This window comes from Vipera berus (genome assembly GCF_964194415.1).
Source record: "Vipera berus genome assembly, chromosome: 2".
In the NCBI taxonomy this organism is placed as follows: domain Eukaryota; kingdom Metazoa; phylum Chordata; class Lepidosauria; order Squamata; family Viperidae; genus Vipera; species Vipera berus.
In genome coordinates this window covers 16,683,580-16,827,758 of record NC_138203.1, presented here as the reverse complement: position 1 = coordinate 16,827,758, position 144,179 = coordinate 16,683,580, and the positions used below count along the sequence as shown (strand labels likewise).

The 144,179-nt window shown below is 42.0% G+C and overlaps 3 protein-coding genes across 6 annotated transcripts in view; all 3 read right to left on the bottom strand.

Moving 5' to 3' along the window:
• Nucleotides 1-12,457, bottom strand: part of SEC11C (SEC11 homolog C, signal peptidase complex subunit) — a 17,858-nt gene extending 5,401 nt beyond the window's left edge. The window contains exons 1-4 of the mRNA XM_081318702.1: nt 12,232-12,457; nt 7,860-7,909; nt 2,954-3,063; nt 1,037-1,186 (exon numbers count right to left, since the gene is read on the bottom strand). Of these exons, the coding sequence (XP_081174828.1) occupies nt 1,037-1,186; nt 2,954-3,063; nt 7,860-7,901 (302 nt within the window). The 5' untranslated portion in view covers nt 7,902-7,909; nt 12,232-12,457. The remainder of the gene's footprint in view (nt 1-1,036; nt 1,187-2,953; nt 3,064-7,859; nt 7,910-12,231) is intronic.
• Nucleotides 12,458-29,411: 16,954 nt separating this feature from the next.
• LOC308664451 (O-acyltransferase like protein-like) lies at nt 29,412-55,620 on the bottom strand (the record flags this gene model as incomplete). Its single annotated transcript, XM_081321689.1, has 15 exons — nt 29,412-29,543; nt 32,181-32,323; nt 34,457-34,643; nt 37,532-37,661; nt 39,050-39,163; nt 39,913-39,992; nt 40,796-40,961; nt 41,902-42,003; nt 43,052-43,154; nt 45,116-45,286; nt 46,025-46,239; nt 46,344-46,482; nt 50,148-50,226; nt 53,481-53,620; nt 55,458-55,620. The coding sequence occupies 15 exons, from the start codon at nt 55,618-55,620 to the stop codon at nt 29,412-29,414; spliced, it is 2,064 nt and encodes a 687-aa protein (XP_081177815.1).
• A 10,443-nt stretch (nt 55,621-66,063) lies between these two features.
• On the bottom strand, nt 66,064-116,337 carry ZNF532 (zinc finger protein 532; the record flags this gene model as incomplete). Of its 4 annotated transcripts, XM_081316424.1 has the most annotated exons (8): nt 66,064-66,933; nt 68,339-68,486; nt 68,823-68,935; nt 75,825-76,103; nt 77,084-77,246; nt 84,687-84,863; nt 87,631-87,812; nt 113,998-116,337. In XM_081316424.1, 8 exons carry the CDS (start codon nt 116,335-116,337, stop codon nt 66,439-66,441), a joined length of 3,897 nt encoding a protein of 1,298 aa, XP_081172550.1. In that variant the 3' UTR covers nt 66,064-66,438. The 4 variants fall into 4 exon arrangements, with proteins under 4 accessions (XP_081172550.1, XP_081172551.1, XP_081172552.1 ...); XM_081316425.1 differs by lacking the exon at nt 84,687-84,863; XM_081316426.1 differs by lacking the exons at nt 77,084-77,246; nt 84,687-84,863; nt 87,631-87,812.
• Between the last annotated feature and the right edge of the window lie 27,842 nt (nt 116,338-144,179).

Genomic DNA, 144,179 nt, shown 5'->3' with positions numbered 1-144,179 from the left:
AATGGATCAGCACCTCAGTGATAACCATTGTTGCAACTGCTTACCAAGCAGGTGATAAGATAGCAACACGTACATATTGCCCTTTCTGTATTTTAATAAATGTCCAGGTGTTTTAGGACTCCTGCTAACAGAGCTAAAGAAGTATTTGGCTCTCCCCAGTGCATTATCTACCAGAGGTAGTCCTTGTTTAATGACTGGTTGCTTAGTGACTGTTTAAAGTTACAATGGACCTCCCCAGAGCTGTTCACAATCTGTTTTCAAAGTTCCAACAATCCTCCAATGTTCACTCGATCACATTTTGGGCTCTTGGCAACCAATTCAATTTACACTTGCAGCACCCCATCTCATGTGGCCATGAGTTCTGGTATTATTATTATTTTGCTGATTTCCAGTATTTAACTTCTGGTTTTCACCCATTGAGGAAAATTGATTCATTTAACAACTGCCAGGTTCACTTAACAACTGCCACAAACAAGATACTGTAGTAAAATCAAGTGTGGTCATGTGATGACCTGCTTAATGACTACAATCTGCAACAATAATTCCGGGGCATAATTACAGTTGTTAAGTCAAGGACTATCTGTTTAGACACAGATTCCTCATATATACTTGCTTTAGAACTTGGGTGTCAAACCCAATTGCATTGCGGGCCGTATCGTGATTTGTTTTGCTGGGGTGGGCGTGGCCATGTGTTTGACATGCCTGGTCCAGAAAGAAAACAAGGACTCACTATATACAAAAAAAGGTTAAGTTGCTAAATAAGTTACTCCCTCCCTTCCCATCTTTTAGCTATTGTATTTTTTTATATATTTTTGTAGTATTTTATTTATAGTTTTATTTTTTAATATTGTAATTTGGCCAGATTTACCCTGTGGTAAGATGGGCGGCCAATAAATTTGACAAATAAATACATCATTTTTGTCCCGATTCTGCTCATTTCCTCATCTTAACACTACCCACTACTTGGAAGCCAGCTCTGAAAAGCCTTAACCACCCAACATAGGCCTGCTCTGAATTATTTTGTGGCCACCATTACTTTTCGTGAACTTTAATCACTCTGTGCACAATTGGAATATCTCTTCCTTCGACTTTGAAAACGACTATTTCTCCGGCCCTGATGGGGTCATCTCGGAAATTTGTCAAGAACAAGAGGTCTCCTCTATGGAAGGCTGGTTCCATACTACCACTAGAAAAGCAGAAAAGAATATTTAAAATTAACACAGTGATTACCAAAGAATAAATAAGCATAGGATATTTGACACGGGTTTGATCACATTTTGGGCTCTTGGCAACCAATTCAATTTACATTTGCAGCACCCCATCTCATGTGGCCATGATTTCTGGTATTATTATTATTTTGCTGATTTCCAGTCTTTAACTTCTGGTTTCCACCCAAGACCAAAAATGTTTCAAGTGTTTACCCACAATAGATTTAAATTAATCAAATTATCTCAATGATGCAAGAAACTCTGTAAATCTTTATCTATAGAAGCCCAATGTCATTGTACATTATTGGAAAAGTTCAATAAATGCTTATTTCGGTAGTAGGGAATATATGTAGAACAGGCTTAAAATGTTGAGTTCTTGAGTATTCTCTTAGTTTGAACATTTTCAACCAACATCAACGATGTTACCTAAGCTTGTAATGAAATCTCTGCAGGAAAGCAACCAAGTTCAGAAATCACCAAGAGCCCAACAGTACTTATTTTTAACAGGTGTATATTTGGGTGTAGGGACCTATAATCAAGAATTACCCATGGTTTCTCAGTCTGCCATCATCGTGTATGAAAGAACAGACTAGTGTTGTTGACTAATAAGGCTACTTATACAACACTAAATGCTTTTTAATAATAACAACAAAACAACAACAACAACAACAACAACAACAATAATAATAATAATAATAATAATAATAATAATAATAATAATAATAATAATAATAAAAGTTGGAAGGGACCTTGGAGGTCATCTAGTCCAACCCCCTGCTCAGGCAGGAAACCTTATACCATTTCAGGCAAATGGCTGTCCAGTCTCTTCTCAAAAACTTCCAGTGTTGGAGCATTTACCACCTCTGGAGGCAGGTTGTTCCACTGGTTAATTGTTCTAACTGTCAGGAAGTTTCTCCTTAGTTCTAGGTTGCTTCTCTCCTTGACTAGTTTCCATCCGTTGCTTCTTGTCCTGCTTTCAGGTGCTGGTTAATTGTTCTAACTGTCAGGAAGTTTCTCCTTAGTTCTAGGTTGCTTCTCTCCTTGACTAGTTTCCATCCGTTGCTTCTTGTCCTGCTTTCAGGTGCTTTGGAGAATAGCTTGACTCCCTCTTCTTTGTGGCAGCCCCTGAGATATTGGAACACTGCTATCATGTCACCCCTCACCCTTCTCTTCGTTAAACTACACATACCCAATTCCAGCAACCATTCCCTATATGTTTTAGCCTCCAGACCCCTAATCATCTTTGTTGTTCTTCTCTGTACCCTTTCTAGAGTCTCAACATCTTTTTTACATCGTGGTGACCAAAACTGGATGCAGGATTCCAGGAGTGGCCTTACCAAAGCATTGTAAAGTGGTATTAGTACTTCACGTGATCTTCATTTTATCCCTCTGTTAATGCAGCCTAGCACTGTGTTGGCTTTTTTTGCTGGCTCATATTGAAGTGATTGTCTACTAGGACTCCGAGATCCCTCTCACAGTTACTACTATTGAGCAAGGTACCACCTATACTATACCTGTGCATTTGATTTTTGTAGGAAGAAGATCAAAAAGGAACAGCTAGCTTACTATGATCTAGTCAAATTTCCTAACACAGCTTAGGGAACATATTGAAGAAATAATGGTTATAAAAATCATAACCTCCCACTCACAAGCACTTTTCCTATTCCCAATTTGGTACAGGAATGAGACAAAAATTATGGGCTGCAGACTACCCCAACAAACAAATTCTTCACAAGAAGACATACCTGAGCACTACTACAATTGGACTCTCACTCCCGGTGATAACAATAAGGCCTTTCCATATCATTAGGGCTGAAGACACAATCATGGCAAAATTTAAAACTTGGTAATAGAGCTATAACAAAAGGAAGAGCAAAATGAAAAGAACACATTTCCTGTATGGTCTTTGATCATATAATCACCATTGTTGTGGTTATTATTTCAAGAGGCACTGTACTCATTTTTTGATTTTACAGGATGCACCGCCGAGTATCTCCAAATTTAAATCCTAAACACAAATTTGATTTTCACACGTACAACACCAACGAAGAACCTTAATAATTTCAAATAAAGGTACTTCAACTAAAATATTAAAGAACATTAACTTGGATATGAAAAGTAGATCCGACAGATGGAAATGTGGTTTGAGAATAGGAAACTGTCTTATTTGGTGTATTGCCCTTTCAGGTTTTTAGTGGCTCTATAAGTCAAAAGACCATGTATCTGCATCTACCATAATTAGACGGATCAGAAAAAAAATGGCATTGTCCATAGATAAGGGTAATGGTTTTCCCTGTCTGACTCTAGGAAGTGATGCTCATCTGTTTTTTAGCCAACGGAGCCTGGATTGTCTGAAGACACTTTCATGCGGCCAGCATCACTATATGCCAAGGTGCACAGTGGTAATCTCACCAAAATGGTACCTATTTACCTATTCACATTTGGATGCTTTCAAACTGTTAGGTGAGCAGGAGCTGGGGCAAGTAACGGGAGCTCACCCCATCACATGATGCTCGGGTCTTGAACCTGGGCGGTCAGCTTTCCAGCTGGTAAGCTCAGCATCTTTAACATGTTTTAAGCAGTCACACCTGGCTGCCTCAACAGAACAAAGAGCAAGGGTTTGAGTGACAAAGTGTTTTAGGCAGAACAGGGACATAAATAAGATAAGATAAATGTTTTATAATCTTTATATTCAATAGGCACTGGTTTCTTTCCTTAGAATAGTCAATCTTCCCAGGGTGCTGCATTTTTATAATGAAGGCAGCAGTATGGCAGATATGTGTGTGAAGTAGGGCAATCAAAAACTGATCAACAAGAAGAACAGCACAGCAGCTGAAGAGTCATAAAGTAGATCAGCACATGGGGAAAAAAACAACATTAAGCCTTTCTTGTCTGCAGGGGGTAATGGTGCAAAGTTCCATGCCAAGAGGTGGCCCAGTTTTCCATTTATTTTAAAAACAAATAAACTGCTAACAAGAGAAACAGATTTATTTGCCTCCCGGTACTAGCTCAGTAGAAGCCTAAAAACAGAACCACTGATTCACAACTTGTTAAAAAGCTACTTAGCACCAGCTCATGCCACATATTTGTAATGACCTACAAAGCCCTACATGGCATGGGTCCGGAATACCTTGGGGAGCACCTGCGGCCGGCGTCAACTTCCCTCCGCCCAGTACGCTCCCACAGAGAGGGCCTCCTCAGGGTGCCACCGGTCAAAGAATGCCGACTGGTGGTCCCCAGGGGGAGGGCGTTCTCTGTGGGCGCGCCGGATTTATGGAACCATCTTCCGGTTGAGCTCCGGATGGCGCCCGACCTCCGCTCCTTCCGGCGCGATCTAAAGTCTTACCTCTTCGAACAAGCTGGCCTGGCCTGATGGGATGGGGTTGGGTTGGGTTTTATTAATGTGTTTTAACCTATTTTTAATGTGTTTTAACTTATTGTAAGAGTTGTGGGCATTTTGTTTAATCTTTTTAATTTTTGTATTTTGTCTTTCAACATGTACTGCCCTGTTCACCGCCCTGAGTCCTTCGGGAGAAGGGCGGTATACAAATAAAGTAAATAAATAAATAAATATTTGCACCCGCTCATAAACAGGTTCATGATCCTCACCAAAACTGGCTCTGAAAGTTAAAAAAAACAAAAAACCCTCACAGTTCCTGGAGTGACAGACACCTTTGCAGGGTTATAGAAGTACTATAGCAAACTGCTTTATTCACACGACTTATTACCAATAGAAATAATGCATGTAGCTCAGGGTTGGAGTCCTTGGTGCTCTTTGAACGTGGTGGTTTGCTTGCAGATATACAGTACTACCACAACCATCACCATAGCACACAAACCAGTTAAAGCCCCCCAAAACATCTTAAGTAAACCAAGAGAATTGGTAGGCCAAGAAGAAAAAGAACAGGACTCAACAGCCACTATGTAGGACAAACAGAAGACTAGCAGAGCTCATCCATGAACATCCATTAGCAGTCAGAAGACACAATGAAAATTTCACAACACATGGACAGATTTAACCATAGTTTCAACTGGGGAACTGTGAACATCCTAGACCAGGGGTCTTCAAACTTGGCCCTTGTATGACTTGTGGACTTCAACTCCCAGAATTCCTCAGCCAGCTTTGCTGGCTGAGGAATTCTGGGAGTTGAAGTCCACAAGTCATACAAGGGCCAAGTTTGAAGACCCCTGTCCTAGACCAAGCTAAACCCAAAAAAACTAGGGAACTCATGGAAGCTTGTCACTCGGACAAATCAGCCATCAATAGACAGATAGAGTTAAACCATATTTACACATCATTCAAAAGAGACGACAAAAAAGTTAAGAAGGAAACGAAAAGAACAGAACACATCCTCTCCACCAGCCAACATCCAGATAAGCAGAGATTAATGCTAGACAAAAAGAGAGAAAACAGTTGCCCTAATCAAAAAGCTTTCAAACAAACAAACAATCAAGCAGAAAATGGTGTCTAATTAAGGAGAAAATCACATCCCCACCAACACTGGTAGGACAAGCTACTGCATATAAACAAAGAGCAAACCCTACACTCACTAGCTTCCCACAATGTTACAAGCAAACAACCAAACTCAGAGAGAACCAAGGACTCCACCCTTTGCACATTGCTACTGCACTTCCAATCCAATCCATCTATTATTAACTTTAAGTGGAAACCTGTGTTGCCCAAATCAATGCTGATTTCAAGATGTTCAGGCAGCTGAATGAATGTGCCCAGGGAAAGCATGAGGTCTGCAGCCTGCCTGCTTTAATCTAGCATAAGGTCAATCAATCTTTTAGTGATGGTCAGAGGGAAGGATAATGAGGAAAGTGGATGGGGCTAGCATGTATTTTCCCTCAGCTGGTCTGCAAGCTGTCCAATGTTCTGCTGGCCATCATCCCCAACTGACCTTCACCTTCTTCCTCCCATTGACCTCTCGTCTGGACTACTGCAACGCTCTCTACATGGGGCTGCCCTTGAGGACCACTCGGAGGCTCCAACTGGTACAGAATGCAGCCACGAGAGTTGTGTTGGGAGTCTCCCGATACTCCCATGTTACACCTCTGCTCCGTGAGCTGCATTGGTTACCAGTTGTCTTCCGGGTGAGATTCAAGGTACTGGTAATGGTGTTTAAGGCCCTACATGGCATGGGTCCGGAGTACCTTAGGGAGCACCTGCTGCCGGCATCAACTTCCCTCTGCCCTGTGCGCTCCCACAGAGAGGGCCTCCTCAGGGTGCCACCGATCAGAGAGTGTCGATTGGTGGCCCCCAGGGGGAGGTCCTTCTCTGTGGGCGCCCCGGAGCTATTGAATCGGTTGCCGGTTGAGCTCCGGATGGCGCCCGACCTTCACTCCTTCCGTCGCGATCTGAAGACACTCTTATTTGAACAAGCCGGCCTGGCCTGATGGGGGATGGGTTGGGTTTTTATTGTCATTTTTAATATATGTTTTTACTGTTTTTAGTTGGGCATATGTTTAATTTTCTTTTAACTTTTGTATTTTTGTATTTTTTATATATCTACCCTGTTCACCACCCTGAGTCCTTCGGGAGAAGGGCGGTATATAAATAAAATTATTATTATTATTATTATTATTATTGCTGGTGAGAACACCCAGCCTGGCACTTCATGAAGCTGCTGTTGCCCCAATCCAGTCCAGCACTGCAGCACAAAGCTGCAGCTGCCTCAGCCCAGCTTAGCACCATAAAGCCCGGTGTTGCAGCACGAAGCCCCAGCTGCAGCTGCCATCCCCATCCGATCTTCACCCTTTTCTTGCTCTTGCTGCTGCTGACCCCTGCCCAACTGGGCTCTTTGGGAGTTAGCTGCTGGCCACACAAGGCTTTCTCTCCCCTGCTTCTGCTTCCTGAAGGGCCTGGCTGATGTGTCACATCAAAAGAGCCTTGGTGGAGCAGTGGGCTAATGCCTCCTTAAGTAACACCAGCTGCCTGCAATTAGTGCAGGTTCGAGTCCCACCAGGCTCAAGGTTGACTCAGCCTTCCATCCTTCCGAGGTAGGTAAAATGAGGACCCAGATTGTTGGGGGCAATAAGCTGACTTTGTAATAATGCCGCTTGGGGGGGGGAAAGCCCTAATAAGCAGGCATATACATAGAATGAAGGCTATTGCTAAGCACATTTGATTTGTGCTTAGATTGTAAGCCGCCCTGAGTCTTCGGAGAAGGGCGGGATATAAATGGGATTAAAAAAAAAAAGTGGAAGCAAGATGGCAGGAAGCAAGAAGCCGGCAAAGGTCATCCAGGTATCAAGAGCACAAGCACTGAAGTCCACAACTCATAAAAGGGCCATAGTTTCCCCACCCCTGGTTTAAAGCAAAGAGAGGAGCGGAGATACGTGGGTGAGGGCTGTTAAAGGGTACCCTGTGATCGTAAACGTAGATGGGCTACCAAGTGCCTGAATTCTGATCATGTGACCAACAGCTGTAACTTTGAGGACTGGGTATAAATGCCATTTGTTCAGCACTTATCGTGACTCCAAAGAGTTGCTGAGTGAATGGTCATTAAGCAGGGGGGAACTGCCTTGTATAAGGCATCACTTTCATTAAATCAATTCAGACGGTGCATACAAGCAATTTTGATACAAACAAGCTGAAGTCATTGCTCACAAGCAGACCCAGCGAAACAAACTGTACTCCTCTTTTACCTGGCGCTTGTTCATTCGCCGCAGGTCTCCAAAAATATCCATTTTGAGAGCTATAAGGAAAGAAAACAAAGATCTTATTCTTAAAACTGGATTGAGCGTGAAAAGGGTGCCAAAACCAAGCCCAATTGTAATAAACAGGGTACGAGAGTTGACACCTCTGAAAGTGATCAAGTGGGTTGGTAGATTTCAGTTGTATCAGCTCAGTCTCAATCCCTCCACCCATTTTATTATTTTTAAAAAATTAAAACTGGAAACAGCCTTATTTGTTACAGGACTCTCTTCCAAGCTGCTGCCCTATAGATATATTTCCTATATCTTCAAAGTTCCAGTTAACACTTGTCTGCTCTTAATGAATCCAGAGTGTCTTCCAGTGGCCCTATTTAGGCTTATCCAGTCTTCTCAGGAAGGGAAAGGCCCATCTACAGGGCTGTCAGAGGAATTTTCTGTGCATTCGGAGGATCCAATTGCTTGGATTCATTTCCAGTTGGATACCAAGCATAGTGAAAGTCCTGTGGAGATGCCCAGAGAGCAGACTGTAGTCGGTGACGGTTTGCTTCCGGGTCCAATGAAAGGTGTTGGTTGTGACTTATAAAATACTACAGGGCATGGGCCAGGTTACCTGTGGAACCATCTTTGCCCATAATAATGATAATAATAATGATAATAATAATGATAATAATAATAATAATAATAATAATAATTATTATTATTATTATTATTATTATTATTATTATTATTATTATTATTATTATTATTATTATTATTGCACCTTGGGTGCAATCCAAAAACAACTCGAATACCACTTGAACACCATTGGCATTGACAAATTTACCATTTGTCAATTGCAAAAGGCAGCCTTACTAGGAAGTGCTTCCATCCTGCGACGATATCTGTAATACCATCAAACATCCACAACTGCCTATCCCAGGTCTTTGGTAAGGATTTGATAAGTAGACAAAAATGCCAAATCCAGTCTGAACATCTGGATGATGATGATGATGATAATAATAATAATCATCATCATCATCATCATCATCCCTACATGGCTTAGGCCCGGGATACCTACAGGACCGTCTGCTGCCAGGAACGACTTCCCATCGCCCTGTGTGCTCACACAGAGAGGGCCTCCTCAGGGTGCCGTCGGCCAGACAATGTTGGCTGGCGATCCCCAGGGGGAGGGCCTTCTCTGTGGGGGCACCTGCCCTGTGGAATCAGCTTCCCCTGGAGCTCCGGATGACCCTAGACCTCCGGTCCTTTCGTCGAGACCTTAAGACATTTCTTTTCCAACAGGCTGACCTGGACTGATGATAAGGGGTTTTTAATATGGTTTTAAGGTTTTATTGTTGTAGTTGGGGCTATAGATATAGTTTAATTTTTAATATTTGTATTTTATTTGTATTTTACTGTTGTTAGCCGCCCTGAGTCCTTCGGGAGATAGGGCGGCATATAAGTCCCAATAAATAAATAAACAAACAAACAAATAAATAATAATAATAATAATAAAGTTGAGAGGGACATTGGAGGTCATGTAACCCAACCCCCTGCTCAGGCAGGAAACCCTATACCAGGGGTAGGCAACCTTGGCTCTTTTATGACTCATGGACTTCAACTCCCAGAATTCTTGAGCCAGTCATGGAATTTTGGGAGTTGAAGTCCACGAGTCATAAAAGAGCCAAGGTTGCCTACCCCTGCCCTATACCATTTCAGACAAATGGCAGTCCAGTCTCTTCTTAAAAACTTCCACTGTTGGAGCATTCACCACTTCGGGAGGCAGGTTGTTCCACTGGTTAATTGTTCTAACTGTCAGGAAATTTAGAACAAATAATCAGTGGAACAACCTGCCTCCAGAAGCTGTGAATGCTCCAACACTAGAAATTTTTATCTATTATCCCACCCGGTCAGGCAGGGAAAGTATGTTGAAGGCCCTGTCAGTTAAAGAACTCTGACTGGTGGAGTCTAGGAAGAGAACCTTTTCTGCTGTTGCCCTTGCCCTGTGGCATATTATTCCCCCAGAGGGGAGGCAGGTCCCCACTCTCCTGACCTTTCCAAAAAGGAATTAAAACATGGCTCTAAGGCCGCATGTGGGAAGCCCAGAGGAGCACCCAACCACGGGGCTCGTTGCCTTTTCACTAGTTTAATAGTTTTTTATCACTCTGTGTGTGTGTGTGTGTGTGTGTGTGTGTATTGGTCATTACCACATAACACTCTGAATAAAAAAGTAATACTACATGCTCATATAACAAGCTTTACTAGTACTCTGGCTAAAAAGGAATATATTAACTCTTTGCAAGAGGAAGGAGAACAGGGGCAAATTGTAATGCTCTTCTGAAGGGAAGTACATTCCATGGTGTGGAAGTAACTAGGTGCCAATATAAAGAATCTAAAATCAGACATTCAGCTTTGACACAGAATTTTCTAAAAGGATATATGAAGTCACTTTATACCTTGAGAGGCCATAGTGGCATATTATTTTAATTGCCACCAGCTCTTGTTTCCCAAATTTGTTGCATGGGAACACTTTATTAAAAGATACACATGGCAGAAGGAGCTCAACCAGAAGGCAACTGCCTTTGCAACATATGCTAAAACAAAGTTATGAATACACACACAGTCAGAAATTAGCAACTTTTTCTAACATAAAGCAAGCAGACTGAAAAACCTGCAGAAATATTCTGTTCAGAAATCAAATCATGATTTCCAAGACCTCAGCAGTGGACTGAATTTAATCCCAATGGTTGTAAAACTAATGCAACTGTATATCAAAAATGCCCAGTTAATGCATGCCCAATCTTTTTAATGAATTTGCATCTCACAATCAACCAGGTTTCCTACAGATTACATATTATACACAATGTAACAGATACAAATACTAATGGTGTGGATGTATAGACAGCGAGAAAGTTCACACCTTGAGATTTGTTTAATCTGTTACTGAACAGATGCTAACTGGCTGAGTTCACAACTTGCCATAGCAAACCACAGTAAAATTTAGTCCACTTTTGTGTACCCAGTCAAATCTTGCAGGTTTGTCAACACTGAATAATACGGCTGGATTTAGACAATGCATTTAATTTGGTGGTTAGACCAACAATTTCTTTAACCTCCTTAGCTTGAAGGTTAATCTTATTGAGGTTTTCTGTGGTATAGCATGTTGCAGAAAACCAGTGTGAAAGTTTGCAAGGGAAACTGAGAAAAAATTGGGAAAAATAATCAACAAAAAAGAATAGTTTATTAGTAGCTAATCTCATATTACCTCTCCATTTGGTGGGCAAAAATTTAATAGCTAAATGGCAGCTTAATCTAGGTTACAAGAAGCTCAAGAAAAGATTCAAAACTTAATGAGCACACTAACAAGAAAAGACTGGAGATTCCTGAAGTTTTGGAAAGGAGAATCCTTATCCTAATTTCTGTGGATGTCTATGGGATTCTTGCTTTCTTCACCGTGCCCTGTGGGGGATGGGGACAGGTGCCCCCCCCCCGTTTGAGAAAAGTTTGATTCAGTCCCTTGTACAAAGCCAAATACAGTTCGGTCAATTCGGTCACCTGCTTCAGTGAGCTGCAATGGGTTCCTAGAACGGGTCTGTCAGGACTCACTAGTTTCAACAGAAGAGAATATCTATAGTTCAGGGTTGGACTGTGGAGATCTTGGTGGCATCTGAATTGGACTGTTGGCTTACAGGCATTTCATTACCCAACCAGGTCATTTCATCAAACCAAATCTAAAAATGCCAGGGAATTTCATGGAAGCTTGGCATTCAAACAGACCAGTCATCCGTAAGGAGACGAAACATTTACACACCCTTCGAAAGCACAGTGATCACGCTTCCTTTATTATAAACGACAGCCGCTTGGGTTTCATTTTGGTCTTCGAAGTTTTACTTGGCACCACTAGAGTGCGAAGTCGGAATGAAGCACACCCTAGTTGGCAACGCAACGTCTGCAAGCACACCACCCAGCTCAGGGAGCACCAAGGGCTTCACACCCACTAGCCTCCCATCATCCCCAGCCAACCTGTCCAGAAGATCCCATGGACCGCTGCCCATCCCGTCCCAAAGACTCCCACCTACGGCAGGCTGAGCTTGGCAGTAAAAGGAGGGAGAGTCCAGGCCAGGGGTCTTCAAACTTGGCCCTTTTATAACTTGTGGACTTCAACTCCCAGAATTCCTCAGCCAGCATGCCTGGCTGAGGGGTTCTGGGAGTTGAAGTCCACAAGTCATAAAAGGGCCAAGTTTGAAGACCCCTGGTCCAGGCAGAACTCAGCCCAGGCTTCCCCACGAGGAGGCAGATCCCCCACTCCGGCTCAAAGCAAACCCCCCCACCCCCGATCCTTCATCTCCAGCCCAGCCAGCCAGCTGCTCCCTTCGCCGCTCACCTTTCTCCCCCTTCCTCTTCTTCTCCCTGCAACAAGGGAAGGCGAACTACGCCAGAACTTCTACTCGTCCCCTAGCAGCCCAAGACGGCGCCAGCCCCGCTTCCCGCCTCCTGATCCAGCCAGCCGCGGTCAAGAGGGCGGCAGAGCCCCGGAGGTTGCGCTTGCCGCCTTCCGCCTCTCAAAGCCCATGCCCATTTCCCCGGGGCTGCTCGCCAGATCCTATAGACTCTATAGTATAGAGCCAGAGATTGGCCCGAGGCATCTGGGAGTTGTAGTCTCCTCCTCTGCGCACTCGCGCCACTCGAAAGCGAGGTCTGCAGTTTCGGGAAACTACCCATCCCAGAATGCAATGAAAAAAGCAAAGGACGAACTTCCAATTGGCCATTTGGGCGTCCCGCTTATTTGCCTGAACGATTATCCTTTTGGTAAGGAGGGAAAATCTAACTGTACGGTGAAGGGCGACTTTTTAAAAAAAAAGTCACAGAAGTCCGATAGAAAAGGAACGAGAGTGAGAAACTTTTCTGAACTGATTGCGGGGAGATTAATTCGAATGCTTCTATCGGGCGTAGGGATGGCAGCTAACTATTTGTAAGGTTCTCCTATCCGTGTACATTGTTGATTGGAGAAAAGAAGAAGAGGAGGGGCTTAGTCGAGATGAGTGAAGGGAGAGTAGGCGTGGCAAAGATGTGGAAGGCTGGTGTTGGGGGGAGCTAAGAAGTGTTTGGAGAGAAAATACTGTGTAGACTGAGTAGTTAGTTGAATTTGCAAACCTAGGATGATTTGTTATGAAAAAGCTGGCCTTTGTCTTAATAGGTTCTGTGAACATGTATTTTACATTATTTCATCGTTTGATTTTATTTGATTTAGCATTTTATCGCTTAGCATTTATTGAGAACTCGAAGTGCCTTTAAGCGTAACTCAGAAATTTTTGATTTAGAATTCCTTTTAATTCCTCCACTCACTCCATGATTGTGTTTCCTTGTATACCTCACTTGGGCAGTGAGCTTAATCATTTTCTGCTATTGCATAAGAATCATAATTGGATGGATTTTGAAGATCATTACAAGTGATGCACCCACCAAAAAGTTGTAGCCATGTCTAACGGTGATTGTCGGTGACTTTGAGCCAGTAGCACTTTCTCAGTCAACCCACCTCACAGGGTGGTTGTGGGAAAATAGGAGTATTGGTATGTTCTCTGCTTTGAGATATATACTGTATATATACATAAAGGTGGGATAAAAATATAATTACCATAAAGTGAGAATATAACGAGGTTTGATTCACATGAATTATTTTGCGTCATTTGCTTTAAATGTTTTGGGTTTTTGTAGATGGATATCTTATCGTACTCTGTTGCCTGATTACTTTCCAAAAGTGAGAGGTTTCCAAAGGAAGGACACACTGTATTTAAAAACACAGAGATATAATGCCAAGGGAATGTTCTGTATGCCTTAAGGCAACCCGTTTAAATTTTCAGGAAGGGCAACTATTAAATCAGCTGCAGCCAAACTCATAAATAGTGACAAGGCACTAACTATTGCGGACTTTGATGCAAAGGCTATTGGAATGCTAACATTTAAGAGGTGAAATTCTAAAGGATTTTCATCTTCATTGCATAATACAGCATAAATAACTGCATACAGGAGTCGGACACCTGTGTCCCAGAACACCTACTACTCCCTAACCATTTTTAAACCTCTGGAGATTTTTACATATGTATTTCTCTGTGTTGTAGAGATATGAGAATCCAAAATTGGCAGACAGAAGAATTTCTTCTCATTTTGAGGTAGAAAGTAAACAAAAAGTATAATTAATAAAAAGATCCCCCCCCCAAAAAGATCTAGAACATTACTGTTCTTCCAAAGAACAGTCAGAATTGATCTCCTTTAGGAGACTGATTTGATTTCCTCGCAGTCCAGGAAACACTCAACAGTCTCCTCCAGCATCACAATTCGAAAGCATCCAGCCTTCGGCACTCAGCCTTCCGTATGGTCCAACTCTCACAGCCACACATTACTATTGGTAACTGTTGATGGTTGATCCTAAAAAGGCAAAAGCTATCTACCACTTCATTATCAGTTTTAGGGCTGGTTGTTGTACCGGCTGTGATATTAGTTTAGTCTCATTCGTATTGAATATTAGATACATTTTGCCACTATATTTCTTGAATTTTATTACTAGAACTTGCAGATTCTTTGTTTTTTCGGCTATCAAGTTAGCGTTGTTGATGCCTGTTCAATTTTAGAACCATCTTCAGGTCATCTTTTTCCAATCCATCCTTCCTCCAAAACAGAGCATTCAGATTCAGTCACAGTTTTGCTCCCTATAGCATTAATCTTGTGAACTCTCAAGTTTCCCCTTTCCGCTTTGTATTCAAAATGGTCAGTGATTAATAGTTATATGTATATATATATGTATGTATGGGTGTAGTAAAAATGACAAAAAAGGTTATCTTAGCTCAGTATGCATTGAGCACATAAGTTGAAAATGGGGAGAGCATATACAGCCTTATCTCACTGCTTTGCCAACCTAGAACCAATCGCTTTCACCATGTTCTGCCTTACACATTTTGCTTGCAGGTTCTGTCACTTTCAAATTAAACCTGATCATAAAACTCCTCCTCCTCCAAGTGGCAGATCAGCAAACAGGAGCAATGTGATTGCAGAGTAAAAAGCAGTGGCAGCAGAGCAGGGAGCCGAGCCAGCAGCAGGGGGCAGTAGAGTGAACTGGAGCCTGAGAGCAGCAGGAAGGGTATTGTGGCATGTGATGGTGGAGCAACTGTTGTCGTTGGCAGTGGAACATTGCGGCACAGCGAACCAGTGACTGAACAGCAATGGAACAGCATGGCAGACCAACAATGGGGGGTGGGCAACGCTGTGAAATGAGGAAGAGCTGAGTAGTGGCAGGCAAAAAGTCCAATCTCCTGCTCAGGCAGGAAACCCTATACCAGGGGTAGGCAACCTCGGCTCTCTTATGACTCGTGGACTTCAACTCCCAGAATTCCTGAGCCAGCCAAGCTGGCTCAGGAATTCTGGAAATTGAAGTCCACAAGTCATAAAAGAGCCGAGGTTGCCTACCCCTGCCCTATACCATTTCAGACAAATAGTTGTCTGATCTCTTCTTACAAACATCCAGTGTTGGAACACCACAGCTTCTGAAGGCAAGCCATTCCAATGATTGATTGTTCTAACTGTCAGAAAATTTCTCATTATTTCTAGGTTGCTTTTCTCCTTGATTAGTTTCCATCCGTTGCTTCTTGTCCTGCCTTCAGGTGCTTTGGAGAATAGCTTGACTCCCTCTTCTTTGTGACAACCCCTGAGATATTGGAACACTGCTATCATGTCACCCCTCATCCTTCTCTTCATTAAACTGACGTACCCAAGTCCTGTAACTGTTCTTCATATATTTTAGCCTACATTTTAGGAGTGGTGGGATTCAAATATGTGAACAACCGGTTCTTTGTGCGGATGCCGCTTCCGGAAGTCCATTCTGGGCCTGGGCAACAAAAAGTAGCTACTGGTTCTGCCGAACTGATGCGAACTGGCTGAATCCCACCACTGCATTTTAGCCAACCATTCTTCCTATGTTTTGATCTACACAAGCCACTGGAGGGTAGAGGAGAATGGTGGATAAATGTAAACATGCAGCAACTGAAGTTCTAACTCCACTGTGGCCTTCATATATCTGGACAGTTATTGCTGCCCATCTATCAGTAAGTAATGTTTATCTCCAGGCTATTTGCCTTCCCAAACACTGCTTGGTTTTTAAAAGCCAGCAACTGCTTAGCTGAAAAAAAGAAAGAAAAAGATTAACAGACGAGCTATACAAACACTACTTATTACATTTTGTAGCTGAGGTGAAGAGAGAAAGAGAAGAAAAAAGGGTCCATGATTACAGAGAGAACATTGTAGAGAGCATTTTCACTTCTATCCCATTGTGCTGCCTTGGTAACTGCTGATAGAGGTATATAAATCAAAAGCTAAAGGGACCGTGCAAACTCTTCTTAGCCTTGGTAAATTAAGATGGCCACAATATTCCAGTTTCAGACAGTTCTTATGGCCTTCAAGAAGGATAAAAATGTGTGTATCTGTTTGTGTTTTATTCATAATTTATTAAACTTAGAACACAATAGGGTTGGAAGGGACCTTGGAGATCTAGTCCAACCTGCTACTTATGGCAGGAGATCCTATACTTTGCAGACAAATGGCAGTTCAGTCTCTTCTTACACCCTTCCTTTCTCAATCCAACACTTAAGATGATTCAATGCAGTTGATCCATATTATAATACATTACATGCAGCTTTTATTATTATTTTATTTAATTTTATTTAATTCCTAGAACACAGGGACAGTAAAGCTGAGCTAAAAATGAGCATGCAGCACAAGCCATCAGGTCAGGAAAACAAGAGGTAGAATCTGGTCCCCATCAGCTTTTCTCCCAGGTTAAATGTCTATGGAAATTCTCAATCATTCAGGTGCTTTTCCAAAAGGCAACTGGACTTTCTTGGGGTTTTTTTCCCTTGAAAACATTTCATTTCTCATCTGATGGGCTGTCTGTCAAAACAAAGCAAGATTATGGGATACACTTGAAAGGAGACCAGGAATCCTGTAATTGGGGAGTTTGTCTGTCAAGAACAAAGAATGCTTATTCACAGGGAATATGCATGTGTAAAGCTTGTAACAATTCTGTATGGTCAAAAAGCTGATAAAAGTAACAAAAGACTTAGGCATCTTGCAAGCTCAGCTAGAAGCTAGGAATAGAGATGGCCTGGAGCAAATAGTATGTGTATTAGATAACTCCGGAAGCATTCATTAGCCAGGGCTTAGGAATAGGGAATGCTAGAGACCAATAGAATAATGGTTAGATTATTATTGAAATGTTTATTGGATGATATTTCTTTTATATCCCACCTTACCCGGCCTTCTACTTCAGAGAAAACGTACAAAACTTCATTAATTCTGTGGTTTGAGATTTCTTGGCATTTTGGCCAGGATCCCTTTTCTTGGAGAGCTTCAATAAAAGACAACAAAACCTGCAGCTCGTGTTTGGTCTTCTTCATTGGCTTCAGCACCAGGCATTGGGGACAACTCATTCAAGAAGCTTCTTCGTTCTAGACTGAATGTTGGGAAATGGAAGGATTTGCATTCTTTGCAGTCATCTGGTTGATAGCACTCAGAGTCATTGAGGCCACTTGGGGGGTTATCTGTATCCTCAGGGTCACCTGAATCAATGCAAACAGGTGTGGAAGCTTTGGGGACCGCTTTCTCCCTGGTTAGCTACTTGAAGAAATTGCTTCATTTTACCTCAATGGTATGGCTCAAACTCAGTTCCTGCCAAATGAGACACAGTGAACATAAATGAAAGGTTGACAGTGATAATCTCTGCAGCAAGTCAGGAATGATGCTATGGGTGTTTGGGGGCAGGGCATGGGAACAAGAGGGAAACAACACTGTAATGTCATGGGGGAAGACTTGCCCCCTTTATAATAATGATTTTGCATGCATTATATAAGCGATGGAGCATGCATCACAATGTTGCAATGCTCATTTTGTCATTTTGATCAAAGTCTACAATTCTGCAGATACCACCAGGTGGAAATTTTTATTAATCCAGAGGAAAATCGCTCCTTCAAACATACTGTTTCCCTTGGGAAGAAATCTTGTTGATACCAGTTGGAGCTTATTTATTATTTAAAATGGGTGTATGAAATAGGTAGGAAGTCTGTTTTAAGGTCAAAGACTGATTGCTTCAGAAAGTAGAATTTTAATTTATACATCTATTTAATTCTTTCAGGTAGCTAATACTTTCTAATATTTTCTAGTACTTTCCTTTCCACATTTTGGGGAACACACATCATGTTAATTGTACAATATTGTCCGCAAACGAATGCTGCCATGTACAGTTTCGAAACAAGTACCCTTGATCTTAGCCAGAAGGTGGAGAAATGAATTTTCAGAGCTTCTTACTATCCCTAGGAGAAAAAAAATCATTTACATTTTTGTTCCTTTCACTCCAGAGATAAATGAAGCTCCTGTTCCAATGTGTTTACCCCACGTTTATGAGTGCTTGTTTTTCCCACTGATGAGTCTGTCTGTCACTACTTGCCCTCAGGTCTTATCTAACATAATTCCTTTAGCCCACTTAGGAGTCCTGAAATATCATTTCGTTGGCATGTTGCTGTCACAGGATTGGTCACGACAGAACGTTTCAGGATTTGCTTGGCTCATGCACTTTGCAGGGCTTACTGAAAAGTTCCTTCTACTATTTTTTTTTCTATTACTACTGATCCGGCATCATGGTGAACAGAAGGGTTTGGACTTCCCCAGGCATTTGACAATAATTTCAGGAGAGATAGGCAGCTTTACAAATTTGATATATAGGCCCGCAGAGGAACATGCAGCCATAGGGCTGCTGAGCACCCTAAGGCCCGTCCCATGTCTTTTTAATTTTAATTTTAATCATTCTATTCTTTTTTAAACTGCCTTCTATTATCATATTTATATATAGCTTTTATGTTTTATGTCTAAAAAGGTAAAGGTAAAGGTTCCCCCGCACATGCGTGCTAGTCATTTCCAACTCTAGGGGCCAGTGCTCATCTCCGTTTCAAAGCCGAAGAGCCAGTGCTTGTCCGAGGACGTCTCCGTGGTCATGTGGCCGGCATGACTAGACGCGCACGGAGCACTGTTACCTTCCCACCGTAGTGGTCCCTATTTTTCTACTTGCATTTTCACGTGCTTTCGAACTGCTAGGTTGGCAGAAGCTGGGACGAGTAACAGGCGCTCACTCTGTTACACGGCACTCGGGATTCGACCTGCCAAACTGCCGACCTTCTGATCGACAAGCTCAGCGTCCTAACCCACTGAGCCATTGCATCCCATATGTTTTATGTCTACTTGTACACAACCCAGAATTGCTCTGTGTGGGAGATGGGCAGTTCCTAAATATGATATATAACCATACAAAGAAACGCACATACATTTTTTTAAAAAAAAGTCTGCCTTCTGTCGCAACCATCCCATAGCAAATTACTGATAGGCCAGCTTGCAAACAGCATGGGGGCTGGGGAATTCTGGGATCTGGAGTCCACATACTTTACAGTTCCAAGGTTGAGAAACACCACTGTAGAGAATTTGGCATTTGGAAATTATGTCTCATTAAATGGCCACCATGGATAGGTAGACTTGGTTATTTAGAAAATGGCAGCCTGTCTCACTGTAGATTATGTTCTAGAAAAAGGTGTCAGAAAGTGATCATATGGGACACTGCAACTGTCATAAATATATGCCAGTTGCCAAGCATCCAAATTCTGCTCCTGTGACAATGGGGATACTGCATTAGTTGTAAGTGTGAAAAAGGATCATAAGTCATTTTTTCCAGTGCCATTGTAGCTTCGTTGTAAGTCAGTGACTACCTGTAGCTCAGTTTCTAATTCCACAATTCTCCCCATCCGTATTAGGGATGTGGGATATATATTGGTACTTTGCAGCTTTCACCAAGTTTGCAAAAATATCTCAAAACAAGTCTGGGAAAAAAAGACTATTCTAAGATGGAAAATGCCCTCTGGAAATTGTTGGGTAAGATAGCCTTATTTGCACACAAACAAGGATAGCAGTAATTTCTCAAAAGACCAGAGGGATATATGCAGAGGGCCAACAACGCATGAAGGGAAACTCTGTCTTCCCATTATGGAAGTATTGCCTTTTCAAGTTGCTCCTCTGCATTTTAATTTGGAGGAAACCAAAAGAAAAGTTATATTTTTTTTTCTTTGACCTCAAATACTAATATGGCCTGCCTGGATTACAAGTAATTTAGCAGAATTTTGAGCACAAACCTGCAGCTACTATGTTAAGAGCATCTTTATCAGCTGAACAATACCAGAGTCAGTAAATACAAAATAAGCAGGCTGGGTGATATAATCTTGGTAAACTTGGTGAAAGCTTCTGTGAAATTACATAAAGGAAACACATTTATGGATACAAAATGCAAGTTTAATCACCTGTGTGATAACTCAGAACCTTTTGTATAAGGAAAATAGCATCAAAAGAACACTAAGAAATCAGGTGATTCACAACTATTTTACTGACAGGTCCTTTATAAACCCCTCTTAGATGGCAAACACATTTCTCTGGGAATTGACTGCCCTAGACTAAAGTAGGATTTATGTCTCAACAAAGTAGCAAATTGTTAAGTTGGCCTGGGTGTGGAGTTGTCCTGGGTGTGGAGTTGTCCTGTCGAATGCTGTGAAAACCGCAATCTTAGGGTATTGTTAATGCTAATAAATTGGTGTTTTCACAGATTATTTCATGAGTTGCATGGAGTGTCATTCAGAGAAAGAATACTATTTATACCCACTGCTGTTGGGCAGGAAACAGGGAAAAAGGAGAACTGAAATTAGAATTACATATTGATAGTCATTATGGCAAATGGCGATGCTGCTGCTGCTGGTTGGGTTTACACACATGAATGATTCAGTCTCTAGCTCATTCATGACTTTTCCCTTTTTGATCTGGCAGCATGCCATCAGGCTGACCAGGTCAAGGTTTATCATTTTGGGGAATACAGATTTCCCCTTTACAGGTAGTCCTTAACTTACAACCACAAGATCCTAGGAGTGTAACCATCATAAATGTCATGTCAATTGCCAAATGTCCGAATTTTGTTCACATGAACTTGGGGATGCTGCACTGGTCGTAAGTGTGAAAAATGGTCACAAGTCACTTTTTTCAAGGCTGTTGTAACTTCAAATGGTCACTTAACAAATGGTTGTAAGTTGAGGACTACCCGTAATTGGTTAAACACATTGTGTGAATTTAGCCAGTGTTAGCAAAACAATAATTAAATATGACATGAACATTCTTGCACTAGTGAATCAATTCTCACACATGTAGCCCCAGGGTCAAATAAAAGCTGGGTTTCTACAGCACAGCAAGCCAACCCCAGACAGATTGCAGTATGGCTGTCAATCATATCATATGATGTGTGACTCCTATATTGTGACCAAAAATTTTGGTTTCTGGTTGAGAAAGAGGTTACCCATTAAGGGAAGACTGTTTAACAGTTGTGTGCTCACACAACCTGCCTCTGGTGATATGATTGAAAAATAAAAGTACGGAGTTTGATTGGCATATAAAGTTTGCTAGAACAGATTCTTGTTCTTTTATATCTTTTGGTGCTTTTCTTCCTCTTTTCTTAAGGGAGCTAAGACAGATAACCTTTTAATAGTAATCTGAAATTCAAATAGAGTTAAATCCACTCCTCGCACATCCCAATATTTGTGAAAGATATATATTTTTTAACAAACCAGCTTTTAAAATGCCCCATTATTGGTCTGGAATCTAAGTGTGCGTATTTGAGTGCTCAGAGGGAAATAATATTAACAGAATGAAAAGGTCAGAAAATTATAAGAAATACCTTTTTCAAAACTAAATATGCCTGGCAAATCAGATTCCCAGCTGACATCATGCCAGTAGTTTTAAAACTGGCAACAAGGGGCCTCTGGAGAAGTTGAACTCTATGTGAGTAAATGTCCTTCAAAAAAAACTAATGGTATACATATCTCTATGGATCAGGATATAGATTATCATTTTGCCTCTCTGAGTAGGCTCAAAACAGATAAGAAAAGCAGATTCTGTACCTTTCACAACACAAAAAAGTTGGCCATAAAGTAACAAGGTTACCAGATTCAGAGCATCATCATCAACATTCTAGCCATTGTCTATCCACTGCAGGATGAAGGCCTCTTCCACATGTTTCCCACCAATATCATCTTGACCTTTCTTTTTGCTAAACAAGATGGAGCGACGACAATCAGGAAGTATTGTGGGCCCAATTGGCAAAAGATTCAGACAATATGCTTAACTAAGTCAGTGAAAGACCTAGCATGCTAAAACTTGTTTACAATGAATATAGGTTAGTAATATGCCTGGGCGGGTAGTTTGATATTCTTCATAAATACAGTCCAACTAGTTTATGGTCCACTGTATTATGCAAACTCACTGTCATGGTTCCGATAGATGAAACCAACTAAAATAACTTCAAGGCTAAGATTTCTTCCTTAAATAACATAGGAAACAAGATATCGGCACATACAAAGGTGAACCCAAGACTAAAATCCCCTCCCTCAGGCTACAAAGTAACAAGTTGCAATTCCCACCCCTAATTGCTGTCATAAATCACATTCACCAATTATTTCAAAACACGGGCTCTCCTCCCAGCTTTTCAGCCCGCCAAAACTCTTATCAGGACTGACCTTGATTCTCACACAGAAGTATTGTTATGGCTTAACTGAGAAACTTCACATCCCCCCTCCCCCTCCTTCAACTAAAATCTCTAAACGAAAATGTGGCAATGAAGACAAAATGAAAAATGGCTTCAGTTCAGTTTGTCACAGGGTTGACACTCACAGTGTTGATTAATTCATCACCAGATTAATTATATTTTGTGAACACCTTCAATATGTCACAAAGGAAAATTGGATTATTATTATTTTTAAACAACAACAACAACCTGAAAGTCTTTACAGGACCTTGTGGGAATGTCTTTTGATTTCTGCCTTTCAATAGTCTTCATTTTCTTTCTCATCTAGCTCTGTTTGTTTTGATCTAAATCTCCAATGAATCAAATCACAGAAACTCCAGCAGAGACATTTGCTAAGAATGTAAAAGGAATCCTTCTGGATGATACCAATCTAACCAATAGGTGGTCAACAGGTCATCACATTCAGAAGGCAATCCTTGGCATCTGAACTGAGAACATAAGTCCCATTGTCCTCAGATTCTATACATAGAATAACAGAATTGGAAGGAACGTTGGAGTTCTTCTAGTCCAACTCCCTGCTCCAACAGGAGACCCTATACCATTTCAGACAAATGATTGTCCAGTCTCTTTTTGAAAGCCCCCAGTGATGAAGCAGCCTCAACTTCTGAAGGCAACCTATTTCATTGGTTTTGCTGTCACTGTTAGGAAATTTCTCCTCAGTTCTATCTTGCTTCTCTCCTTGGTTAGTTTCCAGCCATTTTTTCGTGTCTTGCCTCTTGGTGCTTTGGAAAATAGTTTGACCGTCTTTGTAGGAGCCCCTCAGATATTGGAACACTGCTATCATGTCATCCCTGGCCCTTCTTTTCACTAGATTAGACATACCCAATTCCTGTAACCATTCTTTGTATGCTTTAGCCTCCAGGCCCCTAATCATTTTTGTTGCTCTTCTCTGCCGTCTTTCCAGAATCTCAACATCATTTTTAATATTGTGGTGATAAAATCCTCTGCTGCATAGCAACATAAGTCCATACAGAATCAGCAATGGGTCCTTTAAGACTCTGAGACACTTCTTCTGGGATATGGAGTGGAAAACAGAACCCCATGAATATAAGATAAAATGTATTAAAGTAGCAGATGAATTACTGGAGCTCCTTTGTATAACTCAATTAGGAGCTGTCCATGGTCCTGATCATTTGCCAGGTGCATCATGACTAGCCAGTGTAAACTGATCTACCTTAATTAGTATGGTCATACTTTGGTTTTCTTCAGTTTGATTGGCTTTTCCAATCTATTTCATATAACTGCTTAACTGGAACTTTACCTGTCCTGATGTATTTTGATGTTTTTTTCAACAAATTTGGTCCCATTCAGTATATCTATTGCTTGAGGCTACCAGGCTTCAAAGACATAGGGCAGCTAGTATATTGTTTACAATCATGGCTAGCCAAATGCCATGATAGGGAAGTCAGAAATTATTGTTATCTCATTGTTTCTGGCAACTGAAGATAAACTCACTTGTCCTATTAACATCAACATTTGTTGAGCTTTAAATATGGATTTGAACTAAATTTATCTCTTCCCAGTTCAAAATTAGTTCAGTACTACAAAAAGTATAATTAAAGCCATGAAATAAAGGAACAGAAAGGAAAATACTGTAGTTAATGCTGTTGCTTAGTGACCATCACAAAAAATTGTCATAAATTCAGGTCGGTCCCATGATGACCTGCTTTATGATCATCATGATTTACAACTTGTTGGGCAAGCTTCATTATGTTCATAAGTTGAGGACAACCTATATGTATGAAAGGCATACTTCTATTTACTTACAAAACAGAGAACTTTTCCCTATTTTGTGGAATTATTTTATTTATATACTAGACTTATGAGGCAATCCAACTCAACATGACTTTAATACTCAGCTAGTAATTATGTGCTGCAAAATGCACTATTTCTAAAACACATTCAAGATCATCTTAAATATATTCAGGGCCAGGAGATATATTGCAGTGGGAATGAATCCGTAGGTCAATATTGTAGATTTTCTAAAAGCAGAGTGAGCAGAACTTTTCCTTTGTTTCTTTCCTTAGTTACTGATGATGTCATCAAACCAGGTTCTTCCATTTCGGTAAATAACATTTTAAAATTAGTTTTGAATCAGCATGATTTATTTTATTTATTTATTTTATTTAGTTATATTTATATACCGCCCTATTCCCTGAGGACTCAGGGCGGTTTACAGGGAATTAAAAATCCAAAATACAAAAATTAAGAACCAAATTAAAAAATATTAAATTAACCCTGTAGTCAGTTAAAAAGAACCCCAAATTAAAAATTCCTCCTCAGTCTGGGCCCGAGAGCTCGAAGAGCCAGGTCTTCAGGCCCCGGCGGAATGATCGAAGGTCGGGGGCAGTTCTCAGCTCCACCGGCAGCTGGTTCCAGAGGGCAGGCGCTCCCACCGAGAAGGCCCTATCCCTGGGTGTCACCCGCCGGCAGTCTCTTACCGGCGGGACCCTGAGCAGACCCTCCCTGTGGGAGCGCACTGGGCGAAGGGTATTTGATGCCGGCAGCAGGTGTTCCCTCAGATATCCCGGACCCAGGCCATGTAGGGCTTTATAGGTGATAACCAGCACCTTGAATTTCACCCGGAGGGCAACCGGAAGCCAATGCAGCTCACGGAGTAGAGGTGTTACATGGGAGTATCGGGAAACCCCCATTACAACTCGCGCGGCCGCATTCTGCACCAGTTGAAGCCTCCGAGTGGTCTTCAAGGGCAGCCCCATGTAGAGAGCGTTACAGTAGTCCAAACGGGAGGTCACAAGCGCATGAGTAACTGTGCGTAGGGCGTCTCGGTCCAGATAGGGACGCAACTGGCGCACCAGGCGAACCTGGGCAAAAGCCCCCCTGGTCACGGCTCCTATATGGTCTTCGAAATTGAGCCGTGAATCCAGGAGGACGCCCAAGTTGCGAGCCCTATCGACGGGGGGTAACACCTCACCCCCCATCATTAAGGATGGAATAACTTGGTTAACCCGAGATGCCGATATGCACAGCCACTCAGTCTTGGCGGGATTGAGACGAAGCCTGTTTCTCCCCATCCAGACCTGAACCGCCTCCAGGCACCGGGACATCACGGAGAGGGCATCACTGGGTTGGTTCGGGGTGGAAAGAAAAAGTTGGGTATCATCAGCGTACTGATGATACCCCACCCCAAAACCACGAATGATCTCGCCCAGCGGCTTCATATAGATGTTGAACAGGAGAGGCGAGAGAACCGACCCCTGAGGGACTCCACAAATGAGAGACCTCGGGGCGGATCTCTGCCCTCCTGTCAACACCGACTGCGAGCGGCCCTGGAGGTAGGAGGAGAACCACCGTAAAACGGTGCCTCCCACTCCCAGCCCCCTGAGACGCCGCAGTAAGATACCATGGTCGATGGTATCGAACGCCGCTGAGAGATCTAATAGGACCAGGACAGAGGAGCAACCCCTGTCCCTAGCCCTCCAGAGATCATTCACCAGCGCGACCAATGCCGTCTCCGTGCTGTGTCCGGGCCTGAAGCCCGATTGCTACGGGTCCAGATAATCAGTTTCCTCCAGGAACAGAGGGAGCTGATGCGCCACCACACTCTCAACAACCTTCGCCAGAAAGCGAAGGTTGGAGACTGGACGGTAGTTGTTTAAAACAGCCGGGTCCAAAGCAGGCTTCTTGAGAAGGGGTCTCACCACCGCCTCCTTCAAGGCGGCAGGAAAGACACCCTCCTTCAAGGAAGCAGTTATTACTGCATGGAACCAGCCTCGTGTTCCTTCCCGAGCCGCATAAGCTAGCCAGGAGGGGCACGGATCCAACAAACAGGTGGTGGTGCTCAGTCTCCCCATGATCCTGTCCACATCATCAGGGGAAACAGGGTCGAACTCATTCCAGATAACGTGCTCAAGACCGCCTGATTCCTCCACATTAGACTCTGCCCAGTCAGAGTCCAAGCCGGTCCGGATCCGAGCGATTTTGTCCGCCAGATGATGACTAAACTCCTCAGCTCGTCCCTGCAAGGGATCCTCTCTCACCTCCTGATTAAGGAGGGAGCGAGTCACCCTAAACAGGGCGGCCGGGCGATTATCTGCGGACGCGACAAGGGCGGCAAAGTAGTTAGACTTCGCCGTCCTTATCGCCGCAAGATAAGACCTTATAAAGGTTCTTAACTGCAATCGGTCGGATTCGGATCGGCTGGATCTCCAACCGCTCTCTAGACCTCGTCTCCGCCGCTTCATCTCCCGGAGCTCCACAGAGAACCATGGGGCCCAACGGGATCTGCGTCGGGTCAGAGGTCGCATGGGTACAACGCAGTCGAGTGCCCTGGTGGCAGCCGTTTCCCAGGCCTCCACCAGGGCATCGACTGGGCTGTGGGTAAGGGTGATAGGTATAGGCCCAAGCGCCCTCTGGAACCGATCTGGGTCCATTAGGCGCCTGGGGCGGATTCCATCTATGCTTATTATGCATAAAACATTATTCATCTGTAAGTAGATGTTCATGTACAAAGGCCTTCTACATAAGCATGCAGAGTGGCCAAAGGAAATTCAGACTTCATTGGGCATTGATTTGATAGCTTTGTAGAAAAATAGGTCAATGTAATTATTGAATAATAGAATCATAGGACTGGAAGAGACCTCAGAGGTCTTCTAGTCCAACCCTCTGCCTAAGACAGGGGTCTTATACCATCCTGGTCAAAGGTTCTCGGGTCTATTTTATTTTAGTCTTTTATTATATATTGCTTAGCAAGCAAACTACATAGACCATATAGACAACAAAGAACAAAGGAATTAGAAATAAAATGTCCCCTGAAGGTCTTCCTTAATGTCTATATTTCATCTTTTCTAACATAGTAAAGGTAAAGGTTCCCCTGCACATGCGTGCTAGTTGTTTCCAACTCTAGGGGCCGGTGCTCATCTCCGTTTCAAAGCCGAAGAGCCAGCGCTTGTCTGAGGACGTCTCCGTGGTCATGTGGCCGGCATGACTAGATGCCAAAGGTGCACGGAACGCTGTTACCTTCCCACCATAGTGGTCCCTATTTTTCTACTTGCATTTTTTTACATGCTTTCGAACTGCTAGGTTGGCAGAAGCTGGGACGAGTAACAGGCGCTCACTCTGTTACGCAGCACCCGGGATTCGACCCGCCAAACTGCCGACCTTCTGATCGACAAGCTCAGCGTCCTAACCCACTGAGCCACCGCGTCCCTCTTTTTTCTAACATATATGCCCAATATATATACCAACATATCTCAAGAATGATTCAAGAATCTCAGGATATGGGTTTCACCATTTTTTTTAAGTAGGGATGATGTCAATTACAAAAACTTTTTAACACAGATTCTGGAAGAACTTTTTCCTGCTGAATCTTCTTTCCTCTCATCTAAACCTTGTTATATGGAAAATGGTAGGCAGAAATAAGTTTAAGAAAGGCATCAGAAGGGGGATGGTTACTGTCTCCCTATCATCTTTCATGGTTTATTACTTTCTCTATCCAACTTACAGTCAATTTCTGTACACAATTGCCACCATACATATTGTGTATCATGGATGTTACATGCTATGTTCAGTATATTATCCATTGTAAGCAACTGTCCTGTTTTATTGTAGTGCATAGAAGTAACCACAGAAATATTCATCAGACAATGAGATGAAAGTAACAGATTGCACGTCTGAATTGCAAATGAGAATTCTCTGAAAGTATCATTTTCTGGCCCACAAGGGCATTCTTGGCTACACAGTTATTATCTGCCATGCTACATGGAGAAGTGATCGGAACTTTATCCATGGGACTTAATTAAAGTTGGAGGCAAACCTCCTCAGATATCATTAAAATCTGGAGTTTTCAAGGACAGTGTTATGTGCCAAAAAATATTAAAGGGTGCTACAGGTTTTCTGGATGGAGAGAAGGAGCCCATCTGAGAGAAATGTGGGGTGCTAGGTTAAGCCTACTTTTGAACTACTATGCAAATGAAAATATATGGGGCTTGGTGATCATGGGATATAGACACGTGCACAATGCACACACATACACAAGTGCAGTGCTAATTGTGTACTGAACTGCAACAACATGCATTCAGTACAAAGAAGAAAGAAGTTCAGAAATGTTGAATATTGTGCATCAGGACTTAGAGTCCATTATGGTCATAACTCAAGAACGACCTGTAACGTGTGAATATTCTTCAAGACATTGTTCTAATAATGTATTTGTATTAGACATTCCCTTGCTTGTTCTCGGTTTTTTGGTTGAGTGGTTTTTTTTAATGCTGTGTAAGCCACCCAGAGTCATGCGGTTTGAATTGGGTGACCTTAAAAATTTTGTTAGTCATCATCATCGTCTTCTTGTGTATTCTTATCCTAACTTTGAACCATTTAGTTGCTCCATATTCCATTCTAATTATTGCTTCCTCATCATCATATAAAAGACTCAATAGGCAGATGAGATTGCCTAGTAACCCTATTTTTAAGGGCTTTCCACAATTTCCAAGTATTACTTTTTAGATCCTTGACAGTTCATACCTACAGTCACCATACTTATCCATATTGCCAAGTAAACAGGAGAAGACCACTTCTAGTTAAACTAATACATGTGAATATAGAAACATCAAAGTGTAATCTAATCATATCTGACATATGGTACAAGGGAATATATAATCTTTTACTATATATGGATCACATATTGTAATAATGTTATGCAACTGTCTTAATTTTATTTATTCCAAAATAATGCATGCTTACATATGAGTATTACAATTTCTAGCCTTTATCCATGTGGATAGTGGAATCCAGGGTGTCGAAACACATTATTTGGAGGCACAACCCCCGCATCCCAAACAATTTAGGTTAGTTTCAGAAATTCCAGAGGAGGTCTGCAAGATACCACATCTTTCCATCTTGCTTTTCTAAAGCCTTGATCCATGTTGGTGCATGGAACCCAAAGACTTCTTTAATTTTTGAAGAGGAATCTCAAGCATCACTGTTAATGCCAATCCTACCATGAATGTGATCAGGCAGTGTCCAAGGAACAAGTAGAACTAAAAGGACAAGCACAAACAAAATAAAAGTAAGGTATACAAGTTCTGAACGTTCAGCCATTGGAAGGAAAGCTTTAATTAAATAGTTGCCTTGAAATAAGATGGGCAGACTATAAATTTTATAAATAAATACATAGTTATGGTCAGCACAGGGAACTGAACTGAATCTATGAAAGCTATCCCTTGGAAGGTCAACATGTACAGAGTTCCTGCAGAGGAATCATACACCCGTATAGGCTTCAATCATTCCATCCAGTATTTCTCAACCTTGGCAACTTTAAGATGGATGGAATTCAAATGCTAGCTATGGGAATTCTGGAAGTTGAAGTTCATCCACCTTTAAGTTACCAAACACTGAACTAATCATACCTGTCATTTTGACATAGGCAGCAGCCCCTGGAGATGTTTCTGGCCCTGATGACCTCCTCCCTGATATTCTTGTATTCACAGTTATGACGTTTGCAGCATCCCCTTGAAAATGTGCTCAAAATTGAGATGCTTGGCAACTGGTTCATATTTATGACCGTCGCTGTGTCCCAAGGTCATGTGATCATCTTTTAGTGACCTTCTGACAAGCAAAGTCAATGAGGAAGCCAGGTTCCCACTTAATGACCGGGTCACTAACTTATCAACTGCAGTGATTCACTTAACAACTGTGGCAATTTAAAGGTTGTAAAATGGGGCAAAACTCCCTTAACAAAGGTCTCACTTAACAACAGAAATTTTGGGCTCAGTTGTGGTCCTATGTCAAGGACTACCCCTATTCCTCTTTCAGGAAGCTTTTAATATGTAAATCCTTCCCCTTCTCCCTAATATTTCGTGAAATATTAGGTGCTAGGAAACATTATGTACTATGGTATTCCTATTTGTTAGTTGGGACCCCAAGTTATGAGTAGGGAAAGCTTTAGGCCAGAGGCACGTTTGAAATTTCAAAGGCAGGAGAAAGACAGTACAAGCAGCATTCAGTTTAGGACTACAGTTGGGGCTGAAATTTCATTCTTAAGTAACTGTGGTTGTAAAGCAAGATGTCAGGTTCGCCTGGTGCGCCAGTTGCGACCCTATTTGGACCGAGATGCCCTACGCACAGTCACCCATGCGCTCGTGACCTCCCGGTTAGACTACTGCAACGTTCTCTACATGGGGCTGCCCTTGAGGACCACTCGGAGGCTTCAGCTGGTGCAGAATGCAGCCGCGCAAGTAGTAATGGGAGTTTCCCGATACTCTCATGTAACACCTCTTCTCCGCGAGCTGCATTGGCTTCCAGTTCCCCTCCGGGTGAGATTCAAGGTGCTGGTGATGACCTATAAAGCCCTAAATGGCATGGGTACAGATTATCTCAGGGAGCACCTGCTGCCAGCATCAGCCTCCCATCGTCCTGTGCGCTCCCACAGGGAGGGCCTCCTTAGGGTTCCGCCAGTTAGGGAATGCCGGCAGGTGATTCCAAGGGGAGGGCATTCTCTGTGGGCGCACCTGCCCTATGGAATGAACTGCCGGTGGAACTTCGAACTGCCCCAGACCTTCGCTTGTTTCGCCGGGACCTGAAAACTTGGTTATTTGATCTTTCTGGCCTGGACTGAGGGGGTTTTAATTTAACTTTAAATTTTAATTTGTTTTAATCGTGGGCTAGTCTTAATTTAATTCTATTTTAATTGTATTTATTTGTATTGTTTAATTCGCCCTGTAAACCGCCCTGAGTCCTTCGTGAATAGGGCGGTATATAAAATCAATCAATAAATAAATAAATAAATAATGTGACGGCAGTGACTGATGATAGCAATCCCAGCACTCCCTGTTGCAGTTGTTAACTGAGAATCTCTTGTTAACTGAGAATCCAAGCCATTCCAGACTTGGTCCCTTCCAGCCCTGGGTCCAAAAAGGGGATGGTAAAGGCAGATAAAAGAGTCCAAGAAGGAGGCAGCAAAGGCAGCAAGGCACTTCTGCTTTGGCTGCACCAACCGGATGCAAACGATGAAAGGTTTTGAGTGGGTAACTGGGAGAGAAGACAGGTTAGGGAATGAATGCTCGCTGGTGCTGGCTGGGGCAGTTTTGGGGTGGCTGCAGTCAGAGGGGCATAGATGGGGGGAAATAGCCAGATGGAGGAAATTGAAGCTCTGTGGTCATAAGTGTGCACAGGCTGCCAAGTGCTTGAATGTTGATCACTTGACCCCAGGAGTGCTGCGATGGCTGTAATTTCAGGCACGGATCATAAATCCATTTTTTCAGTCCTGTCGTAATTTCAAACTGTTGCTTAACGAATGGTCTTAAGGACTACCTGTAGCAAAATGGCTACAGTGGGAAATATATTTGTTCACAAAATGGCTGCCATCATGGGCATGGCCAATCCCAAAACATCGATTTATCCAGTGCTTTTTTTGTAAAAGAAAAAGGTGCCGGAACTCACACATGTCATACAACCTGCCTTGCCTACCCTATAAGGTTCCATCCAAAAAAGGTGCCGGAACTCGGTTCTGAGCGTTCTATGAGAAAAAAAGCCCTGGATTTATCAGAAGGCAAACAATCTCAAAAGAATGCTCTTTACTCTCCAACTAGATGTCTGTGGAGCATAAAAGCTTTTGGGCAAATAAATATGATGCTGGAAGCTGGTGCTTTCCTTCACATGAGTTCTTGCACACTCACCATATTGATGTCTGAATAATGTATCAAAGTTTCTTGAAGTCCATTATATAATAGTATGATCACTGGATGCACCAAGTAGCAAGCATAACTAATTCTTGCAACCACAGTCCAAACCCTCCACGAAAGGATTGTGTTGATGAATCCTGCCAGAGAAAAACCAATGCAAATCTCTAAGCAATAAGCTTTCCTCAAAAAGTAAAATAATTACTTTGTGGCTAGCTGGGGAATTCTGGGAATTGATGTCCACACATTTTAAAGTTGTCAAATTTGAGAAACACCGATATAATGTTAAACAGGTATGGGAAGAGAATTGTGCTCCCCTAGTATTGATGGCTACCCTCAGGTCTAGGCGGGATATCTTAAAGAATTGTTGCAGGTAGCAATAGTGTGTGGGGGAAGGGTTCTTGCCCCCCCATTTCTGGTTTGTGAGCTTCCTAAATGTATCCATTTGGCCATTGGATGACAGGGAATATTGAATGAAACCCATCTGTGGCTTGATCCAGAATGGCTATTTTTGTATTTCTTAAGCTCTTAAAGAATAGATAATAATAATAATAATAATAATAATAATAATAATAATAATAATAATAATAATAATAATAATAATAATAATATAAAGTTGGAAGGGACCTTGGAGGTCATCTAGTCCAACCCGCTGCTCAGGCAGGAAACCCTATACCAGGGGTGTCAAACTCAATTTCATTGAGGGCCGCATCAGCATTGCGGTTACCCTCAGGGGGCCGGGTGGGTGTGGCCTGGGTGGGCGTGGCCTACTGGGATGTCCGTGGCTAGAGTGTGTATGGCCTACTGGGTGGGCGTGGCCAGCTCTACATCGTTCGCATCAAGGGTGCCTATGGGGGCCTGGGCAGGAGTGGGACAGATCTGAGGGTCTCTGGCAGAAGGAGGGTTTCTGGGCCAGGGCCAAGGCAGTGGGGGACGTTCCCTCACTGTTTCCAGGATGGCTTCGCGGGCCACATGAAACCACTTTGCGGGCCGGATCCGGCCCCCAGGCCTTGTGTTTGACACGTCTGTCCTATACCATTTCAGGCAAATGGCTGTCCAGTCTCTTCTTAAAAACCTCCAGTGTTGGAGCATTCACCACCTCTGGAGGCAGGTTGTTCCACTTGTTAAATAGATTCTTTCATTTGGGACCTTGAGAGATCCTAGTACAAGGCAATTTGAACAGCTGATGGCCGAGTCCAAATGTTTTTCCTCTTACCCCTAGGGCTTTGTAATATTTACAATGCAAGCCTGTAGCAGGGGATTTTTTTTTGAGGGCATGAAAGTCATTAAAGGAGCCTTGGTGGAGCAGTGGGCTAATGCCCCCTTAAGTAACACCAGCTGCCTGCAATTAGTGCAGGTTCGCATCCCACCAGGCTCAAGGTTGACTCAGCCTTCCATCCTTCCGAGGTAGGTAAAATGAAGACCCAGATTGTTGGGGGCAATTAAGCTGACTTTGTAATAATGCCGCTTGGGGTGTGTGAGAAAAGCCCTAATAAGCAGGCATATATACATAGAATGAAGGCTACTGCTAAGTTTGTAAGCCGCCCTGAGTCTTCGGAGAAGGGCGGGATATAAATGGAATAAAAATAAAAATAAAAATTCTAAGAACCTTTTTAACTTGAAGAGGAGACTGAAAATGAAAGAGAAAGAAAAGAAACTCTTGGAAAGTATTTCTGAAGAATATATAGGATAAGGATCCCATTGTTTTCATTGCTCCTTATTTTCCCAGTTCTGAAAACCAGATTCTAAGGTTCAACCTCAAGAAACCCATGCTAGGCTCAAATGCTCATAGAGGTGGAAGAACATAAGTGCACCTGCTCTCATTCTCTCAGCAGCAAGCATGATAAATCTTGCCTATGCTCATGTTTCAGTGGGGCAGGGGAGAAAAAGAGCATAAATTAATCTTAAACAACTGCTAGGGAACAAGTAAAGGTTTACCCTGCTCAGCCATGCCTGACTCTAAGGGACAGTGTTTCCTAAGCAAAGGAACCAGCATTGTCCGAAGACACTTTTGTGGTCATGTCGCCAACATGACTATACGCCAAGGTAATGGAACGCTGTTACCTTCCCATTGAAGTTGTGCTTATTTATCTACTTGCATTTGCATGCTTTCAAACTGCTAGGTGGGCAGGGGCAAGAACGGGAACTCATCCCTTCATGTGTACTTGGGCCTCGAACTGCCAACCTTCTGGTTGACAGCCCAGCATCTTAACCATTACGCCACAGCTAACCCCCTATTTTAGAAAAGGCCCCTTTCTCCTTGGATATCATACCTCCATAGCCTTCCTCACATGCGAAAATGATCCATCCTACAGCAATTGCCCAAAATGTCCGATGAACAGCTTGATAAATGGCAACTAGTGGCGCATAGAAACCGATGGAGTCTTCTAAAATGTAAGCCAAAGCAATCACCATCAACATGAAGATCGTGGCACAAAGCCACCCAACAGAAGCCTGAACCTGCAGGAAGATGAAGATGTAAACTTGTACTCGCTGTGGTTCATCCCTAAAACTGTGCAATGCCTTTGTTTCAAATGAAGGTTGAGCCAGTCTCTTCTTATAACTAGTCTCTTATTCCTCCTCTCTGGACACTTTCTTCTGCCCTCCATTTTGTCAACTTCTTTGCATCCCACCCTCTATAGATTGCTTAACCTTTACTGTATATAGAGTCTTCCTTTCTGATGTCCTTCCCTATAAAAGTTCCAAAATTAGCCACTGAATTTAAAATTTTAATGTGAGAAGAGGGAGACATTCTTAGGCAGGTGGGGAGTAATCATGCAAGTACAATATTGATTTATTTTTAATTTAAATTAGATATAATAAATTTTTCTATCCATGGGGTTGTGATAAGAAGAGGGTTGACACTTTTGAACTTTGGCATTGGAAAAGGTTCCTGAGACCACCACGGACAGCCCAGAAAACAAAGAAATGTATCATAGAACAAAGCCAGAATTCTTACAGAAGAGCCATAAAGGTCTCAGAAAAATTATATGTTGTGATGTTTCTGTATCCACAAAGCATAGAATGGTATGAGCCATGGTATTTGGGGGGGGGGGAGAAACAGATCATTGTACAAATCAATTTAGTGTTCTCACTCAAGGCACAAATGACTAGGCTCAAATTATGTTAATTTGGACACATTATGTGATAACTAGTTCTCTGGAGAAAGCTCTAATGCTGGAAAAGGTGGAAGGAAAGAGAATAGTGTAATAAAAACTACAGATCCCCCGGTTCAAAAGCTGCTTAGATCTTAATTTTTATTACCCTCTTTTCTCCTGACAACTCCACTCCCCATATTGATCTACTTTTCTTTTCAAATTCCTCCTAATTCATAACAGGTCTTTCTTCAACACATCTTTATGAGATCAAGAATACTTTGCCCAAGGTAAAGATTCACATATCATTTTAAATGACTCCAATATCAAGAATCAAAGGTACTCTCTTACTAGTCAAAATAGAGTCCTCCAGGCATCTTTAATTAGTAGTTCATGCCAGTAAACTTCTATACATCTGACTCATCCTTCCTTTGTTTTGCACAGAAGTGAGATAGACCCAAGAGAATTGCACAGCTTGTAGAAATATAAGGAGCATTCCAGGGAAAGAAAATAACTGAAAATGATTCCGTGAAAACAATCAATGCTTAGAGGGCAAGGAATACTGTTTGATGATTGCATGGTGGAATAATGGAAGGATGAGAAAAGATAATGGAAACGAATAGCCTAGGAAAGTATTCCATATACACTGCTCAAAAAAATAAAGCAAACACTTAAACAACACAATGTACTGTATTTAATAGTAGGATGTCTTATCTTGTGTTCCCTTTATTTTATTTTTTTGAGCAGTATATTTAATGCAGATCGCACTTGTTGTTCTTAGTTTTCCCATATTGGAAGGAGGGTGCCATATGAAAGTTGGAGATATTTTCTTTGCCCCAGACTGCATGGTGAACTGGAAGGAAGCCATGATCTACAATATTTGTTCATGGCATTGGCAACACTATGGAGATGTGGGAACAAGAAGAAGGAAGACCATTTCATTTCCACATTCTGGATAGAGAACCATTGGTTTGAAAGAGGGGTAAAAGAGACCATTTATGTTAACATTGAGTAGCCCTCTCTCAACAAAGGGAGAGGAATAAGACACCTCCTATCTTCTGTCTACACTGCAGTCATTTCGGCAATTCCAAGAAGATTTCACCCTCATTTGCACTATTCAGGTGATCCTGAGGGCACAGATAAACGCCCAAGTGGCCTCAAGAGCTTTCAGGGAGAGTGCTAATGACCAAGTGACTGCAAAGAAACATGATCCTTCCAATCCTCCTTCCCCATCCTGTCAAAACTGATCCTTCCATCATCCCTGCCAGAAACAATTAAGCTTCTTAGATGACAAGTGAAACTTTGGATCACAACATTGATACACGATAATGAATCCCAGTGAATTTAATGGATCCTCCTCCTCCTCCTCCTCCTCCTTCTTCCTCATTTTGCTACTGTAAGCTGGAACATCCTACCCTTAAGGCACAACTCTGTAAGCCAGAGTATCAATTATTTGTGACTATAGAAAAGCAAATAGAGAATGAATCAAAATTTATTCAGAGGTGTGAGACTTATCCCACACTTTAAATTTCTGAGATGGAGAACTTATGATAGGCTCTCATTCAGAGCATTCCTTCCTCAATAAACATTCTGAAGACTGAAGTTTTAATTTACAGTTTGCAATTCATTCTTGCCCTCAGTATGCCAACAGTAAGACAAAAGTTCTTTGGAGTCCAATTTCATTCAGGCCACTTTATTTACTGTATTCAATTCCCAATCCAGTTCCAAAGTGTCCTGATAATTCTTTCCGAATCTGTTCCACTCCAGATTTGCATTTGATTTCAGGAATAGAGCCATGACAGTGAAATCAGTACAGGCACTCCTCAACTTATGGTCACAACTGAGCCCAAAATTTATGTTGCTAACTGAGAAATTTGCTAAGTGAGTTTTGCCCCATTTTATGATTTTTCTTGCCACATTTGTTATGTGAATCACTGCAGTTGTTAAATTAGTAACACAGTTGTTAAATGAACCTGGCTTCCCCCTTGACTTTGCTTGTCAGAAGGTTTTGATCGCATGACCCCAGGACACTGCAACCATCATAAATGTGAGTCAGTTGTTAAGGATCTGAATTTAAATCACATGACCATAGGGATGCTGCAACAATCATAAGTGTGAAAAATGGCCATAAGTCCCTTTTTTCAGTGCAGTTGTAACTTTGAATGGCCACTAAGTGAACTCTTGTGAGTTGAGGACCACCTGTGTCAATCCAACGCATTTTTACTTGTTTTGTTAAGCAGATCTCTTATTTACCTTGGTTCTTAGGATTGATGCTTGGTGGTGATACATGAACAGTCCGAGAAAGACACCAACTAGAAATGGACCACATCGGCAGTAAGGTTTTGAGTAATACTCTAGAAAATACATCACAGTGGAAATTTGCCTGAAAGCAGAGCAAAAATTATTTTGGTGAAGCTTAAATGGACAAAAAAGAATAAATATTACAAACTAAAGCTTCAAATTGTTTGAAATGAAATAACAATAAACAAATCTAATATTACTAATGTTAACTCACACGACAAATACAATAACACTAACAGATAACACGAACAGATAATACAATAACACGAACAGAGAGACTTGACGGGTATACTTTTAGAGATTTGCACTGAAATAAAATACAATAAAAACCTCCTTTTTATCTGCTGTACAATATTCACATTTTTTGCCCTTTAAAAAGATAATTAAAAGAAAAGAATCTCAGTCAACCATGAATTAAATGGAAGAAATCTTCATGCTTGCTGCCTCTCTTCTAGAGATGCCAATTTTTGTTTTTTAAAAATAAGAATTAATTCAGAGTGAACAGCTAACTTCCCTAGAAAATTTTCTTTCTTAGCCAGGATCAAGAACTGTGAGGCTGTCCTGAATAGTTTTTCCTTTCTCTTTCTTAGCATTTCTTGGTTCTTGTTTTCTCAAATCTTAACTTTAGTCATTATTTTAGAGACAGCAAATGTTTGGTTGCTGCCCTTTCTAAGATTAAATAAACCCTTTGGAAGAGGGCGGATAGTTTAGACTAATTGCCTCATCTGTGAGACAATTTCATCCACTCATAAAGTTCTAGTATTCTTGCAAATAACATCCAATTGTGTTAAAAAAGATAATGATGTTGCAAACAGTTCCATATTCTTCACCTGGAGATGTAGAACTTTTGGGTCTCCAAATCTCAATTTAGATTTGAATGCAAGTCAGATTGAGGCAGCTTAGTTGGAACCAGTTAAAGTCAATTGTCTTCCATATTCCTAATTGGGGTCTGCATTTAATCTTAGAAGTCATGAATACTTTAGTACAGGGGTGTCAAACTGCCGGCCCAAGGGCCGGACGTGTCACGCCAAAACCTCACACACTCCATTGCTGGCAATGGAAAAAAAGTCACGATACATTGTGACACGTCACATGATGTTGCGAGTTTGACACCCTGTTTAGTATATGAGTGAGAGGGAGAGAGAGAGGGGATACAAGAGAGGATATGCCTTGATCTATTTTGAATTAGTATTTCAATTTTTGGTCTAATGATATTCCAATCCTAACCAAACTTCTGAATTTTTATAATGTTAACTTTTTTTCAGGTTCAAGAATGTCTTTTAAGCCCAGCCTGTGGCAGTTCCGTCTTTATTCTCAAGGTCTCTATTTCTTCCTACCAACTTTCTCTTTTTCTCTCTTTCAAAAATATTCCAGGAAAGATTCAACTCAAGCTCAGGAACAATTTTTGGATTCTTCTCAGCCTGTCAGTAAGTGGGAAAGTATGAAGGAAACCATTTTAAAGCTTCTTACCTCATATCATGTGGGTTTGCTACAGGAAGTCGGTAGAAGAATGAAAGCAAAGCTGTAGCTGTAAACGTTGCCAGGAACAGAAAGATTGCCAAGATGACAAGCCAGCATTTCCTTCTGCCAAAATAAACAGAAGCAACAGATGGAAATATTACATCTATGGACCTAGAGGGCTACTTTCATGCTTTTTGAATAAATGGCTCTTCATTAGGAGAATCAGGATTATTCATTTTTCTATTGTGAATAGAATAAAGGTGTACACTTGTTTTGCAATGCAGAAAATATGGACCCAAATAGGGCCTGATTACTAAAATGTTCATTTCCCCAAAGGTGCTTTCCAAAAGGCAAATGGACTTTCTTGGTCTCTACTAAGAAAGTCCAGTTGCCTTTTGGAAAAGCACCTTTGGGACAACCATGACCTGGATAATTGAGAATCTCCATAGACAAAATGCATAGAAAATCATATAGGACCCTCATTCAGAACCATTTGCAGTAAATAGGGTGGGGATTTCCTGGCCACCGACAGAGTTACATTGAAGGGTTTTTGGTGCTCTCTGAGCTTGGTTTTCTCCTGTTTTCTTGCAGATGTTTCATTACCAAACTAGGTAACACCATCAGCGTTAGTAAGGAATAGGGTTTGCTCTCAGTTTATATACTAATGGCTTACCCTGTTGGTGGGACTGGTTTAGAAGGTTGTTTGGTTGGGTTGTTAGCTTGTTTGACAGTTTCTTGACTGGGGTATTGTTACTTTGTGGGGCTGCCGTTTCCCCCCAGCTATTTCTAAAGAACAAGACAACCAGATATTTATATATTTACATTTACATTTCAGTATTATGGACTGTGACAGGTTCTGACAAGATACTCACCTGTTGGAAAGAAAGACTAGCAGGGGTGTTATGAAATAAAACTGGAAATCATTTGCAAGATACCATGTCCATCCATTACACTGAAAAACACATGGGAAATGGATAAAGACAGACTATGTGCACACAGGACATTTTTGTTTCTAAGTTTTAAGCTGCTGTATGGTACAGTTCTTGATTTTCCAGCATTATGGCGAGAATCGAGGGCTTTTCTTATAGCTATTCAATTTTTAATTTCTAGAAGAAAGGTTGCTTAGTCCCAAGTCTCCCTAGAAAGGATAATCTGTTATTTGGCAGCCCTTTCCCTTAACATAGGGATGTCCAACCTTGGCAACTGTAAGATTTGTGGACTTCAATTCCCAGAATTCTCCAGCCAGCATGGAGAATTCTGGGAGCTGAACTCCATAGGTCTTAAAGATGCCAATGTTGGACACCCCTGCCTTAACAGATGATTTTATTCTTTGTTTAGCTTTAAACTTTTCTTGCAAAGAGTAAGCAATATTTCTTAATAATGTGGTTTAAAATGTAGATTGGTCTTCAGCTTGATACACAAAAGACTTTTCTCTGTCCACATAATCAAAATTTAATAGATTTATTAAAAATATCCCCACTGTTAATTTCTAAAGGACATTTCACTATGCATCTTGAGGCAATAATGGACACATTCAGGACTACTTCTGACGTAGATTTTACATTATATAAAAAATGTAGTCATCTGTTCAGTTGCTGACCTTCCTACACGTATGAGTATTGTGCACATGGCTGATAAGTTACTTACAAATCTCTTCTCTTCTGTGCCTACAACTACAATCAAGAGGAGTGGAGAAGAAATTCATGGAAACCAGGCCTTTACTCAAACAGTGGACATTCCATTGTCAAAACTTACTGACTTGGGCCCAGCAACGAAGTTGTTTATCAGCAATAAGTTGGTCCACCACATTCTTCTACAATTCTCCACCTCAAGTTTCAAGAACTCCCAGAGTGCTCCCCATGGAGTAACAGAATACAACCCAACCAAAAAACACACGGAATACATATGGAGTGGCTGAAGTCTAGAAATGCAATGACAGCAGAAAGAGTCAGTTTACAAAGCATTCTGAGCTCTCAACTTTAGAGAGCTGCCTGTGGGGTGTGGTTGAAAAAAGTCAAAAAGCCTGGTGTGTATGTTTTTTGTGCACTCTGAAGTGCATACTGTAAAAACAGGTGAGCTTCAAATTGCACCATTGTGGCTACTGTTTTGACTTTTTTCAGACATTATTTCAACTTTTTCAACACTCCTGACCCTTTCACCTATCTCCATATACCAAAGTGCATTTAGTAATTTAATTTTTTAGAATGTATGAGTTGGGAGTATGATGGCCTACACTTTTAAATTATTATCTGTTCACAAGAATGTGAATTCACAGCTGCCAGTTCTTTAGCTGGTGTTGGCTTTACATAGAGTTCTTCCCAAGAACCTAGTATGTCATGATGTATCAGTGCAACATATGTGTAGATTCAAGTAGTGTGGATGGAAATTTGGTCAATTTTTTAAGTACTATCCAAATTTTTTTTTGCTGTGGAATCCAGTGCACCAATAACTACTGGAACCAGATTTTGGTATTTTGTGATCTTCAATTATTTATCTTCTATTCTACATCCCCTAGTATTGCTACAACAGTTAATTACACTTCTTACAACCACAGTTATATCTGTTATGAGTCAAGACTTTATCAGTCTGCATTCGGAAATCCCACACTATTTTAACCTTCTAATTTTCAACTGCTTTTTCAATGATTTTTTTCCAAATGAAAATTGTTTTCCCCAGAATTTTCCAAATGAACATGCTTATACACTTGTGCTTCCTTTTATAACATTCTCAAATCATGTGTGCCATGTGTCTGTAACAAGATGCACATCTACAATATTCACATGGAAAAAATGACTTGATGTCCACTTTGCTAGGCAAAAAACTCTTTATCAAACGCAAAAGAAAATTTTTGTAGCTTCTACCGTAGAAATCGATTCCATAAGTACTTCAAGGCAATGGAAAAGTTAATGTCTTTTTCTGAGCAATTTACCATCTTCAGAAATGACCGGGAGCTTAATAAGCCACTAGAAGGAAAGGAAATCATATTAAATTTACTACTTTATTTTTCAAAGCTTGTTTCTTACTCATGCTTTCATATATAACCATATAGGTCAGGGCTGTCAAACTCGCAACATCACGTGACGTGTCGCAACATATCGTGGCTTTTTTTCCATTGCCGGCAATAGGGTGGGCGTAGTTTCACCATGACGCATCTGGCCCATGGTTTGGTATAGTTCGGTATAGTTGATTAAACCAACCCAAAATTAGTCACGTGCTATCAGAAAGACCCTCTTGCTTGAAAAGCAAATATTCTAACTTCGTAATTCAGTTTCCCTTTTCCTTCATTGAAAGGTGAAGTTCTCTTTCCTATAACAAGAATGTTTAAGGGTAAAGGTAAAGATTCCCCCACACATGCGTGCTAGTCGTTTCTGACTCTAGGGGCCGGTGCTCATCTCTGTTTCAAAGCCGAAGAGCCAGCGCTTGTCCGAGGACGTCTCCGTGGTCATGTGGCCGGCATGACTAGACGCCAAAGGCGCACGGAACGCTGTTACCTTCCCACTGTAGTGGTCCCTATTTTTGTACTTGCATTTTTATGTGCTTTCGAACTGCTAGGTTGGCAGAAGCTGGGACGAGTAACAGGCGCTCACTCTGTTATGCGGCACTCGGGATTCGACCCGCCAAACTGCTGACCATCTGATCGACAAGCTCAGCGTCCTAACCCACTGAGCCAATTGGAAAATTATATTATGCTACCATGGCTCGTACCGAAGGTGCTTTTTCCAAAAGGCGACTGGACTTTCTTGGTTTTTTTTCTTTGAAAACATTTCGCTTCTCATCCAAGAAGCTTCAGCAGAAAAAGCACCTTTGGGACAACCGTGACTTGGATGATTGAGAATCTCCATAGACATTATGGCTTGTATTGCTTAAACATCTCCCCAGTCCCACCTCCAATTCATACACTTTCAAAGTGAACACACGCAGGAGATGTTTAAGCAATACAAGGAAACTTGTCATAAATAGGTAGGCATAAGTTTCTGGAATGGTGGAAATTGCTACTAATGTTTGACTTACCTAATGATGAAAAATGTGTCAACACCTAAATAAAATGGACCACTTCCAGAATATATGTAGATAGGGTTTTTTGATACTTTAGCCTCCCATTCCAGAACATTATCTGCAGCAACACACATAAAAGGAAAGTACAGGTAGGGATTTTGGGACAGAGATTTATCAAAACCTTTTATTTTTAAACATACAGGGACCTAGAGATCTAATCATAATAATCTTAGGTGTAACCATTTTTAAAAATAAAAAATACTATTTATTTTAAGCATTTTTTTTAAAATCTCAGATGTTATCTACCTTTAAGCAGCTATGTCTGCTTGGAAAAGAAGCCAAAGCTGGATAGATTCTCTCTCTGGAGTTTAATGACCCCTTTGAGAAACAGGAACGTAGAACATAGAATAACAAGAGTTGGAAAGGACCTTTCAGGACTTCTAGTCCAACCCACTACTCAACCAGGAGACCCTACTATCATTTCAGGTAAGTGGCTGTCCAATCTCTTCTCAAAAACCTCAAGTGATGGAGAGTCCACAACTTTTGGAAGCAAACCATTCTACTTTTTCATAGGTATGTCTTTTCACGAAAGATTCACATTTAGTTATCAATCCAATCAATAGCTTAAAAACAGAAATTCTGGAACTGCCTGTTCATTGCTGCTCATAAAATCCCAAGCACAAACTCATCCGATGTCATCTGAGCTGAAATTGTCTCATATAACAGCACTTTTAGAGCATTTTGTTCTTCCTCTTGTCCCTTTTTTGCCCAGAGCAGGTTTTAAGAGCACATGGAAATGGTGGCTGCATTGGAACAGGCATAATCACTTTGTTGTTCTTAGTTGCGAAGTCGTGTCCGACCCATCGCAACCCCATGGGCAATGTTTCTCCAGGCCTTCTTGTCCTCTACCATCTTCTGGAGTCCATTTAAGCTCATGCCTGCTGCTTCAGTGACTCCATCCAGCCACCTCATTCTCTGTCGTCCCCTTCTTCTCTTGCCCTCAATCTTTCCCAGCATTAGGCTCTTCTCCAGTGAGTCCTTCCTTCTCATTAGGTGGCCAAAGTATTTGAGTTTTAGCTTCAAGATCTGGCCTTCTAAAGAGCAGTCAGGGTTGATCTCCTCTAGGACTGACCGGTTTGATCGCCTTGCAGTCCAAGGGACTCGCAGGAGTCTTCTCCAGCAGCATAGCTCAAAGGCCTCAATTCTTTGGTGCTCAGCCTTTCTTATGGTCCAATAATCACTTCTACATAGCCAAATAAATCATTGGACCCCACCCTGTATTTTTTTAAAAAAGGTAGAGGTGTGGTTCAGCTGTATTATTTTGAAATTCTGATATAAATCTTTTTAAGAATATTTTTCAAAAAAATATGTTTTCATCATGTGAAATACAATTTAGCCCATGCTCAAACAATATGGAAGGAACTGTAATACAGGTGGCCCTCAACTTACAACAGTTCATTTAGTGACCAAAATTATATCATTGAAAAAAGTGATTTATGACCAGTTTTCACATTTACAAGCATCACAGCATCCCTATGGTCATGTGATCAAAATTCAGATGCTGGGCAACTGACTCATACTTATGACCGTTGCAGTGTCCGGGGGTCATGTGATCATCTTTTGTGACCTTCTGACAAGCAAAGTCAATGGGAAAAACCAGATTCACTTGAACATGTTATTAACAACTGCAGAGATTCACTTAACAACTGTGGCAAAAATGGTCATAAAATGGGGCAAAACTCACATTAACAAGTAATGTCTCACTTAGCAACAGAAATGTTGGGCTCATTTGAAGTCATACATCGAGGACTACCTATACTACCTATACTTAAATTCCTGAAAATAGTTGCTAAGAATAAAATCCCATCCAACAGTCCTATATTTCCATTTTAAAGGATGGCTTTCACCCAGAGGTGTAGTAGATGAAAAAGGGATAAAACATAGCCCTCAGCATCTCCCTTGAATGTTTACAAATGGCCTTGGTTACTAAAATTTGCTTACTACCAAAGGGAGATTCAATTTCAGTTTCAATTCAGTTTAAACGAGAACTAGATTTGCTTTCGCATCTCCAGATCATACCTAAATTCTGCCATGCTGTCATTTGGCTTGTATGTCCAGAAATTATCCACAAAAGACTTAACGATCTAAGTCCATTTAGAGCCAAAGAGACATCCTGAGAAGATTGGGCCGTCCAAATAAGTGGAAGATTTTTTCGCAGGGAAAAACACTCCATAATGCAATCCAAGTTACCTAAAATATCAAAACACAAAATATTAATTGTAGCATAGGTTGTATTCATTCCTCAGCAATGTACAAAAGCATGAATAAACTTAGACATGCATGCTGCTATAAATATAATAAAGTATCAACATTCAGAAAAAAAATACTTTGGGAGAATGTCCTCAGGTGCTTCAAGTAGATCAATGTTTGAAATAGATCGATGTTTTTCAACATTTACAAATAAATATATCTTAAATTGACTCTAGAAACAAATAAGCAACCAGCATCATTCTATTCAAATTGGAGCAAGAAAGACGACTTTGCTATTCCAGAAAAATTCTGACAGCTGAATCCTGGATCAACTAAAACTATGGAATTGCCTCTAAAGCAATATCATGTGGAACATGCTGCAGTAATCCAGCTAGGAAATTATCAACATATGGAGTACGTGGCCAGACTACCACTACTGCTGCTACTACTACTACTATCATATTTTAGCTTGCAGTAAGGCTTTAAGTTCAATGATCTTGAGTAGGGCAAGTAAGAAACAAGATAGGGAATCAACCCAGAGGGCACAGTCCATAAAGTTAGAAATTTTATGGTCCCTAAATCATACTTTACCATTTTGTCATTTATATTTCACAGTATGAAAAAGCGAGCTACTCATAACATGGAGACAATGAGCTAAACTATGGCTATCTTTTTGGATCGTTACCCATAACATCTTATGGGCATAGTTCCTGAATATACATAATTTTAAACACCTACTTTGCTTTGAACCATCTACCACTGGCAATATCCCTGATATGGCTTCGTGGGTCTGTGTCTTCTCTGTTTTTGATGTACTAGTGTGATTTTGCATTGAAGATGTGCTCCCATAATTTGCATCTGAAGGCTGTTGGTTGTTCTTAGCTTTCCTCCAGTGATCAGCACTGTAAATAGTTCCAGCAACTGGTAGAATGATGAATAAAACACTGATAAACCTAGGGAAAACAGAGGTTCATTGCTGCAGAAGTCTTGATGCTTTGAGGCAATTGTCGGAATATCCGTTTTGGCACACATTCACATCTGGACACCCAGTACTTACAAGCAGACACCTGTGAATGCATCAATGATAGAAAGGTCTTTGGCACATCTGGCCACTGTGCTAAACGAAATGGTTGCATTGAGAGCAAAGAGCGATGGGAAAGGCAACAGGAAGGAGGTGGACCTGAATTTAAAAACATCTGTGAAGAAAGAACAACAGTAATAACGTCAGATCAGGAGAAAAGAGCATGTTGTACTTAAAATTTTTCATGGCTTCTGAAAGGACACTCAGGGAAACATTTGCTTTGTCAGGGATACAAAGAGTGCTTGTATCTCATACAAAGAGTTTTTATTGCATTTCTCTTTGAAAAGTTGAAAACTCACGAGTTGTTTTGAGTCTCTCCCTTTTTTCTCCTGTTTTTAATCACTTGTTTCAGGGAGAGGAAAAAGAGGGATAGCCTGGTTATCCACTGAGTGTGCATGTGTTAAAAAAAAAATCAAGATGGCAATTAAAACTGCAACCTGGCCCACCCCTTCTTCTTTTTGTGTCTGGATAGTGAGATGGGTGGCATATTTAAAGGTTTAAAAGGTTTCCCTTATCCATTTGTGACCGATTCAAGGAGGTAATGCTCATCTCCAACTCACTTGTTCTCAGCCTGGGTTGTGTGAGAGACACTCTGTCATCATGTGGCCAGCATGAAAACACAGAATGCAGCGAGCTTTCCCGCCAAAGGGGTACCTATTTATCTATTCACATTTGTATGCTTTCAAACTGCTAGGTGGGCAGGAGCTGGGGTTAGTAATGGGAGCTCACCCCCTCACGGGTCTTAGACCCAGGCTGACAGCTTTCCAATTGACAAGTTCAAATGTCATAACCACTGAACCATCGTGCATATAAATTTAATAAATAAAAATAAAATAATAAATATTATATATGAGATAAACGAAAATAGGGATGGCAACCCCCTTCTTTTATTTTATTGTCCTTCCCCCGGACTCCTGCCTACTCCCTTTGGCATAAGAACATTTTTCAATTTAGTTCCGGGAACTAAATTCAATTACAAATTTCAGCAAGAATAGTGTACTGACTATACAAGACTTAAACATGAAGAAGTGAAGAAAAGGCAAGATTGGATAATGTGCAGTACAACAGTGTAAAGCATAAGGTAAAATGAAAATGGAATAAAATAAAAAGTACAGTCAAATAAAAGACATAAAATGTCTTCAAGATTCTGCATTGTTACCAAAATCACTACAAGTAGAAACTTAGTGAATCTTATTGTTGATGGTAGAATGAATAGGAAACCAACTGCCTGTTCTTTGTAACAGAGGCTCAGTGGGTTAGGACGCTGAGCTTGTCGATCAGAAGGTCGGCAGTTTGGCGGGTCAAATCCCGAGTGCCACGTAGCAGAGTGAGCGCCTGTTACTCATCCCAGCTTCTGCCAACCTAGCAGTTCGAAAGCACATAAAAATGCAAGTAGAAAAATAGGGACCACTACGGTGGGAAGGTAACAGTGTTCCGTGCGCCTTTGGTGTCTAGTCATGCCGACCGCATGACCACGGAGACGTCCTCGGACAAGCGCTGGCTCTTCAGCTTTGAAACGGAGATGAGCACTGGCCCCTAGAGTCGGAAACGACTAGCACGCATGTGTGGGGGAACCTTTACCTTTACCTTTTAATGTACAGTATATCCGCACATAAATAGGCATAGAAAGGGCAGCAGAAAAATGCTTGCAATTTGGTCTCATGATTACTCTGAACACTAGATAGCATCTCTCATTTGTGCCTCCCATATAGTAATGCTGAGGATAAGCAGTGAAACAAGCCAACAAAAAAAGCTGCACAGCATAGAATGCCAGGCAGGCAAACTTGGTTGAATACATAGTTTGCAATTATGAACATTGGCCGCAGCTCTCCAAATCCTTCTGCCATGCAATGTCAAATACACTTTGCCGAATTTCAGCTTTAGCTTTCTCTAAGCTTAAAATCAGGAGATGATGGATAGATCACAGAAACACCACTCAACTATGATGTATTCCTGTCCATCTTGATGGAACACCCTGAAGGAAATTTGATAACGTGGTTGAGTCTTTGAAAAACAGGAGTTTAAGCTAGTAAGAGAGTCAGTAAACCCAGATTCTCAGCTCTAATAGAATCATACAGGTTTCCATGTGGATTAAAACATTTGAAACGTGATATGGGTTTTGGAAGAAACCTTGATAGAACCTAGACTGAACAATGTCTAAAGACTTTGAATTATTGTAGGTGTACACCCGTGCATCTGTAGTCAAAACTATGGTTTTCCCAGTAGTGATGTATGGCTGTGAGAAGCTGGATCATAAGGAAGGCTGAGCTCCAAAGAATTAATGCTTTCGAATTGTGGTACTGGAGAAGACTCTTGAGAGTCCCTTGGACTGCAAGGAGATCAAATTAGTCAATCCTAAATGAAATCAACCTTGACTGTTATTTGAAAGGACAGATATTGAAGCCAAAGCTCAAATACTTTAGCCACCCAATGAGAAGAGAGGACTCATTGGAAAAGACCCTTATGCTGGGAAAGACTGAAGGAAAAAGGAAAAGGGTCAGCAGAGGATGAGCTGATTGGACAGTCAACACAATGAACACGAATTTGGACAAACTCCCAAGAGACAGGGGAGGACAAGGGAGACTGGTGTGCTATGGTCCATGAGGTCGCAGGGAGTTGGACACAACTTAGCAGTGCTTTTTTTGTAAAAGAAAACGGTGCCGGAACTCACGCATGTCATACAGCTCGCCTTGCCTACCCTACAAGGTTCCATCCAAAAAAGGTGCCGGAACTCCGTTCTGAGCATTCTATCACAAAAAAAGCCCTGCAACTTAGTGGCTGAACAACAACAACCTGTATAACACTTAAAAAGCTTCACGGCAGCAGGTATGCATCTGTCCCTTTAATCTGTCTCTTTTAAAATGAAAAATACTCCGGATCGCTTTGGCTAATTCTTGTTAGCTTTGGCAGAAGAGGATCTAATTTATTTCTCCCAAGCTCCAGAGGATTGGGAAAAAAAATCACACTAAACTCTTTAGAAGAACTACGTTTGCCTTTTGTAATGGCAAACATCCCCAACGATCCTGGCAAGGCCCAGAGAAACAAATTAGAAACAAGTAAGCCACAAGCAACATTGAATTTGCATTTACATTTAATTAATGAATTAAATATGGTTAACATGATACCCCACAGTAATGAACATTATGTGTTTAATAAATTATTAGGTGATTTAAGATGAACTATAATCAGTTGATGAAATGGTAGGGGCTTAGATAAAAGAGAGAATGTTGTGTTGGGAGGATGAAACGATCCAAATGAAAAGCTGTTGATGTAATACTTGATTTTTATTTTGCAACAAGTTAACACGTTTTCCTGGGACATATAATTGGTTTAATCTGCAATGTTTAACTACTGTGTTTGTATAGGGCACAGCCTTTATTGCACAATTCCAAGCCCCTGGTGAAATATCTCGTGATTGTAAATGAGCTATCAGTAATAAATGGACAAGGTATATTTTCAGAATGAAATCTGCATTATGAGCAAATAAAGATTTTCGTATTTTTCCCAATGACTTACTATTGTTTTTACTGTTCTTTTTTAGTCATGAGAAATATGATTCAAAAATTAGGGAAGGAGGAGAGAGTTATAGGTTGAGTAAAGTATTTTTTTTATTTAGTAAGTACACCCAGAACTGAAGCTTTTGCAAGTTTGCAAGAACAGTTAGTAGTAGTAGGTTACCATGCATGTATATGTAGAAAATGAGCACAGAATAGTCCTTGTTATTTTCTCATCTGAAAGATTTATAAATACTAAGGACCAAAATAAATATAATCCATTTACCTAATGTGGCTAATGCTGTAATTTCTTCTTCCTGGCAGGAATCAGGAACACAGATTCCATTATAGTAGTCAATTCTGTCCTAGAAGCATAATGGTTTTAATCCCCTTTTACTGAAGTAAAGCAAAAGCAAGCAAACTAAGTGGATACTCAAAATGTATTGACTTCAACAGGGCCCAATGAGAAATCCTATGTTTATAAATCTATCAAAGAAGTCATCAGATTAATGCAAGGAAAGAGCCCAAGGGGGTGAGATTGTGGAGACAAAAACTGGCTTTAGTTACATCAATAGACAAGAGACCATATACTACAGGTAGCCCTCAACGTATGACCATAATAGCAACTGGAAAATTTGTTGTTAAAGAGGTGAAGCCATTAAATGAAGCACCACACGCACACACCCAATCTTACAATTTTTTTCCATAGTTGTTACAACAAGACTTTACATGACCATGACTTGCATCCTTCCCTGCCAGCTTCCCCACTGACTTTGCTTGCCAGAACCCATCTGGGAAGGTCACAAATGATGACCACATGACTGTAGGGCAGGGGTCTTCAAACTTAGCAACTTTTAAGGCTTGTGGACACAAGCCTTAAAGTTGCCAAGTTTGAAGACCCTTGCTGTAGGACATAGCAACCATTGCAAATGCATAATGGCTGCTAAGCATCTAAATCAGACATGTAAAACACAAGGCCCGGGGGCCAGATCCGGCCCGTAAAGTGGTTTCATGTGGCCTGTGAAGCCATCCTGGAAACAGTGAGGGAACGGCCCCCACTGCCTTGGCCCTGGCCCAGAGACCCTCCTTCTGCCAGAGACCCTCAGATCTGTCCCACTCCTGCCCAGGCCCCCATAGGCACCCTTGATGCGAATGATGTAGAGCTGGCCACGCCCACCCAGTAGGCCACGTCCACCCTGGCCATACCCACCCAGCTCCTTGAGGGCAATCGCAATGCTGATGTGGCCCTCAATGAAATTGAGTTTGACACCCCTGATCTATCCGACCGGTTACAACTAAGGTCGTTTACGAGAACTTATCTCGCAGCGTTGAGGGTGGCTAGGTCTAACCACTTCGCCACCCTCATCGCGTCCGCAGATAATCGCCCGGCCGCCCTGTTTAGGGTAACTCGCTCTCTTCTTAATCAGGAGGTGAGGGAGGAACCCTTGCAGGGTCAAGCCGAGGAATTTAGCCGATTTCTGTCGGACAAAATCGCTCGGATCCGGACCGGTTTGGACTCTGACTGGGCAGAGTCTGACGAAGAGGATACGGGCGGCCTTGTCGATTTAATCTGGGAAGAGTTCGATCCTGTGACTCCTGAAGAAGTGGACAAGATCATGGGGAAGCTGAGCTCCACCACGTGTTTGTTGGACCCGTGCCCATCCTGGCTGACTTATGCAGCCCGGGATGGGACACGAGGCTGGCTCCAGGCAGTGATTACTGCCTCTTTGAGTCAGGGTAGTTTTCCCTCCGCCTTGAAGGAGGCGGTGGTGAGACCCCTCCTCAAGAAGCCTGCCTTGGACCCAGCAATTTTAAACAACTATCGTCCGGTCTCCAACCTTCGCTTTTTGGCGAAGGTTGTTGAGAGCGTGGTGGCGCAGCAGCTCCCTTTGTTCTTGGATGAAGCTGACTACCTAGACCCGTACCAATCGGGTTTCAGGCCCGGGTACAGCACGGAGACGGCATTGGTCGCGCTGGCGAATGATCTCTGGCGGGCTCGGGACAGAGGTTGCTCCTCTGTCCTAGTCCTTTTAGACCTCTCAGCGGCTTTTGATACCATCGACCATGGTATCCTGCTGCGGCGTCTCAGAGGGTTAGGAGTGGGAGGCACAGTTCTCCAGTGGTTCTCCTCTTACCTTCTGGGACGTTCGCAGTCGGTGTTGGCAGGGGGGCAGAGATCGACCTTGAGACCTCTCATTTGTGGAGTTCCTCAGGGATCGGTTCTCTCGCCTCTCCTGTTCAACATCTATATGAAGCCGCTGGGTGAGATCATTCGTGGTTTTGGAGTTGGGTATCACCAATATGCTGATGATACCCAACTTTTTATTTCTACCCCAAACCACCCCAGCGATGCCCTCGACGTGATCTCCCGTTGCCTGGAGGCGGTCCGGGTCTGGATGGGGAGGAACAGGCTTCGACTCAACCCTGACAAGACTGAGTGGCTGTTCGTGCCGGCATCCCGGGAAATTCCAATTATCCCATCATTGGCCATGGGGGGTGAGCTATTACCCCCCGTAGATAGGGCCCGCAACTTGGGGGTCCTTCTAGATTCACAGCTCTCTTTGGAAGAGCATATTGGAGCTGTGACTAGGGGGGCCTTTGCCCAGGTTCGCCTGGTGCGCCAGTTGCGGCCCTATCTAGACCGGGATGCCTTGCGCACAGTCACTCATGTGCTTGTGACCTCTCGTCTAGACTACTGTAATGCTCTCTACATGGGGCTGCCCTTGAGGTCCACCCGGAGACTCCAGCTGGTGCAGAATGCAGCCGCGCGAGTTGTCTTGGGAGTTTCCCGATACTCCCATGTTACACCTTTGCTCCGCGAGCTGCATTGGCTACCGGTTGCTCTCCGGGTGAGGTTCAAGGTGTTAGTGATGACTTACAAAGCCCTTCATGACATGGGTCCGGATTACCTACGGCAACACCTGCGGCCGGCGTCAACTTCCCTCCGTCCAGTGCGCTCCCACAGAGAGGGCCTCCTCAGGGTGCCGCCGATCAAAGAATGCCGATTGGTGACCCCCAGGGGGAGAGCGTTCTCTGTGAGCGCGCCAGACCTTTGGAACAGCTTACCGGTTGAGCTCCGGACGGCCCCCGACCTTCGCTCCTTCCGGCGCGATCTCAAAACTTTCTTTTTCGAACAAGCTGGCCTGGTCTGACGGGATGGGGTTGGGTTTTTATAAATAGTTTTAATTGTAATATGTATTAATTTTAAGGGCATAATGTTTAATGGCTTTTTAATTTTTGTATAATATTTTTATTGTGTATTGCCCTGTTCACCGCCCTGAGTCCTTCAGGAGAAGGGCGGTATAGAAATCAAATTATTAAATTAAATTATTAAATTAAATTAACCACAGGGATGCTGCAACAGTCATAAGTGTTAGGACTGTTTGTAAGTTACTTTTTCGGTGCTGTTATAACTTTGAATGTTTGTAAATTGAGGACTATCTGTATTGCCTGCTTCCTAGAGCTGAGAGAGAATGATGGTCCAAGGTCACCTAACTGACTTTGTGCCTAAGGCAGGATTAAAGCTCACAGTCTCCATGTTTCTAGTGTGGAGAGTTTCCACTAGCATATCAATATGGCATACTTTTTATTATATGCTCAGGCCAAGCAGCGTACTCACTTGTTGCAACTGAAGTTTGCAATATTGTCCGTGGAATTTTCCAGAAGGCGCCTCTGCAGAAATGCATTCGGTGTAAGATCCCAACCTGTCCACATTCCCATTTAGGATGTCGCTGCTGTATTTCCCAACTGAATCATACACTGTGATATCAAAGCAAAGAGGCTGAATTATAGAACACCTCCACCCACCAACTGACTCGAGCAGAAAAGATTAACTTTTATATTCTAAGAGGTTGCTTGTTCCTCCCAATAATCTGAGACAGCAGGCCATTACCAAGCATCAATACAGGAATAGTTGTGCTCTCTTGTCTATGGGGATTCTCAGTCATCCAGATCATGGTTGTCTCAAAGGCGCTTTTTCAAAAAGCACCTGGACCTTGTTTTTCCTTGAAGTTGTTTCAGTTCTCATCCAAGAAGCTTCTTCAGTTCTGAACTTTGACAAAGCAACGAGAGTTGGTTTTTCCTTTCACTTCTCATCCATCTCATCAGTTCAGAACTGAAGAAACGTCTTGGATGAGAAGCAAAACGTCTTCAAGGAAAAACAAAGTCCAGCTGTCTTTTGAGAAAGCATCTTTTGGTTGAGCCCTCTCATAAACATCCAGCAAATACATACCAATTTACAATCAAATGACTACATTTTTGTTTGTACTATCTTTCCAACTTTGAACGGTAAACGTGGTTTGAACCTTGGTTCTTCATAAGTGCATAACTCTTAATTTAGGGATATGTTTCCACTTTTTGGAATAAAAAATTCAAAAGTACATCCACATTGTTAAGTCATATTGATCTTTCTAACACCATAAAGGTAAAGGTTCCCCCGCACATGCGTGCTAGTCGTTTCGGACTCTAGGGGCCGGTGCTCATCTCCGTTTCAAAGCCGAAGAGCCAGCGTTTGTCCGAGGACGTCTCCGTGGTCATGTGGCCGGCATGACTAGACGCCAAAGGTGCACGGAACGCTGTTACCTTCCCACTGTAGTGGTCCCTATTTTTCTACTTGGATTTTTACGTGCTTTTGAACTGCTAGGTTGGCAGAAGCTGGGACGAGTAACAGGCGCTCGCTCTGTTACGCGGCACTTGGGATTCGACACGCCAAACTGCCAACCTTCTGATTGAGAAGCTCAGCGTCCTAACCCACTGAGCCACCGCGTCCCTTTCTAACACCATACTAACAAGCATATAGACTTTGAACTAAAATAGGGCAATAGTAGGACAAGCTCACCATCATACGTGTCTCTTTACAATGTAATAACACTCACAACTAACCTTTCAAAATCCTTCTCTGTGGTGTCCAGTAAACATGAAAAAGAATCTTTATTTTGTCTCATCTCAGGATGTTTAATAATGTACTGAATATACATTAACACCCTTACTCACTGATTTGCTAATATATGATAATTTAGTCCAGCTCTAGTTTGTTATTGCAAATAAATAATACTTTGTATATTAAAAATACTATAACATTAGAACAATACAAAATGCATTACAAAACTGATAATAATTTAGCAGTAATAATGGTGAACCCACCTTCACAGTGTAAGGAAGACCTAAGGAAAATGGCTTCCACACCATGGTAATTCAAAATTAATTTGGGTTGTGGGAATTATTTTCAAACCTCAAACCTCAATTATTTGAAGCAACCTTTTTTGTTTTTTTTCCCAATCTTTTATCTGTAGACAATAATGCTAACATCTGGAGATTTCCTGGTAGGGATGTTTCTCCAAAGATTTGCCAGATATTCCATTGCAGAGAACCTGGAAAAGCTGAGAAGAATATTTGTGCCACGTGCAACACTTAGATCCACCTGCAGAAAGGAAGTTTGTAATATCTTATTGGTTGCCTGGTGAGAGATTTTAAACTCTAACTTTAAAATTAATTGCAAGACACTGGAAGAGCTTTGTTCAGTAGGTAGTGGATAAATATTTCAAGCCAAGGAATTGTCTAAATCAAATAATGTAAACTTATTATTACTTCTACTTACTTTTGATTGCATACGGTTTGGGTTTTTCTGCATTCAAATCAGAGAGGAATTCAGTGGTGTCTTCCCAACATTCACGAGTTATATTTATTGCAGGAGAAGTTGAAATCAGGAAAGAAAACAGGAAGAGCTTGAAGATGTAGGTCATCATTTGTCCACTCTTCATGTTTATCTCTAGGCTTCTGCCTTTTGGACCAGTGGCAAACAGTACTTAAGGACTGTATTGTAGCTACGCACTTTGGGGGTAGAAAGACAACCTAATCTCCACAAGATAATTAGAAATGCTCAGTGCTCTTTGAAAACAGAAGCAGCACAATGGAAATTGTACAGTGTGAAAAGCCTATTTCTGCATCAGGATTGTCTTGCTTTGCATGTTTGGCCCATTTTCTCTTAACCACCTGCTGCCATTCGTTCCAGAGATCAAGCCACTTGTTGTTTGCCCTTTTGATGGTGTTTCCATCACAGCTTTGTATACATGTGTTCTCTTTTGAGAGTTGGATTATGGAAAATGTTGTTCTATCAGAATATTCTAGGATGGCTGTGTGCAATGGTGAGATTCAGCCAGTTCGCACCAGTTCGGTAGAACTGGTAGCTAATTTTTTTTGTTGCCCCAGGCCCAGAATGGACTTCCGGAAGTGGCATCCACACAGAGAACCGGTTGCTCACATATTTGAATCCCACCACTGGCTGTGTGCAACCGAGTTGTTTTGTGCTTAAATTTTCTAATGGCCAAATTATGAATGAGACTAAGCGTGGTCAATGCAAGCAGAAGAGATAGTCTGGGACTGATGGAAGAACATTTTTGCTAGAGTTTCAGCAGAAAGAATTAAAGGCTTTCAGACCATTGTTTTAAATTACTTCATATTGTAGACTGTCCATACATTCCTAAGTACTTTAGAAAAACAGATGAACTCAGGATTTGTATAGCTGTACTTTTACTTTTCTTTCAGTTCTTTATATTATTTAGATGTTTTGTTCTTTAGGAAATTTCTTTTTTCAAGGCTAATGGCAAAATGAACATGGCAGGATTTCCATTTCTGTTAAGCAGAAGAATGCCAACGTTATGAAATAGTCTCAAAGCCAGCTAAGAAAAGGAAAAAAGATAGTTCTTCAGAAACTATGAAGCTTCAAGAAAGCTTCTTAGCTCTTTTAGTCTTCTTGCCTTGCAAATGACCATCTTAAGAACCTTTGTTTTCTGCATCCTTGGGGAAAAATGAAGAAAACATGTTTAAAGCATTTTCCCCCAGCTAAATATCTTTCAGATCTCTTGGAACACAACTCTCATAACTATGTTGTCTTATCATTTTGGGATTTGAAGTGCTGAAGGCTACAGGAGAAGAAACCAGTTCAAGGGTGCTGGTATTAAGAGCCAAGAAAAGACATATAGGGAAGTGGTTCCAGTACTAAATAGAAATTGCAATGGAGGTGTGAGAGAACCAGAAGGAAACAAAATAGAAGAAGCATCAGTTAAAGTGAGAGCATGTCTCACATTTCTTTCAGGGTTAAAAGCAAAGGCACAACTGTCTGCAAGGCAGGATCAACTGGAAGTTCCCCTTCAAGCTATTATTAATTTTAAGGTAGTTTTACTCCACTTTTTGTTATAAAACTCCACTTCCGCCCCAGGTAGCTTCCGTTAACTCTACAAGCAGGAGTGAGGTCCCTCATGAGATTAGGACACTGGGCTAAATGATCTGCAGGCTCGCATTAGAGACCCAATTGCTGCTGCAGGATGGGGTGAGCTCCCGTCACACGCTCCAGGTCCTGCCAACCCAGTTTAAAAGCAGGTGACCACAAGTAGATAAATGGTTACCACTTCGGAGGGCAACTTAACAGGGATGTGAAAGCAGCACCCAAGTAGGGGTGCCCCGGGCGACGGTGGTATCACCGTTTAATTCTTTCAACCTGGTGCTTTGGTGCTCCTGACATTACAAGCTAAAATAGTAAGAACTGTAGTGTCCTTGGTATTAAAGACAATTCACTTTCCATATTTTTCTCAGAAATATGAAGGACTGTGCATTAAATGGTATAATTTGTATGGTAAAAGTTAAAATGACTGACATAAAGAACAAAAGTGAGCTTTTGACAAATAAACCTAAAGGACAGCTTTTTGGAATAAAGGTCATATACCAGATATTTAGACTGGATTTGGCATTTTAACCCACCTATTGGGTTCTTATTATTGACTGATAGCCTAAGATTACAAAGATGCTGATGGAACCTAACAATATAGTATTTAAAAAAGACCAAGAGCAAATAATCAAATACAGTTACTAATAACTATAACATCATAATTTCAGATGGCTACAAAAACAATGCAAACAAGGAGTAAGAAATTCTCAGTTCTAGATCTTTTCTTCATATCTGTGAATTGACATGATACAACTTTACTAATGTATGAAAAAAGCCATTAGGAGCCCACAGTAGTATTAAACTGCACTTCCAGCCCCAGCTAAGGACCATTTTGAGACAATTACGGTACATTGCAAGACTTGTTTCCTAAAATTGCCTATGTGCTGACACCAAATGCTTTGGCATTGGACCTTGCAAGCACAACAAGGCCATGCAATTACACAGAAAATGACAACTGATCAAAAAAATCCTGTAATAAAAAGGTAACTTTATTATTCATTCACACTGTACAAAAAAACCCATCATTACCGTATAGTGACAACCCATTTGTTATGTTGAAAAGTGCACATCAACAAAGATGAGGCTTTGAGAGGTAAAACAGGGTTTTTTTTCCTTAAAAAAGGCAGTGATAAGCTTTTATACATCACTGACAGAAGAGTAACAGGAGTCTGCATACTTTGCTGAAGATTTGAGAATCATGAAACTCTTCAGATCCGCTCAACCCTAGGTCAATACAAACGGAGGGAAGTTACAATGCGCATTTAATGGTTGTCAAAGAAATCAAGAGCGATTAAAGTCAAAAGCTGGAAGTTCTCTCTAACAAATATCCAGAATTGCCAACCTCAATCCCCAACCAACATGGAGACTCATAGGCTGGCGAAAATTCATCTCAGAGGAAGTCCTCTGCTCCTGCATGTTTAAAGTTGTCAAACAGTTCATCAATAAATAACAGTTTTTTTCATAATTCTTTAGGGGCAAAGCAAAAAGAGCCCCACATTTATTTACATATGAAATGTGTTTTTAATACAATAACTATGGACAAAATGGGTACTGTTCAAGAATGTCAACACCTTTCCTTCTCTTGATTTTTAAAAAGAGAACATTTACTATGCCAAACTCATGCAAGTAGCTTTCTCTCTTATCTATACATATTTACATACATTATATAAATTACATAGAATGTTTTTGCATTTTAAAAAAGTACAAAATTGGTACAGTGAGGGGGGAAAAAATATTTGATCGCCTGCTGATTTTATACATTTGCCCACTGACAAAGAAATGATCGGTCTATAATTTTAATGGTAGGTTTATTTTAACTGTAAGAGGCAGGATAACAACAACAAAAAATCCAGAAAAACACATTTCAAAAAAGTTAAAAATTGATTTGCATTTTAATGAGTGAAGTAGGTATCTGACCCCTTCGCAAAAAATGAGTTTAGTACTTGGTGGCAAAACCCTTGTTGGCAATCACAGAGGTCAGACGTTTCTTGTAGTCAGCCACCAGGTTTGCACACATCTCAGCAGGGATTTTGTCCCACTCCACTTTGCAGATCCTCTCCAAGTCATTAAGATTTTGAGACTGATGTTTGGCAATTGAACCTTCAGCTCCCTCCACAGATTTTCTATGGGATTAAGGTCTGGAGAGGACCTTAATGTGCTTCTTCTTGAGCCACTCCTTTGTTGCCTTGGCCATGTGTTTTGGGTCATTGCTATGCTGGAACACCCATCCACAACCCATTTCCAATGCCCTGGCTGAGGGAAGGAGGTTCTCACCCAAGATATTGATGGTACCTGGCCCCGTCCATCGTCCCTTTGATGCGGTGAAGTTGTCCTGTCCCCTTAGCAGAAAACACCCCCAAAGCATAATGTTTCCATCTCCATGTTTGATGGTGGGGATGGTGTTCTTGGGGTCATAGGCAGCATTCCTCCTCCTCCAAATACAGCAAGTTGAGTTGATGCCAAAGAGCATAATTTTGGCCTCATCTGACCACAACACTTTTACCCAGTTCGCCTCTGAATCATTCAGGTGTTTATCGGCAAACTTCAGACGGGCCTGTACATGTGCTTTCTTGAGCAAGGGGACCTTGAGGTGCTGCAGAATTTCAGTCCTTCAAGGTGTAGTGCGTTACCAATGGTGATTATGATCCCAGCTGCCTTAAGATCATTGACAAGATGCTCCTGTGTAGTTCTGGGCTGATTCCTCACCATTCTTATGATCATTGAAACTCCATGAGGTGAAATCTTGCATGGAGCCCCAGACCAAGGGAGATTGACAGTTATTTTGTGTTTCTTCCATTTACGAATAATTGCACCAACTGTTGTCACCTTCTCACCAAGCTGCTGGGCAATAGTCTTGTAGCCCATTCCAGCCTTTTATAGGTCTACAATCTTGTCCCTGACATCCTTGGACAGCTCTTTGGTTTTGGCCATGGTAGAGTTTGGAATTTAACTGATTGCTTCTGTGGACAGGTGTCTTTTATACAGGTAACAAGCTGAGATTAGGAGCAGTCCCTTTAAGAGAGTGCTCCTAATCTCAGCTCATTACCTGTATAAAAGACACCTGGGAGCCAGAAATCTTACTGATTGATAGGAGATAAAATACTTATTTCACTCATTAAAATGCAAATCAATTTATAACTTTTTTATAATGTGTTTTTCTGGATTTTTTGTTGTTCTGTCTATCACTGTTAAAATAAACCTATCATTAAAATTATAGACTGATCATTTCTTTGTCGGTGGGCAAATGTACAAAATCAACAGGGGATCAAATACTTTTTCCCCATTGTAAAGGGAATACAGATGTGGGAAAAGCAAAAAACCAAAACAAAACAAAACAAAATGAAGACCTTTTGTGGGTGGGTAAGGGACAACAAACAGTACCTTTTCTGTCCTTTCCGAAATTCTTCTCCAGCAATAATGGGTGCAACCTAAAATGTTGTTTCCTCCCCCCTCCCCTCCCCCCACAAAAATAAAGCACCAGAAGAGCGGGGAGATGGTTTGGAAGAATTTAAGAATCAAATGGTTCTAAATTAATACATTCCTGCCAGAAAAATATAGGTAAACAAGTACACAGTGTAGAAGTGATAATCTGCACCCTCAAAACCTTCACAATCTTTTTTAAAGTCTTCACAGTCTTTCAACAGCTTTGGTGTAAACAGTAATACTGACATGTACACACCCACAAGTGCCTTAAATACATTTTCCTTCATAGTTCAGAGACAACTTCCATGTGCTGAATGGGATTTCTCAAAGACTCTCCAGTACTGAAGTGATGATGGACAGCACCATCTCTCAGCAAAATCCTTTCTGGATATCTCATCTCTGAAAACATCCTGGCCAGACTCACAACCTGTTCTTATGTTTTGCATTTATCTGCATCCAGTTTTGGTCACTACGATATCAAAAAGATGTTGAGATTCTGTGAAGACTGCAGAGAAGAGCGACAAAGATGACTGGTGGGGCTGAAGGCTAAAACGTATGAAGAACAGTTACAGGAAGTGGGTATGTCTAGTGCAGGGGTAGGCAACCTTGGCTCTTTTATGACTTGTGGACTTCAATACCCAGATTTCCTGAACCAGCGATGCTGACTCAGGAATTCTGGCAGTTGAAGTCCACAAGTCATTAAAGGGCCAAGGTTGCCTACCCCTGGTCTAGTGAAAAGGAGAACTAGGGGTGACATGATAGCAATAGTCCAATATTTGCGGGGCTGTCACAAAGAAGAGGGGGGTCAACTATTTTCCAAAGCACCAGAAGGCAAGACAAGAAGCAATGGATGGAAACTGAACAAAGAGAAAAGCAAGCTAGAACTAAGGAGAAATTTCCCAAAAATAAGAACAAACTGCCTTCAGAAGTTGTGGGTGCTCCAACACTGGAGGCTTTTAAGAAGGAACTGGGCAACCATTTGTCTAAAATGGTACTATAGGATCTCCTGCTTGAGCAGGGGGTTGGACTAGAAGACCTCCATGATCTCTTCCAACTCTTGTTATTCTGTAATCTCTGGCTCAGTGGATCTGATTCAGAAGTGATTTCTTGTCCAATTTCTGATTTAGCCTAATTTCTAAAAAGCCTTACTGTGAAAAATGGAACTTCAGATCATTGCTTCAGCTACCTTCATCTTATACCTGTAGATTATTTGTAGACTCATAACCAACAGAATCACAAACATGCATCCAGAAGAGTGACTGAGAGCTAGTTTGATCTAGTGGTTAAGGCACCAGGCTCAGGAGATCTTGAGTTCTAGTCTCGCATTAGACATAAAAGCTGGGTGGGTGATTTTGGACCAGCCATTCTATCTTAGCTATGATGTGAGGTTTGAGTGACAAGCTGGTCAGTCAATTTCTGTCGCAACCAATGGATGAACTCTTGTTTGAAAACAAAAGCAGACTCTGCCCTTGCGGGAAAACATTAGGAAGAAAAAGAATCTATAAGAGTGACCTCAATTGGTCTAAACACTGTAGTCCACCACATACTGTACCATATTTAGGATCTGAATTCCTACATGGGAACTGTCTAAAATGCAGATTACACTTTTATGGAAGCTTTGGGGGAAGCTTTGCATCCCATGAGATCCGGAGCACAAATTGGTAAAGGAGCGGATATGCTGTAATGATGGAAGAACTGAGAAATCCCAGATTCAAATGTAACCTTGACTCTGAATTCCTGTGTCCTTAGACAAGATGCTGGCTCTGACTCAATGCTTCCCACCTCAGTGGGATAATAGAAATAATGACAATTATCTCTAACAGGAATGCAAGAAATGTCCAGATAATATACACGAAGCATTTGGAATAATCTAAAGCACTTTATAATTCCTAATATTACCTAGAATATTAATCTATATGATGTATATATAGTCTGTACATTGGAATGTCTTTTTTTAAAAGAATTTATATAATCTTTCCAAATTCAGAGGCCACTAGATGGCTAGAACTATTTATTTATCATTATTTGTATAACAGCTTTTACATTTCAAGTGCTTTATGGTTTTTATTTCTCTTTCTATGATGCAACATGAACCCTGCATCACACAATCCTATAACTAACATTTCTTTAATGTATATCCTGAAAAATTCATTATTCTAAAATAGCAATCATTTCATCCATCAGCTTGGCAATCACACGACTTTCAGGCTTTAGCAATTTCTTAAATTTGCTCATATATCATGGGACACTCAATTGAGAGACCCAAAGATCTTGGATCCCCTTCTTTGTAATTAGTGCCATGCTGAAAATTTCTTCTGCATTTTTCCCCACTGTTCTCATTAAGTTTGATGAAAAACAAACAAGAATTCTTGTAGTGATCCCGGTCAAAGCAGTTGGGTGAGCTTCAATCCATTTGCAATTATTTGTATAAGTGTTTCAAGCGGGTCTACGACAACTCACCACAGCCAACTCAACATGGCCAACTTGCCACAAGAAGAGTTACACTAATATAGAAAAAACAGTGGAATAGGCTCATGCCAAAGGAGGAACAAAATGAAATGTGAATGACAAAAATTAAAATATTTTTAAAATTAGTTTAAATGATTACATTGAATAGTTGAATTGTCCCGCGGCGAGTTGTCCATGGTGAGTTGACCCATTCCATCTCAGTCTGCCTTACTTCCCACATTTGCCATAATAAAAGCCAAGGGAAGACAGCTGGAGGACATTCCTCCAATGGGAGGTCAGAGACTAGAGAAGAAACTTCTGCTGCTTTAATGCAAGCTCAAAAACACCACCAAATGACATGATAAATCAGCCTAAGAACAAAGCAGAAATACTGCTGTGGGGGATAACACTTTCAGGAAACTGGAAGACATTTTCAGCCAGGGTTAGCTTTACCCAGAAAGTTAACCTCGATGGAAACAACTACACAGAATTACTCCAAATTCAAAGCATGGTGGCAATAACCCAAATGCCTCCAAGGGATCAGAAGCAAGGCAGGAGGTTCAAATACTCTGAATAGCCTGGAATTATCTATACACATTCGTAAGGCAGCAAAAGGCCCAATTCAAATCAAAACCAATAAGACACACACACAACCCCCCCCCCTCAAAGTACACCAAAGGTTCACAGAATTGCAGGGTTCAGAAACACTAGGAAATAGTCTAGCCCAGGGGTCCCCAACTCCAGGTCCGTGGACCGTCACTAGTCCACAGCATGCCAGAAACCGGTCCGCACAAATAAGTGAAGCCCCATCCGTGGGATGCAGGTGGCATACAAAAGCACACCCCCTCTAGTCTGCAGAAAAATCTCTATCCACCAGAACCGTTTCCTGGTGCCCAAAAGGTTGGGGGCTGCTGGTCTAGCCAACTATTTTTTAAGACATCATTGCTGATTGCCCCCCACACACACAAACACCTAACCCCCAAGACAATACTTTAAAGCAGGGCTTTCCTAATCTTTGAGGTGTACCTCCTTTGGGGAGATGCAGAGTCCAGGGCAGATGTGAAGAACCTTTTAGTTGTACCTTACTGCAGTAAATCCAATTTCCCCCAAATTTCATTGTATTGTTTTGTTTGTTTAATTTTGAGAGATGTGCACGCTCAGACATATACTAGAGGAGGTGCGATGGCAAAAGGTTTAGGAGCCCCTGCTTTAAAGAGATCCCTTCGCCTCTGACCGCATTAAAACAAAGCACTCGAACAGGGGTCCTCAAACTGGGCCACTTTAAGACTTGTGGACTTCAACTCGCAGAATTCCCCAGCCAGCATGGCTGGCTGGGAAATTCTGAGAGTTGAAATCCATAAGTCTTGAAGTGGCCCAGCTTGAGGAGCCCTGCACTAGAAGCACAAACATGAGTTCATGGCTGATCTTACAAGTCCCTTACAGCAGTAGTCCCAAACCTTTCCGGCTTTGTGGATGGGCAGCAGTGATGGGCGGGGGGAAGAGGGGATGATTCCACATAAGCGGCAGGCGAGTGTGCTCGTGTGCGAACCTCCATTTGCACAAACAGCAGGCGCACACATACCTGCCGCTTGTGCAGCCTGGTTCCGAATGGGCTGTGGTCTGGGGACCCCCTGCTTTACAGGATAAATTTGCCAAGAAGAACAGCTGAAGGCCACTGAAGGCCAATGTCAGCTAGCACCCTCTTGCAGGAGAGATTTTCCATCGTTACGGTGCCCAGTTATGAGTGCATCCTTGAATATGCAATTAAATCAAATCTTTATGAGATAGCCCATAAATCAGTGGTATTGCATACAGATGGTCCCCAATTCAAATCTCTACACAAGATCCAATATGGATCGATCACCGCCCCAGAGGTTTTAGTTTTCCAAGCTTTCAGACCAGTGCTGGAGCAGTACCTCAGAGAACTTCTCTCTACCAGAATTTATGCTTTGGGCTATTCCATGCATCATATTTATGTGGTGAATTCCTATTGGTTGATTGGGGTGTTGATGGCCAGCGATTGGCTGTTGTTTCCTTGTGTTCAAATCTCTACGATTTAATTCGTGTCTATAAATAAAAAAAAATGCTTGACATCCTCTAAAAACTGCTGTTCAAGAAGACTGACTTGACACGTGACTTTCTTTTACCCCTTAACTGTAACTTGATTGACTGTAGGTACCACACATTTAAAATGATTAAGCTTATTCTGCATCTTATATACTGTAACAGACAAAGACAAGCTTAAAATACTGAAAAAGCATCTTCAAGTGGCCTTTAAAAGGTCCTGCAACATTCAATGAGGCCCCTGAAAACGCAACAGAGGACTATGAAGACAGACAGTGATTAAAAGAACACATAGCAAAGTCCTCCAAGGCTTTTCTTCTCTGCCAGCACCACTGGGGAACCAACCCCAGGCCCTGCACTGCTTTGATTCAACTCCTTTTCATTCCAACGGAGCTCTTGCAAAGAAGATTAATGCTCAAGGACTGAATACTGTACTCAGAATTTTCTCTATAGAGAAATCCTTAAATTGAGTAGGTTTTCCACAAACACCTGAAATGTTTAAGCAAGAGGTCATATTAAATGATTCTTAGTTCTCCTAGTTATAAGAATTGGGCTATTCATTTGTGGGTCCAACTACAACTGCTCCTTGACTTGCAACAACAACAAAAAATCTATTTGCTTTTTAAAAACCCTTCTCTTCCAATATTGCTCAGACACACAATTCTTCTGACTTTTCATTCGGAAATGCGTGAGCTGATTTTCAGCACAACGTTGGCAATATCAAAACATTTCTGGTTGAATGGAATCCAAGGATATCTACCCCATGGCTGTCTTTTCCTGGCTTAGCATGACCTAGTTTTCTGGAGGGGGTAATGCTGGTGGGGAAGGAAGTATTTCATTGGGTTTTTTTCTTCCCAGGGAGTACGAGAACGGAACACGTGGGAATTTTTCCAAAGCTGCTCAGACAATCTCAGAAAAGGATCACTTCTGAAGCAGCTTAATAAATCTAAAGTATTGCTCCAACTTTTAAGAATTCTGCTTTGAAACAATCCGTTTGTTAGAAAAGACATAAGCAAGAAAGACAAACAAAACAGGGGGGGGGGAATCCCACTAAATACAAATACAAACATGTAACAAAGACTATGAAATTTCTTTGTTTAAATATATACAAATTCTTTGAGACTCAAATACTGCTTTTTTTTTAAACGCTGTCTTTCAAGGGAGTGAATGACGAATGACTACTTATAAATCTCTATAGCGATTATGAGGTGAGGAAGATAAATTGAAATATAGAATAGAGTAGAATCTATTGCAACAGCCTGGGAGAGAATTGTTAAAATTTACGGTATGGTAAATCTTTTATATCCCCCAAAGAAAAAGTCAACTCCATTCTGAAGTAGAAAGGTTGATTTCTTTTTTTTTCCCCTCTTTTTTTTTTTTGCTTTTGGAAGATGCTTATGGGATGAAAGAAAGTTGCAGGTCATTTTTCAGCTGAACTCATTCGTTTGGATTTAATAAAAGCCATCCCATGGGTCCTCATGTGGGTGTTTAAGGCAGCTTCTGTTTCAAAGGTCTTTGCGCACACTTTGCATTTCCTGTCAGAGGTGGATCGATCCACGGATTCCTCCTCGTGGCTCGGCTTGTTCTCCTGCTGACTGTCTTCTCCAGAGCCATTCTGTTTCGAAACAGGCTGAGGTTCCTTCAGCTTATGGACAATGAAGAGATGCCTAGACAAAGAGACATGGGACGTATAACAAAGACCGCATTCCCTGCACTGATAGGAGGAGCCATCAGATTTGTGCTGGGGAATATGTTCGTGGAACTGAAGCAGGTTCTCGGTTGTGAAGCCACAGACAGCGCATTTGTGAACTTTAAAAACATTGATTTTCAACTTCTTCAGCGGCTGGGTGATGGCCCCTCGAGGGGGCCTAAATTCCAACACGGGCTCCTCTAATTTACGCTTTGGACTGGGAACCTGAAGAAGTTGAGAACAACATTAAACAAGTCCATTAAAGAGACAAACTACAACACGGCTAGTCACTTTCATACAGAGTTCTTGTCAGTGAAATGAAGTTTGAGACAGAAGTCCAATTTGCGGTATAATGTATAGAATGAACTTTCATATATTATGAAGATGGTGACCACCCTAGGGCAGGGGTAGGCAACCTTGGCTCTTTTATGACTCGTGGACTTCAACTCCCAGAATTCCTGAGCCAGCCATGCTGAGGGGAAAGGGAGAGGTTTCCATGCTGAGCTATGTTGGCTCAGGAATTCTGGGAGTTGAAGTCCACGAGTCATAAAAGAGCCAAGGTTGCCTACCCCTGCCCCAGGGTGACTTTAAGAAGGAAGTCATAGTGGATTAAGAGGACAGGTATTTCATCAATTATTAGACACAATAATGTCTTTTTCTATCTTTACAAGGGTAATAAACAAATGGTACCAGACGAGCAGCAGGATGTGCCCCAATTACACATTTCTAAAATGGGGATGCACAACATTTTTCCCAGTCCATGAGTCTGCTATATCAGGACAAAAACAAATGGAAGGGGCCAGGGATAAAACAATATTTGATTTCATTTTAATTAGATACAGCTCATATGATGACTCCCCATGGACTTAAATCTTTTTGCTGGTTTCGAAGATGAAAATTCAGTGGCAACGCTTTGAAAGAATTCTTTGGCCTGTACCAAAAGCTTTGAGATCAGGGCATAGGTTTCAGGTTGTAGAGAGATGGAAACTACATGGACTTTGATGGATCCACACAACAACCTTTTTAAGATGCCTCAGATGCCTATACACCTGGAGAGTAGACCTGAGAGACATCTGTTTCCAGCAAAGCTAGTTCTCAAAGCACAGCTTGCCTCTGGCCTGTTTTCAGAAAAATGGAAACAGGCACAAAAGATGGCAAATGTTCCATTATGCAGATATTTACCAGCTATATCTAATATATACTGAACAGGAAACCCTTCCCACCTGCAGACTATATGATTTCAACATGCTCTGAATAATCTGAAAAAGCCATAAAGTCCCAAGGGCCAGTTCGGTGCTTGGTATATTGTGCTTGGAGGAGAACCATGGACCTTTTTAATCCATTGGCTCAGTTCCAAGGTCAGATCATAGATAATGAAGCAACAAATGAGACCAGAGTTAGGAATTGAGAGGGTTGCTTTTCTAGAGCTTTTGGTTATTCTTTACCTTCTATAAAAGTTTCCTCCCTTAGAGTTTATCTTTATGATCCATATACAAAAGGGATACACTGCTATGACCAATGTTTTGATTTTTGACTTCCTGTGAATGTTGCTCTAAAGGAGAAAAAAAGATATATGCTTCTACAGAACTATAACCCACAACGATGCACCATGAGAAACAGGATAGCTCACCTTCGTGTCTTCCTTGATTTCACTTTCTCCCATGTTAGTGGATTCTGCCATTTCTTTCACATCAGGTTCTTTAATGCCATGCATCAGCTGAATATGTTTTTCTAGCATTAATCGCTTGGTAAAAGTTCTTCTGGAATCCGGGCAGTGCCTGAAGAAAACGTAGAGCAGGCTATGAACAGATAGCATCAAATGTGTGTTGTGCCATCCAAATTATACCCAAAGATGAAATCAATACCTAACCAAGATGCATGAAAAGTGAACGTTCGCCTTCTCCATGACTTTGAGGTAAGCCTACAAGATAAAAGATCTGATGGACCCACTGGGGGTAGCATCATACGAATGACACCCACAATGATTATTCAAAGATTTTGCAAATCTGAAGATCTATGGGAAAACTTTTGACAGTTGCCTGGCCTGTTACTATGTGGTATTGCTGAATGTTTGTCAGCTTACATAAACAAAAACTTTCAAAAGCAGAACTTACGAGCAGGTGTAAACTTTCCTGATGCCTTTGTGCTTGATACGATTGTGACGGCAAAGACTGTGCGATGAACTGAACGATTTGTCACACTGACGACAAGGATGTTTCTTCATTTGCTTTAATGAAGGAAAATAAAACATTGAAGAAAGAGCAGATAGCTTTAAACGTCAACAGAGGGATTCAGATTGCAGCTTTAAGGAGAGCATTCTGAACAACAGGGACTCTTGGAAACAATTTAGCAATCCTAGGAGGACACAACTGCAAAGCAATCAATTGTGTGAAGATTTAAGTTCTTAACACAACACTTAACATAACACTTCTGAAATAGGATTGAAGTTAGTCCTGTCAGTGTCCAATTCCACCAGGTCCACTAGAGGGAGATGCACACAGATAATTTTTGAAAATGACGAGAATAACTTCTCCCTTATCTGTAATAACCTACGGATAGTCCTCGATTTATGCTAAGTGACCAGTTGAAATTACAACGGATCTCCCCAGGGCTACTTATTTATTTATTATTTATTTATTAATTGAATTTCTATACCGCCCTTCTCCCGAAGGACTCAGGGCGGTGTACAGGGCAGTAAAAGCTTTACATACTTAAGAACCAAAGTCAAACTTCTGATAGCCATTTGGACACTCAACAACTGACTCACTTTTAAAGCTGTTTGTAGTGCCCTGCAAGTCACATGCCACAATTTAGGACGATTTTGATAAAAACCAGTATTTACTTCTGGTTTCTGGCCAAAACTGTCCTTTGCAGACAATGGATTCACTTAACAACTGCAGCATTTGTTTAATGACAGGGGTGACCCACTGCCCAATTCCAACTGCTTTCCCAGGCCCACAGAAGTCAGGGAGAAGTGACATTAATATAGACCAGATGTCAAAAAGCAGAGGCATGAACACATAAACACAAACCCCAGTTGTTAAATGTAAGTCAACACAGGGATCCACCCAGCCATCTTTTTTTTCCATTTTTTGTAGTCAGATCTTCTGCCAGAGTGTTTTGCCCCAGATTCCTATAATCAATTCTCTTAGGTTTATAGGCAGAGAGCTTTAAATTCAACACACGTGATGCTTATGCAACACTTTCTCTGTAACTCCCTGACACAGATGCATCCTTTTCCAGGTTGCACCTCTGAAACTCTAGAGGTGAGAAAGGAAACTTGAGAACCAGAAAACGTGCAGACTTCTGCTATATGGCCTATTTCAATACTTCTTTATTCTACAGTCTTCCTGTAGAGTCAGTTTCCGGATCTGTGTGGCCAAAACAGTTATGTGAGACCTCTGTCAAGTTCTAGCATACAGCAGGTGATCAATTAAGTTATGGAAAGTCTGGAAGTAAGTGATTTAGTGTTGAGCCTTGATTGGGGACCCAGACAGTCGTGCAATCCTGTGAAAACGTGTATAATTTAAGTGGGTGCTGAAAGATACTATCTGGGTATGCATGGAGAGTTTGAAGTGTCTTTCTACAATCAAATCTGAAAATCTACACAACCTTCCTTCCCCAGGGTAAATATAAATGAGCCCAAGGCAAATAACGGTTGAGGGTTTACCTAATTAACTAAGAGGACTGGAGACTGACCTGTTGAAGAACATCTATGGTTTGCCCAGCTTCAAGAGTTTCCAGGGGCATCTAAAGGACTGCTGTTACAACCGCACGGTACCACCTTCACTAACCTGGTACTACCAGAAATAGAGGATATTTAATTTTTCCCCCCAATCCAGATATCTGGAGTGTGCCTTGACGAGTTCCCCTCCTGAACTGGGATGAGAACTCTGAGGTCATTTGATCTACCTTTGAGTCCACCCAGCCCACCCACCATCTCTCTCCCCAGCTCAGGGTCGAGATAGGATTCTAATTCATGAAAATACCTCTATTTTTTTTATAAAAAACATGTGATTGGTAAGAGAAAGCTTTTCCCATGAGTATAGAGCAGGGGTAGGCAACCTCGGCTCTTTAGGACTCATGGATTTCAACTCCCAGAATTCCTGAGTCAGCATAGCTGACTCAGGAATTCTGGGAGTTGAAGTCCATGAGTCATAAAAGAGCTGAGGTTGCCTACCCCTGGTATAGAGGGTTACTTCCCTCCCTCTCTGCAGAAAAAGGACTGCATTTGTCTAAGAAGAAAGAGGCGGAGAAGAAAGACATCTGAAGAAAAGCAAGACTGGATGTTGGGTTCAGTTCAGGAGGAGGGGCCTTCACTCCTTAAAATTTTGCTCACTGAGATACCCTGGCCGTACAGGGACAGCTCAACCCATGGGCAGATTTACATTCTGAGCCCTGTTTCAGATCACACCACTACCCCCGTCTGTCCTAGGGATTCATCCTCCTTTGATGGAGGCCATTCCTTTGATTCACATCAGGCATCTTCCAGGCCTTGAAGCAACCTGAAAGCAGCAACACCCATCTCTTTCAACAAAGCACTCGCAAGCAGAGCACCCACCATGCAACTGAAGGTTGGAAACCACCATCCTGACACACCATATCTTCTACAGCCAGAGTGGTGCAGTAGTTAAGGTGCTGGAGTATAATGTGGGGACAGAGATCCGGATTCCAACTACCCTCAATCACAGAAATTCAGCTGGAGGACTTAGAAGCGGTTGCCTTTGCCTGCTCAACCTACCTCTAGGACTGTTTTTGTGAGAAATATGTTGCCTGAGCTTCTGGAAGAAGAGAGTTTCGCTTGCTAGCAAAATCAACAAAAGCATGCATCTTCAGCCATCTGCCCGCAGATGTGCAACCCTTTTCGCTAATAGCTTTGGAAAGAAACCTAATCTACATTTTATTATGCCAGCTTACTTCAACCAATTATTCTGGGGAGTAGCTGGAGAGCAATTCTGGTAAGACCCTGCCCTGATCAGCAAAGGTGCCCTGGCTGAGGATGATGAGAGCAGCAGTCCAACATACCTGGAGTTTGAGGAAGGTTGCATTGCAGCATCTCCCACCCAGCCAGTCAGATCTGTAGGAAGCTGCTTCTGTTACTACTAACATCTTGGAGCCAATTTCATTTTCACAAGATTTCCCACGGGTCGTTTTCTGCTTTCTTCCTCCCATACCTCCTCAACCCTCTCAGACAGCAAAACTGGCATTATTTTTATTAGGTTTACTCCTGCCTAGGGGTTATGCACTGAGTATCATCACAAAAATTTATGAATCAGCTCCCTTACACCCCGCTTGCTCAGGAAAGGCGAACATAATTTGCTGCTCCTATTCAGCATTTGAATATACATCTTCCAAATGTATATGCTGTATACCTGGCTTTTCTACCATTTCCCAGGACTCAGCAAATGTTCCTTAATTCTTGCACATGATTAGCTTCGACAACGGAGTTGTGCAATTGGATTTCCACAGATGTAAAGGAACGTGCCTTTTAATTCTTTCTATTGTCAGCTGGAAAGTGCAGTCTGGGTTCAAAACCAGAACACCATGCAACAGAGTGATCTCCCGTTCCTTGCCCCAACTCCTGCCTATCTAGCCTTTGGCGTATAGCCATGCTAGCCTCATGACCACGGAAAATGTCTTCAGACAATGCTGGCTCCCTCAGCCAAAAACCAGAGATGAGCACTGCATCCTAGAGTCGAACACAACTGGACAGGGAAACCTTTAACTTTTATTGTATCCTAGAGGCTCCCACTTCCAACAGTCTAATGGACAGACAACTGAGAAAATGTTATGCATGCAAAAGGATGTATTTTTAATCTTACAGATGTGTGACACCTCTTTGTTTACCAAGCATGAAGATCCATAGGGGCCAGTACAGTTAGTCCTTACTTAGTGACCACTTGCTCAGCAACCATTCGAAGTTACAACAATGCTGAACATGAAGATTTATGACAGTCTTCGAAATTGTGGCCATTGTAATGACTCCATGTTAATATGATTGTTATTCAGGTGCTTGGCAACTGGCGCATAGTTCTGATGGTTGCAGGATCCTACAACCATGATTTGTGGCCGTCATTCCTAGCTCCCAACAAGCAAAATCAATGGGGAAGCCAGAAGGAAATCACAAGTTGTGGTCATGTGACATCAACCACCAGGCGTGACTCACTTAATGATTGCAACTGGAACTGTCGTCACAAGTCAAGGCGGTCACATGATTTTTCATGTTACGACTGCGCTGTTTAGCAGCAGAGTTCCAGTCCCAATTATGGTCATTAACTGAAAACTATCTGTATTGTGATGTAAACCTTGGCCTTTCATACGTGCATTGTGCTGTAGCATGCAGATACACAAGAACTTGGGTTGTGATGCTTATAAAACCCTAAACTTGGATCATGCCTCAGGGGCAGACTATTATGTTAGAATTGATCCACGGAATGAAGCTGTTATATGAGGCTGTTTTACTGAGCAAAGGGAACAGACCTGCATTCTCAGTGACTAATATGTGATGTCAACAAAGACAGCAGGTTTAATTCATTAATAGAAGAGTAGCTAGTTTTAATCACTGAGTGCCCTATGGCTGTTGTTTTAACCACAACCCTTCTCTTTCTTTGTCATTTTTAATATTTTAAATAATTTATAAAGTACTTACAGTCATGTAGCACGTACATTTTAATAACGCAAAAAATACAAGCCTATTCTCACAGATCCAGATGGCCCTAACTTTTCTGTAAGGCTGTGAAGACCCTGTTTTCCTTCAGGTGTTTGGGCCAGGATATTACTGAAGCCAATATGTGCATTTGGTTTTGTGAATTCTTGAGATGCCATGATTATTGCATTAATGATAATTACCAATTGTATCATGTTTTGTTTATGTTGGATCCATTCATCCATATGTGTGCGTGTTTGTGTGTGTGTGCGTGTGCATGTATGTATGTTTTTGTGCTGTTTGCCAGCCGCCCAAAGTTATTTCTTTGAGGTGGGAATAAAAAAAATTTATATAATGATTTTTTTTCTAATGTTTTTCCCATAAATGCAGGGTCCCAAAGTCATGCAGCCAGCTTTCATGCCTAAGGCAAGACTAGAGCAGCTTCCTGGTTTCTAGCCTGGTGTCTTAGCCACTAGACCAGTGACGACAAACCTTTTAGAGACCGAGTGCCCAAACTGCAACCCAAAACCCACTTATGTACCGTTGGGTGCCGGGTGGGCGTGGCCCATTTGGGTGGGTGTGGCCCACTGGGTGGGCGTGGCTGCGGTGGTAACGGCAGACTGGGTGGGACTAAAAAATTCAATCAATCAATTCCAACTTTGCGAGATTTTTTTCCCCGCAAGAAGTTAAAATTGACTGATTGAACCTTTTTTTTTTTTGCACATGGTGGCGGAGGGCTAAAGCGAAAAGATTTTATAAAACCCATCTGAAGGCCTAGGACTGGGGCGACAGTGTGCGTGCCCACAGAGAGGGCTCTGAGTGCCACCTGTGGCACCCGTGCCATAGGTCTGCCACCATGGCGCTAGACCAAAAGGGCTTTCTACAACAAATATTCATTCATTCATTCATTCATTTTGTATTTCTTAACCTCCCATCTGCCTCATATAATATAAATAAATAAATGCATCCCTACAAAACCCCACTTATCATGTTGGAGAGATATTCTGTAATTTAATACAATTTAATATAATTCAACGTAATAGAACTTGTAATCCTAGATTCTTAAACATGGCGAAAGGGTAGTTAACTGCAGACTTATTTCTGAAGCTAATTTATTACTTGTGTGTGTACACTAATAAGGAATGCAGGAGAAAAATGCACAGGCAAACTTTTTTTTTTAACAAACATAATTAATTTCATTTACTGAATGGTAGATTTTCACAGTTTCTTCAATACTGCCAAAAGAGTCATCTTCTGAGGCTTTGGCAACACACAGGTATAATCGACACATCTCACAGATGATTCAATTCAGCAACAGACAGCTACTAAGAATGAAATATAATTCACTAACACTAATTCAGCACCAACTTAAAAAGCAGCTCGACTCTAATGTTTAAACTGGTTGTGCTCATGGTACATGAACATCCCCTAGCCACCCACTCACCAGTCAACAAATTCACTGTCTTGTGTGATGCATCAAACAACACAAGATGTCTTGACCTATCGTGCAGCAGCCTTTTTTTTAGTTCTTTAATTCTTACAATGGCTTCAAAGGAAGTTGTACTTGTCTTTTCACTTCCTGTCTTTTCATGTTTTTCACCCCCAAACAGAAGAAATTTTAAAAGCCAGTGATAGGATTGTGGTCAGCACTGCCCAGACAGATTCAGGAGGGTTGTTTCCCCCCCCTGCTCCTATCTGGCTAAAGGGAGAGAAACTATTTGGGAGTTGCCCAAATAATTCATTTTTGCTGGTCTCTTGTAAACTCAGGAATAAAGAGCCAAATAATATTCAGATAAGTCGCTTCCTTCATATGGAGAGATTTAGTTGATTGGAAGGAATTTGTTTAGTCCAAACGAGGTCAGAGATAAACAGTTCATCTGTGCAGACAGGAGATTTTTCGTGACACATGTATCCTGCCTCAAGGATCTCAAGACTCCGTTAAGCATGTCATGAAATACAGGTAGTCCTCAATTTACATTAACGATCGAGCCTAAGATGTCTGTTGCTAAGGGAGACTAAGTGAGTTTGTCCCATTTTACAACCTTTTTTTTGCCACAGTGGTTAAGTAAATCATTGTAATTAAGTTGGTAATGCGGTTGTTAAGTGAATCTGGCTTCCCCTTTGACTTGGCTTGTCAGAACGTCACAAAAAGGTGATCACATAACCCCGGCACTCTGCAGCCATCATAAACACATGACAGTTGCCAAGTTGATCACTTAACCATGGGGATGCTGCAACGGGTCGTAAGTGTGAAAAATTGTCATAAGCCATTTTTTTTCAGTGCTGTTGTAACTTTGACCTGTCACTAAATGATCTGTTGTAAATGGAGGACTACCTATAGAGCCCACATATAGAAGGATGCTAGAGCAACAACTTACTAGCACTGCTGATGTTACCTAGTTTGGGTAATGAAACGTCTGCAAGAAAACAAGCAAGATTGGAGAGCACCAAGGATCCCTCAACAACTTACTTTTCCATGCTCTTTTCTCATGTGGGATATGTAAACATCTCTCTGAGTAAACAGCCGATCACATTCCCAGCATGTCCAGCCAGGATTAGACACTTTTTTGGGTTCTGCCTTCTTCACAGAAGTGGGGGAATTCTTCTCTGCTTTTTCTGTCCCATTGATGGATTTTGAGTCCTCTTTATTGTGACTGACTGAATTCTGGATGGTAGGCTTTGTACTCAATGGCAAATTGATACCGAGATTCGGTGGTCCTTCAACACTTTTCAGTGTCCCATGCATAGACTGTGGAAGGAGGAAAGGAAGGCAATTAGATTATATCTCCTATTTAAAAGGAATGGAATATTCAAGATTCAAGTGAGTTTCTTTTTTTATTCTGGGCTCGTGTGCAAATAGTTCGGCATTTTATCAATCTCATGTGACAATCAATCAGAGATAATTTAAGGTCATGATTTTGATGACCTATACCATGATATTAGAAGACCTTATGCAATGACAATCAATCACATGAGACTTTGTGTGAATAAGCTGAAATCTTACACAAGGTTTGGTCCCATTGCATAAGGTCTTCTAATATCATAGTATAGGACAGGGGTAGGCAACCTTGGCTCTTTTATGACTCGTGGACTTCAACTCCCAGAATTCCTGACTGGCTGGCTCAGGAATTCTGGGAGTTGAAGTCCACGAATCATAAAAGAGCCAAGGTTGCCTACCCCTGGTATAGGATCATCAAAATCGTGACACTAAATTATCTCTGAGATGTCACACCATTTGAAATTTTGAAGTTGAAGGCATTTCAGAGCTTGAAAAAAAACCTACAAATTTCAGTCCTGTTCTGGAACAGTGAATTAGTAGTTGATATGGTAAAATGCAAGTAGAAAAATAGGGACCACTACGGTGGGAAGGTAACAGCGTTCCGTGCGCCTTTGGTGTCTAGTCATGCCGGCCACATGACCACGGAGATGTCCTCAGACAAGTGCTGGCTCTTCGGTTTTGAAACGGAGATAACCACCAGCCCCTAGAGTTGGAAATGACTAGCACGCATGTGCGGGGGAACCTTTACCTTTACCTTTATGGTAATGGAGAGGGACGCTCATCTTTTTTATCTGAATGCACTGATAAATTCAGGAGTTTGCTCACCTTATAAGCCCAGAGTATCTCCCACCTTCTGACGTCTACCCTTGATAACTTCTCTATTATTAATTATCAACCCTTATTGTTTTATGCAATAGTGTTGCTTCCAAGTAAAAGTGGATGACTTGTACCTTAATATGATCCATCATGAGTTGTTTCTGTGCATACAACAGCGAGCAGTCTGGACACTTGAAGACAGATACTTTCTGGTTTTCAATGTGCTGGTCAAAGTGACGATACAGCAATGGCTGCAGGGTAAACACTGTGTCGCACATGGAACATTTGTATATTATTCTAAAAACCAAAGAGAGTTGAAGAAGTAACGACTGCCCACTGCAGTCCTTTAGTTCGTAGAATGACTAAACAAAAGTGTTACTTGCAACAACAACAACCAAGCCACATTCAACACTGTATAGTCTTTGCCCCCAAATCGATATATTACAATTTATTCTGATGCATTTTTTCCAAGTAAGAAATACTTACAGAATATTTGGACGTGACTGAAATGATCTCACTTGTGCTTGTTATATTAGGATTCATACTGACAGAAATTCACTTTGCCTCCAGATTTGGAGAACTATATGGAGGAAGAATGGAACCCTGCCTTTTAGTCCTGCCTCAGTTTGGACCCTAACCGTTGCACCTTAGCAATAGCATTTGAGGCTTATATACCGCACCATAGCTCTTTACAGCAGAGGTCCCCAACCTTTTGGGCACCAGGGACCGGTTCCGTGGAGAGAGCTTTTTCCGCGAACCGGAGGGGGAGTGGTTTTGTGTCCTGCCTGCATCCCGCAGATGGGGCTTTGGTTGTTTATGCAGCCCGGTTTCTGGCATGCTGCGGCCTGGTACTGGTCCATGGACTGGGGGTTGGGGACCCCTGATTTACAGCACTCTCTGGGTGGTTCACAATGTAGAGGCATTACTTGCATATTGCCCCCAACAACCTGGGTCCTCATTTTACTGATCTAGGAAGGATGGAAGGCTGAGTCAATGTTGAACCTATCCAGACTATCTGCCATAATGCACTTTAACCATATTAGTTCCATAGCTGCACAGCTGTGCTCAAACAGACATTCCTAACAGGTCTTTCAACTACTAATATATAAAGGTCAGGAACATATCCGGAAGAGCACAGTGATATTGGACAAGAGGCTAACGAGTATGATCCATTCCCTGCGTTATAAATTCATTCTAAGGAAGTTTCCATGACATTCAAAGAGTCTCAGTGTGAATTGCCATAGGCAACAAAACACAAATCATTTTGCTGTTAATCAGGAGGTGTCGCCAGTCATTTACCATTAAGGTACACACTGATATTTTGCCCGAAACAACATTTGAAGCAGCCACTGTTCCTCAGGCAAAACATTTGTGCAAGGTCAAGAGCTATCAAAAGTATTGTGATGGTACCAGCAAACATGTTTAGGTTTCTTGTCTAATCCCTAAGTTTATTTTTTTAAAATGAAAAAGCATTCTAAATGACTAGAAGTTAACTATTTAAAGCAGTCTGGCCTCTCTGATAAAATAATGCAAACTTCCTGTTAAAGTTAACAAATATATATATATATATTTACTGCAACATAAATTTTCATAAACATGGGTGACCAATGTCTGAGAAACTCGGTGCTCCAATTCAGTCTCTCAAACTCCTAAAGAGCTGCAGAAAGCATCTGGTGATGCTGTGACCAGAAGGAAGGGACATGGCCAAATGAAAAAAAATTGAAAACTTGAATCAGATCTTCCTTATGGTATCTTCCAATTCTAGAAGTGTGCATTCTATAATATCTCAGGATCACAACAAGTGATAATCACATTTTACCAATAGGTCCAATATTGTTCTTTATTTTCAAAAGTCTAAAACAAAGGTCCAAGTAACAAACCAGAATAGCAGAGGCTGTTCATGAAAAACAATAACCAGGCACTGCTTAAGGTAGCAACATCATAAAATTCATCCTATATAGGCTTGGTTATGGGAGGAGGTATAGAGATAACAGTCAAGGAATCTATAAAAGAGTTTTAACAAAAAATACAGCTTTGCACAGATAATGTGCAGAAAATGCAGAGTGAATTTCAAAGCTATGAGTGCAACAGAAATCAAAATGAAGGAGGGGATATCATCCAAATCATTCTTACTAACCCTCTTCCCTCATTAAGTCTTTTTATTTAATTTTATTTTTATTTTAATTCCATTTATATCCCGCCCTTCTCCGAAGACTCAGGGCGGCTTTACAAACTTAGCAAACTTGGCTATGTTTGCATCACAAACTAGCCAACCACACTGTAGTGCAATATCAGGAATACAGGCAGTCCTCTACTTACAATCATTTGTTTAGTGACCATTTGAAGTTACAATGGCACTGAAAAAAGCAACTTATGACCGTTTTTCACACTTATGACCACTGCAGCATCCCCATGATCAAAATTCAGATGCTTGACAACTGACTCATATTTATGACGATGGCAGTTTCGCAAGATCACATGGTCACCTTTTCTGACCTTCTGACAAGGAAAGTCAATGGGGAAGCCAGATTCAGTTAACAGCTGTGTTACTAATTTAACAACTGCAGTGCTTCACCCAGCAACGGTGGCAAGAAAAGTCGTAAAATGGGGCAAAATTCATTCAACAGCTGTCTTGCATAGCAATGGAAATATGGGGCTCAGTTGTGGTCATAATTCAAGGACTACCTGTAAGTCAAAGCAGAGTAATAAATGGATTACCATCATGCAGACACTGAAAACAGGTCATTGAACAAACATTTCAGTTAACCGTAGGTGTTTCCCATTCACCTATTAGGCTCAGAATTTCTGTTGCTAAGCAAGGCAATTGTTGAGTTGAACCCAATTTTGCTACCTTTTTTGCCACAGTTTTTAAGCAGATCATTGAGGCTGTTAAATGAATCATGTGGTCATTAAGCAACTCGAGCTTCCCTCACTGACTGTCGGAGGCCGGCTTGGAAGGTCACAAATGGCGATCCTATTATCCTGGGGCACTGTAACTTTCATAAATGCATGCCGGCTGCCAAGCTTCTAACTTTTGATCACATGACCATAATCGGGATGCTGCAAGGGACACAAGTGCAAGGATCGGTTGTAAGTCATGTTTTCAGTGCCACTGTAACTCTGAACAGTTCTTAGAACCATGACTGTAAAAGAAGGGCTGCCTATATTTGGAAATCCCTCAACAACTTTACTTTTACTTTTACTTTTATTAAATTTGTATACCGCCCTTCTCCCGAAGGACTCAGGGCGGTTAACAGGGCATATATAAATAACAATACAAAAATTAAAAAGAAATTAAACAAATGCCCAATTAAAAATTACAATAGCAATAAAAGCAATAAAAGACCCATTAAAAACCCTAACGTTCCCCCATCAGGCCAGACCAGCTAGTTCAAATAAGTGGGTCTTCAGACCGCGCCGGAAGGAGCGAAGGTCCGATGCCATCCGGAGCTCAACCGGCAGTTGGTTCCATAAAGCCGGGGCGCCCACAGAGAAGGCCCTCCCCCTGGGGGCCGCCAGTCGACATTCCCTGACCGGAGGCACCCTGAGGAGGCCCTCTCTGTGGGCACGCACAGGGCGGAGGGGAGTTGACGCCGGCAGCAGGTGGTCCTCGAGGTACCCCGGACCCATGCCATGTAAGGACTTGAAGATCATAACCAAAACCTTGAACCTCACCCGGAAGACAACTGGTAACCAATGTAGCTCGCGGAGCAAAGGTGTAACATGGGAGTACCGGGAAACTCCCAAGACAACTCTCGCGGCCGCATTCTGTACCAGTTGGAGCCTCCGAGTGGTCTTCAAGGGAAGCCCCATGTAAAGAGCATTGCAGTAGTCCAGGCGAGAGGTCACGAGCACATGAGTGACCGTACACAGGGCATCCTGGTCCAGATAGGGCTGCAACTGGCGCACCAGGCGAACCTGGGCGAAAGCCCCCCTAGTCACGGTCACTATATGGTCTTCCAGAGTAAGCCGTGAATCTAGGAGGACTCCCAAGTTGCGAGCCCTATCCACGGAGGGTAAGGACTCACCCCCCATAAGAAGAGATGGAATATTTTGAATGTCCCGGGATGCCGGAATGCACAGCCACTCAGTCTTGTCAGGGTTGAGCTGAAGTCTGTTCCTCCCCATCCAGGCCCGAACCGCCTCCAGGCAACGGGACATCACATCGAGGGCATCACTGGGGTGGTGTGGGGTCGAAATAAAAAGTTGGGTATCATTGGCATACTGATGATACCCAACTCCAAAACCACGAATGATCTCACCCAGCGGTTTCATGTAGATGTTGAACAGGAGAGGCGAGAGGACCGACCCCTGAGGAACTCCACAAGTGAGAGTCCTAGGGGTCGACCTCTGCCCCCCTGCCAACACCGACTGCGAGCGTCCCAGGAGATAGGAGGAGAACCACTGAAGAACTGTGCCTCCCACTCCCAATCCCCTGAGGCGCCGCAGCAGGATACCATGGTCGATGGTATCGAAAGCCGCCGAGAGGTCTAATAGGACAAGGACAGAGGAATGTCCTCTGTCCCGGACCCTCCAGAGATCATTCACCAGAGCGACCAATGCCGTCTCCGTGCTGTACCCGGGCCTGAAACCCGATTGGAACGGGTCTAGATAATCCGCTTCATCCAGGACCAGGGGAAGCTGGTGCGCCACCACACTCTCAACAACCTTTGCAAGAAAGCGAAGACGAAAGTTGTTCAAAACAGCTGGGTCCAGAGCAGGCTTCTTGAGGAGAGGTCTCACTACCGCCTCCTTCAAGACGGCGGGGAAATTACCCTCACTCAAGGAAGCAGATATAACTGCCTGGAACCAGCCTCGTGTCCTCTCCCGAGCTGCATAAACCAGCCAAGAAGGGCATGGGTCCAATAAACAAGTGGTGGAGCTCAGCCTCCCCATAATCCTGTCCACTTCCTCAGGGGTTACAGAATCAAACTCCTCCCAGATAACATCGACAAGACCGCCCGTGTCCTGATCGTCAGACTCTGCCCAGTTGGAGTCCAGACCGGTCCGAATCCGAGCAATTTTATCCAGCAGATGTTGACCAAACTCCTCGGCACGACCCTGCAAGGGTTCCTCCCTCACCTCCTGATTAAGGAGGGAGCGGGTCACCCTAAACAGGGCGGCCGGGCGATTATCTGCGGACGCGATGAGGGCAGAGAAGTAATTACACCTCGCCGTCCTCATCGCTGCGAGATAAGACCTAATAAAGGTTCTTAGTCGCAATCGGTCGGATTCGGATCGGCTGGACCTCCAACAGCTCTCTAGGCCCCGTTTCCGACGCTTCATCTCCCGGAGCTCCGTGGAGAACCATGGAGCTCGTGGGGATCTGCACAAGGGTACAACTCGGTCAAGTGCCCCAGTGGCCGCCCTTTCCCAGGCTTCCACTAGGGCATCCGCCGAGTTGTGAGCGACGGAGGCAGGTGGGGACCCCAGCGCTGCCTGGAACCTATCAGGATCCATTAAGCGTCTGGGGCGGTACCATCTAATTGGCTCCGTACCCCCACGTCTAACTGAAGCAACTGATTCCAGATATTCAAAATGTTGCCATCATTTTAAAGTTGCTTTGTCCTCCAGTTGTATACCATAAAGGCCATCATTTCTTTTGCTCACAGAAATATGGGCTTCCTTTGTCACACTCAGTATCAGGGTCTTTGGGGTCCATTATTACAAGTTTTAAATTTCTTTCTTAGCATTTAACTCACTTCCTTTGAACAGGAACTGATGTCTAGGATTTCAGGGGCATCCGTGAAACAACAGTGGTAGTAAAAATAACCAAGAGGATAGCTCCCACTGTGTGATTGAAGACATCCCTATTTTTTATGTGTATAAAAATGGCTGGCTGGAGAATTCTGGGCAACTCCCAGAATTCTTAAAGTTGCCAAGTTTGGGCACCCTTGCTCTAAAGAATGTCATTTATTTTTATTGGGTATTGTTGTAGATTGTGATGTTAAAGAAACTAATTTGATGTTGAATATGATAACAGCAGCACGGTTACTGGTGGGACAATATTGGAAGAAGGATAGTTTGCCTACTATAGAAGAATGGGTGTTTAAAGTTTCGAATCTTGCAGAAATGTCTAAGATTTCTGCTTATTTGAAAGATCATTCACAGGAAAGATATATTTCAGTTTGGAGGAGATGGATAAATTATATTCAGAACAAATATGGGACTAAAAAGTTCCATTTAGCTTATGAGTAGATTTTAGTGGGATATTGTTATTGGTACTTTGTTTGTAGTTATGTTAAAGGGGAGTTAAAGCACATTATGAATTTGGTTAATTGTATATTATACATAATTTTTATTTAGAATATGATTATTGTAACTATAATCCTGTATTTAGCTCTGGGAAGTGGGGGGGGAAGCGGGCGGGTTTGGGGTGGGGGGGATTTGGGGATATATTGTAAAACTTTGTTTTTGTAAAACTTTTTAAATAAAAAAAAGAATGTCATTTATCCTCCAGGTACAGCAGCTTCCTGTTCTTTTGTTCAATTGTTGCCAACAGTGTAATTCAGGATGATCTTTCTCTCTGGTCCAGTGATTTGACCATAACACGATTTCCCTCTTTCTGCCTACTCTCCAATTACAACTGCAGCTAATAGCTAAGCCAGGGATGGGGAGTGGGGAACAAGGGTAAATAGTCCATAACTGAATTCAGCAGGATATAAAATGGTTCACTGAAGTTAACTCCCACACAAAATAGTATGGTGGAAACCTAACCCAATATATCAGATCCAAATGTCAATTTGAAAGGCCATCCACACATAGTGGGAAAGGAAGTAACCATTCTGGCTTAACAGAAATTCTCTCAAAATAATCACTCTTATATGCATTGCCCTGAGCCAGAATCGAAGAACACTCTTAGTGCAACTCCCCCATTTGTAGCATCTAAATCAGGCATGTCAAACTGCTGGATGTGTCACGCCAAAACCGCACCGTCCCCATTGCTGGCAAAGTCGCAATACGTTGTGCGACATCACGTGACATCACGAGTTTGACATGCCTGATCTAAATGGAGGGGCAAAAACCTTCAAATTCAGAACTTTTTTTTAGCTTGAGATGGATTGCTGCAACCTTGCAAAAGGAGCTTATTTTCTACCTGAAATATCTTATACACATTTTATACATCTTATATCGCAATTGCATTGTCCAAAAGGCACAGCGCGCACCCTTCGGCTCTAGCAATATGAATTACAGATAGTCTTCGACTTACAATAGTTCATTTAGTAACCATTCTATGTTACAACAGCACTGAAAAAGGTGCCTTATCGCCATTTTTCACATTTATGACCTTTGCAGCATCCCCATGATCACATAATTAAAATCTGGATGCTTGGCAACTGACTCGTATTTATGACAGTTGCAGTCTCACGGTGTCATGTGATCTCCTTTTGTGACCTTTTGACAAGCAAAGTCAATGAGGAAGCCAGATTCCCCTAACAACCATGTTACTAACTTATCAGCTGCAGCAACTGTGGCAAGAAAGGTCGTAAAATGGAGCAAAACTCACTTAACAACTGCCTCACTTAGCAACAGAAATTTTGGGCTCAGTTGTGGTCGTAAAGTCGAGGACTACCTATACTAAGTGCTTTTGCCTGTCCCTGCTTCTCAAATAGCATGTTTTTTTTTTAAAAAAAAAGCCCCACCATTTTATACAGGATGCATTTCTTAAGAAAATAAGCATACATTATGTCATTTGAGCTTCAATAATTTCTGGAATTTGACAAGAAGAACACTTACTTAGGCTCTCCTATTTTGATTCCAGGATGTTGTGTATAGGCATGGGAATGGGTGCTGGGTGCTGATTTGAATGCCATTGGGCAAATAGGACACTTGTAGAAGACTTCACAATGAGAACCTTGAATATGGGACTTGAGTGCAGCCACGTCAGAATATACCACGTTGCAGTGGACACAGCTGTTAAGAAAGATAGGATAGAGGTTGTAAATGATACTGCAATTTTTCTCTACACAGATTTCTAACTGGGCACAGAATATTGCTCAAGCAGAAACAGAAAAGAAAGCATGAATTTGTCAATAAACATTGGAAAATATTCTTATTGTAACCGAAAGGAAAGCAATGGGTGATGGCGTAGGGCAGGACCCAAAAGTGCTTTTTCAAAAGGCAACCAGACTTTCTCTGTTTTTCCTTGAAGATGTTTCGCTTCTCATCCTAGAAGCTTCTTCAGTTCTTCACATCTTCTTGGATGAGAAGCAAAATGTCTTTAAGGAAAACAGAGAAAGTCAAGTTGCCTCTTGGGAAAAAAAAAAGCACCCTTGGGACAACTTGGATGACTGAGATCTCCATAGGGAAAGAGATTTTACCTTCCTACATGAAACATAGATCTACGTACAGAGACATCCTGGAAGTGAGATAAATTCACAAGAAATAATAATTTTTAAAAGATCTACAACTCTCTTTCCGGCAATACAAAAGTAGAGACAGCCAAGGCAGCTGCTCTTTGGCAGCTGTATCACATGGAAGAAGTTCCCTGACATTCCTTGTGCAAGATGTAAAGACACAGCTGGGTGAGCCTGGTCAGAGGCTTGCTGAGAGAATCCACAGAAGCCAGGAAAAAGTTTTAAATATTGCTATTTAGCTTTATGTCTAGCAGCAGGGCACAGCTAATAAAAATGATTACAACTTAATAAATATAACACTGAAGATAAATACAGTAGAATTTAAAAGGAAAAAAAAAAGATAAGACAATACATCTTTCCTTCCATATCAGAAAACTGCTTTTCAAAATACTGAGCTATTCACACATGATATTAAACTATGGCTTAGATTTTTTAAATTTTTTTATTTAGGGTACGGTAAAATAATGCATCAGCAAATGTATATATAAGATATGTGGACAATACAATATAGGAGATAATATATTATGATAAAACCATAATAAAATAACCGTCATATGGAGCCACAGAATTGCAATGGGATAGATGTCATAATTGGCTTAGATTAAACTATGAAAACTTGTATTCCCTGTTCTCAGGGTGCAATATGAGACAATGGAAGCCTTACTATATTTTAGGAGCGCTACGTGGTGATCAAGCAAAAACAAACTAGCTTTCATACATGACATTTTGAACTATCTTTCTTGGCAAGATCAGTCCCTACTACAGTATGCATGGAAAGATGCTGAATACTCCAACCTGTGTGAAGTGAGGAAGTGAAAAGCAGTGTTTCCTCCTACATCCAGTGTTTTCAAATTTGGCAACTTTTAAGATATGTGGACTTTAATTCCAGCCAGCATGTCCACACCTCTTAAAGCTGTGTTTGAAAAACACTGCTCTACACTCTGGAATACATTCCCTTCTGAGATGTAGACAGCCCTATTTTTATTGCCTTTAAGATGGAATTCAATGCCAAAATTTTCCACAGGGCATTTAGGCAGAGAGTTGTGATACTTTAGCTCAGTTGGAGAATTGTGGTGCTTTACCATCATTTACAATCATTGCCTTAAATCTTAAGCAGTGTGTAAAATGTGGTATAATTTATAAGTTTGTATAAGTGTAGAGGGTATAAGGAATGACCCTGAAGAACAGGAGGAAAAGTCCAAGGCTATGATCAGATAAACAGCTGTTGAGGCTGTTCCAAGAAACTAACTTGAGTAAACATCTTGAAATCTCATTGTCAACGCTGCAAACATTGGATGTTTTTGCTTTGACAATATAAGAGGCAGCCTTTTCCTTTAAATTGTTTTGCTATTAGAATTAGATGAAGCTGTGGGGAGGAGAATGTTACCCTGGTTGTTTTTAATAAGATAAGAAATGGTGTGTAATAGAATGGAAGGGAAGCTTTGCCTTTCAAACTGATTGGAGAATGTGAATGATGACTGCTAATTGAAGGAGGGAACTGTGCCAAATATTAGGTGCTGAAGGGAGGGGAATTCAGATTTTGGCATCTCAACATGCTGTGCCGATGCTTTGTTCTCATTATTATAGACTTTTTAGAATAAACAATGCCTGAAGGTTCTTTGAAGTGTTTCATTAGTCGGAACCATGACACTCATACTACAGACAGAACCACTATTTAATAAGCAAAAAGAAAGGTTATAAGTACTGATAGTCCTCGACTTACGACTACACTTGATCCCAAATTTTCTGTTGTTAAGTGAGACATCTGTTAAGTGAGTTTTGCCCAATTTTACGACCTTTTCTGCCACAGTTGTTAAGTGAATTACTGCAGTTGATATGTTACTAAACTGGTTAAGTGAATTTGGCTTCCCCATTCATTCTGCTTGTCAGAAGGATGCAAAAGGTGACCCTCAGACACTGCAATGGTCATAAATATGAACCAGTTGCCAAGTGTCCGAATTTTGATCACATGATCATGGGGATGCTGTAAAGGTCATAAAATGGTCATAAAACTCTGAAAAACAATCGTAAGTCACTTTTTCAGTGCCGTTGTAACTTTGGATGGTCACTAAATGAACTGTTGTAACTCAAGGACTACCTGTGCAACTTGATCCTTTGTGAGACAGCAGTTAGTTTGGTCTGGAAGGTATAAAATATTTTCTGATGAGAAAAATTTCCCATGATGCTTCTACCCCCTTAATCAACAAGATACGAGATAGTGATCAAGATAGTGACAAAGGAAAGGAACACTTCCTTTCCAGTCCCAAAAGAGTGTGATTCTTGTATATATTTGAATAATTTTAAATCATCGTCATCATACTAACCGGAATCCAACTCTTCTTGTATAATGCAGGCAATTCTTTGTGACATGAGTTTGGAAGTGGACTGATCTGCAAATGGCCCCACATTCAGGACATGTATATGGAGATTTATGCTGATGTATCCTCTGATGTGATGCAAAACTGCACAAATTTGGAAGCAACATCTGGCAGATACTGCAGGTCTTCTACAGAATTAAAAAAAATTTCGACAATCAGCCGTTGAACATAGGCACAAATACTCCAGTCCAGAGTTGGTTACGAGTCGGTTGCCAGAAACCTTTGAAATAAAATCACATTAGGAAATACCAGCATTTAAAATAATAACAATAAAATGGCCATTGCCTACAATTGCTACAATTTCTTTGTCCTTTTACACATCCAGATTAAGAACAACTTGCACATTACAATCAGTAAGGTACAAGGGTTTCTTCACTTGTCTTCACTTCTTACCCTTCCCTTTTCTACCTTCTTCTCTCTTCCACTAAGATGAAATTAGATTGTAAATTCCTTGGAACAAATCTCCCTTCTTTTGTTTATATTGCCTCCCTTTGACTGCAACCAATAAAGTCTTATCTACCACGTTGTGGGTTTGGTTCCACTGCTGAATTGCTCAAGAATTTTTCTAACGTTCAAAAGAATCTGCCTTCTTCTAATCTAAGGTAAACCCATTATTCTGCATCCCACATTGTGGAAGTACAGAAAACCTTTCTTGAATTTCTTCTAAATGACATTCATTCAGACGTTTGAACATTCCTATCATTACCCACGATAGTTATCTTTTCTTAATACAAAGCCTACACAGTTCCTTGAATCTCTCTTTGCAGGACTTAAGTTTCTAGTCTCCTGATCATCCTCAGATCCCAAACCTATTCAGGTTTGTCTAAAGTCTTCTCAAAGTGTGGTGTTTACCAAAGCAGAACAAAGTAGAATGACTATTCCTCAAGTTTTAAAATGTATGTTTCTAGTAACGTAGTCCAAAACTGCATTTGCTTTTTTTGCGGCAGTATTATACTGTGTAAAGGGCTGTGAGAATAACCTTGGGAGACAGGAGGAGGAGGAGGAGGAGCTCCAGCCTAGAATAGAGCTTTCCAAACTTGGCAACTTTAAGACTTGTGGACTTCAACCCCCACAACAACTCAGTCAGCACGGCTGGTTGAAGAATCCTGGGAGTTGAAGTCCACAAGTCTTAAAGTTGCCAAGTTTGGAGACCCCCGCTAGACAACAGTCAGACAAGAGATATCAGGTATTTCTTAGATCAGCCCATATAAGAAATAGTGATGGAGACAGCAATAGATACTTTCAACATGTTTTGTGTTCATTCTACTATTTCAATTCACAATAATCTTTGTTAGGCAAATAGATAGAAACTGGCTTCAGAAAGGACTAGCTTTCTGGAATGTAAAGGCAGGGATTGGGGGGGGGGAGAAAGTACTTTCAGACTTGCAAAATACTGTTACAGTACTCTAACCTTATAACAAATGTAGTATTAGGACCAATGATTTTGGTTTTCTGCTGGACTGCCTCAAAGGGATGACATAGAGCAGGGGTGTCAAACTCAATTTCATTGAGGGCCGCATCAGCATTGCGGTTGCCCTCAAGGGGCCGGGTGGGTATGGCCTGGGTGGGCATGGCCTACTGGGTGGGCATGGCCAGCTCTACATCGTTTGCATCAAGGGTGCCTATGGGGGCCTGGGCAGGAGCAGGACAGATCTGAGGGTCTCTGGCAGAAGGAGGGTCTCTGGGCCAGGGCCAAGGCAGCGGGGGCCGTTCCCTCACTGTTTCCAGGATGGCTTCGCGGGCCACAGGAAACCACTTCGCAGGCCGGATCTGGCCCCCGGGCCTTGTGTTTGACATGTCTGACATACAGCTTGCTAATATTCGGTTTAGAAAAAAGAAAATAGACTTCTTAGGGAAAAAGTAAATTCCTCTATGGATTTATAATACTGTACATTTTTTAAAAAAAAAATCAATTCAGACACTTCTGAATCATTTGCCATAATTGGTAGCAATGTTGTAAAGCTCAACAATTCTGAAAAATGATCCAGACTACAATGAAACTATTTCTAAAGCCAGAATTTCCACCAACTTGCCATCCTTTTTATTCAACTTTATTAAACCATACATCCCCTCAAAGTATACTGAATACGTATGTTTCATATTGAAATTCCAGGATGCTTTAGACCGGAAAGGTTGTTTGATTCCCCACCTAGAAGGATGGTTAACAACATTGTGGGAGTAAGCGTGAAGGCCTAGAATAACTTCGCACCTTAAAAATAAAGCTGACCCAGAATTCAATTCAAAATAAAAACCATTTCTGGACTGTAACTTAATACATGGATTTGTACCTCATGCAAAATATGGGGTTTTCTGCATACAGTCTGTATTTTAGTTCTGTAAGTTATTTGAATGAGAATACAGTATCAATTCAATGTATTATAGCTTATTTCAGTCTGTCATGACTGACCCTAGTAGTTCTTCATATTTATTTTCAGCTCAAAGCTTAACCATCTCTGGAAGCTTCTTAATCTTTTAAAATGATATAATATATTCAACTATTCGTAAATAATTGATGATATATTGCAAATATCACGAAACCTCCATGATATTTTTAGATTCCTTGCTTATTCCCTTCAATCTCTTATTCTTTTCAGAACTCTTTTACTTGTGTTGGTTTATACTCTATCTCTGAGAAAAGGGGGATTTGATAATCTAAACCAGAAGTCCCCAACCTGGTGCCAGGCCACAGCCCGTTCGGAACCGGCCCGCGGAAATGGTGGAGAGCGCGCGCACACAGCTGCATTTGGAAAAGCAACGTGCGCGCTCATGAAACCATCTCTTCTTCCTCTGCCACCACTTCCATTGGTCTGCTGAGCCAGAAAGGTTGGGGACCACTGATCTAAACCGTAGTGATGTCCTTTTACATCAGAGGTCACCAACCTTTCTCAGTTGGCAGACTGCAGGGAAAGGGAGGGGGAAGCATTTTACATGCATGCGTGCACGGGGCTGCAAGCACACGCATAATGCACGGTGCAGTGCCCCATTTTTGTGCCCTGAGGCGTGGCAGCACCCATTCTTACACCCCGCAGCACGGAGGTGGCCCATTTTCACATTCTGAGGTACGGCAGCAGCCTGTTTTCATGTCCCGAGGCACAACAGCGGCCCATTTTCACGCCATGCAGCGCGGCGGTCCATTTTCACACCCCAAGGCATGGCGGCAGCCCTTTTTCATGTCTCATGGCCATGGCACTAACACAAGTAGGGGGGGTGTCCCATGGCCAACAGGCCACGGCCCACTACTGGGACACAGCCCACGGGTTGGCGACCCCTGCTTTACATTAATAAAATCAATTTGTTCCAAGTCACCCTGCTATCTACATGGGAAATGGGATTTGAATTCTACATTTTAATGAAGATCCAGATTCAAGCTCACCCTCAGCTATTGAACTGATTTCAGCCAGTCAATGATTTCTTGTCTGTTAACTTCTCTCACTTTCAGCTCCAATCTTCTCAGCATTCAACCATTTGAATTTACTACAGTTTAGATATGATATAGATCATCCCAATCATTTTTTTTAGATAAATAAACCATGTGGACTTGAACTACTTTAGGAACCTGGCATGGCCCCTTTTATTTTACATTCTTCCAGAGGAAAATTATATGATGTGTGGAGTAAATTAGCCCATCACAAAAGACTGCAACTCAAAAAAGTTTATGCCTTCTAATGAAATTTATTAAAAAGGAGCTCTCTGATTTTTTGGCCATCACAGAGAGGCACACAGTAGACCTTCCTCTGTGATGATTTAAATCAGTATTCTCAACCTGCTGCACCTTCTCTCAAGGCTCAAATAATCTAATTCCGATAGAAGAGAATATATGTAGCTCAGGGTTGAGCTATGGAATCCTTGGTGCTCTCTGACCTTGATTATTTGCTCCCATATGTTTCATTATGCACTTAGATAACATTATCAGTGGTAGTGTGTGTGGGGGTTGCTCCCTATTTATATGAAGTAGCTGCCCTGCCAGTATTGGTGGGGTGTGATTTTCTCCTTGGTACCCTTGATTATAGTATAGTTTTCTGCTTGACTGTTTGTCTGGTGTTACCCTGCATATCTGGTTGTTGGTTCCTGGAATGGATGTGTTCTGGTCTTTTTCTTTTTTAGCTTTTTTAAATTGTCTATTTTGAATGGTGTATAAAACCAGGGGAAAGTGTTAGTTTGACTACCATTGTAAAAGGGAACAAACCCCACACTCCACTACCACTGATGATATTATTTAGTCATGTAATGAAACATTGCAAGCAAACATCCAAGCTCAGAAAGCACCAAGGATTCCACAGTCTGATTCCCATCTTGATAGAAATAAAAAAAACTCAATTTTCCCAAGATAGATAATTATTTAAAGTATATCCTTCCAAGTTGGTTTAGAACTAGTCATGATGGCGTTGATTTCAAGCACTCTGCTTCTCTTCACAAAGATCAAGATCATGCTCAGCCCAATGAAAAATACTGCATTCTGGTATAACAATTAAATATTCCAACAAAATATCCACAGAGGAAATTTGCCACAAACTGGCAAGGGTAACACAAGAAGCATCAATCTGGGGAAGCTAATAATTCTATATCCATATTAGAGATTAACAATCTAGTTTCATAGGCACACTAGTGACCAATTACAGTTCAACTGGAAGATAATCCACAATGTAGGAGGTGAACACAAAGAAAACCCTAGGCTATGGGTCCTAACAGAATAACAGAGTTGGAAGGGATCTTGGGGATCTTCTAGTCCTCTCCCATAGATGGAAATCACATCAATATTTCATTACAACCAGACGGAAACCAGGACTGAGGAAAATATAAGGACTATTGGTGATTTAATGACACAATAAGATGCATACCCTGTCTTCTTCAACTTGCTTCTTTGGCTAGGGATGCAGCAGAACAAAATTCTCAGCCAAATGAGATACAATATACAAGAAGCACATTTTGTACCGGTGTAACCCTCATTATTTTATCTATTTAAAATGTTTCTGGGTCATTTTTTAGAACAGTCCCAACTGTTGTAGCAAATCAACTGATAAAAAGGACTTACAGATATGTCTGTTATATTTTTTTCAAAACAAACATTAATGACATTGTTATGTATCAGGCTCAAATATAATACCAGGTGGGTAGCTGGAGCAGCTAACGGCTCTCCAGCAACCCAGACTACAAGTCTCCAGTGCTGCTATTGGCTGTCCCTAGGTGGCAATGGTTGCTTCAAACCTATTGGCTGCCACCTAGGGGCTAAACTATAAATTGCGGCTAGTTACAGCTCAGTTCTCAGTTCACATTCTGCAATCAATAAACCATGAGTTTGCCTGAACTCACTTGCCTCGCCTTCTTTCCTGCGCCAAAGAACCTGCTACACAACACTGGTGACAAAGGTGGGATCCTGCTTTCCTGAAAAGAGCTGAAGTCTATGAGGAGAAGGCAGCACACGCCGGAGGGAAAAGGCATTTCCCCCCCTCCCTCAAGGTCGGCTAGCAAGCTACGCTAGTGACCTCGTGCTCAGCGGACTCATTCCCTGAGGCCCAGAAAGCAGGATCGGAAGAAACCACAGGAACCAGCAGGCCACATTGCAGCGGTTTGCAGAGCCTGCCAGAGAGACCGGCCACCCAAACACCAGTCAGAAGATTCGACTAGGAGAGGTACTGGGGCCCAGGGTCTGGTTAGTGTGGGGGTTTTCAGAAGCCATAGAAGTGTGTGCCACACTGGGGCCTGACGCCCCCTCAAACCTAAACTCACTCCTGGTAGAACTACAAGTAGTTCCATGTAAAATGGAATTGGATTCTGGCTCTGCAGTCTCCATTATTTCTCAAGACACTTTTAATTTTGTGTGTAGGTGCAGTAACAATTGGGCCAAACTAAGGTCCTCAGACATCAGGCTAACTGACTTTCAAAATGCTCAAGTTAAAGTTAAGGGAGAAGCCACCTTGACTGTAAAATTTAAGGGGTTTTTTGGGCACCTGGATGTGATAGTAGTAGGGGGCCAGAGAACGAGTCTCATTGGACTCGATTGGTTTGATGCCTTAGGTATTCAGATTACTGGTATCAACCGGACACAAACTGCAAACCTTTCGTCAGTATGCAAGGAATATGCAGACGTTTTTGATTCAGCCCTAGGAACATACACAGGCCCGCCTATCTCATTTAAGCTAGATCCCAACATAGTTCCAATTAGGGTTAAGCCTCGAAGGGTCCCCTTTGACTTAAAACATAAAATTGATTCAGAAATTGATAAGCTTATAGAACAGGGCATTTTACAGCCAGTTGATGGGGGGGGGAAGGGGAGTGGGAAACTCCTATAGTCACCCCACTTAAAGCCAACGGGGAAATTCACATTTCTGCAGACTATAAATGCACCCTCAATAAAGCCCTCAAGCAACACGCTTACCCGGTTCCAGTGGTCAACCATATTTTAGCCTCTTTGCAAGGGGGTACTATTTTTGCTAAACTAGATTTAGCACAGGCCTATCAGCAATTGCCGGTTAATGAGGCCACAGCTGCGGCTCAGACGATCATAACTCACAGGGGGGCTTTCAAGGTAAAACGTTTACAGTTTGGAGTCAGTGTTGCCCCAGGTATTTTCCAGGGGATCATGGAACACACACTTAAAGGCATTCAGGGCGTCTGCCCTTATTTTGATGATGTTCTTATTGCTGGGGAATCCCCAGAAGTGTTAGCCAGCAGGCTCAGGGCTGTTCTTCAGAGGCTTCGTGAAGCAGGCCTCAAATTAAAAAAGAGCAAATGTAGTATTGGGGTCCCTTCAACAGAATTCCTGGGATTCAGAATTGATGCTAATGGTATTCACCCTGCTGAATCCAAAGTGAAGGCCATTAAAATGGCTCCTAGGCCCAAATCCAAAGAAGAGCTACAAGCATTCTTGGGCCTCCTCAACTTCTATCACAACTTTTTACCTAACAAGGCCGCATTAGTAGAGCCTCTGCACAGGCTCTTAGATAAGAAAGCTCCATGGAAATGGACTAGCATACATGAAAAAAGCTTCCAGGACTTAAAAGCACTATTGTCAGAAAAGTCCACTGTAACTCATTACAAAGAGTCTAAACCAGTATGTCTTGCATGTGATGCATCTCCTTATGTAGTGGGGGCAGTTTTAAGTCACTTAGAAAAGAATGGAAGATAGGTTCCTATAGCATTTTACTCAAGGACACTGTCCTCTGCTGAGCCCAACTATGCTCAGATTGACAAAAAGGCCCTAGCCATTGTTGCTGGAATAAAAAAATTCCATGACTATTTATATGGCAGGGACTTCACGGTCTTTACAGACCACAAACCTCTGTTGGGACTTTTCACAACAAACAAACCCCCCACATACTCTCTCCAAGAATGTTGAAATGGTCTATTTTTCTATCTGCATACACTTTTAAATTGATTCACAAACCGGGCAAAGCAATGGGCCATGCTGATGGCCTCAGCAGACTACCACTGCCACTAATTGAACCAGATCCGGCTCCTGCTGCCAGAATTCTATCCATATAGGACCTGCCTGAATTTCCCCTCCATGCTGGGGACATTGCTGCTGAAACAGCTACAGATAGAACACTCAATAGAGTACTTTCATGGGTATATACAGGGTGGTTGGATAAAAGCCCAGGTTCTGAATTTCAGAATTATTTTGTCAGAAGGTATGAGCTATCTGTCCACAAGGCATGCATTTTATGGGGAAACAGAGACATAATTCCCTCCTCCCTGAGAGACAGGGTCTTACAGTCATTACATGAAGGCCATCCAGGCATTGTCAGAATGAAAGCTTTAGCAAGAAGCTACCTTTGGTGGCCTGGACTCGACAAGGACATTGAGGCACAAGTCCATAGCTGTTATACATGGCAGCAATCTAGGCCTGAAATGCCACAGGCTCCAGTTCATAGGTGGGAGGAAATGCACTCCCTGGTCTAGAATTCACGTAGACTACGCTGGGCTCTTTCAGGGACAGCTCTTCCTCATAGTGGTGGACAGCCACTCCAAATGGCTGGAAGTAATTCCAGTTCATAACATGACTACTGCTAGGACCATCCAGGTGCTGAGAAAACTCTTTGCCACACATGGGTTGCCAGATGTCTTAGTTTCAGACAATGGGGCCCAATTCACTGCTGCTGAATTTCAGGCCTTCCTTACAGCAAATCTCATCAGACATGCAACGTCTGCGCCTTTTCACCCGTCTTCTAATGGGCAAGCTGAATTAATGGTGAGGACAACGAAGGAATCACTCAAGCACATTGTAACAGGTGACTAGCATCACAGATTGGCAGATTTTCTACTCTGCCAGCATTCTACGCCCTGCACTGCTACAGGCAAAAGTCCTGCAGAACTGCGTTGGGGGAGGCAACTGATCACTAAACTGGACAGGTTGCATCCAGATAGAGTGGCAGCAGAAGCCTCTTGACCAAAGCCCCTAGGGGGCTGCAAATGGGCGATTGGGTTTGGGCCAGGAACTATGGTCATGGGAATCTGTGGGTTCCTGGTAAAATTACCAAAGCATCCAGGCCCATCTTATGAAGTGGGGCTGGAGGGAGGGCGAGTTGTCAGACGCCACATTGATCAACTCAGGAAACGGTTTCCAGAATGGCCACTAAGTGAGGACTGTGTCATAAGTGCCTCTCAAGGTCCTCAAACCTACGGCCAAGCCAGTCCTCACATGGACTACCAGGACTTTTCCTTCATAACCAATGAGGAACCAGAGGGAGAAGTGGGGAGTCCGGACATGCAACATGGATCCCCTGAAGGAGCAAGCCAACCGAATTTCAGCAGCCGCTGTGACTACTCTGCTGATCAGTCTGACTCTGGGGTGGGCCAACCTGGAGAGGCCAGCCAGAGAGCATCTAATCCCCTTGACTCAGGAGCATCAAGGGACATGGGTCTACCCAGCCCACTGGGTAAGCTGGTAGACCACAAAGTGACTGGAACTCCGAGGCGTTCCTCTAGGGCTCACAAGCCTCCTTCATATCTTGCTGATTACACTGTAAAATAAAGAGCTATAATGTTGTTGTATTGTAACTTGTCACTGTACTACAGAAACTGGAACTATGATGTTAACTGTCTAGTATGCTGTCAATGAAGGCCTATTCATTCAGATGCTATGATGTTAATTGTCTAGTGTGCTGGCAACAAAGCCTATTCATTCAAATGCTATAAGTTAACTTGTAACCTAAATAGTTTTTTTTTATTACTATTATTTAAGGTAGTTGTGATAATGAGTCTTGATAATTGTATTAAGACTAACTTGTGTTACAATATTGTCTGATCTAAGAGGGGAGGGGTGTTATGTATTGGGCTCAAATGTAATACCAGGTGGGTAGCTGGAGCAGCTAACGGCTCTCCAGCAACCAAGACTACAAGTCTCCAGTGTTGCTATTGGCTGTCCCTAGGTGGCAATGTTTGCTTCAAACCTATTGGCTGCCACCTAGGGGCTAGACTATAAATTGCGGCTAGTTACAGCTCAGTTCTGTTCATTCTGCAATCAATAAACCATGAGTTTGCCTGAACTCACTCGCCTCGCCTTCTTTCCTGCGCCAAAGAACCTGCTACACAACGGACATGGTTCTATATCAATTTATAAAAGAAAGTATGGTGTTGTTGGAGTACAGACAGTCTACTGCTGGACTGCACTGCACAGGACCAGATGGGCCAATCTTGTCCAGAAGGAGAGTATAAAATGACTAACAGATGGAGGTCTCTGAGCAATAATAAAAAGTACCCAGAACAGAAATGAGTTTACAGATTGTGGGTGCTTGTATTTCAAAAGCAGTTATTTCTGTTTGGCTTTGCCATCATTACTCAATTTTAGAAGGTTTAGAAATTATGACGCAGTTAGGGTGGATGTCATGCACATTCCCCTAATTTCCCATTTATTTTCCATCTTAGACCAGAACTATTAACGTGCTTTAGCTATCTAGCTAGTTGGCTTCAAAGACAATTTTTACTAACAGTGAAAAGGCAGTTGGTGGCTTCTGCCTTGATCATCCTTTTTTTAACTAAACCAGAATTTTTAAAGATTTACCACCTGGGGGAAGCACCGGATGCAGTTATTTCTGCAAAAAAGGAAGAGGAATCAAAATGGACAAGATGGTGGATTAAGCAGCATCACAATGCAATGCCTACCTCCTTTTAACATGCATGCAATGTCAATGCACACAAAAAGGGGTGACAATTGCATCACAAAGATTCACATTATCGTGCTGATTTTGTCTTTCTTCTGAAGAAGCACAATAAAAGATTTCTGAGGAGAAAAAAGGATTGTTGTCTCATATCCTTCTTAACCAATCAACTCTCTAGACTTCAGAATTTTATTTAGGAAGGCCTAATAACAAAAAGGAGAATGAACATTACTCGAGTTGTCTTTTTAAGAGGTAGGCCCTCAAGTCAATATCCCCAGTACAGCTGCTTAACGGCTAGGTTGGTTAAAAAATAAATAAATTCATTGAGCTAGCATAGACTAATAACATGTGAACATCACAACCCAGAGAGCTGTGGCCAGGAGAGTTAGTTTTAATTCAAAGCAGCCCTGTGTTTGGTAGGGGCCAGTCATGTTGTCCAAACCATAACCCAATGGTTTTAAAATCCCAACTAGTCAGTCTAAGAAAGATGGAGAGTAGCTGAAAAAGCAAGAATTCATTACACAGCTCACTGGCAGAATCCTGGCAGCTACAAAACTGCTTGTACCACCAAACCTGGGACACTGACCTTGCTTAGACAATGTGGCAGGAGCTAATAATAGCATGTAATTTCCCAGGTTTCTTCTCGGGGAAGGTCTTAGGAGATACTAGGTGCCTTCTGGACTGAGCAGAGATGGATTCAGCAAAATGTTGATCCAAGCTGTGTGGCTAAATGCTACCAGAATCAGTACTAAGTAGCTCTGACTCAGGTAATGGTTGACTGAATGAAATGTACTGTGCAAAAGAGGCTATAGGGTAGTGGCAGCAGATTTAATAGCACCACTGGACTTGAATGACCATTATTTGGAACTGGAATTTCCTGGGGTTGGGCATTTATTCCCTTCCATTCTACTAAACATTGGTTACACATTGAAATAAAATGCGTAAGTTGATTAACCCATTTTCTGTCAAAATACATATAACCATCAGCTAACCAAATGGGCAGGGTGTGTGCAACACATGAAACGACTCACAGAAAGCTAATACAGATTATTCAAATCAAACTGACCATGAGCTGCTAGACTTTCACCTGATGTGATTAGGTGTAGTGTCAACACCACTATTCTAGGGACACAACACAGGCGCCTAGAATGGAAGGGCTTATGGAATGGATCTAGCTGATAAGATGGTTCCTATGACCTCAGAATAGCAGAAAGTGTCCCTCTGGACAATTCTCATCCAAGAGGAGGTTTTGCAATAATTATTTACAGTATCTTCTCCAGTATTTCACATGGTGGCCGTGACTAGGGGGGCTTTCGCCCAGGTTCGCCTGGTGCGCCAGTTGCGGCCCTATCTAAGCCGGGATGATTTATGCATGGTCACTCACGCGCTCGTGACCTCTCGTCTAGACTACTGCAACGCTCTCTACATGGGGCTTCCCTTGAGGACCACCCGGAGGCTCCAACTGGTACAGAATGCAGCCGCGAGAGTTGTGTTGGGAGTCTCCCGATACTCCCACGTGACACCTCTGCTCCGTGAGCTGCATTGGTTGCCAGTTGTCTTCCGGGTGAGATTCAAGGTGCTAGTAATGGTGTTCAAAGCCCTTCATGGCATGGGGCCGGAGTACCTCAGGGAACATCTGCTGCCGGCATCAAGCTCCCTGCGCCCTGTGCGTTCCCACAGAGAGGGCCTCCTCAGGGTGCCACCGGTCAGAGAATGCCGTCTGGTGGCCCCCAGGGGGAGATCCTTCTCTGTGGGCGCCCCGGAGCTATGGAACCAGTTACCGGTTGAGCTCCGGACGGCGCCCGATCTGCGCTCCTTTCGCCGCGATCTGAAAACATACTTGTTCGAGCAAGCCGGCCTGGCCTGAGGGGGGATTGGTGGGGTTTTTTATCATTTTTATTGGGGTTTTTACTATGTATCAATTGTATTTTAATCGGGCATGCATTTAATTATCTTTTAATTTTTGTAAATTTCTGTGTTTTATTCTTGCCCTGTACACCGCCCTGAGTCCTTCGGGAGAAGGGCGGTATAGAAATGATAATAAATTAAATTAAATTAAATTAATTTTGCCACTCTTCACATAGCAATCCAGAAAAGTAGAATGGATGTCATCGATCTCTCTCATGCATACTCCTTCCACCCATCACTGACTCTTTCCTCAGAAGAGGACAGTAAGATCAAGAAACAGCAGTAGAGCCAGGAAGCTTGAGGGGCCAAAAACTTGAATCCATACTACTTGTTCACTGTGGAACAACACTCTAATATAGCAAGAACAGTGGAAATGGTTACAAATGTATGCTAGACAGGGAATGAGACCATCTTTGATTTGACAGAGTACACTGCATGAAGACCTCCATTTTTGACATAGCTTGGGAACAGGTCCTTGATCCATTAGGGCTGGTCCTTCCTAATTTTTTTCTCTGATTGTTATGCCACTGGGGTTCCTACCTCTGTCTGATTGTTTTCTAGGGAGTATCTCTTCCCATCATTCCTCAAGGTGATACACACATTCCATTACATCACCTTCACCTTTAGACTCATCCTTCCCTCCCAAATTCCCAGGAGAAATAGGTTGTGTGTTATGAGAACATAATATCACTTCTATCTTCTCCAGGCAACTCTCACAAGCACACTAGGTGTCCTGTAAAGCATCTGCTCGAGTTAAGGTGGCAGTTATCCCTCCTGCGGGAATCTGTTGATCTCCCCACTCTCATGTTTTGTATCCTGATCTGGGTTGCTTTCTTTGGTTACTGGAAAGGGACCATTACATTTTGAGTCTAATTTCTTGGAAGGTCTCACAGAATTTAAACATTTTGAAGAAAGCAACACTAAATCTCCTTCTGCAATTCTACCCTTCTTATGTCTATGTGCAACTGGTGCTTTTTGCATGCCAGTTTGAGTTGTACTTTGAGTTGTACTTCTTCTCATAAAAGAAAACTGTGGTGTGAGGAATAGCATTCTTTTTTCTGGATGTTGGTAAAACCAACGGGTGGAATTCACGTGTTGCCTGGACTGGAGACACACCAATAGAGGAGTATGCAGCGTTGTTGTAAGCAAATTCAGCAAGAGATATGAGATCCGTCCAGTTGTCTTGCTGGTAAGAAATGCAGCATCTTAAATATTGCTCCGATAACTGATTAGCCTTTTCAGCTTCTCTGTTGGAGGTCAAACGATGGGCAGGTGAAAAATGAATTTATATATTTAACAATTGTAAGAGGCCTTCCAAACTTTGGAAGTAAATGAATCGCTGTCAGTTATGGTATGATTGGCTAATCCTCTATATCTAAAGACATTCAAAAATTTAGCTATTATTTCGGCCACTGGGAGATCCTTGCAAGCAATAATATGGGCCAATTTGATAAATAAATCCACTATTATCAGTATGGTAATATAGCTCCCTCCCAAAGGAAGATCAGTGAAATCTAGAAAAAACAGTATTCCAGTGTGTGTGTGTGGTTTGGTAGTGTTTAGCGGATGAAACAATCCAGCTGACTTACCAGGAATTGGCTTTGCTTTTTGACATACAGGACAAAAGGAAACATAATCTGTTAGATCTCCATGGATGCGGGACCACCAAAATTCTCTGAGGGCTCTTTGTTAGGTTCTGAATATCCCCATATCCTGTTGTTTGTTATTGTGGCACAGCTGTAGTACTACCTCCCTTGGAAGAAGAGACATATATAAACATCCGTTGTGCAATACCTGCCCTTTTGCCATTGTGAAAAGTGAAATGGCATCTTGTTGGGCTTCCTTGAATTCATCTACCTGAGCTCTGGAGTATGAATCCTCTTCTGCTGTACCTTCAGTCAAAAATCAACAACTTGCTTTATTGCTCCCAGCGTTTTTCTGTCAATCTGCCTTAAGGTGAAATTCAAAGTTGCTTGGTTGCAAGATTGTTGCTGGTGTTCTGCACCACCTTTAAATTTTTATGATCGGTACAGTCTGGTATTGATGGGCTGCTCCTTCCAGCAGATTCTCCATTGTGGAAAGGCATTTTTGTTTACTGCCAGTAGCTCTTCGTTGAAAAATGTCTTAATTCCTTTCTGCTGAGCAGAGCACTCTTGACTAAAATACACATGGAAATAAATTCCCCTCTCCTTCTCTGCTTGGAGTAGAACCGTTGCTATTGCCACATCTGATGCATCTGTGTGCACAATAAAGGAGCAGGGGACGGGGGGGGGGGATGGGGGAAGAATCAGGATGGCAGAGCAGGAGTTGAGAAGCAAAGAGCTTTTTAAACTTTTGAAACGCCACTTGCCTTGGGTTAATCAGGAGAACTGCCGGCCCATTCTCAGAAGCTGTGATAACGGTTTTGCAAGATCGGCAAAATCAGGGATGAATTTCTGGTAGAAATTAGCACAGCCTAGAAGTACTGCACGTCTTTTGCATTATATGGGGAGAATATAAAGGGAGATGGCATGATAGAATAGACTGCACCTTTGCTGAATCCATCTGTGTATCTTCTGCAGATATTCCATAACCCACATAATCCAGTTGAATCAGTTTGAATGCACTTTTTTCCTAATTTAATTTCTAACAAACCAAGAGCTTATTGTCCTGTAATATTTGCAGTAGATTGCTCACAGGAGTTAGAGGCAAGGAGGGATCTTTGAAAGAAACTAAGATGTCGTCTAAGTAGACAATTACATATTCATCAAAAATGTTTGAAAAAATGTCATCCGCAGATATAGGGGGGGAAAAAACCACAGCTCCACAATTATCCAAGATGAAAGGCATCACTGTGTATTCAAACTTTCAACTATGTATCATGCTGTTAAATATTCATCCTCTTCTTTCATTCTGATTAGATTGCAAGTACTTCTCAAAATATAGTTTTGTAAAGACGCATGCCTTTTGTCACTGGTCGAGTAGATCTGAAATAAGCAGGAGTCGATAATGGTCTCTAATTGTGACTCCGTTCAGATCTTTGTAGTCATGAATGGTACTCATTTGGGCTCCCGCGTTCCCTTTCAGATTGGCTTTCCCTTTCAGATTGGCTGCCATTCCTTGTTTTCTGGGACAAAGAATGTGGGTGCTGAAACTGGTGAACTGGAAAGATGGATAATCTCTTTTTAATGTTAATATACAGATATTCCCTTATGGTTAGCTCTCATGTAGACATGGGGAACCGTCTCTTTGCTAAGATTTGGGCTCCTGGTTTCAAACAGTGCAACCATGCATCTAGGTGCGGGGGGGGGGCAGGTAAAATAGTGAATTCTGCATACTAATCCTCCCTTGTGCTGCAATGGAGGGATGGATGAGAGGATAAGCTTTCACTTCTAGTAAGCAATACTGTTGGCACTTGGGGAAGCAGATGAGAAAGTCCTTTGTTCCCAATTTACAACTGGGTCATGCAGCTGAAGCTACTGTATTTCCATGGTTATGGGAACCTGCAAGGATGCAGTTACATAAAGTGGTGGGAATTCTGTGTGATCTTTGTCAGTGGCCACGGAACTGTGTAACAGCCTGTCGAAACTTTCCAGAGTCATTGGGCATTCTAGGGCTTGAGCAGGCAACTTTTAATTTCTGTATTGTTGTTGCCCCACAATCTATGACAGCCGAAAGCTCCCTCTGACTCCTGGAATCTAAAGTAATAAAAACAGGAGTAATAAAAGTATGCTTGCCTGTCCTCAGCTACCTACAGTTCCCTAAATGGCAGATAGCCCCGTCAAAGTTTCAAGGAGTGGGCTGGTGAAGTTTCCCATGAGATATTTTCTGGGATCAAGCTGGACATTTGCTGGCTTCGTCCTCCATTGATTTACAAGTTCTGCATCTTATTCTTGTGGCTGGTGCTTTTACTGGGCACGAACTGGCTATGTGTCCAGGGTTCTTACAGTAAAAGAATAGCCCTTGATCTCTTTTTCTTTGCTTCTCTCCCAATGACAGGGATATCTTATTTGCTCCATTTTGTATGGGCTTTCCCCACGCTGTATACTGAGGTCATTGGGAGGGGGGAAGATAGGCTGTAGGTTCTTTTCTCCTTACCATTTCTCCCCTGCCTCAATTCTTTCAGTTGGGCATCGATAATTATAACACACAGTGATAGAGCTCTTCCAGGGTATTTGCAGTGTCTTGCCTCACCAGCTCACCTTTCAGATCATCTGTCAGCCCTTCTCTGAACTGGTCATCAGGGCTAAGTCATTTCTCCCTACCTCACCAACGAGTAATTTAAAGTCTGAAACATATTTCCTTACTCTTTGAGTTTTAGAATCTCTCAAATAGCTGCTGTTCTCTAAATGGGATTTCCAAGGTGTCCTTTGACTTCACACATGAAATCTTGACACTGGATTGTTCCCCTCAGTGAACGGTTTTGTCCACTTGGCTGCTGCTTCCTTCAGCCAACCTCAGCACAAAAGTTACTTTGCTGTGTGATCAGTGAGAGACTCCACTGGTCTGCCTGACATCAGCATCTCACACCGGGCAACGAAAATATGGAATTGATCCTGGTCCTCTCCAGGTTTCTCTTGCAAGCTGCCACAGGGACACAGAAGCATTAATTGATCTGTGGTGATGCTGTGGGTTGAGGCAAATTCTTCTCCAGTTGCTGTGTTAGTTGTATCATGGCATTCTGTAAGCTAGTCGTCTGTACGTCTATTTGCTATTCATGTTGTAACAACGTAACTGCCAGACAGGGCAGTTATGTTAGCAGGGTCGGTTGAGGATTGGATGCCATTCTTGAAATTCCTCTTTTTTTAGAGAAGAGTAGGAGACTTGTAAGATTGAGTCAGCCTTCATAGGTAAATCACACAGGACACATGGTGAGATTCTACTTTATTATATTAGCAGAATCTTGCAAGTCTGAAAATACAAACTTCCCGATGATGCCATTTTTAACTGCTTGTTTTATTCTCTGAGCAATAAGCCACTGGGGGCTCCTGGCTCTCTTATCTACTTGTTTCCTAGCCAGCATCTTTTCCCTGTTCTCCAAAGTCATCCGCACATTCCATTATATCTACTGACACAAAAAGAAATCAAAAGTACTAAATATATATATATGAAATGATCTCCAGAGTAATGTTTGTTGATTGCAATGCCTATCTCTATTTATAAATTATTCCATAAACATTTGATAAGCTATGCAGATTTAACAATCCAAAAAGGATTGTATCCCAGCCTTTTGCAATCTGGTAATCTACAAAGGGTGGATTTCAGCCCTCCTACTTCCTAGTCAAATGGGGATCTTGATTCAGGGAATCAATAGAATGAGCTGAAGAGTCTAACTGCAACGAATGAACATTTTGTGGAATATGGTAGCAGCATCATAACAAGCCAGGATACCAGATCCATGTACATTAACAAAATTAATCATACAATCTATTCCACTAACTAAAACGCAGCCATGCTAATGAGTCGTATTTAATTATCAGGAGTTATAGTTATATCACTCTCCTCCTGAATTACTGGGAGCATGTAATCCTTTGAGGGATTAAGTATTATATTGATATATTCTCTGGGATGTTACTGTTCTGCCTTTTTTAAGGCAGAGAAACGCAAACAAGGATTTGGTAATTTATTTATATGTCCCGTTTAATATTAATATTCTTTTAATCTAAATTGCTTTAGAAATTTATTTTTAATCATAAAGTACAATATTAAGAAAATGAAAAATGCAAGCTGGGTTGCCCATAAATGATCTTCCAAAATAAAATTAAATAAAAGCTTTCATGTGTGATCAACAGCATTTTAGATTTGTCCAGAGACAAAAGTTTACAATTCTGGCACCACCACTAAAATGACTCTGTCATGTATACTTCCCCTTCCAATGATATTAACAGTGATCTGAAAGCAGTTTCAAATGTCATAATGAAATTCAAGAGCGTCATACGGCCCAAAGTAGTCCTTAAGGTAATTGTTAAAATCTTGAATAGCATGGGGCCAGCTATTATAAGCATTAATGCTTGGAAATGAAATACTACTGTATCATAACTTCTAAATCTCTCCTTTAAAGGCTTTAAAATTCTAAATGAGTTTCCGCAGCTTCTTTTGAGTGAGGTTTGTAAAAGCCTTCTAGTGAGAGTCCCCTGTAGAATTGATCTAAACTCCCTCTTTGCATATATTAAGAGGCCCTTTTTCTCAATTGCCCTTCATAGTTGCACATCAATCAGTCCAACACAGATGATGAATCCTCTGATCAGGATATCAGCATGTCTATTTGCTTTTTTTTAGCTTTCTGGAGTGTCAAGTTTACTCAGGCATTCATCCCTTGCAGAAGATGGGTAACTGATAAAAGCAAATACGTATCCGTAGAATACGTTCTAGCTCAAGTTATACAAGAGTAAAAGGAGAAAAATACAGGTGGTCCTCACTTAATGACCACTTGTTCAGTGACCATTCGAACTTACGACGACACCAAATGAGTGGTACTTATGACCAGTCCTCTTAATTATGTCGGACACAACAACCTCCCCAAACGTGTGATTCCCATTTGTGGCTTCCTTTGCCAACTTCCTACAAGCAAAGTCATTGGGGAAGCTGGCAGGAGATTACAAATGCCGATGATATGACATCATGTTCACATGATGTCGAGTGTTATGACTGCACTGCATAGCGACAGAAATTCCAGTCACAATTATTATAGTTAAGGGAGGACTACCTTACCTATCCTTATATACTCTACTAGAAGGAAAAGTGTAGGCAATATTTTATTGGCTAGGTTTTGTTGGCCATGACTAGAATCACTAGTGATGTATCACTAATTATCTCCCTTACTCTAAATATTTAGGTCAGGGGTAGGCAACCTCGGCTCTTGTATGACTCATGGACTTCAACTCCCAGAATTCCTGAGCCAGCATAGCTGGCTCAGGAATTCTGGGAGTTGAAGTCCATGAGTCATAAAAGAGCCGAGGTTGCCTACCCCTGATTTAGGTTTTCATTAATTACTGCTTTCCCTTAGTGGCAAGCTGCTCTGTGATGTTTATATAGATTTTATGTATGTTACATATTGATTGAGAGCTGCCCAGAGTTGGTTGATAGATGGACGGCTATATAATTTTAATAAATAAATAAATATAGTATCAAGGAATGCTAGTGAAAAATTGTTCTCATTCCTCCACACCTACAACAAGCTGGAATAAAAACTATTCAGACTGAATGTCTCTTGTTAGGCATATGGTGTTAGCCTACAATGTTGGGTTGAAAATATATTAACCATAATGCTATGTCTTTAAGTTGTTAATTGGCCAATGGGTGTGTAAGTGTTCTCATGGCCATAAGAGGAAGCTAGGAACGTAGCTTCTCTCTCTCTCTGAATTCACTGATCTCTACTATTACTGTTTTTGCTCTGCTGTTGGTTTACTACTGTTGTAAACCTGAACTGTGTATTGACCTCTGGACCGGTAAGAAGACTTTGTAGTTTGGATTACTCCTTGGACTGTTGCTATTGTGTATGACTTGGACTGTTTATTTTTGACTGTGCATTTTTGTTTTTACACCACCTCAAAGTAAAATACTTTTTGCTTTTAGAACTCAGTGTATTTCTGTGTGTGATTTTTACTGCTCTCAGTGCCCTTCCTTGTCTGTGCAACTCTTTGGTAGCACAAGGAGACCTCTGCACAATAAATTCCATAACACTGGTTATGGGCCCAGGCCTGTACTGAGTGTAAGTACACACAGTATTCCTAGCTGAGCTTGTGTTAGCTTTTTGGTGTAAAATGGCACAGGAACTGTTGTCAGGCATCTCCTGGATAACCCGGTTGGATGGGACAAACTATGTTTCCTGGTCCACAAAATGCTGCTTGCTTTTGCGCAAGGAAGGACTATGGGCTGTTGTAAATAACCCACCAGATACTACTGCTTGGGATCCAGATGACGAAGAGGATGCAAAGAAGTTAGACGACTTTAAACGAAGCAACGAGAAAGCTCTTTGCATTATTGGACTAACACTGAATGACCAGCAGCTTGTCCATATTCGTGGTGAGGAGTCTGCTGCTAGGTGTTGGGATGTTTTGCGAAGGCTTTATGTTCGTGACAGTGTGGGTGCACATATACACCTTACACGTAAGCTGTTTAGGGCTCGTCTGCAGAAGAATGGAGATATGCTGACCCATTTAAATTACATGAAGGCAACTTTTCAAGAGCTTCATGAAAAGGAGCTGATTTTTTCAGAGTTGCATCAGGTCTACATTATTCTGTCATCTTTGGATCAGAGTTATGATGGATATGTTTCTTCTTTGGAAGTCCTGACCAGAGAGGAACTGACATTGACTAACATTACTGGGAGACTGCTGGAAGAGTCCAGAAGGAGGCGTGACAGAGACCAGCTGAGAGAGACACAGCCACAAGAGGAGCAGCAATTCACCACTGCTTACAACGTCAAGAAATGTTATTCTTGTGGGGCTAGAGGGCATATAGCCAAATTCTGTAGAAAGGGTAAAAAACAGAATGTAAATAGCAGTGGGAAGGCTAAGAAGTGCATTGGTTTGGCTATTTCTGGTGAACCAACATCCAGAAATAATGAATTGTGGGTTGTTGATAGTGGGGCTTCACAATGCATTACTAAAGTGAAAGAGAGGTTTGTTAATATGAAAAACAGCAACCAATATGTTTCACTAGCAAATGGTTGGAGGATGAAGGCCTCTGGTGAAGGTAATTCCTATTGTCCATGCATTAATGAACAGTTACCTATGTTATATATACCTAAACTAAGATTCAACTTGTTATCTGTAAGGGAATTGGTTAAGGTTGGGTTTGTGGTAACATTCAGAGGGGAGCAATGCACTATTGAGAGGAATGGAACCTGTGTAACTGCTAATTTGAAAAATGGTTTATTCGTTCTCACAAGTAACCAGGTTAGTACAGTTAAAGCTAACTCGATATGTGAGAACAAGAAGCCACATGATGAATGTATACATTTATTGCATAGGCGGTTAGGGCATGTAAACTTTAACTCACTACGTAAAACAGTGGAATTAGTAGAGGGAGTTAAACTGAAGCCATGTAGTAAGTATTTGAATTGCAATGCCTGTAATCAGGAAAAGAGTAAGGCAACTCCTGCAAACAGGATAAACGGCTTCAAAACAACTGTACCTTTGGAAGTTGTGTTTGCTGATTTAATTGGACCCATGAAACCAAGTTTAGGAGGGTCATGTTATATTTTAAGTATCCTTGACCACTACTCTCGTTATGGATTTTGTTATCTGCTTAAGTCAAAGGCAGACACTTTCCAACAATTTGCAAACTGGCTGAGGTTTGTGGAGAGAAAAACAAAGAGAAAGGTACAGTGCATAATTACTGATAATGGTACTGAATTTACAAATAAGCATTTTGTTGATATGTTACAATCAGCTGGTATTGAGCATAAACGTTCAGCCCCATATAGGCCTCAACATAATGCTTTTGTTGAGAGACGTGGGCAAACGTTACAAGCCATGATTAGAACCATGTTACAAGATTCTGGCTTAACAGATAGACTGTGGGGGGAGGCAGCAAAATGTGCAAACCATGTTCTGAATATAGTTGTTAATACTTCTACTGGTAAAATACCATATACAATATGGCATGGTAGAAGACCAAACCTTGATTACCTGCACACGTTTGGCACCCCAGCTTGGGTCCACATTCCTGCACAACTCAGGAGTAAAGGCCAACATAGGGCTAGGCAATTATACTTTGTAGGTTACGAAGCTAACCATAGATCCTATCGTTTCTGGGAACGAGGCACAACTAATGTATATAACAGTGCTAGTGCAAAATTCCTTGAGCACATTGGTTGGGATAGGTTAGAGCAAGAAACTGTTAATACTGATCCTCTAGTGTTTGAGGACTCCTCTGATAACGTAACTAGTAATGATAATACATCTCCTGTAAATATAAAAGATGAAGAGGAGATAGGGGAGATAAAAAATGAATCAGAGGAAGGAAAGGAGTCTGAAACTCAAAGCCCTGTAATTCCTTGGCGTTCAATGCGTATCAGACATCCACCTGATCGCTATGAAGCTAGTATAGTATGTCAAGTTAGTGTAGAGCCATCTAACTATGATGAGATCAGGATGTATCCTGAAAAGGAACAGGCATCATGGAAAGCTGCAATGAACAGGGAGTTGAAGTCTTTGCAGAATCTTAAGGTTTATCAGAAAGCAAAACTGCCACCTGGTGAGCAAGCTATAGGTTGTAAATGGATATATAAGATAAAGAAGGGTGTAGACGGGACTGTAACCCATAAGGCACGTTTGGTTGCACAAGGTTTTGCCCAAACTACTGAGGATTATGACGAAGTGTTTGCACCCAGTCTAAGGGCAACTACTTTAAGAGCAGCTTTAGTATGGGCGGCTAAAAACCAATATATGGTTAATCATGTAGATGTTGAAACTGCATATCTACATGCTCCATTGCAACATACTATTTATTTAAGAATACCACCAGGATTGACCAGTGATAGAGACCATGATTGTTGGGAGTTAAAGAAAAGCCTCTATGGATTGAAACAATCAGGCTATGAGTGGAACAAATGTATAGTTAATGAGTTAAGTGCATTAGGTTTTGTAGCCAGTAATGCTGATCCTTGTTTGTTTAGAAGAGAACACAATGGAGCATTATCTTTTCTCTTATTATTCACAGATGATATTGCAATAATAACAAAAACTGAGTTAGAAGCACAAACTATCATTTCAAGATTGCAAAATAAATTCACAATTAGAAATCTTGGAGAAATTAGCCACTATTTGGGGTTAGATATTGTGAAAACAAATAGGGGTTTTAAGGTGCCGCAAGCCAGTAAGATATCTCAGTTATTAAAGAGATACAATATGGAAATGTGTAAACCAGCAAAAACTCCGATGGCTATGGATTTTAAGGACACTAATGTGGAGAGTCCTGTATTTGATAAGACTATGTACCAATCTTTGATAGGAAGTCTTATGTATCTGAGTAATTGGACTAGACCTGATATTTCTTACTGTGTAAATCAATTAGCTAGGTACAACAATAATCCAACTGTTAGACACTGGCAATCAGCTAAACGAGTATTAAGATATCTGAAGCAGACTATTCACTACTCGTTATATCTAGAGCCAAATCGTGAGTTAATCCTTACTGCATATGCAGATGCGAGTTTTGCCTCTGATTCAAACACTCGTAAATCTACCTCAGGGTTGGCTGTAATGTTGGGTGATTCTTTGATTGGATGGAAGTCTATTAGACAAAAACACATAAGCTTGTCTACAATGGAGGCTGAATTTTCATGTCTATCAGTGTTATGTACAGAACTGCTAGTGTACAAACAATTATTGTTAGATATGGGTTTAAATGTAAATGATCCATTTATTGTGTATGAGGACAATCAAGCTGCGATAAAGATGGCTAATAATGCTGCAGTAAGAACAAGATCTAAACATACTGATCTTCGTTATTTAAATGTCAGACAATGTGTCAAAGATAAATTAATACAGTTAGAGTATTGTCCATCTGATGTAAATATTGCAGACCATTTTACGAAGGTACAAAGTGCTGTGAAACACAATGCTAATTGTGAAAGAATGTGCATAAGATTGTAAGAGTTATATATTATTCTACCCAAAGGGGAGAATGTTAGGCATATGGTGTTAGCCTACAATGTTGGGTTGAAAATATATTAACCATAATGCTATGTCTTTAAGTTGTTAATTGGCCAATGGGTGTGTAAGTGTTCTCATGGCCATAAGAGGAAGCTAGGAACGTAGCTTCTCTCTCTCTCTGAATTCACTGATCTCTACTATTACTGTTTTTGCTCTGCTGTTGGTTTACTACTGTTGTAAACCTGAACTGTGTATTGACCTCTGGACCGGTAAGAAGACTTTGTAGTTTGGATTACTCCTTGGACTGTTGCTATTGTGTATGACTTGGACTGTTTATTTTTGACTGTGCATTTTTGTTTTTACACCACCTCAAAGTAAAATACTTTTTGCTTTTAGAACTCAGTGTATTTCTGTGTGTGATTTTTACTGCTCTCAGTGCCCTTCCTTGTCTGTGCAACTCTTTGGTAGCACAAGGAGACCTCTGCACAATAAATTCCATAACATCTCTAACAGAATATTTATTCTTTTTCTTCACCAGGAAGAAACATAAATGCCTTTGAGACAAACAAAGAGGCCTTGGATGGTTTTCTTCCCCCTCTGCATATATACCATCTAACAGTACTTTCCTCTTTTTAAAACTTTGTGCTACATTTTTACTTGGACAGCCAATTGCCAGAGAAGGTTTAAAGAAATGAAGTGCACAGGTAGATAGCTGGGCTTTTCTTTCGTTGTCAGTAAGTGGGAAATGTCAATTATTTTGGAAGAACATATATTAGCTTGTGGAATTTTTTGTATGTATTGTTACCACCATTATAAACCTTTAATATAAAGCCCACACTGGCAGAGGATATAGTGTTACTCCATTTATCCCATTTAGTATAGGAGATGATGAGCCAAGCACAAAATCTGCCATGTAAAAGAGACAAAAACTATTAATTTCCAATTTCTGAAAAAAATATGGCAAGCTTATACATTACAACAGACATACTGTTTACATGGACTTCATGCAAAAATATGGCTGAAAAGACTAAAGGCCAGAATAAAGAAACTTTATAGAAAAAGCTTGACTGGGAGGAAAAAAGCAAAGGTTGCCTCAACTGATTGATGAACTGGAAAGTTCCCATAAATCAGGCTGCATTATGCAACTTAAGCAAATAGCAAGATTTGCTAACATTAATTCAAGCACTTATAAGAACAGAAAATGTGTTAAGTAACTCTTGATTGTCAGAACCAAAGGTCACATGAAAAAAACCTTTAAATCTCAGCAAGGAATGAATTGCCTTTTGCTGTCACTCTGCTTTTCATTCCCTCATATTCATCCATGTTGAAAATGTCCAGCATGGCATATTCAAGTAATGATGGTTGCTACTAAAGAAAACAGAACATACCAACAAAACCTCTAACACAGCTATTCCCTAATGGTGTATTTCTATTGTGTCTTAAGATTTATAGGAATTGTTGCTTTCTGCACTTTTATTTTTATTTATATATATATATATTCCCTTTATTATTTTTATAAATAACACACGATGGTGAACATATCTAATGCTCTTTCTTCCTCCTATTTTCTCAAGAACCACAACCCAGTGAGGTGGGTTGGGCTAAGAGATAGTGACTGGCCCAAAGTCACTGAGCTGGCTTTCATGCCTAAGGTGGGACTAGAATTCACAGTCTCCTGGTGATTGGCCCAAAGTCACCCAGCTGGCTTTCATGCCTAAGGTGGGACTAGAATTCACAGTCTCCTGGTGATTGGCCCAAAGTCACCCAGCTGGCTTTCATGCCTAAGGAGGGACTAGAATTCACAGTCTCCTGGTGACTGGCCCAAAGTCACTGAGCTGGCTTTCATGCCTAAGGTGGGACTAGAATTCACAGTCTCCTGGTGATTGGCCCAAAGTCACCCAGCTGGCTTTCATGCCTAAGGAGGGACTAGAATTCACCGACTTCCATTTTCTAGCTTGGTGCCTTAACCACTAGACCAAACTGGCTCTAATATCTGATAATCTAAGGTTACCATGTTGGAGAATGTTGCAAGTGAACCTACTAGTCATATAATAAGGCCTGACCTGTAATTTACATAATACTTATTCCCACCAATGCCATCCTTTTTTTTAAAAAAAAAGTTGCTTGGAGTAACAAGAACAATCTGTAGAAATGCAGAAAAAGGCATGGAGAGAATGGTAGCATCTTTTTTCTAATTCACTCCATTTCCAGATCCCAACAAAACTCACAGAGACAAGGAAAATGAGTTAGTTCCATAGTTATGGGTTTAGTCTATAACTTTCATTAGGCGATTCTGCACTAATCTGCAGAAATGTTTTACTGCAATGTTTCTCAAGTTAGTCACATTAAGATATGTGGACTTCAACTCCCAGAATTCTTAAAGTGGCTAAGGAGAAACACTGTTTTTACTGCTTTACACTTATTTTAGTTTCTGGGCTATTATAGTTCAATTCTGACCTCAGTATAGATCTAAAGAGATACCTGTAACTGTATCCTTATATTCTAAATGAATTAAGCACTAGGCATAAAGGGCTAAGTAGGAACTCCAAGCCACTTTTGTTCTTTCAAAGCAATAACTACTTTTCAAACAATTCCTCCCAATTTAAAATTATCCTTCCACTGCTTTGCTACAAAGTTATGCTTAAAAGAAAACTAGGAAAAATCCCCCATCCAAAATTTTTTTGCACATGGCAAAAATACTGGAATGTAAACATAAGATACTGTACTTGTCCACTTGAGTCTGCAGCCTGCTGGAAGTGGGTGGCTAAAGACGTTTCATCTTGGAAAACTTCACTGCATTCCAAACACTTCAGACTGTGCCTGCACAACTTCGAAGAGTCTTCATCTAGAGGCATGGCTGGTGGAACAGGAGTGCTTGAAGGAGCTGATATAACTGTCCCAGTTATGCCCGACTGTATCTTGGTTATGGTGTGGGTGCCCACTCCAGTGGAATTCTGAAGAATGGATGATGTAATAGAACTATTGCTTGTGGGAGAAGCTATCATCTGATCGGCAGGAACTGGCTTCAAAATCAAATGAGAACACTGCATCACCACCCCTTTCTCTTTGTGACCCCGAGCATGAGAAAGAAGGCTGCACTTGTTATAGAAAACAAGGTTTTTTGTGCAGTGGTTACAGGTGACTTCGATCCGCACGCTCCTCCTATCATAGTGTTGGGTCAGACTTTTTTCAAGGGCAAAGGCGTCACCACATTCCAAACATTTGTAACCACGTGTGGGTAAAGTGATGCCTGCATTTATAGGAGGACTAAGATTTGGGATGTAAACTGGGACAGGGTTAACACTGCTGAGCACCTTGTTAAAAGCTTCAACGACAGAGCTCTGTAAAGATGACACCACCTGAACCCGAGACACTTTTTTAGAAGGCTGAGAAGCTGCTGCAGAAATTATTGCCTGCTTGATCTGTTGTTGAGGTTTGGTGAGCACTTGGCGGAGTTCAGAGGTGGTCTGAGCACTTTGAGGCAGTAGATTAAGGTTGGCAAGATGGACTGTCTTTGGCACAAGTTTTGCACTGGCAAGGCTCGAGGCGGGCACCACAACTGTTTGCTGCTGTATAGCATTGGCGGCTTTGATGATGGCACTGCTGGCACTTTGCACCGAAGCAGCGGATATGACAGTGGCTTTCACCGTGGTGTTGTTTGCAAGTTTCAGATTGATCACTTGTGATCCTGCCGTCTTGACAGCCGATACGGGAAGAAAAGCAGTTGCCACAGGCTTAATGGTGACTTGTTTGGGAGTGAGTTCTGCAGAAGCCACAGTGTTGGTGACCACCGTTGATTGGAGAGGTGCCCTGGGGGGAGAAGAAAGAACTGCAGCAGAAGTCGGGGAAGATAGCAACGATGTCACAGAAGCCACCATGGAAGCTGCTTGCTCTGGTTTCCTACCGCTGTCCAAATCAACTTCAGGCAACACACGGGTGACTGTTCTCTTGATCTCCCCCGATGACGTCTTGATGGTTTTGATGCGCACTTTGGGGATGGCTGGTGTTGAGCCCGCGGGTGATGGTGGAGAACCTTTGCTGCTGTTTTCACTTGATATACTCCTGGGACTGTCAGGTTGTTTGACAGAGGGCTTTTTTGCACAGTCAATGAGACTCTGACATTCGGGGGATTTGTCCACGGCGCGGGGGCTTTCACTGGTATCTTTCTGCAAGGGAGAAGATTCCCTTGAATTGGATTGTGGGTCTTTACCAGGGTCCGTGGCTGCTTTCTTAGCACTTAGAGCTGCAATGGCAGCAATACAGGAAGAGAGTTTTGCTGATGATTTTGCTTTAGCCTGGGAATGATTGGTAAGAGTTGCTTCTCCTTTCTCCGTATTTATTTTCCCGTCGACTACTCTGTTTTCAAGTAGTTTCTCGGAATTTTCTTTAAGCAACTTATCATCTATCTTCCTAGCTTTAAAGGGTTCGTAGTGACCTAAAGTTGATGGGTTCGTTTCTGAATCTCTTTTAGACACCTTGGGTTTATCAGAATTACCTGAACCTGCAACTTCATGTTTCATCAAGTTTTCTCCTCCAAGTACTTTTAACTTCTCATAGCCCTGCTGGGAGACAGACCTTGTTAAGACATTTGTTCTGAAGTTTCCACGCAGGTCCTCTTTATCTGGAGGGTCATCAACCTCAATTTTTTCATCGTCGTCGAACTCTTCAGCACTTGAGATAGGACTAAATTGGTTAAAGGCAGACTCTTTTAGTGTGTTTTCCGAGACAGAGCCCTCGTCTTTGAGCAATTTACCTTCCTCTTTATTATAACCTTCTAGAGCTGATACTGTTAAAAAACCATTGTGTAACCCATTGCCTGTGGAATGGTGGCTGTCCTTCTCCGCTCCTTCAGAGGAATCAATTGTCCGCACATTTTTCACAATGACACTAACACCGACGTCAGATGAGGATGGTGCATGGGAATCATCCTCAGGATGGACATTCTGCTTTATGTGGCTCTCGTGATCCTCATGGCCAGATTCAATAGCCGCTTTTGGATCAACCATATCTGGTATGTCAAAGGCTGCAAGCAGATCATCAAAGTCTGGAGTCTTCATATCTCCCATGGTCACGTTAGCTTTTTAGGAGTCAATCTGCAAAACGAAACAAAATATGATTAATATCAGCACCTTTTGTTCATTCAAAGCGCTATCTATGCTTCAAACAGTACCCTACTGATTTTTTTAAACAAATCTTCCATTTTTAAATACATTTTTAAAACTATCAATGGAAATAAAGCTTAAGTGCTTTTTTTTAACTGACTATTCTTCCAATCCATTAGCGAATGGTCTAACTTCTCTAATTTTTGTTGAAAACTCACAACTATGGAAACTGTTACAATTTTAACTAATCATACCAGAAATATTTAATATACTATACAGATAAAACATATCAGCACTACATCATCAAAGTGATGAAAACTACTAATTTTAGCTCTATTTAATGAGTTCGCCACATTGCATTGAATGAAAAAGGTAATTAGCACAGAGTATCTGAATAAAATTACTGTATGCATTTCACTGAAAAATTCTTATCCATGTTCTTTACTGAGCTTAATATTTTAAAATAGTATCACAAAATTCCATTAAAACATTTAACTCAAACTCAGTACTCAATACTCAGGGTAGCTCAATTTGTTCAGCATCCTAACACAAAAAAGAAATTTGTGTCCCTCTCTAGGAATATGAGACAAGAAAACACCTATCGGAGAATCGTAATTATAATGTCTGATTTGTACAGGAAAAAAGTTTCAGGAGAAAAATTCCTAACAGAAACAGAAATTAGTATAATAGTTCTAAATAAGTATATTCAGGGTCCAATGAATACCAAAGAAAGAATGACAATGTAAGTATGTTCCAGTAATGGGACAAAAATTCTTGAAAGATATTCCTCTGTCAAATGAAGGGGGGGAGGGATTAATTTGTATGTACCAAATCCTCCTTATGCTACATACAAAAATGGAAACTATGTTTAATATGGATGCATTCAAATTATACCAACATATCCACAATGAAAAATATATAATTCTCCCTACTGATGACATAAAAATAAAATATAGCTAGCTAGCTAATAAGAAGCTTATACAGAATAATATAAAGTAAAGGTAAAGGTTCCCCGCAAATGCGTGCTAGTCGTTTCCGACTCTAGGGGCCGGTGCTCATCTATGTTTCAAAGCCGAAGAGCCAGCGTTTGTCCAAGGACATCTCCGTGGTCATGTGGCCGGCATGACTAGACACCAAAGGTGCACGGAACTCTGCTACCTTCCCATTGTAGTGGTCCCTATTTTTCTACTTGCATTTTTACGTGCTTTCGAACTGCTAGGTTGGCAGAAGCTGGGACGAGTAACAGGCACTCAATCTGTTACACGGCACTCGGGATTCGACCCACCAAACTGCCGACCTTCTGATCGACAAGCTCAGCATCCTAACCCACTGAGCCACCGCGTCCCTAACTTAATACATGCACATGTAAAAAAGCACCGTACATCCAATGATAATTTAATTTTAGGATTTTATGACTAATTTCAAAAGTCAACCTCAGTAGTGGGCAGCAATGGGTTAAGTATAAAGGAAAAGGTTTCCCTGTTCAGTCATGTCCCACTTTAGGGTGCAGGGTTCATCTCCATTTTTTGGGCAAGGGAGCCAGAAGACAATTTCTGTGGTCTTGTGGCTAGCATGGCTACACACCAAAGGAACATGGAACGCTGTTACTGTCCCACCAAAGTGCTATCTATTAATTAACTATTAATCTACTTGCTGTTAACCTTCATACAAATTTGGCTGCAGCCATCTTCACTTCATTTTCGGTTGCCACAGTGATGTATTCTCTTAGCTTAGATATAACAATAAACTGTTCTGTGGGAACCAAGGTCAAGGTGCCTAAGTTTTGGTGGGCTAAAGCTACCGTTAGAAAGCCCGCCAAAGTAGTTAATTGGGGATTGTGATTTATGATATACTGCAGGGGTGGGGAGTTCAACTTTTTACTTTGTAACCTTGGGGGGGGGGGAATTTCAGTCTTGGTTTCACCTTTGTTTATGCCGATACTATGTAGCCAATAAATGTGCTCTTTGAGGAAAGCAATTGCCTCGGAGTTCTTTTCTACTGGTCTCACCTATTGGAACCATGACATTTGCACTTGTATGCTTTTGAACTGCTAGGTATTAAGTAGGGGCATGTAAAATATAATGGAATTCTCCAATCCTAGAATGGACTATTCCAACCTTGGATTCAATCAATCTGAGTGTTCCGCAAAGGTACGGATTGGTTCATTTGGAGATCTGGCCACTTTTGTTAACATAGATAATCCTCAACATACGACCATAAATGGGACCAGAATTTTAATTGCTAAGACATTTGTTAAGTGAGTCAAGTCTGATTTTATGACCTATTTTGCCATCATTGTTAATGGAATCATTGCAGCTGCTAAATAATCATTGCAGCTGTTAAGTGAATATATGGCTTTCCCCTTTGACTGTGCTCTTCGGAAGCTAGCTGGGAAATTTGGAAATGATGATCACACAAAAGTAACTAACTTTTTTCAGTGTCATTGTAACTTTGAAAGGTTGGCAAACAAATGGTTGTAAACTGAGCACTTCCTGTACTTGGAATGTAGTAATTTATTCCAAAGTCAGAACAGTTTATTTTGGGGTAAAAATACTCAATGCTGGGACATTTTGCCTGCCTATGTTGTTTTGACACAAATAAAGCATTTTTAAACCACATCAAGGAGATAACTGCAATGGCAGACTATCACTGTAAACCAGGATTTGGCAAAAACACTCCAGGTATGAGCACCAAAATACTAAATACTAACAAGGGTGAAACTCTTGCAAAATCTTTTGCAAACATGGTGTGGTTTTGGCAATGCACGGAATCTCATGCATTCACACATGGTATCTTGAAAACCTGGATGTTTTCATTTGAGATTTGCAAAATTTGCCTGCTCTTGCTATTAAAAATAGTTTATATTTAAATTGGGCGTTCCACAGAGATGATCATGCGTTGGGAGTGATTCTAGTTCAGGGGTCTTCAAACCTGGCCCTTTTATGACTAGTGGACTTCAACTCCCAGAATTCCTCAGCCAGACAGGCTGGCTGAGGAATTCTGAGAGTTGAAGTCCACAAGTCATAAAAGGGCCAAGTCTGAAGACCCCTGCTCTAGGTGATGATCTCTGCTGTAAACCAGAGGGAACAAATGGTGTTTGGAGATGATAACCATACTGGCGTCTCAAAACATCCAGCTGTAAAAGCTCAGGCACATTTTAAATTTTGCTTTAAAAAATCCTTGTTTCAAACTAATCATAATCCATCTTAAACATGAAGGTCAGTCTAATGCTAAATCAAAATACTGTAGAAGCAAAAATAGCTGGTAGGGAAGAAATATGAACAATCAGTTTATCTAGTCTCTCTTTCTCTTTTATCTTTATAAATTGCAGCTTATTGTGCTCTGAAAGCACCTACTGTGGTAAACAAGTTGCTAGTGATTCAGTGTAATTTTAAATTGGCTTGGCAAGATTATTTGAGCAACCTACCGTACTTATATCTGAGTTATAAACATCTGAATATCATAGGCAAAATGAAGGGTTGGAATGGAATGAACAGTGTACATGCCAGGTGACTCAAAAATCTTATTAACTGCAAATTATGAGGCTCAATTTATCCATCACTCCTTCTTGCTTTATCCAAATTTTCCATTACAATATCTAAGAACAAAAATATTTCCTCCAATATTTTTTGCCTTTTTATTGAATGTGCTCTCCCTACATTAGGTATACTGACAAAACCAATTGGCAATCTTGAAAAACTGAAAAAAAGACTTCAGTCCGTTTGCAATGCTGCAGTGGGTATGTAACTCACTCTTTCCAATTATTATTGCAAAACAGAGATTATCATAGTTACATTTACTGAAGGATGATCTCAGTATAAATGCCAAAAAGATAAAATAACCCATCAAATAAAATCCTTTTATATACCCACATGCTAGTCATTTGCATGTGTGTGTATTAAGGCTGTGCAGTAGTTTAGATCCAATTCCAAAAATTGTAGCAACGGCTGCAAAGGGGACCCATCTGAGCCCAACTCATTTAAAGAGTTTGAGACACATATACTATTTTGATGAATCACTTTTTCTGAATCAAATCCAAAACACCGTACAGGTAGTCCTTGACTTACAACAGTTTGTTTAGTGACCTTTCAAACTTGCAACGTCACTGGAAAAAGTGGCTTATGACTATTTTCACACTTATGACTGTTGCAGCATCCTCCATGGATCATGTGATCAAAATTCAAATGCTTGGCAACTGACTCGTATTTATGACAGTTACAAAGTTCCAGGGTCATGTGATCATCTTTTGCGCTCCTCTGACAAACAAAGTCAATGTGGAAACCAGATTCACTTAACAATCTTGTTACTAACTGAGTCTTTCGGGAGAAGGGCGGTATACAAATTTAATAAAATAAATAAAAATAAATAAAATAAATAATTTAAGATCTACAGTTCGTTTAGTGACCTTTCAAAGTTGCAACATCACAGAAAAAATGTGACTTATGTCCATTTTTCATACTTACAACTGTTGTAGCATCCCCATGGTCACATGATAAAAATTTGGACATTTGCAACTGGTATGCATTTGTGACAGTTGCAGTATCCCAGGGTCATGTGGCCACCTTCTGTGACCATCTAACAAGCAAAGTAAATGGGAAAGCCAGATTCACTTTATAACAGTGTTACTAACATAACAACTGCAGTGATTCACTTATCAACTGTGGTAAGAAAGGCTGTAAAATAGGGCAAAACACTTGACAAGTGTCTCACTTAGCAACAGAAATGTTGGGCTGAATTGTGATTGTACATTGAGTACTAACTGTACAATGCCCAGATACCTTTGGATACTAATCCTTCCATCCAAAATACTATTAACCAATATAGAATCAAATGATGTTAAGATCCAAAGTCACCAGAGATGGGAATCAGTGAACTCTTATCATTGGTTGCAAGACATGACCTTTCACTCCCCACTTTCACAGTTAAAAAAAATAAAGTGGAGGGAAGAAATCTGCTTTACTTAATGAATTCACATATTCATTGAATAAATCTTTAAATGAATTAATCTGATTAAACTGGAGGAGCCGTGATGGAGCAGTGGTTAGAATGTAGTATTGCAGGCTAACTCTGCCGACTGCCAGCAGTTCGATCCTCACCAGATCAAGGTTGACTCAGCCTTCCATCCTTCTGAGGTTGGTGAAAAGAGGACCCAGATTGTTGGGGGCAATAGGCTGAATTTGTAAATTGATTAGTGCTGTAAAACTGCGGTCGCCAACCTTTCTGCCTTGGCACCCAGTGGGAACGAGAGGGGGTAGTTCCCCCCCCCGAGTGGCAGGACCTTTGCATGCAAGGGGAGCTTTGCATGCAAGGGCAAGCTGGCAACACAAGTGGCTACCGCTTGCATGAGGGGAGTTTGCATGCCACTTGAGCAGCCTGGTTTCAAATAGGCCGTGGCCCGGTAGTGGGCTATGGCCTGGAAGTTGGGGACCCCTGCTGTAAAGCACTATGTAGCAGTATATAAGTCTAAGTGCTACTGCTGTTGCTGAATAGACAAGAGTCCAATCCCTACCAAGTTCAACCAATCCTTGTCTCTCAAGTTACTTCATGACCATGGAAGATCTCACACCTCACCAATGTACTGTGACTACATACAAGGAATGTGGGAAATATTTTCCCAAACAGAATTTCCAAGCAATTGCATCAATACACTGGTAGTCCTTGATTAAAGACCACAACTGAGCCTAAGATTTCTGTTGCTGAGACATTTAAGCAAGTTTTGCCCCATTTTACAATCATTCTTGCCACATTTGTTAAGTAAATCAGTGCAGTTGTTAACTTAGTAACACGGTTGTCAGGGTTGTCACTTTGCTTGTCAGAAGGTGTTGTGATTCAGGGTCAGCCTGTGGGTTCGGCAGTTGGGTCGGACGACTCAGAGGAGGAGGAGGGGGGTGTTGAAGACCTTGCTGAGGGGGTTGAAGATCTTGCTGATGAGAGCCCTCAGCCAGGCCCCTCCCACTTGGTCACCACGGAGACCCAGCTGTGTGAGCCTGACAGCGTGGATGAAGATGACCCACAGCTGGCCCTGTTCAAGGATGCCTGACGCAGGAGGCAGTCAATTAGGAGTAAACAGAGGAAGGCAATGGGGCTTCTCGGAAGGAGGCAGAGAGAAGCCATGCCCTGAACTCTATATAAGGGGAATGTCTGGGAGGGCTGGTTTGCTGAAGGCAACCGCTCGGATAGTTCCTGTTTCTTAAAGCTCCTGTTTCTTGGTTTGTCTTGTTCTGTTTGTTTTTGTAGTAATAAATTTGGCAGGCGTAATTCCAGCCTCTTGCCTTCTTGTAAAAGGGGTTGTCCCTGCCTTTTCTGCAGGGCCGGTAGCAGGCTGGTACAGAACAGTAGGTCACAAAAAGTGGATCACAAGGCCCCAGGACACTGCAACCATAATAAATATGACCCAGTGGCCAAGTGTCTGAATTTTGATCACATGACCATGGGGATGCTACAATGGCCCAAGTATAAAAAAAAAAACATTTGTAAGTCACTTTTTTCAATGGGGTTGTAACTTTGAACAGTCACTAAATGAACTGCTGTAAGTCAAGAACTATCTGTATTCAATCAAACATGGAGAAGTAAATAATTGCTTTTTTTTCTCTCATAAAAACAATATTGTCTGAAATGCATTAGCATTGTACAGATCTAGTTCTACAATTCTTCCTCAATTATTTCTTTTACAACTTGCTGTGGAAAAGATGGAAGCTTTGTCACATTTGGCAAATGAGAGTTGCTTAGGCAACAGGCCTTAAGCAACCTTGTTTGCTTTGTAGTCCCATCCTCTCCATGTGGAAATATGCTCTTGTTAACTGCAGTGGAATTGATCTCAAGGTAAGAAATCGTGGGAGATCAGTATAGGATGGCTTCTTATCTTGTTCATTAAGCCCTACGAGACCTTTCTTACATTGTCCTTAGACAGGACCACGCAGTCTAGTTTCCTGGCCTCAGTAAAACCATTTCTATGCAAGATTTTATTGTACGATTGCCCTGCTTGCTTTATGGAATTTTTGAGGATCCTGATAATATGGCAGTAACTTTGTAATCGCCCAACATTTTCCTACTATTGCACCCATCTTCTGCAACAATTGTTTTAAAATTGCTGGTGAAAAGGGCAAGAAACAACCAGCAATGCAAGCTCTGACTTGAAAATAAGCAACTGGAATGGAGTGAGAATTGTTTCTTCTTTCTATTGCGATATTCAACTGCAAACAGTGGACACCTCTGGGGGACTTTGTGCCACGTCACAATTCCAAAATAGTTTTTGTTTTGTTTTACATCAAACAGATATTCAATTAAAAACAGCTGATACTTCAGAAGATCTTACAAAGGACTACAGAGATTATGTGGCTATCTCACAACATTTCAAAAGATTTTTTTTAAAAAAATTGAAACAGATTTGTCTTAATTTAGATCAGACATGTCAAATTTGAAGGGCCTTGGTGGAGCAGTGGGCTAATGCCTCCTTAAGTAACACCAGCTGCCTGCAATTAGTGCAGGTTCGCATCCCACCAGGCTCAAGGTTGACTCAGCCTTCCATCCTTCCGAGGTAGGTAAAATGAGGACCCAGATTGTTGGGGGCAATAAGCTGACTTTGTAATAATGCCGCTTGGAGTGTGTGTGAAAAGCCCTAATAAGCAGGCATATACATAGAATGAAGGCTACTGCTAAGTTTGTAAGCCGCCCTGAGTCTTCGGAGAAGGGCGGGATATATAAATGGAATTAAAATAAAAAAAATAAAATAAACTTGCGACGTCATGTGACATCGTGCAATGTATCGGAACGGTTTTGCCATTGCCAGCAATGGGGTGGGCGCGGCTTCCGGATGACGCATCCAGCCCGCAGACCGGCAATTTGACACCCGATTTAGATCCTCAGTGGACACCATGTTTTTTCACCAGGAAAGTCTCATGTCTTCTGCAAGCAAGTACCGTATATACTTGAGTATAAGCCGACTCGAGTATAAGCCGAGACCCCCAATTTCACCCCCAAAAACTGGGAAAAGTTGTTGACTCGAGTATAAGCCGATCCGCCGTTCTGCAAGCCTCCGCCGCCAGCAGAGGCTCGATCCGCCATTTTGCAAGCCTGAATACACAGGAATACCCTGTGTGGCCGCGGCTCTCGGGGAAGCCCTGGCTGTCCGCTTCCTCGCTCCACGCTGCCATTCAGGGCCCGCGCGTTCCCCGGGCAAATCGCGGCGCCCAGCAGGCGAGGAAACACGCCCGCTCCAGTCGCCCCCCCTTCCCTCAGGAGACGCGAAGCAAGTGACCGCCCGGAGCTTACCGAGGACTTGCGCGCGGCCGAGGCTTCGGTGCTTCCAGGATCGCGCGCACCTCTCCCAAGCCGCCGCCGTCCGGAGACCTGCCGAAGTTTGGGGAGGTTTGGGGAGGTGCGCGCGCGCCTCCCCAAACCTCCCCAAACGTCGGCAGGTCTCCGTTCCTCCGCGCAGACCTGCCGACGTTTGGGGAGGTTTGGGCGCCTCCCCAAACCTCCCCAAACGTCGGCAGGTCTCCGTTCCTCCTGCCGACGTTTGGGGAGGTTTGGGCGCCTCCCTAAACCTCCCCAAACGTCGGCAGGTCTCCGTTCCTCCGCGCAGACCTGCCGACGTTTGGGGAGGTTTGGGCGCCTCCCCAAACCTCCCCAGGTCTCCGTTCCTCCGCGCAGACCTGCCGACGTTTGGGGAGGTTTGGGCGCCTCCCCAAACCTCCCCAAACGTCGGCAGGTCTGCGCGGAGGAACGGAGACCTGGGGAGGTTTGGGGAGGTGCCCAAACCTCCCCAAACGTCGGCAGGAGGAACGGAGACCTGCCGACGTTTGGGGAGGTTTGGGGAGGCGCCCAAACCTCCCCAAACGTCGGCAGGTCTGCGCGGAGGAACGGAGACCTGGGGAGGTTTGGGGAGGCGCCCAAACCTCCCCAAACGTCGGCAGGAGGAACGGAGACCTGCCGACGTTTGGGGAGGTTTGGGGAGGCGCCCAAACCTCCCCAAACGTCGGCAGGAGGAACGGAGACCTGCCGACGTTTGGGGAGGTTTGGGGAGGCGCCCAAACCTCCCCAAACGTCGGCAGGTCTCCGTTCCTCCGCGCCCTGCCTGCCTGCTTCTTTCCGCTGCGGAAAGAAGCAGGCAGGCAGGGCGCGGAGGAACGGAGACCTGCCGACGTTTGGGGAGGTTTGGGGAGGTGCGCACGCACCTCCCCAAACCTCCCCAAACTTCGGCAGGTCTCGGACGGCGGTGGCTTGGGAGAGGTGCGCGCGATCCCGGAAGCACCAAAGCCTCGGCCACGCACAAGTCCTCGGTAAGTTTTTTTGTTGACTGGAGTATAAGCCGAAGTGGAATTTTTCAGCCCAAAAAGTGGGCTGAAAAATTCGGCTTATACTCAAGTATATACGGTATTTATCCTCGGTCTAGCATTCTCTGAGCTTACAAAATTGGAAATATGCCACAGAACAGAGCAATACATCTTACTCAAAGTAAGCAGGATCTACTTATATTCTCGGTTGCTTCAAAGCACAATAGGGTCAGACTGCAACTACACACAGACACAGACACAGACACACATTTTAAGTATCCTTTAAAATGAACACAAAGGTCAACTTCAACCTGTGTTTTTCTCTTTTTTCCTTGAAGCAGAGTTTGAAAAAAAGAAATCCGGGATTTCCTTCATGTACTATCCAGAGTGCCAATGTGCTCCCTGTGACCACTCCTAGTGTCTACCAGTCTCCCTGCCCACCTGCCTTTTTAATCTTTTTTTCAAATTAAATTCATGTTTTTAAATAAACGGCAGGCCAGCATACTCAATAGACCTGTATGATCCTCTAGGTGCCTTATTTACAATGCCCTCTGAGCCCATGATATTAAAATATTTTTAGAAAACAAAGATGGTTTCTTTTGGAAGAGTGCCCTCCTGACCAGAAGCCGAGACAGCATCTCGCTCCAGAGGGCATGACAGAGTAGCGGGTGGCTTTCTGGTAAACTGCTGTGATCAGAAAAAGTCAAGTTATACAGTCTTTTTTTAAAAAATCCCATTTATATCCCACCCTTCTCCGAAGACTCAGGGCGGCTTACAATTTAAAGCACAAATCAATGTGCTTAGCAATAGCCTTCATTCTATATATATGCCTGCTTTATTAGGGCTTTCGCCCCCCCCCAAGCAGCATTATTACAAAGTCAGCTTATTGCCCCCAACAATCTGGGTCCTCATTTTACCTACCTCGGAAGGATGGAAGGCTGAGTCAACCTTGAGCCTGGGGGGACTCGAACCTGCACTAATTGCAGGCAGCTGGTGTTACTTAAGGAGGCATTAGCCCACTGCTCCACCAAGGCTCTTTTATTTATTGCAATAAATAAAAATATATCCATTCTCCCAGGTTACTGTGTGGCAGACTTCAAAATGGTAATTTTGGAAAAATTTAGACTCTAATAGGGCCACTCGGTGGATGGTTGCTGAACTGCAAAATGTTTAAGGCAGTTTCAAAACACTGCAAGGGCCACAATGGATTTTTTTTTTGTACATGCTACAATTGCTAATTGATAATGTACTTGTAATCTATCTCACACATAACCTGTATCTGAATCGCCAACCTGTTTTCTCCTTCCCTTCCTCACAGTTCTGCCCAATGTAAATCCTAAATCTGGCTCAGCGCTCTGTACATCTGAGCTGCACGTCTGCCTTTTAATAAAATGTGTTAGTCAGAAAAAGAACCCAGACTCCTGGGTGGTTTGGGGTTTTTTTTTGGTAACTAGCAAAGGACCCAGACAGTGGGATTCATAAAGCATATGTTACTGCATAGACTGTTGGGGATACAAAATTCAGGTTTACATGGATTTATGGCTTTATTATAAATGTTATGAAAATCAGGTTGTCTTACTTATATACAACCATTTGCCAAGTTTCATTTTTAACTTGAAAGAAAGGGGTGCTAATGAACACATACTAAGGATACATCTAGCATTGCCATGGCAGCTCAGGTTGGCCAATATACTTAATAATAGATGCCACTCTAGCTTAAGACGTTGTAAGATCCTGCAATGCAGTACTAATGCACGCATCTTGGTTTATTCTTATTTAATGCTTTCAACTAGGGATCTTCACAGGAGAGTACTGTATATGTTCCAACAATACATGAAATGCTACAGAAATGGAATTGTTTTATTTGAAAGAGAAGATTAGAAAAAAATGCATCTGGACAGGCAGTTGAATTTAGATAACACACTAAACTAGAATAAGGTTTGTTTATTTATTCATTTATTTTTTAAAAAATCAACAGGGGTATCTAATCTGCTTTAATTTTCAAGGGGGTTAAATTAATCAACTGTGATTTAGTAGTAACATGGAAAGATTTCTGTGAGGGATACTTAGAAATTTAGAAATCAACATTAAGCAGGAGCTTGGATTTAATGCCCTAAATCAGGGGTGTCAAACTCAATTTCATTGAGGGCCGCATCAGCATTGCGGTTGCCCTCAGGGGGCCGGGTGGGTATGGCCAGGGTGGGCATAGCCTACTGGGTGGGCGTGGCCAGAGTGCGTATGGCCTACTGGGTGGGCATGGCCAGCTCTACATCGTTCACATCAAGGGTGCCTATGGGGGCCCAGGCAGGAGTGGGACAGATCTGAGGGTCTCTGGCAGAAGGAGGGTCTCTGGGCCAGGGCCAAGGCAGTGGGGGCCGTTCCCTCACTGTTTCCAGGATGGCTTTACGGGCCGCATGAAACCACTTTGCGGGCCGGATCCGCCCCCCCCAGGCCTTGTGTTTGACATGTCTGCCCTAAATAGTCTGTTCCAACTCTAGGGATTTGATCATCATTTGCAACCTTTTTATGTATTGTTTCCCATAGCATATTGAGGCAGTATACACCATCAGTTTTGTGAACAGCAGGATACACTTCATGTAAATGTGGTTCATAATTACTTTCATATCAGCTAATACATCACACCTTAACTAGATGTCTAAGGCTGTCTTTGCAATACAAATCTTAGGCAATAACCACAAGGTTTAGGTTTGAACACTAGAATCATAATATTGGAAGGAGTCACCCTTTTGTTCGGGGAGAAATTCAAATGAAAGCATCTGTGACAGATGGCTGTCCAGCTCCTTCTTTAAAAAAATGTCCCCATAGAAAGAAGCCCATCAACTCCCTCAACCATTAGTTCCACTGTCAACCTGCTCTTACCATTCTTGGAAGTTTTTCTTAACATTTAACATTTCACTGAATAAATCTCATCTCTAATTCAGGATTTTCCAATGTTGGTGTCTGTAAGATGTGTAGACTTCAACTTCCAGAGTTCCCCAACCAGCATGGGGAAATTCCGAGAGTTGAAGTCCACATGTCTTAGAGTTGCCAACATTGGGAAACCCTGCTCTAACTGAACTTGTGTCTTGGACCAGGGCTTTTCAACCAGAGGTATGGGTACCACCTGTGGTACATTGGCACCTGGCAGGTGGTACGCAACCATCCTAGAAAAGTGGTAGCGGGGGAGGGGAATGAGCTGAACCGGTGGCAGCACCGCACAAACCTGAGGGAGAAAAGGCTGGAGCTGCAGGGCTGTCAGGGCTCAGCAGAAGCGCCAGGATCAGTGCCGCTTTCCAGCTGATTGGCGCTTCTTCGAGGCTGTCAGGGCTCAGCAGAAGCACCAGGATCAGTGCCAGGCTCCCAGTGCTTCTGCTGAGCCCAGAAGAAGCCCCGATCAGCTGGAATGTTGCAGCATCTCCAGGCTCTTGTGATTTACATTCAGATGCTTGGCAACTGATTCATATTTATCATGGTCACAGTGTCCCAGGGTCATGTGAAGTGACCAAAACCTGCTGCAACCACCCAGCAGATGGGGGAATAAAAACCAAAACCCCCCTCCCCCCCACACCCCTGCTGCCAATCCTCAACAAAAATGCTCACAACAATGAAAACCTTGGACAGGAGGAAGAGTGCCGCCGGGCGGGCAGGCAGGTGTCTTGCTCGGCTGTGGCTTGGGGGGCACTTTTTTCAGTGCTATTGTAACTTCGAACAGTCAATAAGCGAACTGTTGTAAGTCAAGGACTACCTGTACTTCATCACATTTTCCCCTTTTTTTTGGTCATTAAGTTTTTGACACCTTGCAAGGCGACTGGTGGTACTCGGATGTTGCCATATCCTAAAAGTGGTACAATGGGTGAAAAGGTTGAAAAGCCCTGTCTTGGACTATGGAACAATAGAAGGGTTTTTTTGTTTAAGTATAAAGATGGCTTTGTTCTATACAACACTCCTTCAGGATCTTGAAAAGTGATTTGCACATTTGAAAGTAATGCCTCCCTCCCTTAATCTAAAGGCAATTTGAAATGCAGGGGACACGTAGCTGCCAAAGTTTCATCCTTGACACCCTCATCATAACAGTAACAGTATTATAATTAAAGCACAAACCAGCAGAAGTTGAAACTAAACAAATGCTTATTTAATGAAAAAGATAAAAGCAAACTTAAGTAGCATTTTCCCTTTTCCTCTTCAATGTCTTCTCTCCAGTTACTGGAGCTTATAAAATATTTGTTCAAGTATTGTGATTAGAGAACTCACTTTCCCAATAAGCCCTGTAGGCAAAGTTGTTAAGGACTGAAGTGAGGAGTCTTAAAAGGGGCTGTGTCTTATTCAGTCAAAATAACCAGGAATTTTCAACTGTATACAGATACCCCTCAACTTAGAACCATTTGTTTAGTGACCATTAGCAGTTACAATGGCAGTGACAAATGACTGTTTTTCACACTTACGACCATTGCAGCACCCCTATGGTCATGTGATCCAAAATTTGGATGCTTGGGAACTGACTCATATTTATGACGGTTGCAGAGTCCAGGGATCATGTGATCACCTTTTGCGACCTTCTGACAAGCAAAGTCAATGGGGAAGCCAAATTCACTTAACAACCATGCTAGTAACTTAACAATTGCAGTGACTCACTTAACTGCGGCAAAAGAGGTCGTAAAACGGGGCAAAGCCCACTTAGCAATTGTCCTGCTAGCAACAGAAATTTTGGGATCGATTGTGGTTGTAAATCGAGGACTACCTGTAGAGGCAAACCATAGGTGGGAAAAGACTCCAAATGTAATTTGACTATTGGTACTAATCAAGGGGCTCAGTGATGGGTCAGTGGTTAAAGACTTGAGCTTGTCCAGGTTCGAGACGCAAGGTGTGAGTGAGTTCCTGTTACTTGTCCCATCTCCTGCCCAATTAGCAGTTCAGAAGCATGCAAATGCAAGTAGATTAACAGGTACCACTTCAGTGGAAAGGTAACAGCGTTCCATGCGCCTTTGGCGTATAGCCCTGCCGGCCATGTGACAGGAAAATTTCTTTGTATAATGTTGACTCCCTTAGCCAAGAAACAGAGATGAGCACTATGCCCTAGTTCAGGGGTGTCAAACTCAATTTCATTGAGGGCCGCATCAGCATTGCGGTTGCCCTCAAGGGGCCGGGTGGGTATGGCCAGGGTGGGCGTGGCCTACTGGGTGGGCGTGGCTAGAGTGTGTATGGCCTACTGGGTGGGCGTGGCCAGCTCTACATCGTTGGCATCAAGGGTGCCTATGGGGGCCTGGGCAGGAGTGGGACAGATCTGAGGGTCTCTGGCAGGAGGAGGGTCTCTGGGCCTCGGCCAAGGCAGTGGGGGCCGTTCCCTCACTGTTTCCAGGATGGCTTCGCGGGCCACATGAAACCACTTCGCGGGCCGGATCCGGCCCCCGGGCCTTGTGTTTGACATGTCTACCCTAGTTGGACACGACTGGACAGAGGAAACCTTTACCTTTTTACTCATACACCAAGCTGCACAACCAATATTAACTTAAGTCATAATTTGTTTAACCTTGGCTTATTAAATAATTCACAGGCACCAGTAAGCCATATATCGTGATTTACAAGTATATTGGCCAGATTCACACCCTGAATGTTAAGCAAAAACCAAACTAATCACAATATTACTTATTGCAGCTGATTAATATTTGGCTTCCTTTCCTTTCTATGCTGTATTTCTCTCCAGTCTTGTGTTTTCAGCTACGGTCTCCTTCCTCATCTGCTTGTCCCTTCACATCATACCTTTCTGCGTCCTATTTCCAACTGTTTCAGAGCAAACCAGTTGTTTTCCCCCACCCACAGCAACAGTGTTGATCGCTGACTATCCTTTGCATTTCTAAAAATAAAATGGAGGCATTAAATGCATCTATAAATAATGGCTTCTCGAAGCCATTCCCATTGATTAGAATGCTTCTGCCCTAGAAATAGCACGCACAATTCTGCTATTAAACTAGACACTGCAATGGTCATAAATATGAATCAGCTGCCAAGCATCTGCATTTTGACCATGGGGTTGCTGCAAAGGTCGTAACTGAAAAATGGTCATAAGTGCCTTTTTTCAGGGCCATTGCAACACTGAACGGTCACTCAATGAACCTTTGTAAGTCCAGGACTACCTGCCTTGTTTAATTCTGTACATTGCTTGGAAAGGAACTAAGAGAGGTGGCAGCACGAATATTTTACACAAACAAAATAAATTCACAAGATTTAATAAGGTTAAATCTCAATCTTGAGACTGTCATTCTAGTTCTTCTGTAATCTCATGTGTTGTGATAATTCCCAGAATTCCTACCTAGACGTCTAGAGACCATCCCACAGAGGAAAGGTGTTCCACAATGCTTACCTCGCTGTCCACTGTATTATAGATCAGGGGTCCCCAACCCCCAGGCCACAGACTGGTCGTGGTACGTGGCCTGTTGGGAACCAGGCTGCACAGCTGGAGGTGAGCAGCGGGTAAGTGAGCGAAAACGAAACCATCCCCCCTCCTCGATTCGTGGAGAAATCCTGTGATGTGCCTAAATGCAATCCTATCATCCCTTGTAGCCATGAGCAGAAGAAAGCCACAATCATCCCAGATTCCCTAAACGTGCGAACTCAGCTGTGATACAAAACAGCTGATGTAGACAGAAATAAAATGCAAGTATGGTGGAGAATGAAGGATTACATCATAACAGTAGCCATAGCTTGGATTACTTGAAAAGTTGAGAAGTGAGCTAGATGTGGCCAGATTATCAGTGATCATTAGCAAGACCACTCCGATACATCTTCGATATTCAGAACCATTAAAAAAAATAAAAAAAAATAAAATCACACGATGGAATGCCTCAGCAGATGGCAATGCCATAAGATCTTCTCTTGGTTTGGAAGGTAAGCAGAATTGGGTTGGGTGTACCTGGGCTGCAAGAGACTGGGAAAAGAAAAACAAGGAAAGCACTTCTGTCCTCTTGCCAAGAAAATTACAGGGTCTTCTAAGACCTGTCACCTTATAATAGAATCCTAGATAAAGGGCAGATCAACTCAATGGACAAATATTTTTATGGCTGCAAATATGAAAACATCTGCCAGGGTAGAGTCATATCACTAATTCTACTTTTATCTTTTTGCTTTTGTTTTATTCCAATATGATGATCTGTGATCACAGTAATATAATTTGAGTTGAGATTAGATACCAGGTTTACCTTAAAATTAGGCTTCTAACCTTTCCTTTAGGAGCTGGCAGGCTATAATATTAACAGCATTCTGAGTTCGATGGTCATTGGTTATAGCACTGTTCTTCTGTTAGCAAGAACAGGGGATCTCCACTGAATGCAACCTGCAATAGAAAACCCAAGTTTTCTCTCCCTGTTTGGATAGTAAGATCTGGGACGTGCTGCTTTGAAGAAACAAAAGGCAGACATGAGCTAAATCCATCTCCAGATTCTACATGCGCTGGGCCTCAAACCATGTTCCCAGTTTCTAAACATATTTTTCATATTAATTAAGAAACCACCATGCAGACTTCTAAACAATTTTTCTATTATCTGGATATCAACAACAAGCCTAGTCTTTCAAACAACTAAGTTGCCAATGTTATTCCAATCCTTCTAGGGTCTTGGAAAATCACTGTTACTAGAAAAATAAAAAGTTTTATACTTTAGTTTCAATTGCTAATATGAAAAGATTTACATCATGCCAATCTTCTGAGATCCAGTGAAACATTAAAATTAAGGAATAATAAGTAGCTCTGAGAATCTGGTAGCTAAATAAGTGCATACAAAGTGGGCAGGGAAAGTAAAAAAGTAAGATCATAAATAAATGATTTGTATCACCAAAATCATATAGTTCTATAGTACTGCTTCAGATTTTGTCCTGGTTTAACTCTTCCACTTGACATACTTATATTGCATAAATTTGTACTTGGGATTTTCTTTTCTCCCATGGAAACAGTAATCTATGGTAAGAGAGCAGCAAATGTTTTGTACATTCAAGTTTTCGCGTCTTATATCGGGCAGGCATTCCTGGACCAGCTGTTCAAAATCCTAAACGGAAATTGCAGGTTTTTTTTTATTTTTGGCCTTTAAAAATATACAGAAACTCATCTTGGCAGTATAATACAAGTGGTTTTCCATTGCTTTCTTTTAGGATGTTTTCTTGACTTTCCAGTCTAACGACAGTCCTGGATCTCCCCTTACTTGGAAGTACTAGCCAGGGCTTAAATTTCTAGATCAGTCAGTGTCAGCTAGATGTTGCCTCCTGGTTCAAAATTTTGCCTATTTGCCAAACTTAAGTTTGGCAGAGAGTCCTAATATCTCTCTCCTTTCTAGCTCTGTCAGCCACACCTTGAAAGTCAGGGAATGTTCTGGAATGGCCTGCAATGCCGTAGGAGAAGACACCAGTGGACAGAATTCGGAAGTGTATTTATTATCACCTTGAGTGCTTTGAAATGCTTTAGATCTGTAGTTAAGAAGACAAGACAAACCAAAAAACATTCTGTTGTGGTTTCCTTTTTCTTTATTTCCTTTGCTAAAGCAAACAGAGCAAAAGCCATAGACAATTTTTTTGTGTAAGAAGACAAGTCCTGGTAACTCCCCAAAAAAAGAAAAAAAAAAGAACCTGAAATATATAAAGACGTATGATGAATACATTCAAACCTGCTAAGACAAAGAAACATCCATGTCTATCTTCTACCTTTGATCACTGTATCATCCAGTGAAAAGGAAGGAAAAGTATTTCATTTCAGAAAAGGACATAAAACCTGCCTAAATTGGGCCTGCAGGCCAGATTCTCCCCATGCTGTCATTAAATTATTGTGCCTTGCTCAGAATCAGCTACTGGGAGAAGGCAAAAGGCCAGTCCTTATGCATCAATCTGCATTTTCTGCCTAAAAAAATGGCCTACATGGCTTTAAAAAAAAACACCCCTCCCCTAAATTTCTTCTCTACAATGTTTGTATAATTTAAATAGAAACAGCCGAAGAAACATAAACAGTATCTGTTCAGTTTTCTACTGTGATAGGAAAGAATTTCCAGCATGTTTGAATGAAAGGGGAAGAAAGCAACCTTTGCAGCAAGAAAGATCAAATGAAGGCAACATGCAAACAACCCGAAGCATGTATGGTGAAATACTACTTCCAAACCTAAGCTGACTGAAGAATATCGTCTCAAGACAAAGCACTGTTACTCACAACTTTAGAAAAGCCTACAATATGTAGGTGAACATCTGCCCCCACCCCCATGGATTGGAGCTGACCCTTAGAAAAAGCCTCACTGCAGAACAGCCATCTATTTTTCCCCACCACGTAACAGGGTCTGGTGGTTTCTAAGACAGACATCCACAGTTAAATACAGAGCTATTGTATATTGGTATTATTAAACACTAACACAAAGATGGTATCACAGCATCCTGGGCTCCTTCATGCAAGCTATTCAATGCCCTGTCAGAATTGAGAAGCACAGTACATTAAAACACCAGACCAAATATTTTCAGGCTTAACACATCACATGCAATTTTTCAATACACTACAATTTATTCCTTAAATACCTTATGTCATCTGCTGCAAAATCAGGAAATAAAGAGGTTCCTTAATGCTTGTGTCACCCTCTAAAGTAGCGAGTCCTGCCTGTCATCAGCTTCCATGGAACTTGCCCAATCAAAAGACTCCCAGGGCTTTTAAGATTGTCTACTTTATTCCGCTGGAATACAACAGACACCCTAAATATTAAACTCCATCAGAGCACATTTTCTTTCCCTCAACTGTTTGTCCTCTATCCTTAGTTATTATTTTCCATGACTGTACATTCATAATGCCAATTGTCAGCCACGACAGGGTGGATTGCTGTAACTTCACAATGCACATAAAATTCCAGGGTTACTGATGATTTCCTGTTTTAGGAAGTCACAGTTTCTAGCAAAATAACCACCGATGCAAACAAAAATAAAAGTCCTCCAATACCTTCTTTAAGAGCCTTTGTTCTTCCCTTTGCCATTTCATTACTGCTTCATCTTAGTTCCCACACCCTTTCCCTGGAGCCTCCAGCTTCAGCATAAGATGCAAAATGTCTGCTCTTTATCTAGGTATACTTTTCTTTTTTTTTAAGAGAAGGAAAGCGAATTTCATCCACAATCTAAGGCTGTGAAGCTTTGAGTTAGGAGGAGACATTGCTTACCAGCTGATGCACTGTCCATCCGGTTCCTATTTGAATGTCATTAATCTGAGAATATTGCAATTTAGCCTACTAGTAATCCACTGGAGTTCTGCAAACCTTTCGAAACAGATCCCCTCCTCTGGATTGCTAAAATGTTCGGCGCAAGATTATTTAATTAGCAAAATTCACAGGATGTCAGGAAGACGTACATATGCTAATTTGTATAAAATGTACAGTCTGTCTTAAAACCGTCTTTGACTTCCAGATCAAAGCAAGGTTATCTCATTTGAGCCAACAAAAAAAAAGAGAGAGAAGGGATAAGAAGTCATGTTGATAGGATGGAGGAAAAAGATGTTAAAAGTTTAATGATCAAGCAATTCAAAACAGCTCCCTGCTATATGGACCCCAATTTATGACTATCATACGGGGCCCTCTTCTTTTATGATTTAACAGTAGCAAGGAAATGTCTTCCTATAAGGTGTACCAAAAAAAAAGATTGATTGTGGTTAAGTCTTTATAAACAATAGTTCTAATCCTAGGTTATCTGAAATCAGTTTAATAGCATTTCCTCTCTTAACTCAGACTACGGGTTATTCTCTAGTCTAGTGTGTCTCGGTATGGAATCACACATTGTGTTCAGGCTTTGTTACAATGTTATGCCCATGCTCAGATTGTTACACCCTTAAGAAGCACTGCAGCTCACCTTGTGTATTTTGCCTTGTGACAATTTTTTAAATGCCAATGATGCCGATGAAGGTTGCACAAGCACAGCAAACCTGAAAGAGTTAAAGGCAGCCCTAATCAATAGGCCTGAAAGCAAAACAAGAGCATGCCTCTTAAAGCTTATTTTGCAAAGGCTTTCATGCGCAATTTTACAACACCACTGTTTTTTTGGCCTTTTGCACATACGCAGACACAGATTTCATTTTTTTCCCCACAAAAGAAATCCACAATACAACCACAGTTAAAAAAAGAAAGAGACAGACAGAGCAAAGTAGCAATCCTGAGCCACATGCATAAAAGGGAAATGCAATCCAACCCATTTTTATTTTGCTGTTTAAAAACAAAACAAGCACCAAGATATCAAAGTGTCCCACTTAGCAAAGGAAACAATTTTCTTTCTTTCTTCTTAATAAGGGTGATAAACTTCAGCCACGGTCCATTCTTTTATAGCATTACCACTATTATTTTCTAAAGGTATGAACCAGCCAAAGTTATCAGCCATTGCAAATAGGCACATACATACACAGAAACCTTTATGACTGTTATAGTAGCCACATACCAGAGCTGTGTGTCTAAAAGTGTGCATTCACATATTGTTAGGGGACGGTATCTGTTCTGCAAGATCCTCTGCTTTTGGTGCCATGAAGGGAGGGCGGGAGGAAGCCATCTCAATAACTGCATTGTGTTCAGGAGCTGAACTGCCTCAAACCAGTTTCAGCCGGTTCTGGTCACCCTACGTAGAAAGCTATGGCAACCCTCGCTGAGTTGCCAACAAATCCTGAAAACCAGAGTGGTTCAGTTGTTTTCGTCTCTGGTGTGAAGATAATTTTGGTTTGGTTTCTCCCCCCAGCCCATCCCCTGCAATTTCAATCACAGCCCCCTTACACTGAGAGAAAGAGAGACAGAAACATTTGACATTTTTAGCTTTTTCTCTTTGTCGCCCAGAACTTACCTTCCAAAACCTGGGTGAAAAGCTGTGTATGTCTTGAAGCTAACAAAGAGAGACTGCAGTTGTTGTTGTTGGTTGTTTTTTTTTAATGCTCACAGGATCTCCTTTGCTGCATGAAGGATACTCGGCCACAAGAGCAGGCAAACTCCCCCCCCCCACTTCCACTTCTGTTCCCCAAGAGAGGGAGATGCTTCAATTGAGTGACATACTTCCCTATGCACTCTCAACATTGGGGCATTTACAAGCTGGATTTCCATGTTTTCAGACCCCACATCTGTAGAACATTTGGAGTGGCTATAAAATAGTCCTTGCTCTTCACAAAGGGCTCATGGCCAACCTTGTCTATCCTCTTGCAAGTCACTAGTAACTTACATGTATCATAGCAACAGTTGTTACAACCACAAGGCCTTCTCTTCACCTACGCAAGACCCCTTCCTCACAAGATGTCCACCCTGTCATGCAAAAGTTCCATGTGCCTCATTGAGGTTCGTCTCTATATAATATTAGATAACATCAGCAAATGTTGTTTTTCTGCAATTTGAAGCAAGGTGCCATGAGAAGTTGACGCATCCTTCTGCACGCGGTGGCTAGGGACGCGGTGGCTCAGTGGGTTAGGACGCTGAGCTTGTCGATCAGAAGGTCGGCAGTTTGGCGGTTCAAATCCCGAGTGCCGCGTAACAGAGTGAGTACCTGTTACTCGTCCCAGCTTCTGCCAACCTAGCAGTTCGAAAGCACGTAAAAATGCAAGTAGAAAAATAGGGACCACTACGGTGGGAAGGTAACAGCGTTCCGTGCGCCTTTGGCGTCTAGTCATGCCAGCCACATGACCACGGAGACGTCCTCGGACAAACGCTGGCTCTTCGGCTTTGAAACGGAGATGAGCACCGGCCCCTAGAGTCGGAAACGACTAGCACGCATGTGCGGGGGAACCTTTACCTTTACCTTTACCTCTGCAATATTAAAATACAGATGCCCATAAGACACCATTTTCCAAGTTGGTGTTTTCTAGATGTGTTGGAACAGCAGCTTTCAAAATTCCCAGTCCTAACCATAATTCCTTCCTTGTGGAAGGAATTCCTTATCTCTGCCTGGCATCCTTAAGTTACGGCATTCATATTATCATTCAGAGATCTTCCTTCCTTCTTCTCCTTACCAAAATGGCTTCCAAATTCAAGCTTAACAGCAGTAAAGATTCCTTAATTTCTATAGACTAAAACCTCGTTTCCATAATTCAAACCCTCCTCAACGGCAGATTTTAAACTAGAAAAGAGTCTTATTCTGTTTGTCTCCTCCAAGAATTATGGATTACACATAATCATTCCGGGCAGCTTTCCAGTCATTTACTGGTTGTTGTTATGGGAATTTTGGCCCAGTGAATATGGGAAAAATATAGCTTCCAGCTACTCTCACCACCAATCATACTGATGGAACTGTTGTTTATTGTACTTCAATATCTTAAAAAACCAGAATTTCTCAATCCCTGACAATCGCTGCCATTCAACAGAAGAACAGAATCCGCCATTTTGATAAAAATTGCCTATCACCATCCAGTAGTTTCTGTCATCATTACACAAATGCTCCCTATGAGAATTTAAGTATAAATTACCATAAACTCTTACCCTTCACTTCTCAGTCATATTATAATGGCAGGACTGATTTGCTGGCTGTCTCTGTAAGAAGGATGCCAATGCAAGTACTAGTGGTTGGCTCCAACAGTACATCAATCAAATATATAGCTTTCCACCTCACATGGTGGTTCACCAGATGCATTCAGGAAGCCCACAAATAGGACCTCAACGGACCCCTCCTTTCCTATTGTGTGTCACATCTCTGGTCTCCACATCTCAGGAGTGATATTATGGAACTGAAGAAGATACAGAATAGGACAATCAAGATGATCAGGGGGCTTGAAGACAAGATAGAATGATTGAAGTTTGATTTAGAAAAAAGAAATACAAAGATTAAAATTAAGGTTTTTAAGATTATACATGTAAAGAAAGACTAAACTGGGGAAAATTTTCCCATCTCCCACAATACTAGAACTAGAGGCCACCCAATGAAGATAATTAGTAGATTTAAAAGTAATAAAAGGAAATATTTATTCATGTAGCATGTAATCAACTTATTAAATGACTACTGCAAGATCTGATGCTGGCCTTTATTTTATATACGTCAAATGAAGATTAGACATATTCTTAAAGAACAGTTCAGTCAATGTCCTCTGGCTCTGATGAATGGACGTAGGGCAGCTCAATTTTAAGTATTAGGTCCAGAGTAGCAACAATGGGAGAGGAAGGCTCCACTGATCTCCTATCTTTTCTTAGATACATTTGATAAACTACCACATCAAAAGGAATGATGGTTAGAAGGGTTTAAGCCTGATCTACAAGCTATTCTCACGTTCGTAAATATAATGCAGAGATCTGTCTCACAAGGAAGACCAGATTCACCTCATGCTAATCTCCTTCTGACTCTACATTTGGATTCAACCAACTCCTTCACAAGTTAAGTTCTGCCGCACAATAGTGATCAACCATAGAGGAACAATTCTGCAATGGCAATGATTCCACCAAACAACTGTGACATCAGACATACATTTCTCCATTATATTTTCCTTACGATTATCACTTTCTCAGCAAGCTGCACCTTTTTATGTACCACTGTCCTTCTGTTTCCTTGCAAATATCTCCACCTCACAAGTATACAGACATTGTTCTGAATAACCATAACCTCTGATCGACCTATAGATTAGTGGAAGCGTCCAGTCTTACAAGCAAAAGGACCAGTTTCAGCCTCTGTTATCTCCTGTTATGTGATGGTAAAGACCATTGTTATAAGAACTGGGAGATCGACAATCAGAACCGATAGTTTCCGGAACTTGTATTCTCCATGGGAACTGAAATTGGAGGACACCAGCTTGAAGACAACAGTATAAGAAGGGCTGGAGAGCATACTGAAAAGCTAGATGGACCAGTACAGTGGACTGGAATAATGCAATTATTTGAATATTTGCAAATATTCAGCTGCTGTTTGCAGAGCAACTTCTCCATGTTGGTGGTAGTAATGAATGGAAAAAACGCCCAACTTAGAATTATGCCAAATATGTGGCTCCCACATTATTGTTACCACCCCTATTATAGCTATCAACATGAAAAACAATCTTGTCACTGGCATTTGCATTGTTCACCATCTTTGCATTGTGCAGCCATAACCACCTAGAAATGAGGTTTTGGCATCACCCATTTACTACATTGTTATCTCATATTCTTATCCAAAGGGTTATGTCTAACAAACAGTTTCCCTTCAATAACTCAAATAAGCAGTGACAAATAAGGATTGGCTCAAACTCTTCTACCTAAGTGCATTTCAATCTCAATCGCTCCGTGTCAAGAGTGAGATTCTATCCACCCAAAAATATTCATTTCAAAATTCAGATGACTCAAAGTCAGACATGTAGAATCTTAATTCCTTTGTTTCCAGTCCTGTGGATAAGAGTATCTGGAAATAAAAGTTCATCATCACATTCACCAAGCAACTAATAAATGGGTCAAGACCACCCAATTCCCTTAAGCACCCAAGTCATAGTATCTCTTTGCTCATGCTTTGTCATGGGGAGGAGAGATAACATGACTCCCCAACCTGACACCCTCTAGATGCCTTATGATTATAATAGATATGTTCGGTTGGGCCTACAACAATGTAAAGACAATGTGACCTCTTCCATGTGGTCTTCCACATCTGATTTGGGGCCTATCTGTCTTAGCTCCAAAATGTACTTCAACATCGATATAAATGTTTAAAATAAATAAAAGCTTATTTGGTTAACAAACTGTTCCTGTTTTACAGGGCAGATGGCCAAGAACCACAGCCAGAAATAAAGGAAGTAAGGTGTAGCTACCTAGATTTAACTATAAGGGAAAACTTAAATGATCACATCTCCAGTCGACGTATAGAGCATGTGGGTTCTCCATCTTTGGAAATGTTTAAGAATAATCTAGACAGGCTGCTCTCAGAACCATTTGCTTTTCCTGCGTGTTGAGAAAAGCCTTTAACCGGGTGATATCCGTAAGCCCCCTCCAACTCCAAACTATCCGATCCTCTCTTCCCACCTTCACGTCTTTCCAACAAGGCTGAGAGGGCCAGCAAAAAAGCTACTCCAGCGTTACCTTGAGAGAAATCCTCAGTGAAAATTTACGGGAGCCTCCAGCAAATGGGCACAGGCTTGGCTGATGCGCTGGGGAGGGCAGGATGAGGGCCTGAAAAAGTCACCCCATGGACACCCTTGCCAGCAATGCCCTACGCTCCCGGTGGGCCTGCTGGGCTTTGCAGAAAGAGACAAAACAAGGCGGCTTGGCGGGGAAGAAGGAAAAAGCGCCTCTGCCAGGCACCGCCGACCGAGGCCTTGCTCAGTCAACCATTTTCTAGCGGCTGCGAACCAGCTCTTTACGCCTTCCAGGCGGGGCGCGCTCAAAAAAACCTCAAGCCAAACGCTCCAAGCAGCCCCAAGGCCTCCCCGAGCTCCAGCGAACCCAGGCTCGCCGGTCCTCCGCCCGAAGCCGCCTCTGAAAAACTGGGAGCGCGTCTCCGGCCTTATATCTTCGGCGCCTGCGCCGGGACGCGAGCGCGGCTGCTTTTCTCCCTCGGCCGGCGAGAGCACCAGCGGCCTGGGCTGGCCCTTTCCAAGCCGGTTCCCGGTTCTCTTCCCGCCGGAGGCCGCCGGCGCTTAGACTCCAGCGGGGAAGCTCTCAAGCTTGCGGGCCCGGAGCCGAGCGAGAGGCGGCGGTGGTGGTGGCGGCGGCGGCTCCTCCTCGTCGTTCCCTTGCGGGGCTCGGCGATGAGCCATAGCCGGGAAGGGAGCTTGGCTGGAGAAGAAGATGTGTGCCTCTCTTCTTTCCACCACCCCCCACCACTACCCAGCCCTGTGTGTAGGCTCTGCAGCAGCCAGGCCCCGGCAGGGTGGACGGGGGGCGAGGAGAAAGGGCTCTCTCGCTCTGCCCCTCGAGAGATGGGCATCTGTAATCTCTGCCAAGAGAGCCCGAGAGAGAGAGAGAGGCTGATCCGCGCTTCCCAACCTCGCATGCAAACTCTTCCATCACCCCCATGCAAACAGACCTGCTGCTGGTGGTAGCTTTTGGGCAAGAGGCCAGGGTGCTGCCACGCGGGGAGGGGCCGATCCTGCCAGGGTGTTTTTCAGACAGACATGTTTAAGGGTTTCCTCCACCCCGCCAAAGGGCGCCTGCAGCCAGCCAGAGGCCTGGCTTTTAAAAGATGGTTGCACATAAAGGCAGGCAGGCAGGCAGGCAGACGCAGGCAGAGCGAGCCTTTTGCAGGGACGAGGAGGGAGGGGGGGAAAGGTGGGGGCGGTGGGGGCTGCCTCTCTAGCTTGGGAAGAAGAGGAATGGATGGGCTTGGGGTGGGGGGGGGGGAAAGAGCTCTCCCCTGTGGATTCAATTTAAAACTTGCCACTGGAGTGTGAAGAAGAAATGGAGGAGGAGGAGGAGGAGGAGGAGGAAGAAGGGGGGAGGGAAAGATTCCCCCCCCCAAACGACCATTATTAGCAGTTCTTCTGAAGCTTCCCTTCTTTCCCCTCCCCGTCACTTGATAAATCAGGGATTCCCTCTTGTGGAGAAGGCAGAGAAAAAGAGGTGGTTGTTTTTTTAAAAGGCATTCAACATTTCCCCCCCCCCTCCCCTTCCTCAATCTCCGGCATGTTTTAATTACCGGTGAGGAAAAAAGGAGCAGCTTGATGGGGGGGGGGGAGAAGAGATCTGCAGTCGCTCTTTGCTGCAGGGGTAGAAGAGAAAAGCTGATCCTTCTCTCTCTCTTTTTTTTTGTTCTCCTAATTATAAAAAAAACTCGACTTTTTTTTTTATCCTAAGCAGAAAAGGGAAGGGTGGAGAGGATTTAAACAGAAGCATGTAGCCCTGCAAGGGACATCTCAGTTGACTCTTGCAACCGGAAAACCAATAAAATAAACTCTGATCCACAAAAACATGGGTGATGATAAATGAGAGGGTCCTTAAGGATCGGGTGCCCGATGAGGTGCCGGTGGCTGCTGCCCTCTTCTTTGTGCCTTTAGTCCCACTCATGGCTCAGGCCCAAGTGCTATTCTTTGCAAATAAAAAAAAAAGCTGAGGGCTTGGTTTGGAAATGAGGCCATCAGCTTCAGAAAGAAAGAAAGAGGGAGGGAAGGCAGGGTGTGTCAAAAATTTAGGGGATTGGGACAGCCCCCCCCCCAAATTATTTTCATGGCAGGGAGGAAGGTAGGAATCTTCTTGATCCCATGCAGTGAAGGGAAGCCTGTGTCAGCTGATTCCATTCTGAAACTTTTATGTTTTCTGCTCCCTTGTAATTTATTCTGGAGTTCTGCACTGCGGGACTAGAGCAGAGTTTGATCGTTTATGAAATATTACTAAGATATCGGAAGAGTGCTATTATATCTCTGCGCTGTCGTTTCTCAAAGAAAAACAGACCGTCTCTTTCCATTTTTCTTCATAGGATTTAGTTGCTAGTCCTTTTGCTCATCCTTGCTGAACATCTCTGAGCTTATCTGTATTCGACTGAGCCCTTGACAAAAAAAAATGGCCCCAGAACTGGGCCCAGAGGTTCACGTGGGAACAGACTGAGGTAATTTGGAAATTACATTATTGTGGATGCAACATGTTTTTAAATTCCATGCGTGCCTACTGGCTCAAAGGTTAGAAAGCTTGTTTAACCTGT